General features: G+C 43.9%; 3 protein-coding genes across 4 annotated transcripts; 1 reads left to right on the plus strand and 2 right to left on the minus strand.

Annotated features, from left to right (window-relative positions):
- Positions 1 to 18,468: 18,468 nt before the first annotated feature.
- lpar3 (lysophosphatidic acid receptor 3) lies at positions 18,469 to 57,354 on the minus strand. 2 transcript variants are annotated; one of them, XM_060941765.1, is made up of 3 exons: positions 57,068 to 57,354; positions 55,300 to 56,062; positions 18,469 to 19,254 (listed from the first exon to the last, which is right to left on the minus strand). In XM_060941765.1, the coding sequence occupies exons 1-3, from the start codon at positions 57,299 to 57,301 to the stop codon at positions 18,929 to 18,931; spliced, it is 1,323 nt and encodes a 440-aa protein (XP_060797748.1). In that variant the 5' UTR covers positions 57,302 to 57,354; the 3' UTR covers positions 18,469 to 18,928. The 2 variants fall into 2 exon arrangements, with proteins under 2 accessions (XP_060797748.1, XP_060797749.1); XM_060941766.1 differs by having other exon boundaries at positions 55,300 to 56,057; positions 57,068 to 57,149.
- Positions 57,355 to 69,249: 11,895 nt separating this feature from the next.
- Positions 69,250 to 85,966, minus strand: mcoln2 (mucolipin TRP cation channel 2). Its single transcript, XM_060940613.1, has 14 exons — positions 85,918 to 85,966; positions 84,487 to 84,646; positions 83,996 to 84,169; positions 79,138 to 79,291; positions 78,451 to 78,529; positions 78,269 to 78,365; positions 78,067 to 78,166; positions 76,599 to 76,711; positions 76,256 to 76,405; positions 75,685 to 75,786; positions 75,369 to 75,491; positions 74,307 to 74,513; positions 73,914 to 74,062; positions 69,250 to 69,682 (listed from the first exon to the last, which is right to left on the minus strand). The coding sequence occupies exons 1-14, from the start codon at positions 85,953 to 85,955 to the stop codon at positions 69,646 to 69,648; spliced, it is 1,683 nt and encodes a 560-aa protein (XP_060796596.1). The 5' UTR covers positions 85,956 to 85,966; the 3' UTR covers positions 69,250 to 69,645.
- Positions 85,967 to 132,555: 46,589 nt separating this feature from the next.
- LOC132899050 (zona pellucida sperm-binding protein 4-like) lies at positions 132,556 to 134,304 on the plus strand. The gene is made up of 8 exons (XM_060940695.1): positions 132,556 to 132,823; positions 132,913 to 133,100; positions 133,179 to 133,267; positions 133,337 to 133,494; positions 133,580 to 133,772; positions 133,864 to 133,996; positions 134,070 to 134,145; positions 134,213 to 134,304. The coding sequence occupies exons 1-8, from the start codon at positions 132,556 to 132,558 to the stop codon at positions 134,302 to 134,304; spliced, it is 1,197 nt and encodes a 398-aa protein (XP_060796678.1).
- Positions 134,305 to 144,179: the final 9,875 nt, after the last annotated feature.

Genomic DNA, 144,179 nt, shown 5'->3' on the forward strand with positions numbered 1-144,179 from the left:
CCGAGTTATCTCAAGTTCCCACAGAGTACTGGGATCTCAAGGAGGTCTTCAGCAAGAGCAGGGCCGCCGTTCTTCCTCCGCACCGGTCCTACAACTGTGCCATCGACTTGCTCCCTGGGACTACCCCTCCTCGTGGCAGACTGTTTTCCCTCTCTCAGCCAGAACGCAAGGCCATGGAGGAATACCTCAAAGACGCCCTGGTCTCTGGGTTCATTCGACCCTCCACCTCACCTGCTGGTGCCGGCTTCTTCTTTGTCGGCAAGAAGGATGGGGGGCTCCGACCATGTATTGACTACAGGGGCCTGAACAAGATTACTGTGCGCAACCGATATCCCCTTCCGCTGATGTCCACTGCTTTCGACCTGCTCCAAGGTGCCACCGTCTTCACCAAGTTGGACCTACGGAACGCATACCACCTCATCCGTATCCGACAGGGAGACGAGTGGAAGACTGCCTTTAACACCCCGTCTGGGCACTACGAATACCAGGTGATGCCCTTCGGACTCACCAACGCACCAGCTGTTTTTCAGGCCCTAATCAACGACGTCTTAAGGGACATGATTAACCTGTACGTTTTTGTCTACCTTGATGACATCCTTATCTTTTCCAAGACCGTGCAGGAGCACCGCCACCATGTCCGCCAGGTTCTCCAGAGGCTGCTACAGAACAATCTGTTCGCCAAGGCCCAGAAATGCGAATTTCATGTTCCCGAGGTCTCCTTTCTGGGATTTATTGTACGGACAGGCCAACTCCAAATGGACCCTGCCAAGACCCTGGCCATCCGGGACTGGCCTACTCCCAAGTCCGTTAAGGAGGTTCAGCGGTTCTTAGGATTCGCTAACTTCTACCGCAAGTTCATCAGGAACTTCAGTTCTGTAGCAGCACCCATGTCGGACCTCACCAAAGGAACAGGTGGATCTTATGTCTGGTCTCCTCAGGTGGAAAAGGCGTTCAAAGACCTCAAGGACCGCTTCTGCACGGCACCCATTCTGGTCCTCCCGGACACCTCCCAACCATTCATCGTGGAGGTGGACGCCTCGGACAGTGGTGTCAGCGCAGTGCTCTCTCAACATTCGGAAGGAAAGCTGCACCCCTGCGCTTACTTCTCCCACCGCCTGAGTCCTGCGGAGTCCCGGTACGATGTGGGGGATCGAGAACTGCTAGCGGTCAAACTGGCCCTTGAGGAGTGGAGGCACTGGCTGGAGGGAGCGCAACATCCATTCCTGGTTTGGACTGACCACAAGAACCTGGAGTACCTCCAGCAAGCCAAGAGACTGAACCCTCGACAGGCTAGGTGGGCCCTGTTTTTCAGTCGGTTTGACTTCACCCTCTCGTACCGCCCCGGCTCCAAGAACACCAAACCTGACGCACTGTCCAGGCTGTTCTCTGCCACTAACAGGGAGAATGAAGTCGGGCCTATTATCCCTGTGTCCCGGATTGTGGCCCCTGTCCGCTGGGGTATTGAGGAGGCTGTCCGACGAGCCCAACGCCAGGACCCCGGTCCTGGGACGGGGCCACCGGGCCTCTTGTACGTCCCACATCAAGCCCGGGCCAAGGTTCTCCAGTGGGGTCACTCTTCCCCTCTCACCGCCCACCCGGGAGCTCGGAGGACCCTGGACTTCCTGAAAAGATGCTTCTGGTGGCCTAACATGGAGAAGGAAGTAAGGTCATTTGTCCTGTCCTGTGAGGTTTGCACCAGAACCAAGAACCCACGACAGCGTCCCCAGGGTCTCCTGCATCCTCTGACCATTCCCCGGCGTCCCTGGTCCCACGTGGCAGTCGACTTCATCACGGGTCTCCCTGAGTCAAAAGGTAACACGGTCATTTTGGTCATAGTTGACAGATTCTCCAAGGCCTGCCGCTTCATACCACTGTGCAAACTCCCCTCTGCTCTTGAAACAGCGAAACTTATGTTTAATCATGTCTTCCGAGTCTTTGGTCTTCCACAGGACATCGTCTCAGACCGAGGGCCCCAGTTCTCCTCCCGAGTGTGGCACGGGTTCTGCAAGGTCATCGGAGCCACTGCCAGCCTCTCCTCTGGGTTTCACCCACAGTCCAATGGTCAGACGGAGAGGCTCAACCAGGACCTGGAAACCACCCTGCGAGGCCTGGCTATGGATAACCCGACATCGTGGAGCACCTGGCTGCCATGGGCAGAGTACGCCCACAACACCCTGCAGTCATCGGCCACCAAGCTGTCACCATTCCAGTGCCAATTCGGGTTCCAGCCACCTCTGTTCCCAGACCAGGAGGAGGACGTGGGGGTGCCCTCGGTCAACCAATATGTGAGACGGTGTCGCAAGACCTGGCGCAAGGTCAGGAAGACCCTCATACAGACCTCCAGAACCAACCAGACTCAGGCCAACCGCCATAGAAGACCTGCACACGCTTTCCGCCCTGGGCAGCGGGTTTGGCTGTCCACTAAGGACCTTCTGCTGCGGGTGGAGAACCACAAGCTTGCTCCTCGCTACATTGGCCCCTTCAAGGTGGTGCGCAGGGTGAACCCTGTCTCCTACCGGCTCCAGTTGCCCCGGACTCTGAGGATCAACCCCACTTTCCATGTTTCCCTGTTGCGGCCCGTACTGACGTCTACGTATGCCCCTGCCCCTAGGAACCCCCCACCCCCCCGCATCTTCCAGGGTCAGACTGTGTTCACTGTGCATCGCCTGCTTGACTCCCGCCGGGTCCGCGGCGGGTTGCAATATCTGGTGGACTGGGAGGGCTATGGTCCTGAGGAGCGCTGCTGGGTTCCTGCTCGGGATGTCCTAGATAAAGAACTGTGTCGGGACTTCCATTCGGCCCATCCGGATCGCCCTGGGAACGTCAGGAGACGCTCCTGGGGGGGGGGGGGGGGTCCTGTTAGGACTAGGACTGTTTTGGCCTCTAGAGGCTGCTGTTATTTCCTTTTCGTGTCATGTTTATTTTGGCCTCTAGAGGCCGCCACTGTTCCTGTGTTTTGTGTTTGTATTAATTGCCTGTTTAGTCCTGATTATCTTCACCTGTGTTCAATTTAGTTTGTGTATTTATACCCCCTGAGTTCAGTCCTCTTGTCACGGAGTCTTTGAGCTGTTATGTTTATCTCCAGTTTCCTCTGTACCGTGTTCTTTGTTTTGCACTTTGCTTTTCTTTTGGACCTAAGTATTTACTGTGTTTTTGGATCTTCTGAGCGTTCAGCATTTTGCCTTTCGTTTTGTTTTTGGACTTTGCACCTTTGGATATTTTTATTTTTGTTATCTTCTGAGCTTTTGGATTTTCTTTTTTTGTTTTTTCATTGGATTGTAAATATTGTACATAGTGTAAATAAACTGCTGTTTGATACTTTTTCTACTTCCGCCTCACGCCTCTGCATTTGAGTCATCCCCCTGGTGGCCTAGTGGGGGTTTGCTGGATTATCACACCAACGAATCAGGTTCGAATCCCAGCAAAACCCTAACAAAGACCTACACCTGCTTTGGTTTACAAATATCATATGTCAAAACAGAAACAATGGCTTTTAACGTCAATGAGGATATCAAATGTAAACCAAGTATCATTTCCCTTGGCGACACTAATATTAAAAACGTCCGCACCTTTAAATATCTTGGTTATAATGCCAGCAACTGTGATGAATCCTCACACTTCCTGCATGCTAGGATAAGAGCTGCATTCATGAAATGGAATGAACTGAAACACGTTCTAACCGACCACCGAATACTACTAAAAACCCGTATAAAGTTCCTAGTGGCATGCGTTCGATCTCGCCTCCTGTACAGCACACAGGCATGGCAACTATCATCCAGTGAAATTCACAAAATTGAGGTAGTGTGGCACGGCTTCCTAAGGAAAATGATTAAAGGTGGATATAAACGAAAGAATGCCCCTGACCAAAAGAACACTACAAATAAAGATATAGACTGGAGCTACAAGATGTCCAATGCTGACCTCCGGAAACTGACAGGAACCCAGGATATAAAACTATCCTGCTACGTACAACAACTAAAATATATTGCTCACGTTTGCCGGATGGGCAATAACCAAGTGCAAAAGCAGCTCCTGTTTGACAAAAATGGTTACAAATGGACGAAATGGGAAAATCTGCTGGGCATAGACACCCAACAGATAAGACGTATGATGATGGACAAATCAAACTTTGAGCAACTGCTGCAACTGCTACAGCAGAAGCACCCCTAGAGAGTTTAACTTTTGACAGGGGAACATGATGATGATGATGATGAAGGTACTTGGCTCGGCGGCCACATGAAACGTAAACACCATGGACAGTGGCCAAACTCCTAACTCTACAGACCAAAATACACGAAACCAAGTCCTACTAGGGTCTATTTTACCGATCTATGTTCAAGCATCATGCAAGTCTTCCTTCTCCTTGAAGAAGACCGTGCATTCAACTGCCTTTTTGACATGATTGCATAGAAACACCACTTGCAACAATATTTCACGCACTCCATCAAGAAAAAAGTTAAACATGATGAACATGGGCATACTGTTTTGAGCATACGATTTTTTAAAAAGAAACTAGCTACATCAAAGTTCTTCAATAAACCCACCCTTTAGCGCAAATGAGCTTAACCTAGTTCAAAGCATGACACTAGCAGTAGCTGCATAAGGCAAAATCATGTGGGCCTTTCGTCAACAACAAGCCACGGCGGGCAAACATTAATAATCAAGTGTCCTTACCTTAAAACGTTGTCTTGACCACAGAACTTCTCAAGTATTTCACTTAAATACACACGGGTTAACAACACACCCAACACAGCTAGCGAGAAATGTGGATCTGTGCTAGCTTTGTATTGCTATTCCCCTCAGTATGCTTACTCTGTCTGCTGCCCGAACTGTGACAATTATAGGCTACAATCTTTTCATCAATTTCTTCAGTAGATGCCGTTTTAGACATTTTATTATCCCCATCGAAATATGCTATTATACTAACAGGATTATAACTCAAATCACACGACACACTGTGAGAAATAGGGGTACAGAAGGAGTCCATTTCTATCCCCCAAGGTACAATCTACACTAATGTACCCTCCAGGGCTCATTATTGGACCTCAAGGTAACTATGTGTACCTTTTTAAGGTCAAAAAGGTACATATATGTTCCCAAGCAGTATATAAAAGGTACAAGTAAGTACCTTAGAGGGTACTGTCCCAGTGACAAGTCATTGTACCCCTAAAGGTACAATAATGTACTTTATTTTCTAAGAGTGCACGTATTCAAATCACAACTGATTTATTTTACTGTTGGACAGATCATAGCATATCTAGCCTAGCTGCACATAGCCTAGATGCTGGTAGGCTGATAACTGATAAGTAGCTGATATTCTGAACAGATTGGTGATCCTTACCTTAAAAAAGTCTGTGACTTTAGGCAACGATTCTATCATTACCTGCATCTCTCTCTTTTTTTCCTTTTATGCGCCCCGCTAACATGTGAACGCTTCATCTTTCAAAGCCTCTAAATTTGTGTCTCAGTAGTCTGCAGTCTTTGGTGCGCTTTCGTGCGTGACGTTACATTTTGTTACATTTTATTCTGGTACAGTTGTGGGTGTTCGTTTCGCGAACCACATCCACCATGTCTCTTACAGCAGGCTACTGTGCGCTCATTTATTTCTAACCTTATTTCTCTCCGTACATTAATGTAGGCCCACGATTCCGACAGTTTATTATTTTATTAATATTACAAGGCCTCTGATTGGCTGTGGCCCAGGGGCTTGAGCCCCCCCCCCCTTAAAGCGCCGGTGCATGTCCGCCATCGTCTGTGTGAGACTCGCGCGTGCGACAACTGTCCTTCCCGTGATTCATTTCCAGAACGCATTTCCCCTTCTCCATTTTAGCCTTTTTTTATTTTTTATTTATTTATTTATTTATTTTACTCAGTAACGGTTGTGATGTAAAATGTACCGAAGTACACTATTTAAAAGAAAACATACTTAAGTAAAAGTAAAAGTACACTCTTTAAAAATAACTTGAAAAAGTATAAGTACACAAAAAAGCTACTCAAGTACCGTAACGCGAGTAATGTAATTCGTTACTTTCCACCTCTGCTTTTATGAATCACAGTCTTTTATAAATGTGTAAGTGGGCGCTCAGTGCTCTGACTCTGGTGTGACTGAGTCAGGCAATAAGTTTTATGTTTCACCTAATTTAGGTAATTTTAAAAATAGAATATTATTTGGCAGTAGGCACATAGGAAAGTGTAAAGTATAAAGTTTCTGTCAATATGTTTGTAGCGAGAATCGCATGTGGGTGGAGCACAGAGGACGGCAGGACAGAGATCAGGTTTGTCTAACGGCTTTATTGCCACACTTTTCAGGGTTGCAACACTGTTTCACAATAGCGCGAGAGACACACACACACACACACAGCGTCTCGTCCGGGTCTCTCTCTGCTCTCGCTCTCCCTCCTTAAATAGGGCGGTTTACTGGGGAGAACACACAAAACACAGGTTAATGACACTCAGGTGAAGCGATTCTGCCACTTACCTTCCCCAACTCCGCCCTCCTGTCACAGACCGGTGCTTGACCACGCCCCCGCTGCCACATACCCCCACCGCCCGACTCAGGCCGGGCGCCCTTGACGGGAGAGGAAGTCCGCCACGACCATCTGCGCCCCCGGCCTGTGGACCACCTTGAAGTTGAAAGGTTGGAGCGCCAGATACCAACGGGTGATCCGCGCGTTGGCATCCTTCATGCGGTGGAGCCACTGGAGGGGCGCGTGGTCCGAACAGAGGGTGAAAGAGCGCCCCAGCAGGTAGTAACGGAGGGCGAGGACCGCCCACTTGATGGCCAGGCACTCCTTCTCGATAGTGCTGTAGCGCCCCTCACGCACTGACAGCTTCCGGCTGATGTACAACACTGGGCGGTCCTCTCCCCCCACCTGCTGGGACAAAACGGCCCCCAGCCCTCTGTCCGACGCATCCGTCTGCAACAAAAAGGGGAGAGAGAAGTCAGGGGAGTGCAAAAGTGGCCCCCCACACAGTGCAGCCTTTACCTCAGAGAAAGCCCGCTGGCACTGCTCCGTCCACTGGACCGGATCTGGCGCCCCCTTTTTAGTGAGGTCAGTCAGCGGGCTGGTGACGTCCGAATAATTAGGTATGAACCTACGATAATAGCCAGCCAGCCCCAGGAACTGTCTCACCCCCTTTTTGGTCTTGGGTCTCGGGCAGGCCGCAATCGCTGCTGTCTTATTAATTTGGGGACGCACCTGCCCGTTACCCAAGTGGAAGCCCAGATACCGTACTTCCACCCGCCCAATCGCACACTTCTTCGGGTTGGCAGTGAGCCCCGCCCGCCTCAGCGACCTAAGGACGGCCCTCAGGTGTTGCAGGTGCCGCTGCCAGTCATTACTATAAATGATTATGTCGTCTAAGTAAGCGGCCGCATAGGTGGCATGGGGCCGGAGGATCCGGTCCATCAGCCGCTGAAACGTAGCGGGCGCCCCAAACAGCCCAAACGGAAGTGTGACGAACTGGTGTAAGCCGAACGGTGTGGAAAAGGCCGTTTTTTCCCGGGATAATGGAGTCAAGGGGATCTGCCAATATCCCTTCGTCAAATCCAGTGTCGAGTAAAAGCGAGCCGTGCCTAGTCGATCAAGCAGCTCATCAATACGAGGCATTGGGTACGCGTCGAATTTAGACACCGCATTGACTTTTCTATAGTCCACACAGAACCGGACCGAGCCGTCGGCCTTGGGAACCAAGACCACCGGGCTGCTCCAGTCACTGTGGGACTCCTCGACGATGCCCATTTCGAGCATGGCCTGAAGTTCTTCCCGAACCACCTTTTTTTTGTGTTCGGGTAATCTATAAGGACGGCTACGCACTACCACCCCCGGGGGCGTCTCTATGTGGTGTTCTATGAGGTTGGTGCGTCCGGGCCGGGGCGAGAACACATCCGAAAACTCGGCCTGCAACTGGGCGACCTCCGTGAGTTGGGTCGGGGAGAGGTGGTCTCCACAGGGGACCGGAGAGGTGCGAGATGCCAATGACCCTTTTTGGATCTCCGGCCCCAGCTCCGCCTTCTCCGGAACTACCGACACCAACGCCACGGGGACCTCCTCATTCCAGAGCTTCAGCAGATTGAGGTGGTAGATCTGTAGCGCCCCCTCCCTGTCCGTTCGCCTAACCTCATAGTCGACGTCCCCGACTCGCCGTGTGACCTCGAAGGGCCCTTGCCACTTGGCGATTAATTTGGAGCTCGACGTGGGCAACAGGACGAGTACCTTATCTCCCGGAGTGAACTCTCTAAGGCGCGTGCCCTTGTTGTACAGGCGGGTTTGCCGTTCCTGGGCCTGCCGCAAATTCTCCTGAGTTAAGTGGGTGAGCGTGTGGAGTTTTGCGCGCAGATCCATAACGTATTGAATTTCATTTTTGCTCTGCGAAGGTCCCTCCTCCCAATTTTCCCGCAGTACATCTAAGATGCCGCGCGGCTTACGCCCATACAGTAATTCAAATGGGGAGAACCCCGTGGAGGCTTGGGGGACCTCTCGCACTGCAAACAACAAGGGTTCGAGCCACTTATCCCAGTTACGTGCGTCCTCACTTACGAATTTTTTGATAATATTCTTGAGGGTGCGGTTGAACCGTTCGACTAAACCGTCCGTTTGTGGGTGATACACGCTGGTGCGGATCGGCTTAATACCCAATAGCCCATACAGTTCGGCCAGTGTTCGTGACATAAACGAGGTGCCTTGATCAGTCAAAATCTCTTTCGGGATTCCGACCCGGGAGATGACGTGGAAGAGGGCCTCTGCAATACTACGTGCGGAGATATTGCGAAGAGGCACCGCTTCCGGGTATCGCGTTGCATAGTCCACCAGAACCAATATAAAGCGGTACCCTCGTGTTGACCGATCTAATAGCCCGACGAGATCCATCCCAATTCGTTCAAACGGGGTCTCGATTAATGGTAGGGGGCGCAAGGGCGCTTTTGGAATGGCCGCTGGGTTTACTAACTGGCATTCGCGGCACGCCGTACACCACTTACGGACGTCGCCGCGAATCCCCGGCCAATAGAATCGGGCCATTATCCGGGCGAGTGTTTTATCCTGCCCGAGGTGTCCCGCCATGGGATTAAAGTGAGCCGCCTGGAATACCAATTCCCGACGGCTCTTTGGAATTAACAACTGGGTGACACGCTCCTTCATCTGAGTGTCCTGCGTCACTCGGTATAACCTATCTTTTAAAATGGAAAAATAGGGGAAGGTCGGGGTGGCATTCGGCTGGAGTGTTTGACCATCGATTACTCTCACTTGGTCAAACGCGTGTCGCAGAGTTTCGTCTCGCGATTGTTCCAGTGGGAAATCCGCGAGGGATTCCCCAATAGAAAGAGGAGGAGCCGGGGGCTCCTCACTCTGTCGCGGAGATGACGTAGACGGCCCTGCGACCGCAGCTCCAGCCAAAATGACACCGGGACCCCCCCCGGCTAACCGGCAGGACCCACTCTTTACTAGGTGTGCCATCAACCCCCGGAATCCCGGCCAATCAGTCCCCAAGATTAAAGAGTGGGTAAGGCGAGGATTAACCGCCGCCTTCACTACAGATTTGTCCCCTCTGAAATGTATGTGGACCGACACCAACGGGTAGCAGTGAACATCCCCGTGCACACACAACACCTTCACCCCTTGTGCTCCCCCCAATGCCTCGTCTTGCACCAGGGTTTGGCGGATCGAGGTCTGGTTGCAACCCGAATCCACCAACGCCTGATAGGTCGCCCCTTGTACACTTACCGGTATGCGATATGCTCCGGCCTGATCGAGGGCAGCCTCTGGTGCGTCGGGGATCCGCACCACCGCCCCCACCTCCATCGCGGCACACTGTTGCTGCAGGTGGCCCGGTTCCCCGCAGCGCCAGCAAACCGGCCCGGGCCTCCCCTCTGCAGCTGTGGATTGAGGGTCACTCACCTGAGGGGGGGGAGAGACAGACACAGAAGGGAGAAACGGGAGGGCACCATGGGTGCGGCGGGCCGGCTGGGGTGGGGCCGGCCCCCGCCTCCGTGGTGGGGGAATGGGGCGAGGACGGGACACGGGAGGAGGGGGAAGAGAGAGAGAGAGAGAGAGAAGAGGAGAGAGAAGATGATGACATCCGTTGTCCTGCCGCCGGGACAGCCGCCAGATGATCCTCCGCCAGTCCTACGGCCTGATCCAGCGACGCCGGGCGGTGGCACTGGACCCACTCCACGGTTCCGGCGGGTAGGCGGGCGATGAACTGCTCCAGCGCCACCTGGTCGATGATCCCCTCGGCGTCGCGATCTTCGGCCCTCAGCCACCGCCAGCAGGCGTCCCGGAGCTGCTGGCCGAACGCGAACGGGCTGCCGACTTCCTCCATTCGCAGCGCGCGGAAGCGCTGGCGCTGCTGCTCCGGCGTGCGCCCCACGCGCTGGAGGACAGCCCGGCGAAGGTCGGCGTAGGCCAGCCGGTGGTCGGCGGGGAGCTGTAGTGCGGCTAACTGCGCCTCTCCCGTCAGGAGGGGGAGGAGGCGCGCCGCGCGCTGTTCCATCGGCCACCCCGAGGCTTCGGCGACCTGTTCGAATAATGTGATGAACGCCTCGGGGTCATCCTGCGGGCCCATCTTAGTCAAGGTGATGGGAGATGGGCCCGCGGCCGGGGCGCTGGTGGACCCCGCCGACGCGAGGAGGCGCCGGAACGCCTCACGGTCTTCCTGTTGAGCCAGCACCAGGGCTTCGAAGCGGCGCTCCTGCTCCTTCCGGAGTGTGACGAGCGCCTGGTGCTGGCTCTGCTGGGCCGTGGCGAGGGCGTGGACCAAGTCCGCGAACGGGGAGGATTCCATGGGGCTGCAGGACAGGTGCTCCACGATCCCGGGTTTCAGCACCACTGTAGCGAGAATCGCGTGTGGGTGGAGCACAGAGGACGGCAGGACAGAGATCAGGTTTGTCTAACGGCTTTATTGCCACACTTTTCAGGGTTGCAACACTGTTTCACAATAGCGCGAGAGACACACACACACACACAGCGTCTCGTCCGGGTCTCTCTCTGCTCTCGCTCTCCCTCCTTAAATAGGGCGGTTTACTGGGGAGAACACACAAAACACAGGTTAATGACACTCAGGTGAAGCGATTCTGCCACTTACCTTCCCCAACTCCGCCCTCCTGTCACAGACCGGTGCTTGACCACGCCCCCGCTGCCACAATGTTTATCATGCTTGTATGATAAAAACTCATGAAGATATTTATCTAAATACATGACCTAATTATGCTAAACCTCCCGAGCTTCGCCGATGAAGCTCTTGACCCCAGAGGGTTAATAAAGTACTGATGAGGTGATCACCTGAACCAAACCTGGTTTAACGAGGAAAAGTATTTTTTTAAAAAAACAAAAAAACACTGCTGTGGTCTAGTCTGGCTAACGCGACTTCAAAGCTCTGTGAGCATTTGGTCTGGCAAAGATACAACCCCGATTCCAAAAAAGTTGGGACAAAGTACAAATTGTAAATAAAAACGGAATGCAATGATGTGGAAGTTTCAAAAATCCATATTTTATTCAGAATAGAACATAGATGACATATCAAATGTTTAAACTGAGAAAATGTATAATTTAAAGAGAAAAATTAGGTGATTTTAAATTTCATGACAACAACACATCTCAAAAAAGTTGGGACAAGGCCATGTTTCCCACTGTGAGACATCCCCTTTTCTCTTTACAACAGTCTGTAAACGTCTGGGGACTGAGGAGACAAGTTGCTCAAGTTTAGGGATAGGAATGTTAACCCATTCTTGTCTAATGTAGGATTCTAGTTGCTCAACTGTCTTAGGTCTTTTTTGTCGTATCTTCCGTTTTATGATGCACCAAATGTTTTCTATGGGTGAAAGATCTGGACTGCAGGCTGGCAAGTTCAGTACCCGGACCCTTCTTCTACGCAGCCATGATGCTGTAATTGATGCAGTATGTGGTTTGGCATTGTCATGTTGGAAAATGCAAGGTCTTCCCTGAAAGAGACATCGTCTGGATGGGAGCATATGTTGCTCTAGAACCTGGATATACCTTTCAGCATTGATGGTGTCTTTCCAGATGTGTAAGCTGCCCATGCCACACGCACTAATGCAACCCCATACCATCAGAGATGCAGGCTTCTGAACTGAGCGCTGATAACAACTTGGGTCGTCCTTCTCCTCTTTAGTCCGAATGACACGGCGTCCCTGATTTCCATAAAGAACTTCAAATTTTGATTCGTCTGACCACAGAACAGTTTTCCACTTTGCCACAGTCCATTTTAAATGAGCCTTGGCCCAGAGAAGACGTCTGCGCTTCTGGATCATGTTTAGATACGGCTTCTTCTTTGAACTATAGAGTTTTAGCTGGCAATGGCGGATGGCACGGTGAATTGTGTTCACAGATAATGTTCTCTGGAAATATTCCTGAGCCCATTTTGTGATTTCCAATACAGAAGCATGCCTGTATGTGATGCAGTGCCGTCTAAGGGCCCGAAGATCACGGGCACCCAGTATGGTTTTCCGGCCTTGACCCTCACGCACAGAGATTCTTCCAGATTCTCTGAATCTTTTGATGATATTATGCACTGTAGATTATGATATGTTCAAACTCTTTGCAATTTTACACTGTCGAACTCCTTTCTGATATTGCTCCACTATTTGTCGGTGCAGAATTAGGGGGATTGGTGATCCTCGTCCCATCTTTACTTCTGAGAGCCGCTGCCACTCCAAGATGCTCTTTTTATACCCAGTCATGTTAATGACCTATTGCCAATTGACCTAATGAGTTGCAGTTTGGTCCTCCAGCTGTTCCTTTTTTGTACCTTTAACTTTTCCAGCCTCTTATTGCCCCTGTCCCAACTTTTTTGAGATGTGTTGCTGTCATAAAATTTCAAATGAGCCAATATTTGGCATGAAATTTCAAAATGTCTCACTTTCAACATTTGATATGTTGTCTATGTTCTATTGTGAATACAATATCAGTTTTTGAGATTTGTAAATTATTGCATTCCATTTTTATTGACAATTTGTACTTTGTCCCAACTTTTTTGGAATCCGGGTTGTATTAAGCCCAACCGTTTCCCAAAGGCGTGGTTGACCCGCCTCCCTGAAATGCCTCAGTTTGCTACTGGTCGAAGCCAGAAAAGGCTGTGACGAAGCTTAAACCAATCACATCACTCTTTCCTCTGACGTATATGACGCGACGGAAACTGCTTGAGTAACAGGAAGAACATAAATACCTCCAGGGCTGCTCTTTGCTCCGTTTTCAATGAGAACTTCCCGTTGAATGCTTTCAATACAGCATCTACCGCTGTGTCAAAGGCTTGCCGTTGCTCCATGTTCGTAATGTTTCTAGTGAATGAAGCGCTTCCGGCATAGATTCTGTAAACAATCTATGGCTTCCGGTCACAGTTCTACTACGTCACTGCCTTGAACACGCCTCTACCCAGGGCCGTTGGAGATGCTCAAAGTTGATTGGCTCCCGATTTTTCAGGAACTTGGAAGAGCTGTAGATAGCTTGCCTTGCCAGACTAAGCTCGCAACAGGCCCTCGTGTTGCATCACGCTTAGGATGGGTGGGCCCAGGCTAGCTGTGGTCATCACTGTCCTCTTGCAATAGGAACAGTTTGGATGGCAAAACCAGTGTTAGTAGTACCTTAAATTTAATTTGAATACAAAAATATATATTCATCATGCCATACTAGTTAAAATTAAAGTTTTGAATGAGAAAAGGCTTTCAGTCCTGGCTTTACTGGCAGAGGGATACAGTGAGCATCAGGTTGCTTCCATACTCAAAATTTCAAAGACAGCAGTTCATAAAAACAAGGTGAAGCAGCAGACATTGGGGACAACAAAGTTACAGAATGGCAGAGGGTGAAAACGACTCTCCACTGACCGGGATGATTATCAACTCCTTCGAATGTCACTCAAGGACATTCAAGGATGACATCAAGTGACCTAGAAAAAGAATGGCAAATGGCAGCTGGAGTTAAGTACACAACAAGGATGGTTCGAAACAGGCTCTTCCAGGTGAGGTTGAAGTCATGCAAAGCAAGAAAAAAAACCTTCATCAATGAGAAGCAAAGAAGAGCCAAGCTGAGGTTTGCTAAAGACCATAAGGATTGGACCGTAGAGGACTGGAATAAGGTTATCTTCTCTGATGAGTCCAATTTTCAGCTTTTCCCATCACCTGGTCGTAGTGGTTAGACAGAGACCTGGAGAGGCCTACAAGTCACAGTGTCTTGCATCCATTGTGAAATTTGGTGGCGGATTGGCAATGATCTGGGGGTGCTTCAGCCAGGGCTTTGAACCGGTTCAAGGAACGAAAACGAAAACCGGGAACTTTTTCTATTTCACATGGAACAGAAACGAAACCAGAAACTTTATTATTTTTTATGTTCCGGAACAGAAACGCTTATTAAAAATAATGGTAACCAGTTAATACCGGTTTTTATTTCGTTCCTCAAAGTTTCCGTAGCCTACAAATAAAAAAGCCATTCTTCTCCTGTGCAAGTTTCTATGACCCGCTGGGGTTCACTTCCTGTGTGACGTTCGCCGACTGAATGGAGAGAGCGGGAAGGTGGACTACTATCACGTCTCCATTACTGAGTGTCTGAGCAAAGAAGAGCCTGAACGATGCAACCTCCCTATTGGCTGTTTGTAAAAATGTATCAGTTGTTGCCCTTCCCACGGGAATCATCGCGGGCTCGAGAGACGAGACCTGACGAGTTAGTTCGTTGGTAGCAGAACAAAATGTCTGGACACAAATCGGGTTTTCAGAAAAGGAAAGAAAATAAACGGAGGGTTGAAAATACAAAAAAGGAGGCAGAAAATGCAAAACGAGTTTTAAGGTAGGACAAATGGTTACTTTTTAAGGCAGCCCGCCGTGGCTGCCTGCAGGCTTTCAGTTGTCTCATTGAATGGTTACTTTTCTGAGGCAGCCCGCCGTGGCTGCCTGCAGGCTTATTGATTATAGCCCATTTAGTTAAAATAGTTGATATAAAATGTTTATAGTTATAGTTATGTGATGGTTGTCCTGATTTAGACTGGTGTTTTTTTTTTTTTTTTGGGGGGGGGGGGGGGGGGGGGTTGCGCGATGTTGCACCCGGGTCCAGATTAGGGCAGAACCGGCCCTGGCTACATTTCAGGTGTAGTTTGTTTTATGTATGTATGTACTTGCATAGATGTGTACTTGGTCTTCCAATATGGCGCCTAACAAAATCTCGCGGCGCGGTGACATCATGCGGTAGCCCTCTATAGGGCCTGACTAGCCTTTGGTAACACACTAAACGAATTATCTTTCATTTTTGGCACTTTTTCTGTTTGTGTAGATGGGAAGACATACTGAGAATCCAAATTGCCAACATTTGAAATAATTGTTTTGAATTATTTCTTGTCTTATTTAATGAAGGTTGTAATAGAATTAGCCTACATTTGGCTTAAGCTGGATGAGACAGAGACATAATTTTATAGCCATTTGTTAAACAGCTGACAGGGAACGTAATTAACCGTTCCGGGAACGAAATTTTTTTGTTCTAACCGGTTCGGGAACGTCTATTTAATGGTGGAACCCAAAACCGGAAACGTTAAAATTCCATTTCTGTTCGGAACGAACCAATAGGAAAAAAATTCTGGTTCAAAGCCCTGGCTTCAGCAAAGCTGGAATGTAGTAGATTTTTGTTTGTGAAGGACACATGAATCAAGCCATGTACAAGGATATCCTGGAAGAAAACTTGCTTCCTTCTGCTCTGACAATGTTCCCTATCTCTGAGGATTGGGTTTTCCAGCAGGACAATGCTCCATGCCAGACAGCCAGGTCAATCAAGGTGTGGATGGAGGACCACAAGATCAAGGCTCTGTCATGACTAGCCCAATCTCCAGACATGAACCTCACTGAAAACTTCTGGAGTGTGATCAAGAAGATGGATGGTCACAAGCCATCAAACAAAGCTGAGCTGATTGATTTTTTTTTTCCAGGAGTGGCACAAAGTCACCCAAAAGCAATATGAAAGACTGGTGAAGAGCATGTGAAGACACATGAAAGCTGTGATTAAATGTCAGGGTTATTCCACCAAATATTGATTTCTGAATGCATCCTAAGTTCAAACATTAGTAATGTGTAGTTTAAAACTGAATGTGATCTTGATTTCTATGCATTACTCAAGGTCTGAAAACACTTTATCTTTTTTTTTGTTATTTTGGCAAGTTGTCATTTTCTGCAATTAAATCCTCTAAGTGGCAATATTTTTATGTGGAATTTGGGGGAAATCCTGTCAGTAGTTTATGGAATAAAACAAAATATTCATGTTCCTCAAACACTTATAAATAGTAAAACCAGAAAAACTGACAATTTTGCAGTAGTCTCTTAATTCTTTTCCAGAGCTGTATTTTCCGATGTTTCACTCTGATGCCATCACTCCCAGTGTTTTCCTGCTGACTTGATGCGCATTGTCAAAATGGCGAACCGGTTCAAAATTAAATTTCTTTTGATTAACTTGTGTACTTTTTTGTGGATGTGTCCATATAATATAAAGAACATATCATATCTTCATGGTCACATGAAGATATGAAGTTTATCTTCTTATGTTGAAAAATATTTCACTTTTGAGATTTTGAATTTGTAGTGGTTAGCGCTGTCACCTCACAGCAAGAAGGTCCGGGTTCGAGCCCTGTGGCCGGCGAGGGCCTTTCTTTGCGGAGTTTGCATGTTCTCCCCGTGTCCGCATGGGTTTCCTCCGGTTGCTCCGGTTTCCCCCACAGTCCAAAGACATGCAGGTTAGGGTAACTGGTGACTCTAAATTGACCGTAGGTGTGAATGTGAGTGTGAATGGTTGTCTGTGTCTATGTGTCAGCCCTGTGATGACCTGGCGACTTGTCCAGGGTGTACCCCGCCTTTCGCCCGTAGTCAGCTGGGATAGGCTCCAGCTTGCCTGCAACCCTGTAGAACAGGATAAAGCGGCTAGAGATAATGAGATGAGATGAGATTTTGAATTTGCTTTTGAGATGCAGTTCAGATAAGCACCTGCTCTTCTGCCCTAACTGACACTCTATCTGCACACATCACAGGTACCATAGCAACCAAAAGCACCTGGACTCATAAGAACCACTTCACCTTGACATCTCAAGATGCAGCCCACTGACTGAATAGTAGATACTATAACAAGGCACTTGCATGTGTTTTTAGTATGTAATATTTCGTACACTTGCTCGCTATAGCAGATTTTAAAAAAACCAACACTTGACACCCTTTGGCCTCCATGATGTGGTTGGTGTTGATTACTGTGATTTGTGGCAGCGGAGGCGTGGTCAAGCGGCGGTCTGTGAATGGAGGGTGGAGTCAGGGAAGGTAAGTGGCAGAATCACTACACCTGATGTTAGTTAACCTGTGTTTGTGTGTCTTCCCCAGTGACCACGCCCTATAAAAAAGGAGAGAGAGAGCAGAGGAGGGAGACTCTCTCCAGCCAGGAGGCTTGTGTGTGTGCACGCGCGAATAGTTTAAAGCTGAAAAGCTATAATAAAGAGTTTGAGAACTCAGTTCTGGCCTGCCATGCTTCTGTGCTCCACCTACCCTAAACGATTGTAACAGTGATCTTCACAAGAAGGGCAAGTTATTAAGAACCTGGCATGACTCATGACAAAAAGCAGAACGTTGTTATTTCACAACAGTACAAAGTTTCAAAAGTATTTCGTATGACATAACATCAGATATACATAAAAAATTCAGGACACTGTAATACCTGCCAAACTCACGCAATTGACCACAGCATGCATTGCATCACCCTGGGGTAATGAGTAATGCACCAATAAAAGAGGAAAAACAGGTTTGCAGCCATGCCTGTGGCTATGTTGGTATCTCTTTTTGCCTTGGATTATAAATGCCATACCAAAGAAAAAAAATCTTTTCATCGCTGCCTTATTTTTTTCACAGCATTGTCTTCTGCCATGTGCCCATGATTTTCAGGATGACTATATCACTATATCACATTGAAATATGGAAAAGACTTGTCTCGACACAGCTAACCACAAAGAAGCAAGACTGAGGAGTGTATTTTAACATTTCATGCAGGTTGCACAACAGTTAATTTAGGTTTCAGTTGCTTCCATGGTAAAACTATGCCTGTAGATGTTATAGCATGCTGTTAGGACTTGTCATGGCAAGCAGAGATTACTGAATAATAGTTTGAAAAGCCTGCAATGGACTGGCTTCCCACATAAGGGTGTATTTTTGCCTCATGCTCACTGTTCAAAGGACTGCAACCCCTGAGCATGATAAAGTGGTTAATGAATGAAGATGAATGAATGAATGAATTTTCAAAGGCTTGTATGAAAGCTCTAAATGGGACAGACCCTTCCTTCACCCTTCCTCTGGTGAACGACATGTTGGAGCTCATAAAGAATGCCTGGCTCAGGTGGCTTTTGTTGAGTCCATATAAAATTGAGAAATATGTTTACATCAACAAATTAGACTTTATATTCAAACCATTAAGATTCGCTTTAAAATAAAATACAGTAGTTACAAATCCACAGTTCTGGATATTTGTGCATTTAATTTTTACAGATATTATAAAAAAGTGCGAGACATATTTTAAAAAGACATGACTTAAAGCACCTCACATATAAATAATAATAATAATAATAATAATAATAATAATAATAATAATAATAAAAAGTCAACTCTGGCCTAAGGTTGACATAGTATACAATTTCTAAGTCACACTAAAAAAATAAATAAATAAAAGAAAGAAAGAAAGAAAGAAAGAAAGAAACCTGAAAGGACAGAACTAACATATTATTGAGGTCAAACAGAAAAAAAGCTGCTATTGGGCTCTACTTTCTAACATTTCTCACAGGGTGTAATGATTGTTTAAGTCTTTTGCTAATAACAAAACACATCATTTCAAAGAACCAGTGGGATTTTTTTTTTGCAAAACTGTACATGAAAATTCACTGCTCTGGATATGAATGCCTATGTAACACAGCAGAGCTATTAGGTCTTCAGCATGTCCTGCGTTGTGTTTTTATCATCCATGAGACGTAGACTTGTATTCATTTCTGTGCTTGAGCTGGCAGCACGAGTGTTGGCCTTAGATGACCTCTGGCGACGGGTGCCATTACAGACACATCGCAGCAAATTCTTGATGGTGGACCACATCTCATCATCCTTATAAGAGTATACGATAGGATTCATCACAGAGTTGAGAATAGCCAGAAGAACCAATCCATGCTTAAACTTCAGCAAATGGCATTTATCACAATTTAAGCCATCCAGGAGAAGCACAATAAGACCAGGTGTCCAACAGATCACAAAAACCCCTACAAGAAGAAGAAATAAAGCTATATTAGAGCATATGAATTCAGTACTTACACACACAAAACACACACACACACACGGGGAAGCACAATGTTCTATAGCCCCATGTCCAAAAAGTTGGGATGCTGTGTAAACTGTAAATAAAAACAGAATGTGGTGATATGTAAATCATGGAAATACTATCTTTCATTGAAAATAGTTCAAAGACAACATATCAAATGTTGAAACTGAGAAATCTTATTGTTTTTTGAAAAATATGTGCTCATTTTAGAAGAAGAAGAAACCTTTATTTGTCATATGCACACTTCAAGCACAGTGAAATTCATCCTCTGCATTTAACCCATCTGAAGCAGTGAACACACACACACTCAGAGCAGTGGGTAGCCCAGAGCACCCAGGGAGCAGTCAGGGGTTAGGTACCTTGCTCAAGGGCACCTCAGCCCAAGGCCGCCCCACACCAACCTAACTGCATGTCTTTGGATTGTGGGGGAAACCAGAGCACCCGGAGGAAACCCATGCAGACACAGGGAGAACATGAAAACTCCACACAGAAAGGCCCTCACCAGCCGCTGGGTTTGAACCCAGAACCTTCTTGCTGTGAGGCGACCATGCTAACCACTTGCACCACCCGATTTTGAAGTTGATGCCAGCAACACGTTTCAAAAAAGTTGGGACAGGGGCATGTTTACCACTGTGTTGCATTGCCTCTACATTTAACAACAATCTGTAAATGTTGGAGAACTGAGGAGACCAATTGCTGTAGTTTTGAAAATGAAATGTTGTCCCATTCTTGGCTGATATAGGATTTCAGCTGCTGTTTTCAGCAGTGTTTCATGATGTTTTTAATGGGAGACAGGTCTCAACTGGAGGCAGGCCAGTTTAGCGCCTGGAATCTTATACTACAGAGCCATGCAGTTTTAATACACTCACTGGCCACTTTAATAGGAACTTGTTCTTAATTCTAAGATTCCTGTTCTTGGTGGGCAGGAGTGGAAGCCAATGTGGTGTCCTGCTGTTGCATGCTGAGATGCTTTTCTGCTCACCACGGTTGTAAAGTGATTATATGAGTTACTATATCCTTCCTGGCAGCTTGAACCAATCTGGCCATTTTCCTCTGACCTCTCTGATCAATAAGGCGTTTCCACCCACAGAACTATCTCTCACTCAGTGTTTTTTTTTTTTAATCATTCTGTGTAAACTCTAGAGACTGTTGTGTGTGAAAAACCCCAGGAGATCAGCAGTTTCTGAAATACTCAAACCCGTCCATCTGGCCCTAACACCCATGCAACAGTGAAAGTCGCAGAGATCACAATTATTCCCATTCTGATGTTTGAGGTGAACATTACCTGAAGCTCTTGATTTGTATCTGCATGATTTTATGCATTGTGCTGCTGTCAAGGGATTGACTGATTAGATAACTGCATAAAACAGCAGGTGGATGGGTGTTCCTAATAAAGTTATTAATCCCCTTAAGTGTAGGATCCTGTTTTTGACTGCATATTCATAAAAGGATTCCGAGGCTATGACAGAATATGTAAAATTAAACTTTTCCCCCTCTGTGACTTTCTCTGCATGCAGGCCATCTCTAACCCTGTGAAAAGAGTTAACAACATTTTCTTTTTTTTCCTCTTAATTTTCATGTTATGTTTTGAGCATCATAATATTTTTCTAAGCAGTTTTAATAGTCTGCCATTTCCACCTAAAATGCAGCTAAGCTGCTAGCTAAAGAAGAAAGTGATAGTTAGCTAGCTAGATTTATAAACAACACATTTCAGAAATTAATGCAAACAATATCAAATAGGTATGGTGGTGTAGTGGTCATCGCTGTCACCTCACAGCAAGAAGGTTCGGGGTTTGAACCTGCCAGCCAACTGGGGCCATTCTGTGTGAAGTTTGTGTGGGTTTCCTCTGAGTGCTCCAGTTTACTCCCACACTCCAAAGACATGTAGAGTAGGTGAACTGGCTACTCTATATTGTCCACAGGTGTGAGTAGGTTGAGACCGGCTAGTGGCCTAGTGGTAGTGTGTCCGCCTCTCGATTGGGAGATCGTGAGTTCTATTCACGGTTGGGTCATACCAAAGATCATCATAAAAATGGTACCTACTACCATCTGGCAAGGCACGCTGCAATACAGATGCGAGTAGGGAGTTAAACTCTCGTGGTTACCAGAGGACTAGCCCCCCTCTGCAACCCTAGCTATGTAGTAGGCGAGAGGCCGAGGGCTGTGAAACGGTGCCGCCCCGATGCGCCACTTGGCGTGGGAAGGGAAGTCAGTCAGTCAGTCAGTGAGTAGGTTGAGGAGAACCTATTCCAGTCAGTCTGCATTTAGGAAGAAACTATACACTATATGACCAAAAGTTTATGGACACCTGACCATCACACCTGTTTGTGCTTTTCAAACATCCCATTCCAGATTTAGTCCCCCATTGCCGTTAAAATAATTTCCACTCTTCTGGGAAGTTTCAAAATTAATCATCATTGTAATAATCACTAGTCACTGATGAAGTGATTCTGATTAACCCCAGATAAAGGTCAGTTGTTTCTGTAGGAGTTTCTCCTTGGTTCATCTGACTGCTGAAGCTATGGTCCACAATAAGCTTACAAAACATGTACAGTCACTGGCCACTTTATTAGGTACAACCATATACCTGCTGTCTTCTGCAGTTATCTAATTAGCCAATCCCTTGACAGCAGCACAATGCATAAAATCATGCAAATACAAATTAAGACCTTCAGTTAATGTTCACTTCAAACATCAGAATGGGAATAATTGTGATCTCTGTGATTTTCATTGTGGCATGGGTGTTGGTGCTAGATGGACTGGTTTGAATATTTCAGAAACTGCTGATCTCCTGGGGTTTTCACACACAAACAACAGTCTCTCGAGTTTACACAGAATGGTGCGGGGGGAAAAAAACACACTGAGTGAGTTAGTGACAGTTCTGTGGGTGGAAACGTCTTATTGATCAGAGAGGTCAGAGGAAAATGGTCAGACTGGTTTAAGCTGCCAGGAAGGATATAGTAACTCATATAATCACTCTTTACAACTGTGGTGATCAGAAAAGCATCTCAGTATGCAACAGCAGGACACCACATTGGCTTCCACTCCTGCCAGCCAAGAACAGGAATCTTAGAATTAAGAACAAGTTCCTATTAAAGTGGCTGGTGAGTGTATGGGATCTCATTGTCAAAAGGTATTGATCAGAAGAGGATGGGTTAGGGCAAATCAAGCAAAAGGTGTTTAGTATTAGTTAAGGGGTATGCATACTCATGCAACCATGTTATTGTATGTTTTTCCTTTTTTCCACCTGAAATGTTATTGTTTGCTCATCTCATCTCTAGCCGCTTTATCCTGTTCTACAGGGTCGTAGGCAAGCTGGAGCCTATCCCAGCTGACTACGGGCGAAAGGCGGGGTACACCCTAGACAAGTTGCCAGGTCATCACAGGGCTGATACATAGACACAGACAACCATTCACACTCACGGTCAATTTAGAGTCACCAGTTAACCTAATCTGCATGTCTTTGGACTGTAGGGAAAACCGGAGCACCCGGAGGAAACCCACGTGGACAACATGCAAACTCCACACAGAAAGGCCCTCACCGTCCTCGAACCCAGACCTTCTTGCTGTGAGGCGACAGCGCTAACCACTACACCATCGTGCCGCCCCGCTACTGTTTGCTATTCACTTGAATTTTGTTGGTTGCTATATCACAGTAAGGGTGGAATATGTAGAAGAGATGCAAATCTCAACTAGAAGGGCATTTGGTAGAGTGCCCTCCACCAAGCCACATATTGGAATTTGCATCAAAATCTAAATCAATTGTTCCTCGGACCATGGCCCACATTTCCTCAAACTTTCATCAAAATCTGTTAACTACTTTTTGAGTTATATTGGGAACAGACAAACAAAAAAACAAATGGAGGTGAAAACATAACTTTCTCCAACAAAGCTGGTGGAGGTATTTCATGGAACAAACACAGCTTTAAGGATGATGTGAAATTCTGTCAACTAAACACAATGTATGTAAATCAATGCTGTAGCGCATGTAGGGGCTTGTGTTCAGGAATAACAGTGTTCTTCAGCAGTACAATAATGATTTTGTTTTCAGCATTAGAACACACATGAACATACAACAGAAATACTCAAACCACTGCCAGTATAAGGGGCAATAATTGGGCTTATTCCACCCAATCACTACACTATACACAACTGTAGCACCACTCACTCGACTGAAATGTTTTGCCATTAAGATTTTACAACATAACCACATCAACTGGGGAATCCTCTGTGGTTAGTATGGACCACATGTAAGCTACCATCCCCTATAATCTCATAATAAAATATCTGCAGGAAAAGCAGGGAATGCATGTTGCACATGTGGCAGTTCAGTTTCGAAGCTTTTTGACCCAATGTTTTCTGTGGTAGCAAAAAATGGCAAAAAACAAAAACAAACAAACAAAAAACCCTTAAGTTTCTCCTTCCAGGGGCTCCAAGAATATGATACAAAACATACCCTTGATCTGTGATGACCTGGCGACTTGTCCAGGGTGTACCCTGCCTTTCGCCCGTAGTCAGCTGGGATAGGCTCCAGCTTGCCTGCGACCCTGTAGAACAGGATAAAGCGGCTAGAGAGAATGAGATGAGATGAGACATACCCTTGATTTTTTTTAAAATATTTATACATGATAAGTGTAAGTGTCAGGAATGGCTTATTTAGTAGTAATTTTTTGAATAACCACAAGGAATTGTCAGAAAAAAAAAGCTTCCATTGCCCCTGGGTTATTGAGAATGTTTATTATTGTGGTATTTCAGGAATGCTTAGAGCATTAGCAGAAAGCATGTTTCTGCTACTGGCTACTTACTGTGTGCATGCTGTATAAAGAATAAAACACACCAGGGAACGTTGTTAAAGGAAAATGATCAACTGTGGGCTTCTGTTATGCAGTACAATCCCAATGTTTATTATTTTCCTATTATAGCAGGTCCTAAATATATTTTATTCCTTTTATACTACAGCAATTTAGAAACTATAAGTAGGTAATAGTTAAAAGTTGAACCGTGTCCTCAGGAGGATCTTTAATAAAACCAAAAATGCAGCTTTTCATGTTACTGGAGAATCGCGATTCACAAAAACCTGACCTGAAGACAATTGCTGTGGGTGGAAAACTTAAAGGAACAGCATTACCTTTGACACTTCTTCCACAATTGTTGAAGTATACATACACTATATATATATATATATATATATATATATATATATATATATATATATATATATATATACACATACACACACACTACCATTCAAAAGTTTGGGGTCACTTTGGCATTTCCTTATTTTTGAAAGAAAAGCACTGTTCTTTTCAATGAAGATCACTTTAAACTAATCAGAAATACACTCTATACATTGCTAATGTGGTAAATGACCACTCTAGCTAAATTCTACTAAGGCCCTGTCCACACGGCAACGGATTCAGGTGACTCCGATACAATTGCTTATCGTTTAGGCCTGGCGTCCACACGGCACCGGCGTTTTGGGTGCCCAAAACGCAATCTTTTTGAGAACGGGTTCCAGAGTGGAAAGATCTGGCAACGTTGCCGTTGTGAAGTCGTCTGGATGAGTAGAACGGATTTGTTTACGATGACGTCACAACCACATGACTGTGAGTGCTTCATGCCGGGTAGAAGTGTAACGAACTCGATGCGAGTTGTCAACAAATCCTATAACTTGGTTCATGAAACGCGCTTACAAAATATTTTCACTGTGAATATTTATTGTGTAATGGTGCAAAGTGAGAGAGAGAGAGAGAGAGAGAGAGACTCTGCCCTTAGGGCAGAGTCAATCCCGCCAGCAAAAATAGGGAAAAAAAGGAGCGATCTCACCTCTTCAGATGTTGGTTTAAGTCCGACAATACATTCCTCAAAAAGGGCGTAGAAGAGCAAATTAATCCATCAACGTGTAGCATTCAATTTATTCCGGACCATTAAAGACGCCGCCTTCCGCGTAGAATCATACGTCATCCTCGCCGCCATATTGGATAGGTCAAAGCGGAGAATAAAGATTCATGTGCTGCGTTTAACTGTACCAACAGGTTTACCGTCCAAACGAGATCACATGGGATTACCTTTCACAGGTGAGAAACAACAAATTAATCCATCAACGTGTAGCATTCAATTTATTCCGGACCATTAAAGATGCCGCCTTCCGCGTAGAATCATACGTCATCCTCGCCGCCATATTGGATAGGTCAAAGTGGAGAATAAAGATTAGCTGCGTTTAACTGTACCAACAGGTTTGCCGTCCAAACGAGATCACATGGGATTACCTTTCACAGGTGAGACTGGAAAAATACTTTTCATTGTATTTGGTCATTATAATGTAATTTTACGAACAGATTTTCCTGACTTTGTGGCTAATATGAAGTCTCGCGCATAATAGTTTATGCGCATGCGTCCTTACTTCTTCTATTGTTCTGGTGTCTCCGAAGGGACCGTCTTACAGCGCCCCTAGAGGTGTGGCATGTGTATTGCATCGTTTTCAGCAAGCGTTGCATTGCCATATGGACCTGATATTTTACTGATCGTTGCCCATTTGGACGCGATATATTTTTAAATAACATCTCGTTGCCGTTGTCATGTGGATGTAGCCTGAGTTTCTGGAGCATCACATTTGTGGGGTCGATTAAATGCTCAAAATGGCCAGAAAAATGTCTTGACTATATTTTCTATTCATTTTACAACTTATGGTGGTAAATAAAAGTGTGACTTCTCATGGAAAACACAAAATTGTCTGGGTGACCCCAAACTTTTGAACGGTAGTGTAAATATTGGATTGTGGTAGAAACAGTATGTGACATTTCTGTGACCTTTCTCTCGTCAGCTAATTTCTCTCTCTTTTTTTGTTTGCACTGTTTACTTATTAATGGGTTTGGTTTTTACTGTTCCTGTTTTATTTTTGCAATTCACCTGTAATAGCTTTTCCATTTAATACCATCATGCCCTAAAGTAAATTAAACCACAACTGTTATTTACATAAACTAAATAATGTAAACCCTTTCATTTAGATTAGACACTTTGTTAAGCCTCTTCGTGACAACAGTTCACAATGCAGCTGACAAACACAAATGGGTGGAAGGGTGCAGTAAATCAGCAGGGGATGGAGAGGGGGGTGTCTCCATTAAGATTAAGATCTTTGTTACGTCACCATTTTGATCACCACAACTTCTGACATGAAATTCAGGCTTTCGTCTAAACAGGGGAACAGGGGCGCTGCGCCCTCTTACTCTCGGCGTGCGCCCCCTTACCGACTCCGTGAAAACATCCCAGCAACACTACGTGACAATGTGTCTGATCATCAAATACGTTATAATTGCTCCAAAAATATTCCAATCATAGTAGATACACCGCCAGACGGTGCAAAAACAATCCGAATTGGCGTTTTCCAGACTGAGACACCATGTTGTTTAGTTGTTTACTTGTCGCGGCTGCTCTCGCGAGATTTGACATGGGTTACATACAAGGTCAGCTGACTTGTAGAGCGAGATTTCTCGAGACTGAATGACCTTTCACCTACTGGCGCGGGAGCTTTTGACAGAAGTAGTTCGCGAGTTGTTTTTGTTGACACTTGGGCATTTAAAGATGTCATCCCGCGGCACGAAATGGAAGAAAGCCAAAGACTGTCCGGGGCAGAGGAAGATTACTTCTTTCTTTTTCAATGTTGACAGACAATTTGTTACAATTTCCCTCTCAGATAGCCTCAGAATGTCCCATTGGAGCATTTTTCAAAGGCTACACAACCGGCACCATCCCCCCCCGCTTCGCTCCCTCGCCATGGTGAGCGCCCTCATACTAAATTTTTCTAGAAAAAACCCTGAAATTCACTTCTCAGAATTGAAAATAGATCTCTACAGATGTCTACAGCACAACACAGCACTCATGAAACCAAGTCCATTTCCTGTCAGGATCATCTATCATTGTTCTAATGGTACAATGTGTTTGCTCATTGCCTCAGAAGGCTAATGGATGATTAGAAAACCCTTGTACAATTATGTTAGCACAGCTGAAAACAGTTTAGCTCTTTAGAGAAGCTATAAAACTGACCTTCCTTTGAGCAGATTGAGTTTCTGGAGCATCACATTTGTGGGGTCAATTAAATGCTCAAAATGGCCAGAAAAATGTCTTGACTATATTTTCTATTCATTTTACAACTTATGGTGGTAAATAAAAGTGTTACTTTTCATGGAAAACACAAAATTGTCTGGGTGACCCCAAACTTTTGAACAGTAGTGTACACTATATGTATATACAGTTAGGTCCAGGGGTTAAATTGGGCTGGGGCTGTCCGGGGCTGAGCCCCGGCACATAAGCTCGGAGCGGATGGCATATGATCACGCACACATCAAAAGCAACAAACCCTTTTCACGATTTTCAGTTCTGAATAATTAAATATTGTTTTATTAATCAATAAACCCATGACTTTTATGAGATAGATCATAGTTTTCCTGATAACAAGACGACCTGTCAAAGCTATTTAGAACAGAACTTGCGATCAGAGATTCTGGTTTCTGGAACACTGCGTGGGTTGCCAATTCTGCTTTTTATAAGCGACTTTGGGGTTTCTTTTTTTGTGAGCTCGCTTTAAAAAAAAATCAGAAGTCGTGGTTTGCGGGTTTTTGGGCTTGTGTTTCAGTGTTGTGACTTGTTTACAATTTTCTCCGTACACCGTCTCCCCTTTTACCTGCATACGATCCTAATCCATCAGAGGTGCTTGAACGAACTGTCTGTGCATTTGACGAGTTCAATTTCCATAGTCCCCAGTTATCGACAGAAATTAGCCAGGGGGAAGGGGGAGATGTCAGTTCATTATCATCTCATCTCATCTCATTATCTCTAGCCGCTTTATCCTTCTACAGGGTCGCAGGCAAGCTGGAGCCTATCCCAGCTGACTACGGGCGAAAGGCGGGGTACACCCTGGACAAGTCGCCAGGTCATCACAGGGCTGACACATAGACACAGACAACCATTCACACTCACATTCACACCTACGGTCAATTTAGAGTCACCAGTTAACCTAACCTGCATGTCTTTGGACTGTGGGGAAAACCGGAGCACCCGGAGGAAACCCACGCGGACACGGGGAGAACATGCAAACTCCACACAGAAAGGTCCTCGCCGGCCCCGGGGCTCGAACCCAGGACCTTCTTGCTGTGAGGCGACAGCGCTAACCACTACACCACCGTGCCGCCAGTTCATTATCATATTTTTTATTATCAAAAACAAAATATCAAATAATACTGAAGAGGGGAAAAAATAATACTGATCTAAATATGTTGTGTTTTTATTTTTAGACAGTATGTGTTTAGCAAAACACATACTGTCTAAAAATAAAAACACAACATATTTAGATCATTTGTGTTTTTATTTTTAGACAGTATGTGTTTAGCAAAACACATACTGTCTAAAAATAAAAACACAACATATTTAGATCAGTATTATTTTTTCCCCTCTTCAGTATTATTTGATATTTTGTTTTTAATAATAAAAAATATGATAATGATTATGTTCATTGTATTGTTAATATTATTAGTGTTTTATTATTTATTGTTAATATTTAATTTAATGTTAATTTATTATTATTTATTGTTAATATTATTAGTGTATTATTAGTGTAATTAGGGCGGCACGGTGGTGTAGTGGTTAGCGCTGTCGCCTCACAGCAAGAAGGTCCGGGTTCGAGCCCCGTGGCCGGCGAGGGCCTTTCTGTGCGGAGTTTGCATGTTCTCCCCGTGTCCGCGTGGGTTTCCTCCGGGTGCTCCGGTTTCCCCCACAGTCCAAAGACATGCAGGTTAGGTTAACTGGTGACTCTAAATTGACCGTAGGTGTGAATGTGAGTGTGAATGGTTGTCTGTGTCTATGTGTCAGCCCTGTGATGACCTGGCGACTTGTCCAGGGTGTACCCCGCCTTTCGCCCGTAGTCAGCTGGGATAGGCTCCAGCTTGCCTGCGACCCTGTAGAAGGATAAAGCGGCTAGAGATAATGAGATGAGATGAGATTAGTGTAATTATTATTGGGCAATTCCATGTAAATGTCAACCTCACCATGCAAAAATAAAGCAACATGTAATACATCAAAACCACTCCCAGAGATCTCACCTAGGCCTGTATTTTACAGATGTGAATAAGTTGAACCAATTTGTAACCAACCTAATATGTCACTGTCAGTCTTTCTTTCTTATAATGTAAAACCCAAGCTAAAATCAACTTTGATCAACTTTGCACAATTCTATATTATTGTCACAAGCCACAGAAATGTATGCTAAAATCCACAAAACAGCAAAACAATAGCCATCCTAAATATTATTTAAGAACTTTGATAGTTTTAGCTGATATTTAGAGAGTTTTTCAAAGGGTTATGGTGGTTAAATTGCTGATTTTCTAAACATATGCCATGTCTATTTCAGACGCGTCACATCCATAACGAAATTTCGTCACATCCATAACGCTGACTTTTCCTTCCGAAACTCTGCATGAAATACAAAATATTTTAAACAAAGATTTTTTTAATATTCACCTTGGACCCCTCTATCAAATGGATATCTCCATTTCGACATTAGGTTTACGATTTCACAGAGTTTGATAAAAATGTACAGTCACCCAAGAAAAGTGATACTTTTTCTGTCACATCCATAACGTATCTTTTATTGGCATTTTCTGGCATGCCCTAGATGTACTATGGGAATTGTTCTTCTTCTATCACTTCTCCAGTATGGTACAGCCTTAAAATATGCAACACCTGTTTAAATACTGGGAGACAATAAAACATGCACTGGGTCATTTGTTGCCATTTTGAGTTCAAGTGTCACGTCCATAACGCTGGAATTGCTCTATTATTATTATTATTATTATTATGTATTCAATTATTTATTTGGCATGTGGTGCTTTTTGTATTGTCTAGAACATACATAAGATGAGCATATTATAGCAGCAAAATAGAAGCACAATCATTTGAATGCAGCAGAACTTTTGCTGCATTCAAATGATTGTGCTTCTATTTTGCTGCTATAATATGCTCATCTTATGTATGTTCTAGACAATACAAAAAGCACCACATGCCAAATAAATAATTGAATACATAATAATAACAATAATAATAAATGCTTCCAATGTTATAGTGTTGTTTGTATTTGGTTGCATTCACTGCATGAATATATTTGATTGACAATTTGACTGACAGTGTTTTGGCATATTTAACATTTATCCTCCAAAATAAATCAACTGTTTTGGTTTAAGATTGTGCAAGCCTTCAAATTTTCTCACTGAACATTTCTCCTTCACATTTTTCACCTGTAGGCATGTGACAAGATTTAACATGATATTGCTCAACCTACCTCTGTAAAGTCAGCTAACAACTTATTAAAATGCACCAGAATTCAGCAAATAACATGCATGATAATAAAAAACTTCTGGGGGAGGACCCCCAGACCCCCCACTAATCATTTCCTTCAAACCAATGTACAACAACCTGTACAATCTGTTACATTGGCCAACCAATCTACATTCAAACTGCCATAATGTGTAGGGGGGCACTACAAGACACACATAGGCCTACAACACACAGATAAGGTGTATATCTCTGTGCAATATGATATGGTTATCAAATTAGAGGGTTATTTTCCAAAAAGTATATTGGGGCAGGGCGGCGGGGGCAGGGGCGGGTACGAGGCAGAGCCCCCCCACATAACCAATCCCAATTTAACCCCTGGTTAGGTCCATATATATTTGTACAACCCTGATTCCAAAAAAGTTGGGACAAAGTACAAATTGTAAATAAAAATGGAATGCAATGATGTGGATGTTTCAAAATTCCATATTTTATTCAGAATAGAACATAGATGACATATCAAATGTTTAAACTGAGAAAATATATCATTTAAAGAGAAAATTAGGTGATTTTAAATTTCATGACATCAACACATCTCAAAAAAGTTGGGACAAGGCCATGTTTACCACTGTGAGACATCCCCTTTTCTCTTTACAACAGTCTGTAAACGTCTGGGGACTGAGGAGACAAGTTGCTCAAGTTTAGGGATAGGAATGTTAACCCATTCTTGTCTAATGTAGGATTCTAGTTGCTCAACTGTCTTAGGTCTTTTTTGTCGTATCTTCCGTTTTATGATGCGCCAAATGTTTTCTATGGGTGGAAAATCTGGACTGCAGGCTGGCCAGTTCAGTACCCGGACCCTTCTTCTACGCAGCCATGATGCTGTAATTGATGCAGTATGTGGTTTGGCATTGTCATGTTGGAAAATGCAAGGTCTTCCCTGAAAGAGATGTCATCTGGATGGGAGCATATGTTGCTCTAGAACCTGGATATACCTTTCAGCATTGATGGTGTCTTTCCAGATGCATAAGCTGCCCATGCCACACGCACTAATGCAACCCCATACCATCAGAGATGCAGGCTTCTGAACTGAGCGCTGATAACAACTTGGGTCGTCCTTCTCCTCTTTAGTCCGAATGACACGGCGTCCCTGATTTCCATAAAGAACTTCAAATTTTGATTCGTCTGACCACAGAACAGTTTTCCACTTTGCCACAGTCCATTTTAAATGAGCCTTGGCCCAGAGAAGACATCTGCGCTTCTGGATCATGTTTAGATATGGCTTCTTCTTTGAACTATAGAGTTTTAGCTGGCAACGGTGGATGGCATGGTGAATTGTGTTCACAGATAATGTTCTCTGGAAATATTCCTGAGCCCATTTTGTGATTTCCAATACAGAAGCATGCCTGTATGTGATGCAGTGCCATCTAAGGGCCCAAAGATCACGGGCACCCAGTATGGTTTTCCGGCCTTGACCCTTACGCACAGAGATTCTTCCAGATTCTCTGAATCTTTTGATGATATTATGCACTGTACATGATGATATGTTCAAACTCTTTGCAATTTTACACTGTCGAACTCCTTTCTGATATTGCTCCACTATTTGTCGGCGCAGAATTAGGGGGATTGGTGATCCTCGTCCCATCTTTACTTCTGAGAGCCGCTGCAACTCCAAGATGCTCTTTTTATACCCAGTCATGTTAATGACCTCTTGCCAATTGACCTAATGAGTTGCAATTTGGTCCTCCAGCTGTTCCTTTTTTGTACCTTTAACTTTTCCAGCCTCTTATTGCCCCGTCCCAACTTTTTTGAGATGTGTTGATGTCATGAAATTTCAAATGAGCCAATATTTGGCATGAAATTTCAAAATGTCTCACTTTCGACATTTGATATGTTGTCTATGTTCTATTGTGAATACAATATCAGTTTTTGAGATTTGTAAATTATTGCATTCCGTTTTTATTTACAATTTGTACTTTGTCTCAACTTTTTTCAGGCCTAGACATTAAGCATTTACCACTGGTGGCCCATTGGGCCAGTGGAATTGAAAAGTTACTGGCCCAAATGGAAAATGCGGTGGCCCGAATGCATGCGGTACCTGCATTCAGGCCACCACATTTCATACAGTTCATAATACACTATGTCATTGATTTTGGGCTAGAAAAGTAGACTTTAGGGGTACATGTTGTTGCCGAGCGCAGCAAGGCTGAAAATTTTTGCAGAATATCCCCAAGCCACATCATTGTAGGAGGCAATAATCTCCTCTTCTCCGTACAAAGTAGTGTCACTTTTTCATGACCCCCCCCATAAATTCATAGCCCCCCTCCCCTATAAATAATGACCGCCCCCTAAAATTAAAAAGAGCCTTCTCAAGATTATCACAACTTATATTTTGATTTTGTACCTGAAAACAATACTGACAAGACAGTAACTCAGTCCAAATTAACAGCAATGGACTCAAAAGCAGTCAAATCACATTGAAATAAATATATAAAATGCTTTTGCTTCTGAAAATGTGCACTGCACTGAAATAGCAATAAAGTCAATTTAAGGTTTATAGTTTAGTGGAATAGCTTTCCTCTTCCACACTCTCATCTAAAATGCCAGGGCTCTACGTTAACTTTTGAACTCACTTGTCCTGTCGGGCAAGTTGAAAGGAAATTTACTTGTCCGAATGTGAAGTTGACTTGTCCGAAGAAATATTTGAGAAAAAAAAAAACAACACAAACTATTTGTAACCAAATCTTTATGGCATTTGTTTCCGAATTCACAACATATGCATAATATCTATGAATCAAAAGTAATCAATACTTGATATACTGAGGCAAAAGTTCAAAAATATAGTAAAATAGACTGATTGATACCATAATTCACCAATTATTATGCTGAAGTTCAGAAGCAATATATCCCAATAGAATAGAAATTATGAACATAAAATTAAGAACAAAATAACTATACTATGAGATCCAGAAACACTAACCATTATATATACACAAATCAGTACTCTGCAGTTCAGTAACAAATATCACAAAAAGTAACATTATCATAAAATTTATGACTTGAGATATCACTAGTTTGGACAAGAGAAACAAATAACAATGCTACAAATAAAAACAACTGATAACAAAATTGACTGATTAATACTGTAAATGACTGATTATTATACACAAATCTAGTTATCAAATGATAAGATATCTTATGAAAACCTCCACACCTCTATTGACTCATGGATGAATGGATACAAATAAAGTTTCTATTCATCTTCATCTATCAACCCTTGAGTTCTGCTCCATCAATTGGACTCCATCAATCATTAATTTATTTTGAGAAATTGAAAACCAGAAAATTAAAATTTTATATATAAAAATTTTTTTCATTTTTAAATTATTAATTTTGAATATATATCCTCCACTGATTAATTGTTGTTGTCTAATTATTCAGTGTAGCTCCTGTATGGTATTTAATGGTTAAAAAAATATCATTTCAAATAATCCATAATTCATATCTAAATTATAGAGCCCTGTTTCAAATTCCTAAACTCCCATTACTAATTAGTTAATTAATACAGCTGGTAACCTAATTAGCAGCCATTTGACAGCTTGGTATTTCCTAGATAACTTTCCCCACTCTACCTCACTTCCTGTCAATCCACACGCATGCAGGCGCGCATTCCCCGCCAGCACACGCTCGGCTATATAATGAACACCATCAACAATTCAAAGATTTGGAAATTACCACACACTCAACGTAAATATACAGTTGAATAATGATCCCGCCAACAGAAATGTCAACAAATCCACGTGTATGACACGATTAAAACCAATCATAAACGACCGTTTACTTTTCAGCTGGAATATTGCGCATGCGCACATCGCTCTCTCCGAACAGAAACATCTGGCGATTCATCAAAACAATATGGCTTTGGGTGGGAGGGAAACCAGCAGGCAAATCAGGTGGGGTTAGGTGGTATCACTGTATGTAAAACTTCTGCCAGACCTATCATTCCCCCTTGGTTTTTTTTTGTTTTCCCCAAGTCAACATGGAAGCAAAGGAGATTGTTAAACCTGGAGGTGTTTATCAGACTGTACAACATTATATCGATATAATGTTTGATGACACAGTCCAAATTTATACCGATGCTTCAAAGGACCAAGATGGCAAAACAGGTGCGGCAGTACACGTCCCTCAATTTAATGTTCAAATTACAAAAAGGACATCAGATTTTCTTTCAGTTTTTTCAGCTGAAATGATAGCGATAATATTGGCCCTGCAATGGGTAGAGGAGACAAAACCCAGTAAAGCGGTAGTATGTTCAGACTCAGGCCCTGTCCACACGGCAACGGATTCAGGTGACTCCGATACAATTGCTTATCGTTTAGGCCTGGCGTCCACACGGCACCGGCGTTTTGGGTGCCCAAAACGCAATCTTTTTGAGAACGGGTTCCAGAGTGGAAAGATCTGGCAACGTTGCCGTTGTGAAGTCGTCTGGATGAGTAGAACGGATTTGTTTACGATGACGTCACAACCACGTGACTGTGAGTGCTTCACGCCGGGTAGAAGTGTAACGAATATCACCAGGATATCACCAGGAAAAAGCCTTACAGAGCACTAGTGAGAGTGAAACACGAGCTTGGATATTATTATTATTATTATTATTATTATTATTATGTTCAGTGTTAGTTCACAGTAGTAATGCAAGAAGCAGAATAGTGACAGTAATAGTGAAGCAAAAACATGCAATTGTACAAACACTGCAGCTCTACAGCAAAATATTCATTTATGAAATGGTCTGATTCTTAACACCAGTAGTGCCAATGATCTTCTCATTGCGATGCGATGCGAGTTGTCAACAAATCCTATAACTTGGTTCATGAAACGCGCTTACAAAATATTTTCACTGTGAATATTTATTGTGTAATGGTGCAAAGTGAGAGAGAGAGAGAGACTCTGCCCTTAGGGCAGAGTCAATCCCGCCAGCAAAAATAGGGAAAAAAAGGAGCGATCTCACCTCTTCAGATGTTGGTTTTAGTCCTACAATACATTCCTCAAAAAGGGCGTAGAGGAGCAAATTAATCCATCAACGTGTAGCATTCAATTTATTCCGGACCATTAAAGACGCCGCCTTCCGCGTAGAATCATACGTCATCCTCGCCGCCATATTGGATAGGTCAAAGCGGAGAATAAAGATTAGCTGCGTTTAACTGTACCAACAGGTTTGCCGTCCAAACGAGATCACATGGGATTACCTTTCACAGGTGAGACTGGAAAAATACTTTTCATTGTATTTGGTCATTATAATGTAATTTTACGAACAGATTTTCCTGACTTTGTGGCTAATATGAAGTCTCGCGCATAATAGTTTATGCGCATGCGTCCTTACTTCTTCTATTGTTCTGGTGTCTCCGAAGGGACCGTCTTACAGCGCCCCTAGAGGTGTGGCATGTGTATTGCATCGTTTTCAGCAAGCGTTATGTTGCCATATGGACCTGATATTTTACTGATCGTTGCCCATTTGGACGCGATATATTTTTAAATAACATCTCGTTGCCGTTGTCGTGTGGATGTAGCCTCAATGTCTACATTAAAGGAATACACCACCCCCAAGTGAAACTGAGTCAGTCCCTGCAGTCCCTAGAGTTGGATGAGTGAGCCAAAGCGTTTTGTAGTCGACCCAGCCATTGTCCTGATCTGGAAACGTCCCGGTTAGCTTAGCGTAGTCGCTGTAATCCGGCGTGTCCAGCTAGGATTGTCGTTGCAAAAGTGAATCAAATAACTCAAGATTTTTTATAGTTATTTCTCATGACCTGTACATTCACATCGAGTACACATATCAATGCAAATTAACACGAAGGGATTTACTAGACCAATTTATATATGGAACTATTTTTGGCCACAGCACAGGCAAAGCACCGCTGCAGGCGCAAAGACACCACGCAGCACCACAACTTCCGTCAATACACCAGTGTTACCAGGGAAACCAGGGTTTTCAGGTGCTGCGTGGTGTCTTTGCGCCTGCAGCGGTGCTTTGCCTGTGCTGTGGCCGAAAATAATTCCATATATAAATTGGTCTAGTAAATCCCTTCGTGTTAATTTGCATTGATATGTGTACTCGATGTGAATGTACAGGTCATGAGAAATAATTATAAAAAATCTTGAGTTATTTGATTCACTTTTGCAACGACAATGCTATCTGGACACGCCGGATTACAGCGACTACGCTAAGCTAAAGCTAACTGGGACGTTTCCAGATCAGGACAATAGCTGGGTCGGCTACAAAAGGCTTTGGCTCACTCATCCAACTCTAGGGACTGCAGGGACTGACTCAGTTTCACTTGGGGGTGGCTTATTCCTTTAACTAGTATTCTTAGCGGAAGGTCTTCAAGCCGTCAGGATCTTTTGGAAGAAATACATCAGATAATATACAAGATAACACAGCAAAAAACATTTCTGCAGTTTTTTTGGGTTCCTGCCCATAGAGGAATTCAGGGTAATGAGGCAGCAGATAAGTTGGCAAAAGAAGCAACTGGGGCTGAGCACGTAGAACTTGAAGTTCCTTTAAGTAGGTCAGAAATGAAAATTATACTTAAGGAAAACATTAACAAATTGTGGCAGGATCGATGGGACCAAGAGGAAAGGGGAAGACATCTGTACAGCTTACAGAAGAAGGTTGGCATTAGATGGAGTGGGGAACTGAAACGTAGAGAGTAGGTGTGGATTACAAGGCTGAGGATTGGACACACAGGTCTGAATAGTGGGTTACACTGTGGGAAAGCACCAGACAGGAGCCTGTATGCATTGTGGAGAAAAGGAGGGAGTGGAACATGTTTTAGTTCACTGTTCAGCGTACTCTAATGAGAGGGAGAAGATGCAAAGGGCAATTAAGACACCCATATCACTGAGTACCTTGCTTAGTGCACCCAACAGACAGACAGCAGCTATTGAGGTATTTCACCTGACGTCACAGGGTCGCGTGACGCCCCGGTGTCCGCCATTTTGAACGTCAAGCTAGCTAATGTCAACAACAGTAGCTGGTATGTTACAGTAGCAATGTTTACGTTCAGTCATTTGGATGACTGTTAAAACCTTTCAGTCTCAAGTTTTTCCTTTACTGGATTTACTAGTTTACTGAGCTAGCGCACTCGGGCAAGCTGGGAGCTAGCGCGCGCCGGACAGCTAGCTGCTAGTGCACTGCTACAACTACACCGACCCCAGGGGTTAAATTGGGCCGGGGCTGTCCGGGGCTGAGCCCCGGCACATAAGCTCGGAGCGGATGGCATATGATCACGCACACATCAAAAGCAACAAACCCTTTTCACGATTTTCAGTTCTGAATAATTAAATATCGTTTTATTAATCAATAAACCCATGACTTTTATGAGATAGATCATAGTTTTCCTGATAACAAGATGACCTATTTAGAACAGAACTTGCGATCAGAGATTCTGGTTTCTGGAACACTGCGTGGGTTGCCAATTCCGCTTTTTATAAGCGACTTTGGGGTTTCTTTTTTGTGAGCTCGCTTTAAAAAAATCAGAAGTCGTGGTTTGCGGGTTTTTGGGCTTGTGTTTCAGCGTTGTGACTTGTTTATAATTTTCTCCGTACACCGTCTCCCCTTTTACCTGCATACGATCCTAATCCATCAGAGGTGCTTGAACGAACTGTCTGTGCATTTGGCGAGTTCAATTTCCATAGTCCCCAGTTATCGACAGAAATTAGCCAGGGGGAAGGGGGAGATAATCATTATCATATTTTTTATTATTAAAAACAAAATATCAAATAATACTGAAGAGGGGAAAAAATAATACTGATCTAAATATGTTGTGTTTTTATTTTTAGACAGTATGTGTTAAAACACATACTGTCTAAAAATAAAAACACAACATATTTAGATCAGTATTATTTTTTCCCCTCTTCAGTATTATTTGATATTTTGTTTTTAATAATAAAAAATATGATAATGATTATGTTCACTGTATTGTTAATATTATTAGTGTTTTATTATTTATTGTTAATATTTAATTTAATGTTAATTTATTATTATTTATTGTTAATATTATTAGAGTAATTATTATTGTTATTATTATGTATTCAATTATTTATTTGGCATGTGGTGCTTTTTGTATTGTCTAGAACAGGGCTTTTCAAAGTGTGGGGCGCGCCCCCCCCCGGGGGGCGCCAGAGTTCTTCAGGGGGGGCGCAACGTGAGAGACAAAATGGATCGGTTTTTAGCTGTCTATGGTTTTTAGTACCTAAAGCTACAGTGAGTGAGGAGACAAAGTCTGGGCCAAGCAAAAAAACAGAGCCTCCAGGATGTTGCGATTTGCAACTTCAGCGCAAATTCAACCAATCCCCGCGAATTCAGGGCGGTGTTGCAATTATATCCAATCACCGCAACTTTCCCGCAAATTTGACCAATCGTTGGCGTCGTCTTGAGGTGACGTCGACAAACTACCTTCCGCCTTACTTCCGTGTGTTCAAGAGAAGCAGCATGCGCGTCGTATTGCCAGATTGGATGATTTCAAGTGCATTTTGGCGGGTTTTGAACATATTTTGTACTGGAAAACGTCAGCAGTATCTGGCAACACTGAAAGTGTGTTATGTTTACAGTGAAGGACTGTGTGCACTTTATTTTTTTTTTTACTTAATACAAGAAGTTAATGGATGCCAACATTTTTGCCAAAATGGTATTTTATTTTCCATTGTTTAGGCAGCTTCAGCATCATACTGTGAGATTCTGTACAAATTGTTTTTTTCTTCTATGAAGCCTGAGCCATTTATTTTATTAGTTTATAATTATTGTTTAATTTAGTCTTCAGGAGAGACTGCCTGCACACAGTACTAGTATTAATAGGTTTTTTTTCTTACATGAAAGCTGAGGCATTTATATTATATTTTAAGGTAACTTCATGTTGTGCTGTGAGGTTCTCTGCACTTTAACTTTTGAACCAACAGGTGCATTTGGATCAGTAAAGCCTATTTTTCTGCATTTTTGTAGTCCTGGTAATCTTTTATATTGGTAAAGTTGTTTATAGGACCATTTCTCTTTGTTTTTTTAATCAATAGTTTTTCAGTAATAACTTAATATTTAACATATCACTCAATTTTAATCACAAAAAGAGAAAATCGCAACAATTTCTCGCAACTTTCACTTCCTCCCGCAATGTAATCGCAACAAAAACCTAAAAAACACCGCAACTTTCATCGCAATTTTTTGGAAAACCCCCACAACATCAGACATTTTAGCCCGCAACAATCACAAAAAAGGCCCGCGGAATCCTGGGGGACTGGAAAAAGAAGGAAGTATGACCACGATTATTTAAAGTTTGGATTTTCATGGACTGGATCTGAAGATGCTCCACTGCCACAGTGTGTTGTCTGCCAAGAGGTGCTAGCTAACGATGCTATGAGATGTTTAAAATGTGTAAAACAAGATGTTTTAAAAAGCACAGATGTTTAAAATGTGAAAAAGAAAAAAATAATGTGTACAACAACCATTTTTTTTAAAAAATACGAATGGAACATTAAGTATAGCAACAACAAAAATTGTAAGGGGGAGCGCTGTTGTTTATTTGCTCTCCGAGGGGGGGCTGACTCTCCCACACTTTGAAAACCCCTGGTCTAGAACATACATAAGATGAGCATATTATAGCAGCAAAATAGAAGCACAATCATTTGAATGCAGCAAAACTTTTGCTGCATTCAAATGATTGTGCTTCTATTTTGCTGCTATAATATGCTCATCTTATGTATGTTCTAGACAATACAAAAAGCACCACATGCCAAATAAATAATTGAATACATAATAATAACAATAATAATAAATGCTTCCAATGTTATAGTGTTGTTTGTATTTGGTTGCATTCACTGCATGAATATATTTGATTGACAATTTGACTGACAGTGTTTTGGCATATTTAACATTTATCCTCCAAAATAAATCAACTGTTTTGGTTTAAGATTGTGCAAGCCTTCAAATTTTCTCACTGAACATTTCTCCTTCACATTTTTCACCTGTAGGCATGTGACAAGATTTAACATGATATTGCTCAACCTACCTCTGTAAAGTCAGCTAACAACTTATTAAAATGCACCAGAATTCAGCAAATAACATGTATGATAATAAAAAACTTCTGGGGGAGGACCCCCAGACCCCCCACTAATCATTTCTTTCAAACCAATGTACAACAACCTGTACAATCTGTTACATTGGCCAACCAATCTACATTCAAACTGCCATAATGTGTAGGGGGGCACTACAAGACACACATAGGCCTACAACACACAGATAAGGTGTATATCTCTGTGCAATATGATATGGTTATCAAATTAGAGGGTTATTTTCCAAAAAGTATATTGGGGCAGGGCGGCGGGGGCAGGGGCGGGTACGAGGCAGAGCCCCCCCACATAACCAATCCCAATTTAACCCCTGACCGACCCTAATAATACAGTTCTTGGTCATTGCCTGGTAACAGCAAATTTATAACGGGCCATGTCTCAACAGACTAAGAAGTTATTTCAATGACATTTAATAACATTTTGTTTATCCTGAGGACCGAAAGTAAATGAAAATGTGAACAAACCTTAGCTGTAATAAGATGGTGACCACCGGCTCCAGGGACGACCCGCTGATGTAGGCATGTTACCCAGCCTGACACAAAATATTTGTAGGCATCCAAACTCTTATATGCTTTCAGATCAATACCTGTGTATGGCGATGGGTTTTTAACGACATAGGTATACAGATCATGTGGGCCGAAGTCAGGTAAAGATGAGGGCTTCGTGTACTTCCGTACGTCAGTGAGCAATCCTGGTGGAAGCAGGTAAACGTCGTTCTCTAAGCCTGCTAACCTCAATTTTTGCAAATACCTCTCCCTCTGCTCGCCCTGTAAATGCCCTACGTCGCTGGATAGTGAAGGTGTTTTCTGCATCTCGCTCCTTTTTCTTTTATGTTTTTCGTTTGTCGCCTTCCTCGCATTCAAACTGATTCGAGCCGTGCCGTCCAAAATGTCAGCATCACATGACTTGGTCACGTGGGTGAAATACCTCAATAGTCAGGTACCTGATGGAAACAGGATTAGCCAATAGAGTCTGAAGTTTTCGCTGATCTCCATTATATATATATATATCAGTTTGATAAAGCAGTAGTATAACTCCCTCAAGGATCACACCTCAGCCCTGTAGATGGCGGTAGTGCATGTCGTATGCAAGCTGCCAATAAAAACACAGAAGAAGAAGAAGAAGAAAACAATATGTCGAGCGAGATGCTTCGGAAATTATGTGAATAAACTGATAAATTTGATATGTAACCCGAATATCGGCGTATTTTGGCACTTGTCCGATCGGACAAGTAACTGAGACGATGAAGTTGTCCGACATAAAGTATCACTTGTCCCGGACAAGCAGACAACTGTTAATGTCGAGCCCTGAATGCATCCTGCTGCCATGGTGTCACTAAGTGTGTCCCGATGGTCATCTGAGACTTTGGTAAACTCAGCCCTTCTCTCCTCGATCTGGCGCTCGACCAAAATGATGCTTCCAAACAGCGCCGAACATCTCCGACGATGCACGAAGACGACATACTCCTGCCGCGGAGCGGAGCATGACGTAAACAAAGACGGCGGACCTCGTATCGAAAAGGTGCATTTTACGAACAATTTCTTCACAATTCTGGGTAAAATATGAGTAATAAAATTTAATTTGTATCGAAAACGTACTGGCCCGCCCGGGCCACTGTTTGGCCAAATTTAGTGGCCCGAACTGGCCCGAAAGATGTAAAAAACACCAGCGGGCCATCGGGCAAGTGCTAATGTTGAGCCCTGTTTTTGGAATTGGGGTTGTACAATGACACAATTTTTGTTTTTTTTACCTGTTTACTGAAACATATTCAGGTTATAGTTATATAATGGACATGGACATAAAGTCCAGACTTTCAGCTTTCATTTGAGGGTATCCACATTAAAATTGGATGAAGGGTTTAGGAGTTTCAGCTCCTTAACATGTGCCACCCTGTTTTAAAAGGGACCAAAAGTAATTGGACAATTGACTCAAAGGCTATTTCATGGGCAGGTGTGCGCAATTCCTTCGTTATGTCATTCTCAATTAAGCAGATAAAAGGCCTGGAGTTGATTTGAGGTGTGGTGCTTGCATTTGGAAGATTTTGCTGTGAAGAAAACATGTGGTCAAAGGAGCTCTCCATGCAGGTGAAACAAGCCATCCTTAAGCTGCGAAAACAGAAAAAACCCATCCGAGAAATTGCTACAATATTAGGAGTGGCAAAATCTATAGTTTGGTACATCCTGAGAAAGAAAGAAAGAAAGAAAGAAAGAAAGAAAGAAAGAAAGAAAGAAAGAAAGAAAGAAAGAAAGAAAGAAAGAAAGAAAGAAAGAAAGAACTGGTGAACTCATCAATGCAAAAAGACCTGGACGCCCACAGAAGACAACAGTGGTGGATGATCGCAGAATAATTTCCATGGTGAAGAGAAACCCCTTCACAACAGCCAACCAAGTGAACAACACTCTCCAGGAGGTAGGCATATCAATATCCAAATCTACCATAAAGAGAAGACTGCATGAAAGTAAATACAGAGGGTTCACTGCACAGTGCAAGCCACTCATAAGCCTCAAGAATAAAAAGGCTAGATTGGACTTTGCTAAAAAACATCTAAAAAAGCCAGCACAGTTCTGGAAGAACATTCTTTGGACAGATGAAATCAAGATCAACCTCTACCAGAATGATGGAAAGAAAAAAGTATGGTGAAGGCTTGGTACAGCTCATGATCCAAAGCATACCACATCATCTGTAAAACACAGCAGAGGCAGTGTGATGGCTTGGGCATGCATGGCTGCCAGTGGCACTGGGTTACTAGTGTTTATTGATGATGTGACACAGGACAAAAGCAGCCGGATGAATTCTGAGGTGTTCAGAGACATACTGTGTGCTTGAATCCAGCTAAATGCAGCCAAACTGATTGGTCGGCGTTTCATAATACAGATGGACAATTACCCAAAACATAAAGCCAAAGCAACCCAGGAGTTTATAAAAGCAAAGAAGTGGAATATTCTTGAATGGCCAAGTCAGTCACCTGATCTCAGCCCAGTTGAGCATGCATTTCACTTGTTAAAGACTAAACTTCAGACAGAAAGGCCCACAAACAGACAGCAACTGAAAACCGCTGCAGTAAAGGCCTGGCACAGCATTAAAAAGGAGGAAACACAGCATCTGGTGATGTCCATGAGTTCAAGACTTCAGGCAGTCATTGCCAACAAAGGGTTTTCAACCAAGTATTAGAAATGAACATTTTATTTACAATTATTTAATTTGTCCAATTACTTTTGAGCCCCTGAAATGAAGGGATTGTGTTTAAAAAATGCTTTAGTTCCTCACATTTTTATGCAATCATTTTGTTCAACCCACTGAATTAAAGCTGAAAGTCTTAACTTCAACTGCATCTGAATTGTTTTGTTCAAAATTCATTGTGGTAATGTACAGAACCAAAATTAGAAAAATGTTGTCTCTGTCCAAATATTTATGGACCTAACTGTATATATCTTATATATAAGATATATATACCTTCACTATATTCACATTTATTTGTTAAACAATTTTTATCTGTATAGAATCAGTTTTATACCACAGCGCTGTTGAATTCTTGAATCTGATTTGTTAGAAGGTATTAATTAATTATTTACAGTGGTGCTTGAAAGTTTGAGAACCCTTTAGAATTTTCTATATTTCTGCATAAATATGACCTAAAACATGATCAGATTTTAACACAAGTCCTAAAAGTAGATAAAGAGAACCCAGTTAAACAAATGAGATGAAAATATTAGACTTGGTCATTTATTTATTGAGGAAAATGATCCAATATTGCATATCTGTGAGTGGCAAAAGTATGTGAACCTTTGCTTTCAGTATCTGGTGTGACCCCCTTGTACAGCAATAACTGCAACTAAATGTTTCCAGTAACTGTTGATCAGTCCTGCACACTGGCTTGGAGGAATTTTAGCCCATTCCTCCGTACAGAACAGCTTCAACTCTGGGATGTTGGTGGGTTTCCTCACATGAACTGCTCGCTTCAGCTCCTTCCACAACATTTCCATTGGATTAAGGTCAGGACTTTGACTTGGCCATTCCAAAACATTAACTTTATTCTTCTTTAACCATTCTTTGGTAGAACGGCTTGTGTGCTTAGGATTGTTGTCTTGCTGCATGACCCACCTTCTCTTGAGATTTAGTTCATGGACAGATGTTCTGACATTTTCCTTTAGAATTCGCTGGTATAATTCAGAATTCATTGTTCCATCAATGATGGCAAGCCGTCCTGGCCAAGATGCAGCAAAACAGGCCCAAATCATGATACTACCACCACCATGTTTCACAGATGGGATAAGGTTCTTATGCTGGAATGCAGTGTTTTCCTTTCTCCAAACATAATGTTTCTCATTTAAACCAAAAAGTTCTATTTTGGTCTCATCCGTCCACAAAACATTTTTTCCAATAGCCTGGCTTGTCTATGTGATCTTTAGCAAACTCCTGACAAGCAGCAATGTTCTTTCTGGAGGGCAGTGGCTTTCTCCTTGCAACCCTGCCATGCACACCATTGTTGTTCAGTGTTCTCCTGATGGTGGACTCATGAACATGAACATTAGCCAATGTGAGAGAGGCCTTCATTTGCTTAGAAGTTACCCTGGGGTCCTTTGTGACCTCGCTGACTATTACATGCCTTGCTCTTGGAGTGATCTTTGTTGGTCGACCACTCCTAGGGAGGGTAACAATGGTCTTGAATTTCCTCTATTTGTACACAATCTGTCTGATGGTGGATTGGTGGAGTCCAAACTCTTTTGAGATGGTTTTGTAACCTTTTCCAGCCTGATGAGCATCAACAATGCTTTTTCTGAGGTCCTCAGAAATCTCTTTTGTTCGTGCCATGATTCACTTCCACAAACATGTGTTGTGAAGATCAGACTTTGATAGATCCCTGTTCTTTAAATAAAACAGGGCGCCCACTCACACCTGATTGTCATCCCATTGATTGAAAACAACTGACTCTAATTTCACTTTCAAATTAACTGCTAATCCTAGAGGTTCACATACTTTTGCCACTCACAGATATGCAATATTGGATAATTTTCCTCAATAAATAAATGACCAAGCATAATATTTTTGTCTCATTTGTTAAACTGGGTTCTCTTTATCTACTTTTAGGATGTGTGTGAAATCTGATGATGTTTTAGGTCATATTTATGCAGAAATATAGAAAATTCTAAAGGGTTCACAAACTTTCAAGCACCACTGTACAAAAGCACCACTTGGATAGTAGTAGCCATCAGTAAATCAGTAATATCAGTGCTTGGTAATGGTCAGTAAGTTTTCCATGTCTTGGTAGCACACCAAGTTGCATTTTTTATTTAATTAACTTCAAGAGAAAGAAAAATTTTGAATGACAAAATAATGGGGCAGCCATGGCCTAAAGGTTCGAGAAGCAGCCTTGGGCCCACAGGGTTGCTGGTTTGATTCCCTGGCCTGGCAGGAAACTCCATGGCTGAAGTGCCTGTGAGCAAGGCACCTAACCCCTCTACTCCCCAGTCCCTGGGTATGTGTGTGTGTGTGTGTGTGTGTGTGTGTGTGTGGCAGCGGGGGCGTGGTCAAGCGCCGGTCCGTGACAGGAGGGCGGAGCCAGGGAAGGTGAGTGGCAGAATCACTACACCTGACGGTAATTAACCTGTGTTTGTGTGTCTTCCCAGTACCGCGCCCTATTTAAGGAGGCAGAGGGAGAGCAGAGGAGAGCTCTTCCCGGGACAAGAACACAGCGTGTGTGTGTGTGTGTATTTACCTGAGTAAAACTGTTGTTAAACTGAAAAGTCTGGCAATAAAAGCCTATTCTCACCTGAAGCGTTGTCCTGCCGTCCTCTGTGCTCCACCCACACCTAAGAGAGCTCTACAGTGGTGCCGAAACCCAGGAATAAGGTGGAGCACCAACCCAGCAGCCCCATGGAATCCTCCCCGTTCGCGGACCTGGTCCACGCCCTCGCCACGGCTCAGCAAAGCCAGCACCAGGCGCTCGTCACGCTCTGAAAGGAACAAGAGCGGCGCTTCGAAGCCCTGGTGCTGGCCCAGCAGGAAGATCGCGAGGCGTTCCGGCATCTCCTCGCGTCGGCGGGGTCCACCAGCGCCCCGGCCCCGTCTCCCCTCACCGTGACCAAGATGGGCCTGCAGGACGACCCCGAGGTGTTCCTCGCATTGTTCGAACAGGTCGCCGAAGCCTCGGGGTGGCCGATGGAGCAGCGCGCGGCGCGCCTCCTCCCCCTCCTGACGGGAGAGGTGCAGCTGGCCGCGCTACAGCTCCCCGCCGACCGCCGGCTGGCCTACGCGGACCTTCGCCGGGCCATCCTCCAGCGCGTGGGGCGCACACCAGAACAACAGCGCCAGTGCTTCCGCGTGCTGCGGTTGGAGGAAGTCGGCCGGCCGTTCGCATTCGGCCAGCAGCTCCGGGACACCTGCTGGCGGTGGCTGAGGGCCGACAATCGCGACGCTGAGGGAATCATCGATCAGGTGGTGCTGGAGCAGTTCATCGCCCGCTTACCAGCCGGAACCACGGAGTGGGTCCAGTGCCACCGCCCGGCGTCGCTGGATCAGGCAGTAGGACTGGCGGAGGATCATTTGGCGGCTGTTCCGGCGGCAGGACAGCCGACGACGTCTTCTCTCCTCTTCTCTCTCTATTTCTCCCCTCCCTTCTGTGTCCCGTCCTCGCCCCGTTCCCCCACCACGGAGACGGGGGCCGGCTCCACCCCAGCCGGCCCACCGCACCCGTGGTGCCCTCCCGTTTCTCCCTTCTGTGTCTGTCTCTCCCCCCCTTAGGTGAGTGAGCCCCAGAGCACCAGTGCAGAGGGAAAGCCCGGGCCGGTTTGCTGGCGCTGCGGGGAGCCGGGCCACCTGCAACAACAGTGCGCAGCAATGGAGGTGGGCGCGGTGGTACGGATCCCCGACGTGCCAGAAGCTGCCCTCGATCGGGCCGGAGCGTATCGCATACCGGTGAGTGTCCAAGGGGCTACATATCAGGCATTGGTGGATTCTGGTTGCAATCAGACCTCGATCCGCCAAAGCCTGGTGCAAGACGAGGCATTGGGGGGAGCACAGGGGGTGAAGGTGTTGTGTGTGCACGGGGATGTTCACAGCTACCCTTTGGTGTCGGTCCACATATTTTTCAGAGGGGAAAAATCTATAGTGAAGGCGGCGGTTAATCCTCGCCTTACCCACTCTTTAATTTTGGGGACTGATTGGCCGGGATTTCGGGGTTTAATGACGCGCCTAGTAAAGAGTGGGTCCTGCCATTTGACAGGGGGAGGTCCCGGTGTCGCTTTGGCTGGAGCTGCTGTCACAGAGCCGTCTACGTCATCTCTGCGACAGAGTGAGGAGCCGCCGGCTCCTCCTCTTTCTGTTGGGGAATCCCTCGCGGATTTCTCATTAGAACAATCGCGAGACGAGACTCTGCGACATGCGTTTGACCAAGTGAGAGTAATCGATGGTCAAATGCTCCAGCCGAACGCCACCCCGTCCTACCCCATTTTTCTATTATGAAGGATAGATTATACCGAGTGACACAGGACACTCAGACGAAAGAGCGAGTCACACAGCTGTTAATTCCAAAGAGCCGCCGGGAATTGGTATTTCAGGCGGCTCACTTTAATCCCATGGCTGGACACCTAGGGCAGGATAAGACACTAGCCCGAATAATGGCCCGATTCTATTGGCCGGGGATTCGCGGCGATGTCCGTAGGTGGTGTACGGCGTGCCGCGAATGCCAGTTAGTAAATCCAGCGGCCATTCCAAAAGCGCCTTTGCGCCCCCTACCATTAATCGAGACCCCGTTCGAAAGAATTGGGATGGATCTCGTCGGGCCATTAGATCGGTCAACACGAGGGTACCGCTTTATTTTAGTTCTGGTGGACTATGCAACGCGATACCCGGAAGCGGTGCCTCTTCGCAATATCTCAGCACGCAGTATTGCGGAGGCCCTCTTCCACGTCATCTCCCGAGTTGGAATCCCGAAAGAGATTCTGACTGACCAAGGCACCTCGTCTATGTCACGAACACTGAGCGAACTGTATGGGCTATTAGGTATCAAGCCGATCCGCACCAGCGTTTATCACCCACAAACGGACGGTTTAGTTGAACGGTTCAATCGCACCCTCAAGAATATAATAAAAAAATTCGTAAGTGAGGACGCATGTAACTGGGATAAATGGCTCGAACCCTTGTTATTTGCAGTGCGAGAGGTCCCCCAAGCCTCCACGGGGTTCTCCCCGTTTGAATTGTTATATGGGCGTAAGCCGCGCGGCATTTTAGATGTGCTGCGAGAAAACTGGGAGGAGGGACCTTCACAGAGTAAAAACGAAATTCAGTCCGTTATGGACCTGCGCGCAAAACTCCACACGCTCACCCACCTAACTCAGGAGAATTTGCGGCAGGCCCAGGAACGGCAAGCCCGCCTGTACAACAAGGGTACGCGCCTTAGAGAGTTCACTCCGGGAGATAAGGTACTCGTACTGTTGCCCACGTCGAGCTCCAAATTAATCGCCAAGTGGCAAGGACCCTTTGAGGTCACACGGCGAGTCGGGGATGTCGACTATGAGGTGAGGCGAACGGACGGGGGGGGCACTACAGATCTACCACCTCAATCTGCTTAAACTCTGGAACGAGGAGGTCCCCGTGGCGTTGGTGTCGGTAGTTCCGGAGAAGGCGGAGCTGGGGCCGGAGGTTCAAAAAGGGACATTGGCATCACGTACCTCTCCGGTCCCCTGTGGAGACCACCTCTCCCCGACCCAACTCACGGAGGTCGCCCAGGTGCAGACCGAGTTTTCGGATGTGTTCTCGCCCCTGCCCGGTCGCACTAACCTCATAGAACACCACATAGAGACGCCCCCGGGGGTGGTACTGCGTAGCCGCCCTTACAGGCTACCCGAACACAAAAAAAGGTGGTTCGGGAAGAACTTCAGACCATGCTCGAAATGGGCATCGTCAAGGAGTCCCATAGTGACTGGAGCAGCCCGGTGGTCTTGGTACCCAAGGCCGACGGGTCGGTCCGGTTCTGTGTGGACTATAGAAAAGTCAACACGGTGTCTAAATTCGATGCGTACCCAATGCCTCGTATTGACGAGCTGCTCGATCGACTAGGCACGGCTCGCTTTTACTCGACACTGGATTTGACAAAGGGATATTGGCAGATCCCCTTGACTCCATTATCCCGGGAGAAAATGGCCTTTTCCACACCGTTCAGCTTACACCAATTTGTCACACTTCCTTTTGGGCTGTTTGGGGAGCCCGCTACGTTTCAGCGGCTGATGGACAGGGTCCTCCGGCCCCACGCCGCCTATGCGGCTGCATATCTTGACGATATTATCATATATAGTAACGACTGGCAGCGACACTTGCAACACCTGAGGGCCGTCCTTAGGTCGCTGAGGCGGGCGGGTCTCACTGCCAACCTGAAGAAGTGTGTGATTGTGCGGGTGGAAGCACGGTATCTGGGCTTCCACTTGGGCAACGGGCAGGTGCGTCCCCAAATTAATAAGACAGCAGCGATTGCGGCCTGCCCGAGGCCCAAGACCAAAAAGGGGGTGAGACAGTTCCTGGGGCTGGCTGGCTACTATCGTAGGTTTATACCTAATTATTCGGACGTCACCAGCCCGCTGACTGACCTCACTAAAAAGGGGGCACCAGATCCGGTCCAGTGGACGGAGCAGTGCCAGCGGGCTTTCTCTGAGGTAAAGGCTGCACTGTGTGGGGGGGCCACTATTACACTCCCCTGACTTTTCTCTCCCTTTTGTGTTGCAGACCGACGCGTCGGACAGAGGGCTGGGGGCGGTGTTGTCCCAGAAGGTGGAGGGGGAGGACCGCCCCATCCTGTACATTAGCAGGAAGCTGTCGGTGCGTGAGGGGCACTACAGCACTATTGAGAAGGAATGCCTGGCGATCAAGTGGGCGGTCCTCGCCCTCCGTTACTACCTGCTGGGGCGCCCTTTCACCCTCTGTTCGGACCACGCGCCCCTCCAGTGGCTCCACCGCATGAAAGATGCCAACGCGCAGATCACCCGTTGGTATCTGGCACTCCAACCCTTCAATTTCAAGGTGGTCCACAGGCCGGGGGCGCAGATGGTCGTGGCGGACTTCCTCTCCCGTCAGGGGGGGGGGGGGGGGGGGGGGGGAGTCGGCTGCAGGCCGGACAGGTGCCCGGCCTGAGTTGGGCGGTGGGGGTATGTGGCAGCGGGGGCGTGGTCAAGCGCCGGTCTGTGACAGGAGGGCGGAGCCAGGGAAGGTGAGTGGCAGAATCACTACACCTGATGGTAATTAACCTGTGTTTGTGTGTCTTCCCAGTACCGCATCCTATTTAAGGAGGCAGAGGGAGAGCAGAGGAGAGCTCTTCCCGGGACAAGAACACAGCGTGTGTGTGTGTGTGTATTTACCTGAGTAAAACTGTTGTTAAACTGAAAAGTCTGGCAATAAAAGCCTATTCTCACCTGAAGCGCTGTCCTGCCGTCCTCTGTGCTCCACCCACACCTCAGAGAGCTCTACAGTGTGCTACTTGTACATCGCTCTGGATAAGACTGTCTGCTAAATGCCTGTAATGTAATGACTGTTTACAGCTGCTGTATTTATTTCATTTTTAAAAAATGTAATCACTACCGAAATGCTTTGATATAAAGAGAAATAAAACACTTTGGGATGTGCTCTTACTGTATGAGAAAATAATCAGTTTCCTATCATTGACTGTTTTCCTACAACAGCATGCCCTGTCATCTTTTATACTTTACATAGTGCACTCAAAGAATGTGAGATATGGAATAATGTAACCTTTGTCCCTTTCAGCGCCATAAACAAAGATACTGTATAATGTACTATGGTACTCAAATCTCTCATTCATCTCATCTCATTATCTCTAGCCGCTTTATCCTGTTCTACAGGGTCGCAGGCAAGCTGGAGCCTATCCCAGCTGACTACGGGCGAAAGGCGGGGTACACCCTGGACAAGTCGCCAGGTCATCACAGGGCTGACACATAGACACAGACAACCATTCACACTCACATTCACACCTACGGTCAATTTAGAGTCACCAGTTAACCTAACCTGCATGTCTTTGGACTGTGGGGGAAACCGGAGCACCCAGAGGAAACCCACGCGGACACGGGGAGAACATGCAAACTCCGCACAGAAAGGCCCTCGCCGGCCACGGGGCTCGAACCCGGACCTTCTTGCTGTGAGGCGACAGTGCTAACCACTACACCACTGTGCCGCCCGGTACTCAAATCAGACAACTCATTTTCTCTTTAGATGTTGTGCATTACATAACCCATCCTGCTATAAAGTCCAAGGAATAATCAATGCATAGCAATGGAATATCTTTAACTCTCTTTCTACAAAAACAAAAAATTATAACACTGAAGTGAGCCATTTAAGTTTTTTGAAAACTGTTTTTTGTGCACATATTGTGCAGTCTAATTGTCACGTTCAATTTAAGAGAGGCATTCAGACTCTCTTCACTCCCTTGCTACACTGCAGTTAAATAGCCTGGCATCTGCATGACTTTAACTAAACCCCACCCAAAGGGGGAAAAACCCAATCAGATACACTACCGTTCAAAAGTTTGGGGTCACCCAGACAATTTTTGTGTGTGTTTTCCATGAAAAGTCACACTTTTATTTCCCACCATAAGTTGTAAAATGAATAGAAAATATAGTCAAGACATTTTTCTGGCCATTTTGAGCATTTAATCGACCCCACCCCACAAATGTGATGCTCCAGAAACTCAATCTGCTCAAAGGAAGGTCAGTTTTATAGCTTCTCTAAAGAGCTAAACTGTTTTCAGCTGTGCTAACATGATTGTACAAGGGTTTTCTAATCATCCATTAGCCTTCTGAGGCAATGAGCAAACACATTGTACCATTAGAACACTGGAGTGATAGTTGCTGGAAATAGGCCTCTATACACCTATGTAGATATTGCACCAAAAACCAGACATTTATGGCCCTTTTCCACTACCCTTTTTCAGCTCACTTCAGCTCGCTTCAGCTCACTTCAGCCCGACACAGCTCGCGTTTCGACTACCAAAAACCAGCACGACTCAGCTCGTTTCAGCCCTGCTTAGCCCCTAAAACTCGCACCGTTTTGGAGTGGGGCTGAAGCGAGCCAAACCGTGCCGAGTGAGGCTGGGGGCGTGAGCAGACACTCCCCTGTGCACTGATTGGTGAGGAGGCGTGTCCTCACATGCCCACACACGCCCCGCGAGCGCGCTGGGATCTGTAAACACCGCAAACCCGGAAGAAGAATAATTACGAATTACGAGAATTTCTGAAGCCTTATGCGCCTCGCCTCATCTATACGCTCTTGCCAGTATCTGTTGGCGTTGTCGGTGACAACAAGCCACAGCACCAAGACCAGTAACACTAACGACACCATGTCCTCCATGTTTATTGTTTACTATCCGGGTCGTGAGACTACCGCTTAAAAGATCACTGAATCAGTGACATATACAGAGCATCGTGGACGAGTTCGCGGAGCGCAAGGCTCATCGTATGCCCTTCAAATAATGCGCGCAGTAGGCTATTGATGTTTTATTATGAGCCATGTACAGTATGTCGCCTAATGTTTTTTTGTTTCTGAGTTACATGTTCGTTTGAAGGACTTAATGTACAAAATAACATAGTTGCACCCCGTAGTGTTGAAATTGGTAAACACAGTGCATTCAGTGAGGTTTGCACCGCCCTCCTTTTATTTCTGACTCTTCCTGTCACCGTTGCAACCTCTGAGCGCTCATTCGTATGCCCTTCAAATAATGTGCGCAGTATAGGCTATTGATGTTTTATTATGAGCCATGTACAGTATCCTAATGTTTTTTGTTTCTGAGTTACATGTTCGTCTGAAGGACTTGATGTACTAAATAACATAGTTGCACCCGGTAGTGTTGAAATTGGTAAACGCCGCAGTTGCGGACATTTTGTAGCCTAAAATGATGTTATGATAAGCTTTAATAAAGGGCCCGGTCATTTGCCCCGCCCCCGGCCCGGCTCTGACTTGTTCCGCCACTGTCACTGATGTCACTGTTTGCGCTGCTTAACGACATCACCTGACGTCCACCCACTTTCGCTAACTCCACCCAATGTGTCCACCCACTTCCAGCCAGCATGGTTCAGCGCGGTTGTAGTCGAAATGCAACTCCAACAGCCCCGCTCAGCTCGACTCAGCTCGACTCAGCACGGCACGGCTCAGCCGCGTTTGTAGTGGAAAAGCGGCATTAGTAGAATTTAGCTAGAATAGTCATTTACCACATTAGCAATGTATAGAGTGTATTTCTGATTAGTTTAAAGTGATCTTCATTGAAAAGAACAGTGCTTTTCTTTCAAAAATAAGGAAATTTCAAAGTGACCCCAAACTTTTGAACGGTAGTGTACAACCAACTGAAAGACAATGCCAGAAAAGAGACAAGAAATTCAACCTCTTCTTTTAAAAACCAGGTTGAAATACTGACACAGTGATCCTGCCGTAGTTCTAAGCCTCGGATACAAATAAATTCTTTCAAAGCTGCTTATTTTGTATAGGGTGCACAGTGTAAATAAACTGATAACACAAATGTTAGGGTAAGTACACTGCCAAAAGAAATGTTCAGAATGATTTGCAGCAAGTGACTGTTTTCCTTTTCACCACTACAATCTATCCATCTTATGCCCTGTCCTGACATGGACAGATATTCTTGAAAATGTAGATTCTCCTCCTATTCACACACACACACACACACACACACACACACACACACACACACACACACACACACAAATGCAGTTTGGGTAAGTGAAAACAAAGCTTTTCAAAAACAAAAATTTCGTAAATCAAATTTTTAAACTATTTTCATGTGGACAGGAACAGCTTCTGTTTTTGAAAACGGTGACACAACCCCAGCAACTTGTACAAACCCAGTGTGATTTTGCATGTTTTATGTTTAATGTGCTAGGACTCTGTATATCATGGCTACTGAGCAGATTGTTGTCCTGCTCCTGGACTCCAGTGGTACAACCTGCACTGCAAACAAATTTTGGATAAGACCTGGGCAAACAATCTGTATTCAAGTTTAACCTTAAGCTATAGTATCACCTCCTCAGCTGACCACACACATGAATCCTGGCGTTTGTTATTTTTTGTTTCCTGACTTTTGACCACTTGGTGTTTTTCAGGATAGTGTCTTCTTTATCGCTCCGTATGCTCTTAATGTTGTGATGCATTTGACATAACAGTTTTATGATGCACTCTATTACTTTATCACAGGGAGGGCTAGCGTGCTCATGTAAACTTTGTCAAAATGTTTTTGTGTTTTTATATGGATGTAGATATGTATGTTCGAAAACCCTGTAGTTTTTTTTAACAAGGAGGTAAAATATCCATATTTTCAACACCTAGAAACAATGTTGACTTTTTTTGTTGCTGACTGATGAAACAAGAAACCAATTAAACCAAGTATTTCTATATGATGCATACTTTTGGTGTGTATGATAAACTAGTTTGAGCCAATAAAAATAAGACAGGTTCTCCCTGACAAAGTGTAGTTCATACAGGTCAAGTGGCCTCAAAGACATAAAACCAGAAATATATTTTATATAATAGTATAATAGAAACCTACCTAATACAGTCATCACTGTTTTTATGAGCTTGACTGGTGTCTTCTTGCGTTTCAAAGATGCACTGGTATGGCTATTTAAGTCATTCGTTTTCCTCATCACATAGATGTATATCTTTAAGTATATGGCTACCATTATGAAGAACAGCCCCAGGTTGAATGCTGACCAGAAGATCAGGTAGCTCCTGCTGAAGATTGGTCCCAGCACAGAGCACTGGTCGATGCTGCAGATGCAGTTCCAGCCCAGGATTGGTACTGCACCCATAAAGATGGAAACACACCAAACCAGCACGATTAAAAGGGTTACCCGCCGCTTTGTAAGGTTAGAATGTACTTTCCAGTTCATGACGGAGATGTAGCGCTCCAGAGCAATCACTAGCAGGTTTGCAAGTGAGGCCGAGAGGCTTGTGTCCAACAGGCCCTGCCGAAGAAAGTACCTCTGCACAGTCAGTGTTTGGGACACTAGACCCGTGTTGAACAGGAGGTGTATATACGCAATCCCAGCAAGAAAGTCTGAGGCGGCAAGGTTGGCCACAAGATAATAGAATGCGTAGTGAAACCGTTTGTTGGTGATCACAGCAGTGATGACCATTGTGTTGGACAACAGGATGAAGCAACAGACGATGCAGCCCACACACTGAAGTGTGATAAGATGAGTGGAATTCCAGTTTTCATTTGTATTATTGGTCCTGTTGTAAAAAAAACCCATCGGCATATTATAGTAACATCCGTTCTGACTGGACATCTTGTGCAGAATAAAACTGTTCTGGAAGAAGAAGTCACAAAAAAATAAGGGGATATATATACATACATACATACATACATACATACATATATATATATATATATATATATATATATATGGAATAGACATAAGATATAATTGTATGAACCAATAAAAATGTATAAAGGTGAAGTAAAGCATACTATCTCTAATATGCACAATCTAGGATGATAAAGAGATTCAGGTGACCAAAAGGTAAGCTTGACTTTAGAAAGGAGTTTCATTTGGAGTTAAAAAGTGGGAAAATCGGAGTTGAAATTCAGACTCTTAAGTAAATCACATTTTGTTCTGATAAAATTACACTTATAATCATGGCACTGTACTTCATTTTGATTTTGAATTAAAAAAAGAAGGGACTTAACTCATTCTTTAAGTTTCCTTTTCATGTTGCATTTACAGAGGTTATTTTAGATTTTTATTTTAGATTTTTATTTTTATTTTATTTTAGATTTTATTTTTTATTTATTTTATTTTTATTTGATCCATAGGTTTAATTGGATGGGGACTAAGCATTTGTCCTTGAAGTCAGTTTAATTTTAATATGGTTTAATAGGACTGGAAATGTTTTAATGATGACGATTCCATCGTCATCATGATGACATGCCAGCAGTATAAAGTGAAGAAAAAACCATAAAGATAAGTGAAGGTAATAAAGGAAGGAAAGGAAAGGAAGGAAGGACTTAAAAAATAAGAGAGAGAGAGAGACTAAATGATAAGAACCAGGAGATAAGACAATGAAGAAGGAAGTAAGAAGAACCAACAGACAAGAAAGAAAGAAAGAAAGAAAGAAAGAAAGAAAGAAAGAAAGAAAGAAAGAAAGAAAGAAACAGGTTTTCAGGCAAGTTTTGACAGAATCAAAATTGCAATGATGAAACTCAAAACCCCTGGAACTGTATTGTAGCAGCAAGGAAAACTAATGACTCCAGCAGTTCGACAGGTTGTCGGTGCCGGTGCGTCTTTGTGTGAAAACTCGTTCCCGGTACTCACCAGTACGACATGCAGAACGTGGGCCAAATATAGTGATGTGTCCGCATTTGTTTGTGAAAGTCTCCGCTCCTGCAGTCCAGGAGGTTCTTCCTTGTTCTCTGCAGTAAAGTGAGCGGCGGCTGAGTGAAAGCGGCAGGGCTGCTCTGAGAACACGGGGCGGTCACGGTGTGGGTGCGGAAAGACGTGTAGACTTGTAGCAGTTACAAATTCTTTTAAAGCAGTCCTCTGTAACATGAATATGCACACACCAGGTTTTGGTATGAACAGAATGTTAGTTTTAGGACTGATTATATGGTCGGTCGACGCCAATTAAAAAAAAAAAAGCTTGTAGAAGAGTGCCCTGCTAAACCATCAGGACATTCATAAAGCACCTCCTATCTCCATATAAAAGATTTACACCTTAGACTGATTTTAGACTGGCTTTCTTTTCTGTAGTTATAATAAAGGAAGCTGGAGTAATTTTCTATTGCACAGAAAAGGTGAAATCACTTTAATGTTAGTTAAAGCTGCAGTATGCAACTTTAAATTATTCATTTATTTGTTTAAAAAAGTAGAATGATTGAATCAGTGGAGATAAAAGAAATACCCTGGTTCAGATAGATAGATAGATAGATAGATAGATAGATAGATAGATAGATAGATAGATAGATAGATAGAGTGGTATGCAAAAGTTTGGGCACCTCTGGTCAAAATTGCTGTTACTGTGAACAGTTGAGCAAGTTGAAGATGAAATGATCTCCAAAAGGCATGAAGTTAAAGATGACTCATTCCCTTTATATTTTAAGCAAAAACAATTTTTTATTTTCATCTTTTACATTTTCAAAATGACAAAAAAGCAAAAGGGCCCGAAGCAAAAGTTTGGGCACCCTGCATGGTTAGTACCTAGTAACACCCCCTTTGGCAAGTATCACAGCTTGTAAACACTTTTTGTAGCCAGCTAATAATCTTTCAGTTCTTACCTGGGGGATTTTCACACATTTGTCCTTGCAAAAGGCTTCCAGTTCTACATGTTTCCTGGGCTGTCTTGCATGCACTGCTCTTTTGAGATCTATCCACAGATTTTCAATGATGTTTAGGTCAGGGGACTGTGAGGGCCAGGGCAAAACCTTCAGCTTGTGCCTCTTGAGGTATTCCGTTGTAGATTTTGAGGTGTGTTTTGGATCATCATCTTATTGCAGGACCCATCCTCTTTTTAACTTCAACTTTTTTTACAGATGGTGTGATGTTTGCTTCCAGAATGTGCTGGTATTTATTCGAATCCATGCATCGATCAATGAAATGTGCCCTGTGCCACTGGCTACAACACAACCCCAAAGCATGATCGATCCACACCCATGCTTCAGAGTTGTAGAGGTGTTCTTTTCCTGGAATTTGGCACCCTTTTTTCGCCAAACATTCCTTTGCACATTGTGGCCAAAAAGTTCTATTTTGATTTAATCAGTCCACAGGACTTGTTTCCAAAATGCATCAGGCTTATTTAGAGGTTCATTTGCAAACTTCAGACGCTGAATTTTGTGGCTAGGACGCAGGAAAGGTTTTCTTCTGATGACTCTCCCATGAAGGTAATATTTGTTCAGGTGTCGCTGCATAGTAGAACAGTGCACCACCACTCCAGGGTCTGCTAAATCTTTCTGAAGGTCTTTTGCAGTCAAACAGGGTTTTTTATTTGCCTTTCTAGCAATCCAACGAGCAGTTCTTTCAGAAAGTTTTCTTCATCTTCCAGACCTCACCTTGATCTTCACTGTTTCTGTTAACTGCCATTTCTTAATAACATTACAATCTGAGGAAACAGCTACCTGAAAACACTTTGCTACATTCTTGTAGCCTTCTCCTGCTTTGTGAGCATCAATTATTTTATTATTCAGAATGCGAGGGAGTTGCTTAGAGGAGCCCATGGCTGTTGATTTTAGGGACAAGTTTGAATAGTCAGAGAATTTATCCAGCTTTGAAATCTGCATCATCTGACCTTTTCTAATGAAGAATTTGAACAAGCCACAGCTCAATAAACTAATTAAGGTCTGGAACCATGGTAAAAGTTACCTGAGAACTCAAATGTATTGGGGTGCCCAAACTTTTGCATGGTGTTCCTTTTCTTTTTTCACTCTCCAATTGTCTCATCTCATCTCATTATCTCTAGCCGCTTTATCCTTCTACAGGGTCGCAGGCAAGCTGGAGCCTATCCCAGCTGACTATGGGCGAAAGGCGGGGTACACCCTGGACAAGTCGCCAGGTCATCACAGGGCTGACACATAGACACAGACAACCATTCACACTCACATTCACACCTACGGTCAATTTAGAGTCACCAGTTAACCTAACCTGCATGTCTTTGGACTGTGGGGGAAACCGGAGCACCCGGAGGAAACCCACGCGGACACGGGGAGAACATGCAAACTCCGCACAGAAAGGCCCTTGTCGGCCCCGGGGCTCGAACCCAGGACCTTCTTGCTGTGAGGCGACAGCGCTAACCACTGCACCACCGTGCCGCCCCTCTCCAATTGTACAAAACAAAAATAATACACAAATCTTGCAAAAAACGCTGAAAAGAAATGTGTCATCTTTACCTTTATGCCTTTTGGTGATCAGTTCATCTTCTGCTCACTTAACTATTCTCATAAACAGACATTTTCAGTAAGGGTGCCCAAACTTTTGCATGCCACTGTAGATAGATGCTAGAAATCGAACAAATGTAACATGATGCATGACGAGTATCTTCTTGTTCACTATAATAGCTGAATTATTTATGAAAAGTAGCACACACTCACTGGCTGCTTGGTTTGTTAATATGAAGCCAGGAACTATCAGACTAAAACTCAAAACAAGCTTTGCTTGCCAAGTATAAGTGAACATTAACATGACCCCTAACGTGACTTTAAGAAAAAAAAAGGTTAGGGAAACATGGTCCTTTGGATGGAAACAGCTCCACATCATCACAAATCCTCCACAATACTATACTTAACAATGAGAATTAGTTTCTGTTCTGTTCTTCTTTTTACTCCAAAACCACCTTAAGTGTTTGCTGCCAGGAGCTCTCGTTGTATCCCTTCTCACCATGGAACTGTGGCAGTTCGTATGGGTGGAGCACAGAAAGACAGCAAGCCAGGATTAAGTTCCACAAAGAAAACTTTTTATTTTACTTAATTTAGCTTTTCAGCTTTTACTCACTCACTCACACTATCTCACACTATCACACACTCTACACACACATATGCATTGTGGTTGGGAGGGAGCTTCCTTCCTCTGCTCTATCTTTCCTTATATAGGGCGCGGTCACTGGGGAAGACACACAAACACAGATTAACCAACATCAGGTGCAGTGATTCTGCCACTTACCTTCCCTGACTCTGCCCTCCGGTCACAGACCGACACTTGACCATGCCCCCGCTGCCACATACTCCCACCGCTCGACTCAGGCCGGGCAGCCGTCCGGCCTGCAGCTGACTCCTCCCCCCCCCCCCCCCCCCCCCCTTGACAGGAGAGGAAGTCCGCTATGACCATCTGCGCCCCTGGCCTGTGGACCACCTTGAAATTAAAGGGCTGGAGTGCCAGATACCAACGGGTGATCCGCACGTTGGCATCCTTCATGCAGTGGAGCCACTGGAGGGGCGCGTGGTCCGAACAGAGGGTGAAAGAGCACCCCAGGAGGTAGTAGCGGAGGGCGAGAACCGCCCACTTGATCGCCAGGGACTCCTTTTTGATGGTGCTGTAGTGCCCCTCACGCACCGACAGCTTCCTGCTTATGTACAGGTTGGGGCGGTCCTCCCCCTCCACCTCCTGGAACAGAACGGCCCCCAGCCCTCTGTCCGACGCATCCGTCTGCAACGTAAAGGGGAGAGAAAAGTCAGGGGAGTGTAACAATGGCCCCCTGCACAGTGCAGCCTTCACCTCAGAGAAAGCCCGCCGGCATTGCTCTGTCCACTGGACTGGATCTGGTGCCCCCTTTTTAGTCAGATCAGTCAGCTGGCTGGTGACATCTGAATAATTAGGTATAGACCTACGATAGTAGCCAGCCAGCACCAGGAACTGTCTCACCCCCTTTTTGGTCTTGGGCCTCGGGCAGGCCGCAATTGCTGCTGTCTTGTTAATTTGGGGACGCACCTGCCCGTTGCCCAAGTGGAAGCCCAGATACTGTACTTCCACCCGCCCAATCAGACACTTCTTCGGGTTGGCTGTGAGACCCGCCCGCCTCAGCAACCTAAGGACAGCCCTCAGGTGTTGTAGGTGCCGCAGCCAGTCATTACTATAAATAATGATATCGTCGAGGTATGCGGCCGCATAGGTGGCGTGGGGGCGGAGGACCCTATCCATCAGTCGCTGGAACGTAGCGGGCGCCCCAAAGATTCAAGATTCAAGATTTTTTATTTGTCATATACACAATAACAGACACTGCGGTTTATTATTGGGTAATGAAATTCTTATTTTGCAACTGCCCGACCAAACTACGCTTACCAATATAAAAATAAATATATATATAAAATATGAAATATAAAATATAAAGTGCATATGGAATGCAAAATATAAAGGTAGAGTGAAAAATGAAGATAACATTTAAAAAAAAGGAGAGGCAAGCAAACAATGTGCAAACATAGAGGTAGATATACTGTGCAATGTCTTTAAAAAAAAAAAGGAGAGACAAACAAACAATGTGCAAACATAGAGGTAGATATACTGTGCAATGTCTTTTAAAAAAAAAGGAGAGGCAAACAAACAATGTGCAAACATAGAGGTAGATATACTGTGCAATGTCTTGTACAAAATTGCTAATCTAATCCGTGGTTCAAAGCCTGATGGAAATATAAGGTATATAGTGATTATAATCCGTGGTTCAAAAGCCTGATGGAAATATAGAGGTAGATGGTGATTATAATCCGTGGTTCAAAAGCCTGATGGCCTGGGGGTAAAAACTGTTTGTCAGTCTAGTAGTCCTTGCTTTCACACTCCTGTAGCGTCTGCCAGATGGTAGGAGTGTGAATAGTCTGTGTTGTGGGTGTGTTTGGTCCTTGATGATGCTAGGTGCCCTTTTTGTGACCCAGGTGTTGTAAATTTCCTGTAGTGGGGGGAGGACAGCTCCACAGATGAACTGTGCCATTTTAATGACACGCTGGAGAGCCTTTCTGTCCTGAGTTGTGCAGTTCCCGTACCACACAGTGATGGAGTTTGTCAGGATGCTCTCCACTGTGCACCTGTAGAAGTTGCTGAGGAGTTTGGTGGACAGTCCAAATTTCCTCAGCTTCCTCAGGAAGAAGAATCTCTGTTGAGCCTTCTTGATGGTCTGCTGTGTGTTGTGTGTCCAGGTGAGATCCTCACTGATGTGAGTTCTGAGGAATTTAAATGTTTTTTTAAATGTTTCCACCCTCTCCACCTGTGTCCTGTTGATGTGCAGCAAGGCATGCTGGTCTCTCCTCCTCTTCCTCGGGTCAATAATCATCTCCTTGGTCTTCTCAGCATTCAAGGAGAGGTTATTTTCCTGGCACCAGGAGACCAGCTGAGCCACCTCCTCCCTGTAGGTGCTCTCATCTCCGCCGGTGATCAGCCCAATGACAGTGGTGTCGTCAGCGAACTTGATGATGGAAGTGTTGCTCTGGGTGGGGGTGCAGTCGTAGGTGAAGAGGGTGTACAGGAGTGGACTGAGCACACAGCCTTGGGGGGGTCCCTGTGCTCACTGTCTTGGTGCTGGATGTTCTGGTACCGACTCTGACAGCCTGGGGTCTGTTTGTGAGAAAGTCCAGGACCCAGCAGCAGAGGGAGGATATCAGTCCAAGGGTGGAGAGCTTCAAACAGCCCAAAAGGAAGTGTGACAAACTGATGTAAGCTGAACGGTGTGGAAAAGGCCGTTTTTTCTCGGGATAATGGAGTCAAGGGGATCTGCCAATAACCCTTTGTCAAATCCAGTGTCGAGTAAAAGCGAGCCGTGCCTATTCGATCGAGCAACTCATCAATATGAGGTATTGGGTACGCGTTGAATTTAGACACAGCGTTGACTTTTCTATAGTCTACACAGAACTGGACTGACCCGTCGGTCTTGGGTACCAAGACCACCGGGCTGCTCCAGTCACTGTGGGACTCCTCGACAATGCCCATTTCAAGCATGGCCTCGAGTTCTTCCCGAATCACATTTTTCTTGTGTTCGGGTAGCCTGTAAGGGTGGCTGCACACTATCACCCCCAGGGGTGTCTCAATGTGGTGCTCTATGAGGTCGGTGCAGCTGGGCAGGGGCTAGAACACATCCGAAAACTCCGTCTGCAACTGGGCGACCTCCGCGAGTTGGGTCGGGGAGAGGTGGTCTCCACAGGGGACCAGAGAGGTACGCAATGCCAATGTTCCCTTTTGAACCTCCGCCCCCAGGTCTGCCTTCTCCGTAACCACTGACACCAACGCCACGGGGACCTCCTCATTCCAGAGTTTGAGCAGATTGAGGTGGTAAACCTGTAGCGCCCCACCCCTGTCCGTTCGCCTCACCTCGTAGTCGAAGTCCCCGATTTGCTGTGTGACCTCAAAGGGTCCTTGCCACTTGGTGATTAATTTGGAGCTCGATGTGGGCAACAGTACGAGAACTTTATCTCCCGGTGCGAACTCCCTAAGGCGCGTACCCCTGTCGTACAGGTGGGTTTGCCGTTCTTGGGCCTGCCGCAAATTCTCTTGGGTTAGGTGTGTGCGTGTGTGGAGTTTTGCACGCAGGTCCATAACGTATTGAATTTGATTTTTACTGGGCGAAGGTCCCTCCTCCTAATTTTCTTGCAGCACATCTAGAATGCCGCGTGGCTTACACCCATATAACAATTCAAACGGGGAGAACCCCGTGGAGGCTTGGGGGACCTCTTGCACTGCAAATAACAAGGGTTCGAGCCATTTATCCCAATTACGTGCATCCTCACTTACGAATTTTTAAATTATATTTTTGAGGGTGCCATTAAACCGTTCAACTAAACCGTCTGTTTGTGGGTGATAAACGCTGGTGCGGATCGGCTTAATACCTAATAACCCATACAGTTCGTTCAGTGTATGTGACACAAACGAGGTGCCTTGGTCAGTCAGAATCTCTTTCGGGATTCCAACTCGGGAGATGACGCAGAAGAGCGCTTCTGCAATACTGCGTGCTGAGATATTGCGAAGAGGCACTGCTTCCGGGTATCGCGTTGCATAGTCCACCAGAACTAAAATAAAGCGGTACCCTCATGTTGACCGATCTAATGGCCCGATGAGATCCATCCCAATTCTTTCAAATGGGGTCTCAATTAATGGGAGAGGGCACAAAGGCACTTTTGGAATGGCCGCCGGATTTACTAACTGGCATTCGCGGCACGCCGTACACCACCTATGGACATCGCTGCGAATCCCTGGCCAGTAGAACCGGGCCATTAGTCGGGCCATTAGTCTTATCCTGCCCTAAGTGTCCAGCCATGGAATTAAAGTGAGCCACCTGGAATACCAATTCCCGGCGGCTCTTTGGAATCAAAAGCTGCGTGACATGCTCTTTAGTTTGAGTGTCCTGCGTCACTCAGTATAACCTATCCTTCATAATAGAAAAATAGGGGAAGGACAGGGTGGCATTTGGCTGGAGCGTTTGACCATTGATTACTCTCACTTGGTCAAATGCATGCCGCAGAGTCTCGTCTCGCGATTGCTCTAACGGGAAATCCCCAAGGGATTCCCCAAGAGAGGGAGGAGGAGCCTGCTGCTCCTCACTCTGACACAGAGATGATGTAGACGGCTCTGTGACAGCTGCTCCCGCCAAAGTGACACCGGGACCTTCCCCTGCTGAACTACGGCAGGACCCACTCTTCAATAGATGGCTCATTAACTCCCTGAATCCCGGCCAATCAGTCCCCAAAATTATCAATTGGGTGAGGCGAGGATTAACCGCTGCCTTTACTCTAAATTTTTCCCCTCGGAACTGACACTAAAGGGTAGCTGTGAACATTCCCATGCACACACAACACCTTCACCCCCTGTGCTCCCCCCAATGCCTTGTCTTGCACCAGGCTTTGGTGAATTGAGGTCTGATTACAGCCAGAGTCCACCAAAGCCTGATACGTATCCCCTTGGATACTCACCGGTATGCGATACGCTCCGGCCCAATCGAGGGCGGCTCCTGGCGCGTCGGGGATCTGAACCACCGCACCCAATTCCATCGCTGAGCACTGCTGTTGGAGGTGGCCCAGCTCCCCGCCGCGCCAGCAAACCGGCCTCTCTGCACTGGCGCTCTGGGGCTCACTCACCTGGGGGGTAGAGACAGACACAGAAGGGGAAAATGGGAGGGCACCGTGGGTGCGACGGGCTGGCTGGGGTGGGGCCGGCCCCCGCCTCCATGGTGGGGGAACGGGGTGAGGACGAGACACAGGAGGAGAGAGGGGGGAGAGAGAGAGAGAGAGAGAGAGAGGAGAGGCGAGAAGAGGTTGTCTGCTGTCCTGCCGTCGGAACAGCTGCCAAATGGTCCTCCGCCAACTCGATGGCCTGATCCAGTGACGCCGGGCGGTGGCACTGGACCCACTCCGCGGTTCCCTCTGGTAGGCGGGCGATGAACTGCTCCAGTACCACCTGATCGATGATCCCCTCGAATTCCCAGCCCCATGTGGACAGTTGGGGGTCGCACCTGGAGGACACTCTGGACTCTTGCAGTCGTGCTTTTGTGGCTGGGGACTGTAGTTGACTTGCTGACTTTGGGACTACGGTTGTCGTGAACGGTTTTGCGCTCGGGTTTCCGTCGGTGGGGGGTTTATAGCATCAACGAAGCTGACTTTATGTTAGGACTGTTAATGTTAGTCATGCTGTCTGTTGTTGCCCGGATGGGGATGGGTTCCCTTTTGAGTCTGGTTCCTCTCGAGGTTTCTTCCTCATGTCGTCTGAGGGAGTTTTTCCTTGCCACCGTCGCCACAGACGTGCTCATTGGGGCTAGATTAGGGATAAAATTAGCTCATATTTTAAGTTGTTCAAATTCTGTAAAGCTGCTTTGCGACAATGTTTCTTGTTAAAAGCCCTATACAAATAAACTTGACTTGACTTTAACCATGCTTTGGTAGGATGATTCGTGCGCTTAGGGTTGTTGTCTTGCTGCATGACCCACCTTCTCTTGAGATTCAGCTCATGTACAGATGTCCTGACATTTTCCTTTAGAATTCGCTGGTATAATTCAGAATTCATTGTTCCATCAATGATGGCAAGCCGTCCTGGCCCAGATGCAGCAAAACAGGCCCAAACCATGATGAGAGAAGGTTCTTATGCTGGAATGCAGTGTTTTTCTTTCTCCAAACATAACGCTTCTCATTTAAACTAAAAAGTTCTATTTTGGTCTCATCCGTCCACAAAACATTTTTCCAATAGCCTTCTGGCTTGTCCACGTGATCTTTAGCAAACTGCCGATGAGCAGCAGTGTTCTTTTTGGAGAGCAGTGGTTTTATCCTTGCAACCCTGCCATGCACACCATTGTTGTTCAGTGTTCTCCTGATGGTGGACTCATGAACATTAACATTAGCCAATGTGAAAGAGGCCTTCAGTTGCTTAGACGTTACCCTGGGGTCCTTTGTGACCTCGCCGACTATTACACGCCTTGCTTTTGGAGTGATCTTTGTTGGTCAACCACTCCTGGGGAGGGTCTTGAATTTCCTCCATTTGTACACAATCTGTCTGACTGTGGATTGGTGGAGTCCAAACTCTTTAGAGATGGTTTTGTAAACTTTTCCAGACTGATGAGCATCAACAATGCTTTTTCTGAGGTCCTCAGAAATCTCCTTTGTTTGTGCCATGATACACTTCCACAAACGTGTTGTGAAGATCAGACTTTGATAGATCCCTGTTCTTTAAATAAAACAGGGTGCCCACTCACACCTGATTGTCATCCCATTGATTGAAAACACCTGACTCTAATTTCACCTTCAAATTAATTGCTAATCCTAGAGGTTCACATACTTTTGCCACTCACAGATATGTAATATTGGATCATTTTCCTCAATAAATAAATGACCAAGTATAATATTTTTGTCTCATTTGTTTAACTGGGTTCTCTTTATCTACTTTTAGGACTTGTGTGAAAATCTGATGATGTTTTAGGTCATATTTATGCAGAAATATAGAACATTCTAAAGGGTTCACAAACTTTCAAGCACCACTGTAGGCTGTTTCGCCTCCATAGCTAGGCTTTACAGCCATTCTGTCAAAACATTTTCTTTTGCATTAATGCATTTTCCTTGACAAAAAAAAAATAAAAAAAAATATTGCCTTTCCTGTAATTGTTAGATATAACCCTTAATCAGATGAGTTTCATATTTTCATCATATTTACTTGGTATCCAACCCAGAAGACCTTTTAACTCTTTAGTCTTAATGACATTCTAGTCCTCTTATTGGATATTACTGATTACCTTCTTCCTTTCGCTAATGTGGGTTAAGTTCTCATCCCTGATACACATGTAAATTATAGGGTAGATGGTATACAGTATAATAAAGGAAGCATTTCGTAATACAGCTGATGAGAACAATGTAATCAGGTTTGGGAAGTCTGCAAAGGTAGACAACACATGAACATCAGAATATAAATGGGCTTATTATTTCGGCCTTTCAGTCTGATATTTAGCTCATTAAACACAAAGGCATTTGTTTCTAAAATTTTTACCCATCTTTCCCATGATGCCAATAATGCTGGAACTGATTGTAAAGGCATCCTTTATTTGTTTTATTCACCTGGAAGAGTATACAACTTTGATATGTAAATGTCTTTTTGAATAGGAAATGAAACCTTCCACTGAAAAACCACCTGGTTTTTAGTATATAATGAAGTGAAAATGTTGTTTTGCCAAAGAAGCTCGAATAGATTGTTTTGTTTTTGTAGTAGGTTGTTTTTCCTCCAGAGCCAAAGTCACCAGCTGCATCACTTATTCAACACAGTTTCATAATCATTATGATGCTCAAACATGCTGAATTCATCATTTCGGTGCTATGAAGTATGGCAGCAAATTACAGACTTCGCTCAAATTCAAATGCGAATTAGAAAATGCTGATTTGTGACTGCATTTCCTGGGTCTGTGTGTGTATATAATTTAAGATATAATTCAAATTCAACTGCAAAATATACATTTATAATTGCATTTTCATGAACTACATACAGTGGATGCTAACATTAAAATGCAAATCTAACTGACATCATTTTCAATCTCCAAACGGGTCTGATTCTGCCATATTGAAAAAGTAATAACAATCCTTATACTGTCTTTACAGTTGCATTTTCACATCCTCACACTACAACCCAGGCAAAAATAAAATGCTTTTGCAATTCTGTTCACATTTGTATATTTGCTGTGTGGTGGAGTTTGCAAGGAACCTTGATGCCTAATGATAAATAATAATTATTTATTTATAACCTTACCTAAAGCAGCTTTGGAACCAAAAGGTCACCGGTTTGATGTCCCTGGACTAGTAGGAATGGGTGAAGTGCCTTTAAGCCCTTAAGCAAGCCACCTAATCCCCAACAGCGTCTGCTAAATGCCTGTAATGTAATGTATGAACTTGTGCTGATGATCAGATATTCTCAGTCAATGGTATAAATATGGACATGATTGTGGACGTCCATCCATCCAACCACCCATCCATTGTCTCTACTGCTTATCCGGGTCATGGAGGAAGCTAGAACCAATCACAGCTGACTTTGGGCGAAAGGTGGGGTACACCCTAGATAGTTTGCCAATCAATCGCAAGGCGAACACAGAGTTTAACAACCATTCGCATTCACATTCACACCTATGGGCAATTTAGAGTAGCTAGTTGACCTAATCTGCATGTCCTTGGACTCTGGAAGGAAACCACAGCACCTGGAGGAAACCCATGCAGGCATGAGGAGAACATGCAAACTCCACACAGAAAGGCCCCCCTCGACCAGCAGGTTCAAGCCTGGAACCTTCTTGCTATGAGGCAACAGTGCTAACCACAGCACCACTATGCAGTCTTTTGCTATTTTTTTCAAAATATTGTTTCAGTCTAGAGGAATTCTAGACCTGCTGGGAGTTTGTGGTTTTCACAAAGATGCTGACTTTACAAAATTGCATCAAGTATGTCTATGGGTGGATGAGTTAGGGTTGTCAAAACTGTATAGCAAAACCAGTCCAATGGGAAAGACTGTATATAACTGCTATAATGTATTTCTCCACATAGAAATACATTATAGCAGTTATATACAGTCTTTCCCTCACCAGAGTAGACACACATCAACTGTGTTTTTCTATATAAATAAATGAATAAAAGAGAGCAAGAGTTACTTCATATTAAACACCCAGAGTCTCATTTTGTGAACATCAAGATAAGATCTTGAAACTTACTGAATTTTCTTAACAATGTTTACCTACTGGGTAATGGTTCATGCATTGCATGGGGGCCATTTCCTTGAAATCAATTTAGCAGTTTACTGCTTTTTAAGATAAATTTCCCAGCAAATCTTCTTACTCCTGAGCCTTAATTATAGTCTAATCCTTTTCATGGATGTTAGAGATCATCTTCCTTTGTCAAATGAGGATTTTAAAATGCAAAAGAGTCCACAATCACAGATTTTGCCACTGAAGACATCAGTTGTTCTCTATTCTGAGATGGTCTCTATCAGCTCATGAGAATGGTGCAATCATCATTGGAATATCTGCAAAAGATAGACAAGACACAAATACCGTATAAGAATGTAAATTGAACTTCTCGTATACTCTAAGCCCTTCTCTATGTAAATGTCACAAAAATCTATCAATAAATATGATCATAGTGGATGAGAAACAATCACATTCTATTGTGTTTGTTCTAAAATCTAGCCCTATATATTTCTATATGCTGAATTGTCATCTTCAGAATATAAGAATAACAAAGCATACACATTTCCCAGAGTAATTTATTTTTGCAAATCCTCTGTGTTAGGATTGCCAGGAAGGCCTTTGTTACTCATCAGTAGCCGTGTTTTGGCAGATTAAACTTGTTCAAGGATGTTCAAGTTGCCATACTGCATGCTCTTTGAATGCTCTTTGAAGCTTCCCAGGAACAAATATCATTTCATTTAGCAGCATCAGTAAACATTATTTAACAATTTTGGTTTGCCTTTTGCTAAATAATAATTTATTATATGAATAGTGTGACATAAGGTTTTATAACGTCACTATTTAAATTTCTATGTAATTTATATTTGTCGAGGACTTTTGGGGGACAAATAATTATTTCAGAAATTTTCATTTGGATTTACCATAAACATTTAAAAGGGACAAATGTCTTCTCTTTTTACATTGGTTTACTGGAGAAGGGGTGGGTGTGTGGAGATTCCAGTTTGCAAAACTGTCGACACATTTAATTCTGATATTAGACAACATTGTTTTCCTTAATTATTGATCAAATATTGTATTAATTTAATTAATTCAAGACTTATAATTCATTAATTTTATCTGAAATGTAAATATTGTAATGTTTAGGGAATTTATGATATTTGTAATTTATTATATATAATTTATATTTTTAAAATACTGAGGACATTTTCAGTGGCACGGTGGTGTAGTGGTTAGCGCTCTTGCCTCACAGCAAGAAGGTCCAGGTTCGAGCCCCGTGGCCGGCGAGGGCCTTTCTGTGCGGAGTTTGCATGTTCTCCCCGTGTCCGCGTGGGTTTCCTCCGGGTGCTCCGGTTTCCCCCACAGTCCAAAGACATGCAGGTTAGGTTAACTGGTGACTCTAAATTGACCGTGAGTGTGAGTGTGAATGGTTGTCTGTGTCTATGTGTCAGCCCTGTGATGACCTGGTGACTTGTCCAGGGTGTACCCCGCCTTTCGCCTGTAGTCAGCTGGGATAGGCTCCAGCTTGCCTGCGACCCTGTAGAAGGATAAAGCGGCTAGAGAGATGAGATGAGGACATTTTCACTTCAAGTCATTGTTACAAATATTAAATAATTATTTAAAGAATTTAACAAAAATGTCTATCTGGATCTTTATCTTTGTCTATTTGGAACTGAAAATTATGCATACTTAAACAGAGAAGCATCGACAAATGATCATAAATACATTCAAGAAATCATCTGATTATGGGTTTTGATATGCAATAAAATAGGTAACTCATGGGAATTGAAAATATTCTATCCACATTCACTGGATATGAGCTATCGCACACTCTGATTGGCTACTCTACGACTAGGCTATCAGCTCATATACCATAAGCAGAGAAAAACAAAATGGCAGAGCGTTTTGCTGAACCAACCAAGGACAAAATAAAAACTCTACTCGAAAAGTTTGAAGCTTAATTTTTTTTTTGATAAAATGTGTTTTTTGTTCATCGACTGTTGATGTAAATCTTGTCAAATTTGAATATTTTACGATGCACGTATGCAATTTGTCACGTGTCCACTAAGTGGAAATGATTTTGTCAGATGTTTTGTATAAAGTTTTTGTTTATCAAATTTTATACATTTTATTTCCTGAGAGGTTAATTTACTACAGAAGTGTCATGCTCCGCCCCGGACTTCCACTCCGGAGATTTATTATCTCCCAGTTCAGCGCTAATCCGGATCCGGGACGGGACTTCCACCTTGCCGGCATTCACTTCCTGGTTTGCTCTGCTGTGTATAAAAGGCCATTTTCAGAAGGAGACTTTGCCAGAATGTCTCGTTGATTCTTTAAGTTGTTTCTGCGCCATTATTGCTTCTTGGATTTCGCGCTCTGTTTTGCTTGTTTCTTGTCACAGTTTTTTTGCGCTACGTTTTTGTCTTTTTTCATGTTTGTTGTGATACGTTTTTTCTCAAGTTTTTTTGTCTGGACTATTTTTAATGCTAGCGTTTTTTGTCCTTGCCTGCCTCGTTTTCTTTTTTTTTTGTCCCTAGCTTTTTCTGGATTACTTTTGGTTTATTTTTTACTCCTATTAAATCTTTTTTATTATTGGATTTACTGGTCTGTGTTCTGCAGGCCTCTGCATGCTCTTACGACAAGGCTTTCTCAGATAGCTTTTCGCAGACAGTTGTAATTTATTGTTGAGCGGGGAGTAATAGGCGTGCGCGATGTTATTCACCGTCACAACGCAAGGGGGCGCGAAGTCGCAAAATCGCTAGGAGTAGTTGGTGAGTGTTTATCCTCTGGTTACTTATAATAACTAGAACTGGAGTCGTATAGATGTACGTACTTCCTCACTTCCTTGATCAACCGCTCTTCGTGCTGCTCCATCTTCGCTCGTGTTTTTAAAAATGGCGGTCGTGAAAACAAAACAAACCGGGAAAGTAGGGAAGCGGAAGTGCGTGTAGAGCGGATGTAGAGTGGACCAATCAGAGCCCTCTTGTCTGTGACGCTGTCTGCGACGCTGTCTGCAAGGCTGTCTGCGGTGGTCACAATTTTTGGGAGGTGCGCACAGAGCGTCTGCGAAGGGGGGGCTTCGCAGACGCCATCTGTGATGCCATCTGCGAGGACTGGGTTGTCAGCATAAATTGGCCTTGCTTCTGGATCCTACACCACCCATACCACAGAATACAATATGGCATTTCTGTCCCTACAAGTTAAGCTAATATATTTTCCTGGCAAATAAGAATGTTATAGTATGTCACAATCTAAACATCCAACTCCTGTAACTGGGAGATCTCCAGTAAACTGATCATTTTCTCAAATGATTAACACCAAGCCACTACTCCCCAAGCAATCAGTGGTTAAATGCAGAAAGGGACATACATCCTCACACTGCCCAAACAAGGTTTCACAGAGATTAACATGGCCATAAAGGATCATGTATTGCAAAAATCTAATGACCAATGATAAATATCTGCCCAAAACTCAAATTACATTTCAAAACCACTTTCCCATCTCTTCACAAATCTTCTCAGGGACTTGATAGCTTGCCACTCAGTGCATAAGTGGCTTTTATCTGTGGTTTATATAAAGTGTCAAATTATGGTTGGGATTTCTGTGACACTCCCTAAAGATAAAGGCTGGCAACTGGACAAAGACAAAGTAAATAACCACTGAGCACTCTTCCTTTTGAGAGATATTCCAGTCTCTCGTGTATGCTTATAAAAATAGACTTAAATGGCTCATCCCTTCACTTTAACAATGTTGTTTTGCATGAAGAGACCGTGAATTTAAACCCATGGGCTCACATCAATGTTCAGAAGAAATGTCGACTTGTATGTGTAGTGAAGTCAAGATCAAATTAAATCTCATCTCATCTCATTATCTCTAGCCGCTTTATCCTTCTACAGGGTCGCAGGCAAGCTGGAGCCTATCCCAGCTGACTACGGGCGAAAGGCGGGGTACACCCTGGACAAGTCGCCAGGTCATCACAGGGCTGACACATAGACACAGACAATCATTCACACTCACATTCACACCTACGGTCAATTTAGAGTCACCAGTTAACCTACCCTGCATGTCTTTGGACTGTGGGGGAAACCGGAGCACCCGGAGGAAACCCACGGGGAGAACATGCAAACTCCGCACAGAAAGGCCCTCGCCGGCCACGGGGCTCGAACCCAGACCTTCTTGCTGTGAGGCAACAGCGCTAACCACTACACCAAATTAAATCTATTGAACTTTTAAATTTTTTTACCCCACTTTCCACCATGTGAAAGGAGATTTAAAGTCTATCCAAGTATTTAGAGTCAAAAACCTGAAATAAAACATCTATTTTTCCACTTAAGACTGAAAAAAACTGTTGAAAGAAAAAGCTTTGTCATAACATGAGTTTGCTTATCAACCAAGGACAGCTGCCGAAAGCCAAAGAGAAGTCTCCTGCAGGTTTTTTTTTTCTTGCTAGCTCTGCATGCCTCTGTAATCAGCACATAGTTGGGTGTGTCTACGTCTCCCTCCCACCACTAATTTCATTTCTTATTCCACTGTGGCTTAACCACTAGGGACAAGCCTGAGACTGTGTACCTTCTGCAGCCACACAGCATAGTGAAGGAGGAGAAGCTATTGGTGCTTCCTTCCTCTCCATTCTTTACATCCTCCCCCTCTGGGAACTCCTTCTTCACACTCAGGAACAGCTGCAGCTCTGTCATGGGAAACCCGTTTTTCTGGTAGCGCTAACCCACAAAGAGAAAGGAAAGTTTGTTAATATGAGGGTAGCTATGAGTTGAAAGGTATCATGTTACACAACAGGACAAAAAAGTAAATAAAAATATTTAAATTAAATTTTGTAATTATTTATAGGCCTATATTTTTATTAAATGGTAAAGATGCCACCTCAGCTTCTGAAAATGCATTCACAACTTTGCTATAACATTGTTTGTATTATGTCCTGTCGTGATTAGCTTGCTAGAGTTGTACCTTGATGCTCTCATAAGCATCTGTGATGAGAGCTATGAAAAGGCTGAGCACCATGTATATGAAGAGAGAGATAAAAGAGTAGAGGTAGACCCTGCTGAACAGCCACACTACGGTGTTCTTCTGTTGGAACTCAGCAAACGTCGGGAACATGTCGTCCCCATTCACCAGGGAGAAGAGACATTCGGCCACGCGACTCAGACCCTCAAACTGTCCCCAGTAGCACAAATCCATGCAGACATATGGGACATGACATGATTAATTACTTTCTTGGGGAAAAAAAAGAGGTAATTTTCCTACATCTACTGCTTAAACAAGACAACAGTAAGCTTTTCCTATCAAAATACAAATGCTGCCATCTTATGGTCTTAAGACTGAGGCACTGTACTGCACCTAACATTTTCTAAGAAAATACACTCACCAGCCACTTTAAAAGAAGCTTGTTCTTGATTCTAAGATTCCTGTTCTTGGCTGCAGGAATGAAACCCAATGTGGTCCTCTGCTGTTGTATGCTGAGATGCTTTTCTGATCACCACAGTTGTAAAGAGTTGCTCCGAGTTGCTATATCCTTCCTGGCAGCTCAAACCAATCTGGCCATCTTCCTCTGACCTCTCTTATCAACAAGGCGTTTCCACCTACAGAACTGTCGCTCACTCAGTGTCCCCCCCACCCCATTCTGTGTAAACCCTAGAGACTGTTGTTTGTGTGTGAAAACCCCAGGAGATCAGCAGTTTCTGAAATACTCAAACTAGTCCATCTGGTCCCAACACCCATGCCACAGTGAAAGTCACAGAGATCACAATTATTCCCATTCTGATGTTTGAAGTGAACATTACCTGAAGCTCTTGATTTGTATCTGCATGATTTTATGCATTGTGCTGCTGTCAAGGGATTGGCTGATTAGAGAACTGCATCAAACAGCAGGTAAATGGGTGTACCTAATAAAGTGGCTGGTGAGTGTATTGCTTCAAGGGCAGTTCACGAAATCAAATAACTTAGAGTTCCCTGATCTTTATCCTGTATGTTCACTTTTTAAGTACTACACTATGGACTATACTATTTTACCTTTTCATGATATGGCCCTAAAACGATCCACCCACAGAACGTGTAGCCCAAATAAATCATTCCTGCACAGCAGCAGAAGCGGAGAACATTGGGAAGGGCTGCCTGCATAGTCAGGATAAGAACCTGCACAGTCAGAAATGAACTTATTATATGTCTTAATGACTAACTACAGTACAATGTATTAGTTATATGTACAGCTATGTAGGCCTATATAATGCTAATAAATCCATGCATACAGGGTCTCATTTATGGACTAAAAAAGAGACATCAGATGTTAAACTGACTTCAAGTGTACATGTGACGAGTGCCTACTCACATTATACTTCTGGAAGTAACCTAAATATCTGATGACGCCAACCCAGACCATGAGTGTGGATGTTCCTAAAAAGATGCTACACACATCATAGCTTGTCAGGCTCTGTGAGAAAAAGAAGAGGAATGACACAGAATGCTTATCCTGGGAGTGAGGCGAATTTATTTTTCTTCCTTGGTGCTAAAGTAAACTGTGATCGAACAATGGCAGTAAATTGAGACCATTAAACTACCATGTTATTATTCAGTTATTCATCTTAAAACATTTAATGGCCAAATTAAATTTACGGAAAAATTTTTACGTTTATGAGAGTGAGGAGTGTAAATATGGACCTGCTATTGGGAGTTTTATGAAATAATATCTGTAGACATTCAAAAGTTATAAATATGAACTGATGTGATGCCAAAAAAGTATGATTTTCTTCCCTGATATATCAGCTTGAACTTAAGTCATGAGGTAGAAATATAATTTGTAAACGATCATGTCTACTTATTCCTCTGCAGTAATGCTAATCGAAGTAAGCCTATAAAACTCATTTAAATTCATTCTGTATTAATTAATATTTCAAAATTACCTTTGCTTGAATTTGCATCTTCAGTATTGACCCTATGATTGCCATAACATCACTGATAATTACCAAGATGTACCAGCCATTTAAAAATTTTCGTTGGTCCTCCTCACAGACTTTATGATTGTACTTCCAAACACAGAACTTGGAAAATCTCTGCAAAAAAAAGAAAGTATAAATAAAACATAAAACATTTCAGAAACTCTACGAATACAAAACTTGTGCAAGGATGCACAAGTCATACAGAGACGGTCAATTGAGTCAATTGATACAAAGAAGAAATATCAATAATTGGACATGTCTGTAATAAATATTCGTAGACAGTTATTGTTCATGGACTGGGGTTTACCTGAAGTAATCTAATCGCAAGACAAATAGAGCGAATGCAAAGCACAGAAGAGATCAAACACATTAGGATAACAGCAGCATCAAAAATTAGAAGATAGTGAGTGTTCTTCTGAGCTGAAAAAGATAATCACATGTTGAAATTATTTCTACTAAGATAAGTTTTCCATAAATAATGAAATAACTATTTTTCATTTTCCAACCTAAACAAATATAAAACATTTCACAGTAATCTATATTTCATTTTAGTATAAATACGCAGATGATTATAGGAAATCGTGTGCTGATTAGTTGAGAAATTCAGACTGTTTCTTGATAATCACCTCGAGCGACTCGGCAAAATGGCTGCCAATTGCTTTGTTACCATAAGTGAAGAAGAATTACAAACTATGAAAGAATATGCTGTTCCTAAAAGCACTAAAGATGCTACAAAGTCTGGTCGAAAACTATTCAGAGGTAAGGTGGGATTGTGATTTATTTTATCTATTTCGAAATAAAGTATTTTATGTGAGTCAGCATAGGTAAGTGACATGTCTGCACCGCGCCGTTATTACATTTGCATGCCACTTTTGAAGTTTTAAATAAATTATTTTTTATCTCATCTCATTATCTCTAGCCGCTTTATCCTTCTACAGGGTCGCAGGCAAGCTGGAGCCTATCCCAGCTGACTACGGGCGAAAGGCGGGGTACACCCTGGACAAGTCGCAGGTCATCACAGGGCTGACACATAGACACAGACAACCATTCACACTCACATTCACACCTACGGTCAATTTAGAGTCACCAGTTAACCTACCCTGCATGTCTTTGGACTGTGGGAGAAACCAGAGCACCTGGAGGAAACCCACGTGGACACGGGGAGAACATGCAAACTCCGCACAGAAAGGCCCTCGCCGGCCACGGGGCTCGAACCCGGACCTTCTTGCTGTGAGGCGACAGCGCTAACCACTACACCACCGTGCTGCCCCTGATTTTTTATAGGATTTTTAAAAAAAATAATCACCTCTGTATTTATATTAAACAATTATCCACCTCAGGCTCAGTGAGTATCGGTGAATAATACCTTCAACTTTGTCAAGTCAAGTCAAGTTTATTTGTATAGCACTTTTAACAATAAACAATGTCACAAAGCAGCTTTACAGAATTTGAATGACTTAAAACATGAGCTAATTTTGTCCCTAATCTATCCCTAAACTTTGTCTCAGTTATTATTCACCAATATTCACCTCGCCTTTGGTGAATAATTGTTAAATATTGAGTTCACAAGTTGCGCATGCTTGTTTTATTATCCATCATTACTTCAGTTATGATGCCATTATTTATCCTGTAAATCTTATAAATATATCTAAATTCAGGCACTCTCTGGTTAAGAGCAGCTACAAAATCCCCACCATGAAAAAAGTAGATCTTTCATATGAACAAAAGTGTTTAATTAGTCAGCACTTATTGTGTCGTAATATTTTTCCTCATACCAGTTCCTGAAATCTTCCAGTTTTTGCATGCACTGCTAACAGCATCAATATCAAGGGTAATTTTCACTTTCCCACTATGGCACTGATTGTCAAATGTAATCTGAGGGAAAAAAATCAAATAATAACATAAGGCACTCTGTAATGGCACCATCCAAGGCTGATTAATTTACAATTTTGCAACGTTTGCTAAACAATATCTTACCGAAACAGCAAAAGTATAACAATCAGGCAACTCATGTGAAAGGACAGTTTGCAGGTTGATTCCTTTAACCCAGAATGAGATTTCAATAGTGATAAGTCTGTTTGATAAGAAATACATGTGGTTTAAGCAGCTAAAGATGTAATGATAAAGACAGGAAAGGAACAATAGTTAGATGTGCACACCTGTAAAAGTCAATTTCAAAAAAAGAGGCATTGTTAGTCCTCCATTTTGGAGCAGATCTGGGATCCAAAGTTAGGCAAGCTGAAATGTATGCATTCGACGTTAGGGAAATCTTATAGAAATGGGATATAAATACATTTAAATGTGTAATAAATGTAATAAGTGGATAAATTAATTTAAAAAAAGATAATCTTTTGTGTCAAATGATCAGTATCCCATTCTGCCCCCTCCCCTTTCCCTCTCCTCTCTATCCCCCACTTCCTCTCTTCCTCATATCTTATTCTTTTTATATTTGTATATGTAAATACTTTTTAATTTATCTAGAAGTTTTCTCTATTTCTTTTCTCTGTTTATCTGTAATGATGCTGCTGTAATCTTAATTTCCCTGAGGGAACCCTCCCAAAGGGATCAATAAAGTTTTATCTAATCTAATCTAATCTAATCTAATCTAATCTAATCTAATCTAATCTAATCTAAAATCAGACCACATTCTGTTATTCTTTTTTCCTAAATTAAATGAGCATTACTTTACTACTCACCTTTACACTCTTTTCCTTAAAAAAGATTTGCAAAAAGAACTCACCAACTCCCAAAATATCTATTTTGGGAGTTGGTAATAAAATAAAATAAAAATAAATAAATAAATAAATAATAATAATAAAATTAAAAAAAAGAGTGACAGTAATAACCTGACTCAGTTTGTGCATCTATATCATAAGTTCCTTCAGAATGCTCCGCATGGCCCTGTCTGTAGTACTTTTTACAGATGACCAAAGGAAGTAACTTTCCATCCTCCTCGGCATAGTTGACAGAGCTCACAGACAGCTGGTCTAACTGAGAGTACTGCAAGACAGATAACACACTGAATACACTTTTTTGTTCTCTGACAAAATCATTTCATTTAGACATACTTTTAGTTAATGGCTCTGTGGTTTCCATTGTGGGGTCATTCAAGTTCTTCAGCACAATATCCAGGGACCTGAAATGGGTGAGGAACCATAACTCCATAACCAAAAAAGCACAGCAGAGAATGTTCTTTCTGAGGTGACTGATTAAGTTTAACTTGTTACATGCACTGATGACTGAGTTCTACACAGTGATTATTGAGTCCATCCTCACTTCATTGATAACTGTTGGGTTTGGATCCTCCACCTCCCAAGAGCGAGCCAATACATAATCAGGACAGTGGAGAGGATCATCAGATGTAGCCTAGATGTATGCTTAAGGACATTTCCAACAGCAGGATCACAAAGTATGCTGGCAAGATTATAGCTGAACCCTCTCACTCTGGACATCACCTCTTCCAGCCACATCCATTTGGATGAAGATTCAGGGCCAGCAAAGACACTACAACAAGATACACCAACAGCTTTTTCCCCAGACCTGTGACACTCAGTAACAATCGAGGGAACGTTGCCTGCTGAACTGAACTTTTTCTTTTTGCCTCTCTAACTCTAACTCATCTGCACAATAGTACAGTGTTCATATCATTCTATAACACACTGTAAACAATAATTATTTAGTTTCTATTTCTACAGACCCTTCTGCATCTTTTGGTGACTTTCACAAATGTTTTTTTTTTGTTTGTTTTTATGTATTTGTTTTTTTTTTCTTTAAAGATATTTTTTGTTTTTTTTTCACCTTTATTGGATAGGACAGTGTAGAGACAGGAAATGAGCAGGAGTGAGAGAGACGGGGAGGGATCGGGAAATGACCTCAGGTCGGAATCGAACCCGGGTCTGGTCTGTTTAATATGATACATGTCATATCAGTGTGCACAGACCATGATAAAGTCCTCATACTGTATGTATGGTATACTTGGGGAAATTAAGGGATTCCATACCATCCTGATGAGATCCTTACATCCATCCATCCATTATCTGTAGCTGCTTATCCTGTGCAGGGTCACGGGCAAGCTGGAGCCTATCCCAGTTGACTATGGGCAAGAAGCAGGGTACACCCTGGACAAATCGCCAGATCATCGCAGGGCTGACACATAGAGACAAACAACCATTCACACTCACATTCACACCTAGGGTCAGTCAGCCTAACCTGCATGTCTTTGGACTGTGGGGGGAAACCGGAGCACCCGGAGGAAACCCACGTAGACACGGGGAGAACATGCAAACTCCACACAGAAAGGCCCCTGTCGGCCACTGGGCTCAAACCCAGAACCTTCTTGCTGTGAGGTGACAGTGCTAACCACTACACCACCGTGCTGTCCCAGGAGCCTTACAGAAAGAAATTAAAGCAAAAAAAAAAACTTTGGACTTCCACATGTACTGTCAGACATTTCATGCCAGGTTTTGAAGTAATCAAATATTCACATCATTAAAAAAAAAAAAAGGTATGTTCCAACAGTGTTCATTCAGAGTTCAAATCCTGACATTTGATCCTGACAATGGATCTGAGGCCTTTCATAAGAAACACAGGAGGGCATGAGGCGGGAATACAACCTGGATGGGGTGGCCATCACAGGACACCAAGAGATAAACAGTGACACATTCATTCATTCACTCACAGTTAGGGGTAATTTATCATAGCCAATCCACTTACTGATGGGAAGAAAGCAGAGAACCCAGTGGAAACCCACACAGATATGGGGAGGACATGTGAATACAGATAGGAATAGGGGTTAGTTACATTATTTGAAAAGTTCACAGGCATCTGGTTAAGACTAGAGATGTGCAAGCAGGAGGCTTTTCCTCTACTTTCATGTGACATGGGCGTGAGCTTGAAGAGTGTAAATATGAAGCTTGCGGGACAAATACAATATTTATTAGCATGACAGGAACAGTAGGTGCACTATACGGGTTTGTTTGCATCTATTGTCAGTGGTAGCACATAGGGGTGGGTACTGGTACAGAAAATTCAGGTCCAGGTCTGGACCTGATTATAGTAGTGCAGCAGTACTATATCATATTTTGGGGAGTGAGACACAAGTACAGGTCTCTGTGAGTCCTACAAATCATGTTCAAATTGTATATTAGAATGGTATGATTATTTTCAATGCACAAGCAACTAATATGCAGAAATCTCGCGAGATTTTCCGAGATCTCAGCCTTATTCAAAATGGCGGTGTGTTTTGCTGAGCGAGCAGTGAGTGCCAGTTTCTTTGTTTATTGATTGATTTCGGCTTTCCAAACTCATGGAAATAAGCTGACTATGGGCACACAGGAAGGAAAAAATATCGGTAAACTGATTTGTGGTTTGTTTGGGTGTCATTTTTATTTCGCATGTAAATTTATGTGAGTACAAGTGTATGCATGTGTCGGATCACTATTCTTGATCGATATAATTTTTCAGGTTCGCACTTTGTCTCAAAACTAACTATACTCGCCTCGCCGTCTGTTGACTCATCCTTTAAGTGTTTCTAGATATGATTCACAGCGAACATCTTCGAAAGAGAGTAACCACGGATAGCTAAATCTGCTCTGTTTTGTTATTTTCTTAGACCGGTAACATTGTTATGTGACCGCCTGCTGGTAGCCTGGTACTGTGAATTTTCTAATCAGTCCAACAACCGGTCCACTGATTTTTTTCCGGACTGTTTTTTTTGGACCGGTCCAGCAAGAAATGCCGGTTTTGTACCGGTACACAGTACCGGTACCCAGCCCTAGTAGCACAACCAAACCATATTTCTATCATAGAAACTGGCCTGGGCGGCACGGTGGTGTAGTGGTTAGCGCTGTCGCTTCACAGCAAGAAGGTCCGGGTTCGAGCCCCGTGGCCGGCGACGGCCTTTCTGTGCGGAGTTTGCATGTTCTCCCCGTGTCTGCGTGGGTTTCCTCCGGGTGCTCCGGTTTCCCCCACAGTCCAAAGACATGCAGGTTAGGTTAACTGGTGACTCTAAATTGACCGTAGGTGTGAATGTTTGTCCGTGTCTATGTGTCAGCCCTGTGATGACCTGGCGACTTGTCCAGGGTGTACCCCACCTTTCGCCCGTAGTCAGCTGGGATAGGCTCCAGCTTGCCTGCGACCCTGTAGAAGGATAAAGCGGCTAGAGATAATGAGATGAGAATGAGATGAGAAACTGGCCTGAAATCCACAAAATAAAAATTTTCTGATCTTTCTGGAATGTAACAAACTGAAGTAAATCTGAAATATTATTAGGTGGCTACTGTAGTGAACTATAAATCACATTTCCTTGAATTATGCAGGACATCACTGCGTTGAATTTCGTTTTGCTCAAAGGGCATCCATAAGGCAACTGGTTGAAACCAGTTAAGAACTCGAGTAATGCAAACGCTGCAGCAGTATAATTAAATTATGTTCTGGTGTTAGGGATCATTCAACCATTCCTGTCTAGACCATATGAATATCAATAAAAAGGTACAAATATACAGTACCAGTCAATACTTTGGACACACCTATTCATTCATACATATGTTTTCTGCATGGTGGAACAATACAGAAGACATCAAAACTATGAAATATGTGGTAAACAAACAAGTGTTAAAAAAACAAAATATGTTTCATATTTTAGATTCATCAAAGTATCCAGCGTTTACCTTAATGATGCTTTGCACACTACTGGCGTTATCTTAACCAGCTTCATGAGGTAGTCACCTGGAATGCTTTTCAATTCATAGGTGTGTCTCGTCAAAAGTTAATTAGTGGACAAGTTTCTTGCTTTCTAAATGCATTTGAGATCAAACAGTAAATAGTAAATAATAAAAATAAAGAAAATTTCCCTATTCCAGAACAGTAGTAAGCCATATTATGTCAAGAGTCACTCACTGACATCCATCGTTACTTTGACATTGTGTCTTTTTATTCACAAAAACAATGAAAAATTATTGAATTAGAAGCTGTGTCGGGCGGCACGGTGGTGTAGTGGTTAGCGCTGTCGCCTCACAGCAAGAAGGTCCGGGTTCGAGCCCCGTGGCTGGCGAGGGCCTTTCTGTGTGGAGTTTGCATGTTCTCCCCGTGTCCGCGTGGGTTTCCTCTGGGTGCTCCGGTTTCCCCCACAGTCCAAAGACATGCAGGTTAGGTTAACTGGTGACTCTAAATTGACCGTAGGTGTGAATGTGAGTGTGAATGGTTGTCTGTGTCTGTGTCAGCCCTGTGATGACCTGGCGACTTGTCCAGGGTGTACCCTGCCTCTCGCCCGTAGTCAGTTGGGATAGGCTCCAGCTTGCCTGCGACCCTGTAGAACAGGATAAAGCGGCTAGAGATAATGAGATGAGATGAGATGAGATGAGATGAGATGAGATGAGATGAGAAGCTGTGTCCAAACTTTTGACTAGTACTGTATTTGGAGCAGTGAACAGATACAGCTAGTCATAGTGATGCTGAATGAACAGGGGTTCGATAAGATGTGGCAGATTTGCTCATGTCTTAGTGAAAGCATGTCTTAGCAGTCTCACTATGCAGTTGGTAGCTATGTTTTGATCAGGAAGAACTATTGGATAGGAATCAGCAATGAACTAAAAGAGTGAAAGTCCAAAAACCAAGTGTTTTTCAATAAGGAAAATATACAAATTGAATAGAAGCAATAAAAGTGAGAAAAAGTGAGGTGCATGAGAGTGAAAAAAGCAAACAAACCTGATCTATGATATAGTATAGATGGTCAAAGACATTCTCTTTAGTATAGACAGCGACACTATAGTCATCCTCTTCCACACCACTGTAGCTTTTTAAGAACAAATTTTTGAAGGCCATCAAGTTCTCTTCTTTGTAGGTCACTACAAGCTGGTTATTAAGCCCAAAGAGAATAAGCTTCAAAAGGAACAGATAGAACAGATATTTTTCTTTATTCTGAGATTTCATGCAGCACTCACTATTCTAGAGGAAAATATTTCTCAGATGTTGCTCAGCCTACTGCATCTTTTGAGGATATTAAAGAATCGCTTTTTATATCTGTCTAGTAGAAAAGTAGTAATTTGAGATAACTCTAACTGTTGTAGGACAATAAAGACATTTTCCACTTGTGCATCGTTACTTCACTGGTACTAGATAATGAATGGTGAAGCATCTTAAAGAAGCCTAATACATTCCAGTAAGTCACACTGAATGTGACTTATGTATCTGTATACCTGAGTTGTAATCATGACTATTTTTAAAATCTGTACTGTCAGTTTCCATGGTAGCTGTCGCCGTGCTCTGTATTTCTCACAGGGACTCATGAAGTAATATCTCAGGTCATCTCGTAGGCTTTCTTCCAATGTTTGGTCAAGTCTCATGGACATGGGGTTACTGAAAGAGACAGCCAGTAATTGTTTAAAGAAATTTAATCCATGTGGTGCTTGAAGAAAAAATTACAACTGCCAAAACATTCGGACACGTGAGCATACGGTTATGCAGAAGCAGTGACAACTTACACTTTGAATATGATTCTATGACTGGAATCAAATTTTAGCAAATGTTTTAACATAAAAGTATTCAACTGTATGTGTATCAAACTAACCCAGATTGTTTTGCATTTCACCTAAAGTCACCAGCACAGCAGCAAGGTCTTCCTTCGCAAAACATAAACCTGCTGAGCATGATACTTTTTCTCTTGTAACACAGATAAATGAGGAATAAAAGAGGATTGCATCATTTCCTTTAACAGCATTGACAGTGTTTGTAGAGTAGAAGTCCAAGGTTATCCATAAATCAGTCAAAATACTGCAGCAAAAACAGCATTACCATTGACAGTTTAAAAACTCAACAAAAACTGTGGTTCTCCCTCTCATATATATATATATATATATATATATATATATATATATATATATATATATATATATATATATATATATATTTTTTAACATAGACAAGTGTTTTACTGGGAAATACACCATTCATATTTTTCATATGAACTACAGCCAGGACATCGAGAATGGCAACCATGACATAAATCTCTATATGTCACTCATGAGGAAATTGATGATTTTTTGATAAATTTAGGTACTTTCTGTTTGTGAATGTGTCTCTATTAAAAAAGAAAATCACATGTTGTCTTGAAGATATGAAGTTTATCTTCTCATGTTGAAAAACTCGCATTTTCATTTCAAATACATCATGGATCTGAGTGACATATTTCCAGATATTTCACTCTGATGATGTCACTCCCAGTGTTTTCCCACTGACTAGACGTGCGTTGTCAAAATGGCGAACCAGTTCAAAATTAAAATTCTTTTGATTAACTTGCGTATTTTTTGTGGATGTGTCTATATAATATAAAGAACATTACATGGTGGCATGAAGAAATGAAGTTTATCTTCTCGTTTTGAAAAATATATCACTCGTTCACTTCGCTCACTTGTGAAATATACATTCACCAGTCAAAGATAAACTTCATATCTTCATGCCACTGTGTAATATTATATATGTATGTAAAACAAAGATACTTACAAAGGTATTTTCACATAAAACTGTCCTCTAGTTCTAGTGTTAGTTACATAGTTCAGTAGAAATATCAGACAATTACACGTTTGCAGATGTAAGTTTCAAGAATCCTAAAGTACTTCTTAAGGGCTTACCTTGTCAGATCGACATTTGGCGTGGCTATCAGCTCCATGCTCCTATGGCTGATTATATTGCAGAGTGACTGACCAGCTTCCCTAAACCAGTGCACTTTAACACAAAAAGCTTTTGACCAATCATAAACCCGGCAGCTCGTTAGTGGGCAGAGTCTTAGTGTACCGAATAAGAGATCTTTTCAGGTTTACCATACCCAAAATAACTATAACTCTATATACCAAAAGACTATGATTAATTTCTCCATTGCCACTGCCAACAAGGGTGTTCAACCAAATTTAAGAGGCCTGTGCAATGCAGTCTCTGTGGGGCTTCTCACCATCTTTTGAGGGCTGCCTCCATCTAGAGGCCCTGAACAATCACTTCGGGGCCAGAGAAAAGGGCAGTGTGAACAGGAATGCAAAACAAAATAGACTCACTAGTATGTACAGCGCCCTCCACAATTATTGGCACCCCTCATTAAGATATGTTCTTAGGCTTCTAATAAATTTTCTTTTCAAATAATATAGGACAACAATGCAAAAAAAGAGAAAAATCTAACCTTTAATTCAAGTGCATTTATTCAGTGGGAAAAAAAGCTCACATTAAGAAATAATTCTTTTACATGAAATCATGTGTGCCACAATTATTGGCACCCCTGATGTTAATACTTTGTACAACTCCCTTTTGCCAACAAGACAGCACTTAATATTCTTCTATAACATTTCACAAGATGGGAGAATACAGGAGAGGGATCTTTGACCATTCCTCTTTGCACAATCTCTCTAAATCAAATTCTAAACAAATCTGTAATCTAATCTAAACAAATTCTGTAAAGCTGCTTTGCGACAATGTTTATTGTTAAAAGCGCTATACAAGTAAACTTGATTTGATTTGATTTAAATCATCCAGAGTCCTGGGTCCTCTCCTATGCACTCTCCTCTTCAGCTCACCCCACAGGTTTTCAATTGGGTTGAGGTCTGGGGACTGAGATGGCCATGGGAGGAGCTTGATTTTGTGTCTGGTGAACCATTTTTGTGTAGATTTGGCCACATGTTTAGGGTCATTATCTTGCTGAAAGACCCAGTGATGACCCATCTTCAGCTTTCGGGCAGAGGCCACCAGATTTTGATTTAAAATGTCCTGGTATTTCAAAGAGTTCATGATGCCATGCACCCTAACAAGGTTCCCAGGGCCTTTGGAAGAGAAACAGGCCCACAGCATCACCGATCCTCCCCCATACTTCACAGTGGGCATGAGGTGCTTTTCCGCATACTCATCTTTTGTGATGTATTAGAGTGTTTGTTGCCAAAAAGCTCTATCTTGGTCTCATCTGACCAAAGCACATGGTCCCAGTTGAAGTCCCAGTACCGCTTAGTGAACTCCAGACATTTACATTTATGCTTGTATCATAAGTGAGAAAAGGCTTTTTCCGTGCATGCCTCCCAAACAGCTTGTTGGCATGTAGATAGCGCCTGATGGTTGTTATGGAGACTTCGTGACCCCAAGATGCTACTCTTTGATGCAATTCTCTAGCAGTGAGCTTTGGAGAACTTTTTACTTCTCTTACCATCCTCCTCACTGTGCGTGGCAGCAAGATAAACTTGCATCCTCGTCCAGGCTTGTTTGCCACTGTTCCAGTTGTTTTAAACTTCTTGATGATTCCTCTGACTGTAGATATGGGCAGGTGTAGGCGAGTGGCTATTTTCTTGTAGCCATTGCCTGACTTATGAAGGTCGACACACATCTGCCTTACTTGAATGGTTCTCTTGTCTTTCCCATGTTGAAGCGTGGATAAGAGAAGTAGGCCTCTGTGTCACATCAATATTTATACCCCATGGAAACAGGATGTGATGAATTACTAATTAAAGGTTCCTAGATACTCTGATCAACTTTATAAACTACAGTAGAAATGACAGAAATGCTTCAATTACATATATTTTCTCGGAATTGTTATGGGTGCCAATAATTGTGGAACAGGTGATTTTATGAAAAATAATTATTTCTTAGTCAGGGATTTATTATTTATTTTTTTAATTCACTTGAGTTAAGGGTTACATTTTTCTACAATTTTCAGTGTGAGATTATGCTTCTGCAATAAAAATTGAATTTATTTTAAGGCTTTTAAAAGGATAGTTCGGGATTTTTGACATGAATCTGTATGGCATCCCCATCAATAGTGTCGTGCAAACACACTGACTTACCCCTGACAGCATCCTGTGAGTCCAGTTCTTGCCCAGTTTTGGTCCAGACGAAAGTAGTCCGGCAAGTTTGTTGGGGTCACGAAAGTAAAACGTTTTTCTTCTCAAAACAGTATGTGTTCAAAAGAGTGATATATTTGCATCACAAAACCGTTGCCAAATAAAAAGTCAGACCTCGAAATCGCTTGGCACTATTTTCTCTCCCTTCTTATCACTGCGCGCTGCCGCCAGGTGACAGCCACGGCTGTTTCATTCATTGTTTACTAGTGATGGGAATTTGGGCTCTTTTTCGGGAGCCAGCTCTTTTGGCTCTTCTTACTATAAGGAGCCGGCTCTTTCGGCTCCCAAACGGCTCCTGAGATTTTATTTTTGATTTAAAGGAATACGCCACCCCCAGATGAAATTGAGTCAGTCCCTGCAGTCCCTAGAGTTGGATGAGTGAGCCAAAGCGTTTTGTAGCCGACCCAGCCATTGTCCTGATCTATAAACGCCCAGGTTAGCTTAGCTTAGCGTAGTCGCTGTAATCCGGCGTGTCCAGCTAGCATTGTCGTTGCAAAAATGAATTAAATAACTCAAGATTTTTTATAATTATTTCTCATGACTTGTACATTCACATCGAGTACACATATCAATGCAAATTATCACGAAGGGATTTACTAGACCAATTTATATCTGGAACTATTTTCAGCCACAGCACAGGCAAAGCACCACTGCAGGCGCAAAGACACCGCGCAGCGCCTGAAAACGGGTGCGCAGCGCCTGAAAACCCGTTTTCAGGCGCTGTGCGGTGTCTTTGTGCCTTCCTTTTCCTACCTATTCCTTTAATTGCTGCAATTAACTAGTTAATTCTGATTCTATTTCTCCTCTCAGTTATAATCTGTCCTGCTTTTGAAAAGATCCTCTCTGGGGGGGACAGATGCTGCCACTATACACATCCTCCGTGTATCCGTGTATGGGCCATCACATGTGTAAGCCGTGGATAGAGTGCAGCCTTGGTCTCCCACCAGCTTAGTGGGTCTGCGTTTCGCTGTCACCTGGCGGCAGCGCGCAGTGATAAGAAGGGAGAGAAAATAGTGCCAAGCGATTTCGAGGTCTGACTTTTTATTTGGCAACGGTTTTGTGATGCAAGTATATCACTCTTTTGAACACATACTGTTTTGAGACGAAAAACATTTTACTTTCGTGACCCCAACAAACTTGCCGGACTACTTTCGTCTGGACCAAAACTGGACAAGAACTGGACTCACAGGATGCTGTCAGGGGTAAGTCAGTGTGTTTGCACGACACTATTGATGGGGATGCCATACAGATTCATGTCAAAAATCCCGAACTATCCCTTTAACACATCTTAACCGGGGTGCCAATAATTGTGGAAGGCGCTGTAGCCTTGTGATGGACTGGTGTCTTGTCTGGGGACACCAGTCCACACCTTGCCCCCAGTGTTACCAGGATTGGCGTTGGATTTACTGTCTCTATGTACCACCCTGATTCCAAAAAAGTTGGGACAAAGTACAAATTGTAAATAAAAACGGAATGCAATAATTTATAAATCTCAAAAACTGATATTGTATTCACAATAGAACATAGACAACATATCAAATGTCGAAAGTGAGGCATTTTGAAATTTCATGCCAAATATTGGCTCATTTGAAATTTCATGACAGCAACACATCTCAAAAAAGTTGGGAAAGGGGCAATAAGAGGCTGGAAAAGTTAAAGGACCCATGGCATGGTGGTTTGTTGATGCTTTAAACGGGCTCGTGGAGGTTTCCGGATGTTATATCCGCAGCCTTTCTCGAAATTAACCCTCGGCACGTAGATATAGCCTCCTGGGAGAAAGCCCCATTTCAGCCCTTTTCCCAGTGCATCGTTTTGCTAATGAGAAGCATGGAGGTGGGGAAGGGTAGAGGGTGGGGGCGGGCCATGGGGGGAGGGGGAGGGGCTTGACCAAGCTGCGGGCATGCATACCCTAGGCTTGAACACGCACTCCATAACCAAAGAGGATAGAAGCAGCAACTACAGCAACATATCGCTTATCCAACAGAAGACATGCATTGCGGAGCAATAGTCAAACATAAGCTCATAAGTTACAGTCAATTTCCAGACTAAACTCAGTTTAACAGAGCATGCTGCATGCTTTTTGGTTTTGTAGCGCAGAGTACCTGGCTAACTGCAGGAAGCAGTTAGCTGCACAGCTAATGTAGCCATTGCAAGGCTAACACACCGATTTTAAAACACGGCAAAATGACTTAACAGTTATACACTTACTTGTTCGGTGTTTGTGGCTGATGTGGCAGGGATGCTTGGTACGGACCCAGGCTTCAGTGACAGTTGATGTGCAAAACCTGCCCTGTACTGTCCCAAGTTGTGGAAACATTCATCAGGAAAATGCTTCCAACAAACATACACCGTCTTAGGTAGACTCGACGGCGTATTATTGGAGTAAATAAAATTAAGCCACTGTGTCTTCAGGGGCTCTCCCATCGGCAGTAAAAACAGACTCCTTTCTGTGTTGTCACATCCATGTACAGCGCAATTTCCATGTTTCGCTCGCTTAGGTGGTGCCATGTTGTTGTGTCCTCTATGGTCTCCTCACTACAAAATTGAAGTGACGTATCTATGGTGGCAACTTTTGAGCTGGGCGGGCAATCCATACAGTGGGTGGGAATCCGGGGGGGGGATCATCTCCCTTGCTGACGTAGTAAAGGGAAGAGCCTATCAACGCACCATTTTGACGCACCATTCTCAAATGTTGACAAAGGGTGGGCATAGTTTGGTTTACACATTATGACATTTCTAGCCACTGGGGTGACTTAAGAAGGTCAGAGGCAGGGCTCGAAATTAACTTTTTTTCTTTGTGTCCCCCAGTGGTCCCGAATTCTGTGTTGTATTGTCCCGAATGGAAGCAATAGTGTCCCCATTTTTTTCCTCTCTGAAATAACCAGTGGTTAATATTATCATATGAAGTTACTATTATATTTGTAACTATGCGATTTTGAACCCTTTATATCATTTTTACAATAAGTCACAAGACACAAGCGACACATGTCCTATACATCATCTACTTCAAAATTACAGTTATTGCATTTTCAGTTTATTAAACTTTGGCGATCTCACTGTATGAATAGATACCCGTTTATTTAAAGGGGCCAACTAGCTCATTCAGAAAATGTTTCAACTCCCTACATCTGCAGTACACTTTAGTTGAAAATAAGACCCCTTTTATGTTCATTTCATCTACTTATACCTTGAATATCTGTTGGCACTTATAAGGCCAACTTATAATTTTCACCATTACCGTTATCCATTTTTATGAACTTTCCGTTATCCATTACCGTTATCCATTTTTATGAACTTTCCGTTATCCATTTTTATGAACTTTCCGTTATCCATTTTATGAACTTTCGCTGCCGAAACGTGGGTGCAAATGTTAGCAACATCAACATAGTGCCAGGTCCTAGCCTAGTTGTGCTGCTGACTGACTAAACTTTCTGAACTAGAAAGACACCAAGAAAACTCACTTATTCTGTTGAACGGTATCTTCCGTCAATATCATCCACATCATTCCTGTTGTATTTTATAACGTGTCTAACAGTGTTCATTAAGTTCATTCAGTTGCTAGCGTTGCTTGCAGACCAGGCGATGACACTTTGGATCCTGAAGGTCCCGGAGACGTTATGTCTGGGCTTTCAGTTTCTTCCCCGCAGTCGGTCCGCTTCAACCACTTAAGCATTTTTGTTCTGGCAAGAGTCGGCGCAGCGTGTGCGGTAGCAATTCCATTCCAAGTCCATATAATGCGGACTCCAGCCGAAGATTCTAGAACAGAATGCGCTGCTCTGTAGCCTACGGATGCAGGTGCATCGAAAGTGTAGCTACTATGTATTTTTCGATGTGAACGTTTTAAAATTAAAATTGTCAAATTAGGTGAATGTCTACGTATGTGTTACGGCTTTGTAAATAATATTAATGTAGAACTTTTTTTCTAGATCTATTTTTTTTCCATTGTCCCGGGATTGTCCCAGATATGATAATTTTGTGTCCCGATGACATTTTTTATGGTCCCCGGGACGTCGGGACACCGTTAGTTTCGAGCGCTGGTCAGAGGAACTCATTTTAACGTTAAAAAACCTCAGAAAGTGAAAATTTCATGCCATGGGACCTTTAACCCTTTGGTGACTGACCCCTTGAAAATGGTTCCTCCAGGAACTATGACTTTTCAGTTGTCAAGACAACAGAAGAACTAAAATACAAAAACAGAAAGATACGTCACAATGCTCTTGTGCACAAAACAAAATGCTCTTGTATTTTAGTTTTTCCGTTGTCTTGACGACTGAAACGTCATCGTTCCTGGAGGAACCATGTTCAAGGGGTCAGTCACCAAAGGGTTAAAGGTACAAAAAAGGAACAGCTGGAGGACCAAATTGCAACTCATTAGGTCAATTGGCAATAGGCCATTAACATGACTGGGTATAAAAAGAGCATCTTGGAGTGGCAGCGGCTCTCAGAAGTAAAGATGGGAAGAGGATCACCAATCCCCCTAATTCTGCACCGACAAATAGTGGAGCAATATCGGAAAGGAGTTCGACAGTGTAAAATTGCAAAGAGTTTGAACATATCTTCATCTACAGTGCATAATATCATCAAAAGATTCAGAGAATCTGGAAGAATCTCTGTGCGTAAGGGTCAAGGCCGGAAAACCATACTGGGTGCCCGTGATCTTCGGGCCCTTAGATGGCACTGCATCACATACAGGCATGCTTCTGTATTGGAAATCACAAAATGGGCTCAGGATATTTCCAGAGAACATTATCTGTGAACACAATTCACCGTGCCATCCGCCATTGCCAGCTAAAACTCTATAGTTCAAAGAAGAAGCCATATCTAAACATGATCCAGAAGCGCAGACGTCTTCTCTGGGCCAAGGCTCATTTAAAATGGACTGTGGCAAAGTGGAAAACTGTTCTGTGGTCAGAAGAATCAAAATTTGAGGTTCTTTATGGAAATCAGGGACTCCGTGTCATTCAGACTAAAGAGGAGAAGGACGACCCAAGTTGTTATCAGCGCTCAGTTCAGAAGCCTGCATCTCTGATGGTATGGGGTTGCATTAGTGCGTGTGGCATGGGCAGCTTACACATCTGGAAAGACACCATCAATGCTGAAAGGTATATCCAGGTTCTAGAGCAACATATCCAGACGACGTCCCATCCAGACGACGTCTCTTTCAGGGAAGACCTTGCATTTTCCAACATGACAATGCAAAACCACACACTGCATCAATTACAGCATCATGGCTGCGTAGAAGAAGGGTCTGGGTACTGAACTGGCCAGCCTGCAGTCCAGATCTTTCACCCATAGAAAACATTTGGTGCATCATAAAACGGAAGATACAACAAAAAAGACCTAAGACAGTTGAGCAACTAGAATCTTACATTAGACAAGAATGGGTTAACATTCCTATCCCTAAACTTGAGCAACTTGTCTCCTCAGTCCCCAGACGTTTACAGACTGTTGTAAAGAGGAAAGGGGATGTCTCACAGTGGTAAACATGGCCTTGTTCCAACTTTTTTGAGATGTGTTGTTGTCATGAAATTTAAAATCACCTAATTTTTCTCTTTAAATGATACATTTTCTCAGTTTAAACATTTGATATATCATCTATGTTCTATTCTGAATAAAATATGGAATTTTGAAACTTCCACATCATTCCATTCCGTTTTTATTTACAATTTGTACTTTGTCCCAACTTTTTTGGAATCGGGGTTGTAGATGAACTAACACATAGAGTCCCATTTTTTAAAAGATGAAACAAAAAGATAAAAGAAAATGAAGTAACCATCCCAAGACCTTGCGTGACAAAGAGGAAGAAAGTATGAAAAATAAAATGATAGCACTCACAGTGAATTCAGCCAATCATTGCTAGATTTCAATAATTCATTGATCATCAATTCCATAATTGCCAGAAGGTAACACAAGCAGGTAACAAGTCGTCTCATACTCCCGCACCAGTCTAAGGGATCTGATCCCTTCGACTGGTGCGGGAGTATGAGAGGACTTCCAGAAAACTGGCAGACATCTTAGCCAGAGAGGATCATTCATTTTTGTCAACCTGGAACGACCATCACTGAACAGAGGTGGGTGTCATCAGCCACCTACAATGCAGCCATCAGCATTCTGATTCGGATTCTATGATGATCCATGAGAGGATAAATACTTGATACTCCCTATTAGACAGACAGAACTGAGGATGCCTTTCGGACGAGAGGCGAAACGTCTTCAAGACTTTTCAAGCAAGTCCAGTTGCTCTCTTCTACCAACCACAGATTATTATTGCCCACAGTCATTCATTCAAAACTCACACTGATAACATTACCTGGATAGCTTTCTTTCATTTCAGCAATATTGCTAAAATAAGAAATTTAATGTCTTGATGCGGAAAAACTAGTTCATGCTTTTGTTACCTCCAGGTTGGATTATTGAAATACCTTACTGTCTGGATGTTTCAACAAGTGCATAAACAAGCTCCAGTTAGTTCAAAATGCAGCAGCAAGAGTGCTTACTAGAACTAGAAAATATGACCACATCACCCCTGTCTTATCCACACTGCATTGGCTCCAAATCAAATTTCGTATTGATTATAAAATACTACTATTGACCTTTAAAGCACTGAATGGTCTCGCTCCACAGTACCTGAATGAACTTCTGGTCCTTTTTGACCCGCCACGCCTACTTAGATCAAAAGGTGCAGGCTATCTGCTGGTATCTCATATAGTGAAAGCTACATCAGGGGGCAGAGCCTTTTCTTACAAAGCCCCACAGTTATGGGACAGCCTTCCAACTAATGTTCGGGAATCACAGTCTCAGCATTTAAGTCTAGGCTGAAAACATATCTGTTTATCAAGCCTTTTGTTAATGGTGTTTATTAGGTAAAGCAGTAGGTCTGGAGGGTCCTCAGACATACAGTAGAGTGTTTTGGTAAACTGGGATGTATGGATGCTGTCAGTCCCCCACTCGCTTGCTCACTCGAGTTTGTTGACAGTGTAGTGGCTGGCTGCTTTATGTCCCAGGGCTCCCTCATGCTTGTGTTACCTTCTGGCTCTCCCTTTTTAGTTATGCTGTCATAGTTAGTTTTGCCCGGAGTCCCTGCTTGTACTCACTGTTCCTGTTTCTACTTATTCAGGTGACACTGGCCATACCTAACAACCTGTGTCTTCTCCCCCCCCCCCCATATCTGTCCCTCTGAGTTACATGTTGGTCCTGTGATCGAGATGCTGACCTCTTCTGCTCCTCGGACCTGCCTGATCCATCCTGGTGCCGTGTCTGATTGGAGTCTCATTGCATCACTCCTGTGGAGGACGGCCCCATGTGGACAGTTGAAAGTCACACTTGGAGGACACTCTGGACACTTACAGTAATGCTTTTATGGCTGAGGACTACAGTTGACTTGCTAACTTTAGGACTGCAGTTGTCATGAACAGTTTTGCACTCAAGTTTCCATCACTGAAGAGTTTATAACATCAACGAAACTGACTTCATGTTAAAACTGTTAATGTTATAGTCATGTTGTCTGTTGTTGCCCAAATGAGGATGGGTTCCCTTTTGAGTCTGGTTCCTCTCAAGGTTTCTTCCTCATGTTGTCTGAGGGAGTTTTTCCTTGCCACCGTCGCCACAGGCTTGCTCATTGGGGATAGATTAGGGATAAAATTAGCTCATGTTTTAAGTCATTCAAAGTCTGTAAAGCTGCTTTGCAACAATGTTTATTGTTAAAAGCGCTATACAAATAAACTTGACTTGAAAAATTGTACAGTAATACAAAGTTTTATTGCTCTTCTAGATGGGTGGTCAAGCATTAGGAGAGCCTACCTGATCAGGGGAACAAAGGTGAGTGCATGTACCTTCTTTACATTGCATTAATGGCATTTAGCAGACTCTCTTATCCAGAGCAACATACAACATACCCAGAGCAGCCTGGGGAGCAGTTGGGGTTGAGATGTCTTGCTCAAGGGCACTTCAACCATTCCTGTTGCTCCAGGGAATCAAACTGGGGACCTTTTGGTCCCAAAGCTGTTTCCCTAACCATCTGGCCATGTCTTCCTCTACAGTCACTTTTCTCAGTGTAGGTATTTTGTGAAGCACAACATGTAAAAGTTCATGACAAGGTTAATCAAAATCACTGACAGGTGGAATATCTGGCTCACTAACAAACTTCCTTTGATCAGAAAGTAGGCATATTGTACATACATTTGCCAGAGCTTCATCAATCTCCAAAACTGACACCTGAAAAAAATCTGGAGTCTGGAGCTACAGCAGCTGGAATCCAAGCTTGTGACTTTATACTGATGCTAACAAGAGATGTTCAAAATATTCACTAGGTTCAGATAGTATTCAGACCCCTTCAGTTTCTGCACATTTTATTATGTTGTAGATTAAAATTATAGATTAATTTCATAAATCTGCAAAAATATCTAAACATCTTTTTACTTTGTCATTATGGATGATTGTATGTAGATTTTAATGGCAAAACAGTTAATTTATTACATTTTGCCCAGTGGGCAGACCTAAGCTGCATTTTAAGGACACCTGTAAGAATGTCTTGAAATGTGGCCATGTACTTGACATATATATATATATATATATATATATATATATATATATATATATATATATATATATATATATATATACACACACACTAGTGCATCTCAAAAAATTAGAATATTGTGAAAAAGTTCAATATTTTCCATCAGTTATTTAAGAAAGTGAAAATGTTATATATTATAGACTCATTACACATAAACTAAAATGTTTTAAGCATTTTTCTATTTTAATTTTAATCAGTATGGCATACAGTACAAAAACATAAAAAAACATCTCAAAATATTAGAATATTTCATTTCAAGTTTGAGTAAAACAGTATGAACACAGTGTATCTCTCAGTACACACAACCACAATCATGGGGAAGACTGCTGACTTGACTGTTGTCCAGAAGATGATCACTGATGCCCTCCACAAGGAGGGTAAGCCACAAAAGGTCATTGCTGAAAAGGGTGGCTGGAAAAGGTGCACAAGCAACAGGGATGGCCGCAGTCTTGAGAGGATTGTCAAGAAAAGTTGATTCAAGAACTTGGGAGAGCTTCACAAGGAGTGGACTGAGGCTGGTGTCAGTGTATCAAGACCCATCACGAACAGACATCTTCAAGAAAGAGGATACAACTTTTGCATTCCTAATATCAAGCTACTTCTGAGCCAGAGACAATGTCAGAAGTGTCTTATCTGGGCTAAGGAGAGAAAGAAATGGACTGTTGCTCAGTGGTCCAAAGTCCTCTTTTCAGATAAAAGTACATTTTACATTTAATTTGGAAATCATGGTTCTAGAGTCTGGAGGAAGAGTGCAGAGGCACAGAATCCAAGGTGTTTGAAGCCCAGTGTGAAGTTTCCACAGTCTGTGATGATTTGAGGTGCCATGTCATCTGCTGGTGTTGGTCCACTGTATTTTATCAAGTCCAAAGTCAACACAACCATCTACCAGGAGATTTTAGAGCACTTCATGCTTCCATCTGCTGACAAGCTTTTTGGAGATGCTGATTTCCTTTTCCAGCAGGACTTAGCACCTACCCACAGTGCCAAAACTACTACCAAATGGTTTGCTGACCATGATATTACTGTGTTTGATTGGCCAGCCAACTTGCCTGACCTGAACCCCATAGAGAATCTATAGGGTATTGTCAAGAGGAAGATGAGAAACACCCGACCCAAAAATACAGATACGCTGAAGGCCACTATCAAAGCAACCTGGGCTTCAATAACACCTCAGCAGTGCCACAGAATGATCACCTCCATGCCACACTGCATTGATACAGTAATTCATGGTAAAGGAGCCCCAACCAAGTATAGAGTGTATAAATGAATATACTTTTCAGAAGTTGGACATTTCTATTTTGTAAATCCTTTTTTTGATTGATCTTAGGGAATATTCTAATAATTTGAGATACTGGATTTCTGATTTTCATGAGCTATAAGCCATAATCATCAAAATTAAAACAAAAAAGGCTTTAAATATTTCACTTTACATGTAATGAATATAGAATATATGAAAGTTTACCTTTTTGAATTAAATTATGAAAAAAGGAACTTTTTCATGGTATTCTAATTTTTTGAGATGCACTAGTGTGTGTATATATATATATATATATATATATATATATATATATATATATATATATATACACACACACACACACACACACTGTGTGTGTATATATATATATATATATATATATATATATATATATATATATATATATATATATATTGTCTCATTATCTCTAGCCGCTTTATCCTGTTCTACAGGGTCACAGGCAAGCTGGAGCCTATCCCAGCTGACTACGGGTGAAAGGCTGGGTACACCCTGGACAAGTCGCCAGGTCATCACAGGGCTGACACATAGACACAGACAACCATTCACACTCATACCTACAGTCAATTTAGCGTCACCAGTTAACCTAACCTGCATGTCTTTGGACTGTGGGGGAAACCGGAGGAAACCCACACGGACACGGGGAGAACATGCAAACTCCACACAGAAAGGCCCTCGCCGGCCACGGGGCTCAAACCCGGACCTTCTTGCCGTGAGGCGACAGCACTATATATAAAAAAACAATTCCAAAAAAGTTGAGACACTGTGTAAAACAAATAAAAACAGAATGTGAAGATTTGCAAATCATGGAAACCCTATATTTCATTGAAAATAGTACAAAGACAACATATCAAATGTTGAAACAGATAAATTAAATTTTTTTTTAAATATGTGCTCATTTTGAATTTGATGTCAGCAACATGTTTCAGTAAAGTAGGGACAGGGGCAACAAAAGACTGAAAATGTTGTGCAATGCTAAAAAAGCCCAAAACAACAACAACAACAAAAAAAAAACACACACGATTTGGTTAATTGGCAACAGGTCATTAACATGATTGGGTATTTGGGTATAAAAAGAGCATCCCAGAGAGGCTGAGTCTGGCAGAAATAAATGGGGAGGGGTTCACTGCTCTGTGAAAGACTGCATGGGCAAATTTGGGGATTGCATCATCTATGGTACATAATATCATTAAAATATTCAGAGAATCTGGAGAATCTCTGTTTGCAAGAGAGAAGGCTGAAAACTGACATCGGATGCCTGTGATCTTCAGGTCCTCAGGCAACACTGTATAAAAAGCAGACACATGTCTGGAGTGGAAATTACTGTATGGGCTCAGGACCACTTCAGAAAACCATCGTTCTGTTAGACACATTTAAAGATGGTACAAAGTGACAGAAAATCTAATAAAATAATGCAATATTAACCATCTGTCATGTGTAGTTTCTGTGGGTATGAAACCTAAATTGACACCTGGCTGCTTCTGCAGTAAAACTTTCACAGCTTTGGGTTTGGGTGTAGGCCTAACTCTCAAACAATTTGGATCGATGCATTGATTTAAAAGGCAACGATCACAAATTGATCATCAATTATACTGTAAATGGATTATTATCTAGTAAATAGCCTGCCCCCATCTCTGACACTTAATAGTCCTTCGAAACATCATCAGTCACGTATCACAGTCACGTATCAATTAATAAAAAATAATAAATCAAATCGTATTGCATCATATCATAGCAGATTCAGTTGTAACATCAAACATTCTGCAGCAATGGAGAAAGCATGGTCTATCACAGGAGCTGCTGACACACTTCTATACCACAGTCATTGAATCCGTCCTGTGCACATCCATCACAATCTAGTGTGGAGCAGCCAAAAAATAGGACAGGAACAGACTGCAGACTGCAGCAAACAGTGAGGATAGCAGAAAGAATCACTGGGGCTCCCCTGCCCAGCCTCCAGGATTTGTACATCTCACAAACCAGGAAGTGGGCAGAGAAAATCATAAAGGACTCCTCACACCCAGGACACAACCTCTTCCAACTCCTCCCCTCCATGTCATGCTCCCGGGCTCACCTAACACTCAGGACTCCACTTCCCACAATCCCCCTCACACACCTGTCACTACCACGTGCACTCCATCAGCCAACCCGGAGCCACTTCCTAGGAGTGGCTCCCCTGAGTTCTAATTATCATCACCTGTACCTCTTTGTTTATATCTGTATTTATACCCCTCTGTTTGTTTTACCCTTTGCACAGTATTGCCTCCATATTTTCGTGAGCCTACTGAGCATTTCTATTTCTGACTGCATTCCTGTGTATGACCCTTTTTGCCTTCCAGTTTCTTCCTGTTTCACCCAGCCCTTGTGTTTGGTTGCTCATCTCTCTTGCTTCCCGGTTTCTCGATCCCCGCCTGTTTTCGACTCCAATTTGCCTAGCCCTTGTGTTTATCTTGCCTGTGTTTTTCTGATTCCTGGTTCTTGGACTATTGCCCATTTCCCGACTACAATATGTCTAGCCCTCGTTACTGTGTTAGATTTCTTGGTATTGACCTGACCTGGCTTTTGTACATTGTCTTCTCTCACTGTGTTCATTAAAGCATTGAGTTTATTTTTAATCCATGAGCATCTGGTTTATCACAGCCGCATTACAGAATACTGTGCCGACAAGCAGATTACATGGAGCTACAGGTCGCGCTTAGCAGCCAAGGACAAATGCTTGGACAACATCACCAGTGTTTCGACTCCGTGACTCAGTCCATCCAGAATCTTACGCAGCAGCAGGGGGAGCAGCAAAAACAATTAATGCAGATCATTGAAAGCATGAAAGAAATTACTACCCAACTCCAACGACTCAGCTTCCCCAGTGTGCCTATGGTCACTAACCAGGCTGATCCCCCCATGGCAGGTTCCAGTCTGTTTGTTGTCAGCAAGCCGGATAAATTTGATGGCTCATCTAATCAGTGTAAGGGGTTTTTATTACAATGTTCAATATCTTTTGCAAATTCCCCCCAAGCTCGGACAAGGCTCGTATTTCTTTGATGGTTTCTCACCTTACGGGCAAGGCCTTAGATTGGGCTACCACATTCTGGCCCATAGTCCAGTCCGACACTTACAACAATTTCATTAAAGAATTTAAAGCAGTTTTCAATCACACCAATGAGGGCCGCTCTCAAGGGGAATTACTCACCTGATTATGTCAGGGTAATCACTCAGTGTCTGACTATACTTTGGAATTTCGCACTCTTGCGGCTGGGAGTGGTTGGAATGAGCCAGCGTTACTGGTGACATTTCGCAACGGTTTGAACTCCGACATACTAGTGGAAATGCCATGCAAGGACGACAGCCTTTCACTAGAGAAGCTGATTTCCCTAGCCATTCGCCTAGACCAACTGAAGCACGGGAGAGGTCTGCGTAAATCCCCTATGGCTCCAGCTGCTGCACTGACTCCTTGTTGCCTGTGCCCACTGCTGACCCAGACTCATAAGGAGCCAGAATCCCCCAAACCCAAGCAGTGTGACTCATTCCGTTTGTCTGCAGAGGAGAAGCAACGACGTCTCCATGAGGGGCTGTGTCTCTATTGCGGAGCTGAGGGTCACCTTCTACATGACTGTCAAATCCATTGATGCAGTACTCTGGCACTGACCCCGGGAAAGCCACGCGCTAATGTGGTGAGTGCACCTACTAAGGGGTTGGTATCCAAGTCCTTCCTCCTGCCTGTGACAGTTAACTGCCCTCAGTCTGTCTGTGTGTTCTCAGCATTAATTGATTCCGGAGCTGAGGGGGACTTTATCCACACCGAGCTGGTGGAGCAACTCCAGATCCCCGTGGAGCCACTGGAGGCACCACTGAGATTGATTGCTGTCGATGGAGAGCCCGTGGGAGAAGGACTTGTTAACCAGGTCACGAAACCCATTTCTATGACTATCAGTGCTTTACATTCTGAAGAGATTTTTTTTTTTTGTACTGAACACTTGTGAGTATGCCATTATCTTAGGGTTGCCCTGGCTCAGAAAACATAACCTTGTTATCTCCTGGTCTGACAAAGAAATACTCTCACAGTCCAGTTACTGTTATGATCATTGTCTCATGCTTCCCACAGCCCAGGTGTCGTCTACAACTATAGAAAGCTCCAACGACAATGTCATAGTTTCCGTGCCCCCCGAATACAGTGACCTGTTAGAAGTATTTAGTAAGAAAAGTGCTACCAAACTTCCCCCTCACAGAGAATATGACTGTTCCATTGAGTTACGAGATGATGCTTTCCCACCTAAATCTAGGATTTACCCACTTACTCAGGCAGAGGAGAGAGCTATGGAGGAGTACATTCAGGAGGCCTTAGAACAGGGTTTCATCTGTCCTTCTACTTCCCCCGCTGCTGCAGGGTTCTTTTTTGTCAACACAAAAGATGGGGGACTTAGGCCCTGCATTGACTATTGTGGGTTAAATCAAATCATGAAACCTTATTCCTACCTGCTGCCCTTAGTCCCCATAGTGCTTGAACAACTTCGTGGAGCATTAATATTTACAAAACTTGACTTAAGAAGCACATACAACCTAGCCTGTATAAAAGCAGATAATGACTGGAAAACAGAATTTCTTACCACTAGGGGGCACTATGAGTATTTGGTAATGCCCTTCGGGTTGCGCAATGCCCCGTCCGTATTCCAGGCTTTCATAAACGATGTATTCCGGGATATGCTTGGCAAGTATGTCATTGCCTACATCTGCGATATTTTGATCTACTCCCCTAATCTTGAAACTCATATTCGTCATGTCTATTCCATCCTTACGCATTTGCTTGAGAATCAGCTATATGTTAAAGGAGAGAAATGTGAGTTTCATCTACCTTCTACTTCCTTCCTGGGTTATGTCATCAGTCCAGAAGGTGTCATTATGGACGATCAGAAGTGAAAGCTGTAACGAATTGGCCCGTCCCTATGTCCATAAAGGAGCGCCAATGATTTCTTGGGTTTGCTAATTTCTATCATCGTTTCATTCACAATTTCAGTAGTTTAGCAGCTCCCCTTACCACCTTATTGAAAGGACCAGCCAAGAGACTCTCGTGGAACCCCCAGGCGCAGGAGGCGTTCGAATCCCTCAAGGTAGCCTTCACCTCTGCCCCCATTCTGAAGCATCCTGAGCCCACTCAGCCTTTTGTGGTGGAGGTGGATGCCTCTGAGGTAGGCACTGGGGTGGTGCTGTCCCAGCACCTAGGTGACCCCTGTAAACTACATCCAATCGCCTTCGACTACCACAAACTACTCCCTGCCGAACATAATTACGGTATCGGGATAGAGAATTGCTGGCCATGAAACTAGCTTTCAAAGAATGGTGCCATTGGCTAGAGGGAGCTACACATCCCTTCCACATTCCTCCCTTCATCATAAAAACCTAGAATATTTATGGTCAACTAAACGGCTCAACCCCCGTCAGGCTCGGCGGTCTCTCTTCTTTTCCTGGTTTGATTTTTCCATCTCTTATTGCCCCAGGTCCCATAATACTAAAGCAGATGCTCTGTCTCGCATATACCCCAGTCCCCATTTCCTCCCTGGAGGCAGTCAATGTACTACCCCCATCAGTTGTAGTCACCCCCATTAGATGGGAAATAGATGAAGAGATCAACCGAGAACTATCTGTCACTCCTGCCCCTGAATCTTGCCCTGTAGGAAATACATGTGTACCTACTCAATGCAGGGATAAGCTGATTACGTGGACCCACTCCTCTCTGTCGTCCGGCCATCCGGGAGAGACACATATGCACCAGTTATTGTCTGGCAGATATTGGTGGGAGAATACGCTATCAGATATCCATAGGTTTGTCTCTTCTTGCACCACCTGTTCTAAATGCAAAACACCTAAAACTCTCCCTGCCAGTAAACAAATGCCCTTGCCTGTCCCTTCCCATCCATGGTCACATGTAGCGGTAGACTTTGTCACTGACCTGCCCCCCTCACAGAATTACATGGTCATTCTGATCATTGTTGATAGGTTCTCACGTGGAGTTAAATTTATTCCCTTTGTTCTTAAAGAGGCTGGGAGTTAATGTCAGCCTCACCATCCCCAGTCTAATGGTCAATGTGAGAGGGTTAACCAAGAACTGGGAAAGTTTTTGAGACTGTACTGTCATGAGAACCAAGCCAACTGGTCTAACTATTTGCCCTGGGCCGAAATGGCCCAAAACTCATTAATTAGCTCTGCTACGGGTCTTACACCCTTTCAATGCATGCTGGGTTACCAACCCCCCTTAATGCCATGGTCTGCCATGCCCTCTGACAACCTGGGCCATGGACAGTTGGATGAAATGAAGCGAGCAGGTCTGGGAACAGACCCACCAGCGGGGGTACACCATGGACAAGTCGCCAGGTTATCGCAGGGCTGACACAGAGACAACCATTCACACTCACATTCACTCCTACGGTCAATTTAGAGCCACCAATTCACCTAACCTGCATGCCTTTAGACTGTGGGAGAAACCGGAGCACCCAGAGGAAACCCATGCAGACACAGGGAGAACATGCAAACTCCACACAGAAAGGCCCTCACTGGCCGCTGGGCTTGAACCCAGGACCTTCTTGCTGTGAGGTGACAGTACTAACCACTACACCACCGTGCCACCCTGTCAACAGCATATATATTGTATATAATATAGATATTGTAGATTATATATATATATATATATATATATATATATATATATATATATATATATATATATATATATACACACACATATTCTGTGTTATCACAGATACACATATCTGTAGCCACTTATCCTGTTCTACAGGGTCGCAGGTAAGCTGGAGACTATCCCAGCTGACTATGGGCGAGAGGCAGGGTACATCCTGGACAAGTCGCCAGGTCATTGCAGGGCTGACACAGAGACAAACAACCATCCACGCTCACATTCACACCTATGGTCAATTTAGAGCCACCATATAACCTAACCTGCATGTCTTTGGAAGTAAGATCCCAAACGAGTCAACAGCCAGTGTCACCAATCATATGCAAACGTCAGCTAAGCTGGCTGGGACATGTCGTCAGACTTCCAACAGAACGACTTGCCAGCCAAGTTCTCCAATGGAACCCCCATAGGCAGCGGTGGAGGGGACATCCAAAGATGAACTGGCATCAGACGGTCAAGAGGGACCTCCAGTCAGTTGGCAAAAGATGGAGAAATGCGTTGCGGCTAGCTGCAGACAGAAACATCTGGACAACCTTGGCTGCCTCATACATCTTAAAACACAGGAGCCCCTAAGTCTAAGTAAGTCATGTCTTTGGACTGTGGGGGAAACCGGAGCACCCGGAGGAAACCCACGCAGACACGGGGAGAACATGCAAATGCCACACAGAAAAGCCCCCATCAGCTGCTGGGCTTGAACCCATAACCTTCTTGCTGTGAGGCAACAGTACTAACCACTACAATACCCTATGTATATATATCTCATCTCATTATCTCTAGCCACTTTATCCTGTTCTACAGGGTCACAGGCAAGCTGGAGCCTATCCCAGCTGACTACGGGCGAAAGGCGGGGTACATCCTGGACAAGTCGCCAGGTCATCACAGGGCTGACACATAGACACAGACAACCATTCACACTCACATTCACACCTACAGTCAATTTAGAGTCACCAGTTAACCTAACCTGCATGTCTTTGGACTGTGGGGGAAACCGGAGCACCCAAAGGAAACCCACGCGGACACGGGGAGAACATGCAAACTCTGCACAGAAAGGCCCTCGCTGGCCACAGGGCTCAAACCCAGACCTTCTTGCAATGAGGTGACAGCGCTAACCACTACACCACCGTGCCACCCTTACATAAACATATATACTTTTTTTTCCTGTATCACTGGAGAAACACCAACTGCTGGAATCAATTCCTTGTGTGCGTCAACAGGACTTGGCCAATAAATCTGATTTGAATATTCTGATATTCTGATTTTCATTCCGAGATGGAGGTCGAGTTTGCGCATGCGCGTTGTATGATTACAGTTGCTTCAACACTGCTGAGGAGAGCAGGGTGAGCAGCTGAACCATCTTTTTTACATTTAATAAAGTGGTACAGTTTTACTGAAGTTAAAAATTAACTTGGGCACCTTACAACAAAACAAGAATCTTGTTTTGGTTTTGGGAAAAAATTAGTCAAATAAATTTGTTAATCCAACGTGATAGACTCTGCAGTCAGTAATTCATATGCGCGGAGCTAATAGAAGTTAGCTTTGGTTATTTGGTGATTGTCGCTGAGTATTTAATAAAATAATGTCAATATGAGAGAACTCTCCACTAAAGGTCACTGGGATAGGACTGCCAACATGTTAACCTGGTATTAAGTAGGTATAATGCTGACAGAGTTGTTAGCCAAGTTGTAAAAAAAATTCTGTATCCTTCTCACAGATTCTTTACCTTTACAGGTAAAATCAACAACTATTAAAGAAACTTTGGCAAAGTGGGTCAGGAATAATTCGTGTTTCTTCTTATAACATTAACTACCGGACATTTCTGTCATTCTTCACATCAGCATATATTTAAAGAGCTGTTCGTGCATTGTGGTTGGTTGGTTTTTCTTCAGGAGGAGAAGTCAGGGGGAAAAAGCTGGTGATGTCAAAGAAGTGCAGCTCGATGGCCAAACCCCTTCTATTGCAAAGACGGATGTGTCTCACCAACCACTTAATCAGGATGTTAAGTGGTTGGCTGTGTGACTTCTGTTATGTTTGTCCTCCAGGAAACTGTCATTGTTAACCAAATGTATTGAAAAAAAATTCCAGCCTAAATGGATTGTCAGTCAGGTAAAATTGGGTTACTTTGACACAGTGACTACATTTACATGCACATCCAAATCAAGCTGCTGTCGGTAATCGAGCTGAAGGTCCCAGCAGGGTGCCAGAGAAATCCAATCCTACATGCACACAATGAAATCAGGCTATTGTGTGAGGTGCATTGTGCACCCGAGCCACAGGTGGCGCTACACGCCCCATCGTGTTGGTACACTTCTGGTTGTCGTCATGAAGAAGAGCTATTCAAGAGTGTAAACAAAGTTATCAGTTCCGTGTTCTCCATTGCGCGTTTTTCTCCCGTCCATGAATTTTAATATATTCAACTCCTTAAGCTGAATGAGCATGAACTCTGTCTCCTCATTGCTCCAGAAGTGCACGTTTCTGCTTGCCTGTGGCAGTGGGGGCGTGGTCAAGTGCCGGTCTGTGACAGGAGGGCGGAGCCAGGGAAGGTGAGTGGCAGAACGACGGTACACCTGACGGTAATTAACCTGTGTTTGTGTGTCTTCCCAGTAACCGCGCCCTATTTAAGGAGGCAGAGGGAGAGCAGAGGGGACAGCTCATCCCGGGACTAGAACACAGCGCGCGCGCGTGCGCGCATGCGCGCGCACGCTTCTCTCAAGAATAAAAGTAGGCTGTTAAACTGAAAAGTCTGACAATAAAAAGCCTATTAGTACCAGAAGCTTTGTCCTGCCGTCCTCTGTGCTCCACCCACACTTCAGAGAGCTCTATATCGCCATTTTCTCTTCTTCATTTGTTCCTCCTGACCTCTTCTGCTGCTCGCTACTACTGTTGTCATGCCGACCGAGGCTGTTGTGTTTCCCGCTTGTGGTCTCGTCACTCGTCACTTCCGGAAGTAGCTCGACAACTAGCTTGATAGGGTATACATGCACAAAGTAGCTCGGCAGAAATCGCATAAACTAGGTCGTGTAGCTCGATTCCGAGAAATCAAGTTCGGTTCAATTTCAGCCGAATTAAGGTGTATACATGGCATTTTGAACTTCGATTTCAGTCGAGCAATGGCAGAAATTCGATTCTCTCTATGTGCATGTAAACGTAGTGACTGTAGAACCAGAGCAGGTGGGTGGAGCACAGAAGCACAGCAGGCCAGAACTGAGTTCTCAGAAACACTTTTATTTTGAATGATGTGTGGCTTTTCAGCTCATTCAGTCTCTCACACATGCATTCGGGTCGGGAGAGAGCTCCCTTTCTCTGCTCTCTCTCTCCTTTTATAGGGCACGGTCACTGGGGAAGACACACAAACACAGGTTAACTTGCATCAGGTGCAGTGATTCTGCCACTTACCTTCCCTGACTCCACCCTCCATTCACAGACCGACGCTTGACCACGCCCCCGCTGCCACATACCCCCACCGCCCAACTCAGGCCGGGGAGCCGTCCGGCCTGCAGCTGACTCCCCCCCCAATGGGAGAGGAAATCCACCATGACCATCTGCGCCCCCGGCCTGTGGACCACCTTGAACTTAAACGGCTGGAGTGCCAGATACCAATGGGTGATCCGTGCGTTGGCATCCTTCATGCGGTGGAGCCACTGGAGGGGGCGTGGTCCGAACAGAGGGTTCGGACCACCCGGAATACCCAGTAGGTATTAGCGGAGGGTGAGGACTGCCCACTTGATGGCGAGGCACTCCTTTTCTATGGTGCTGTACCGGCTCTCACGCACCGACAGCTTCCAGCTGATGTACAGCACTGGACGATCCTCCCCCTCCACCTCTTGGGACAGAACAGCCCCCAGCCCTCTGTCTGATGCATCTGTCTGCAAAACAAAGGGGAGAGAAAAGTCAGGGGAGTGTAACAGTGGCCCCCCACACAGTGCAGCCTTTACCTCAGAGAAAGCCTACTGGCATTGCTCCGTCCACTGGACTGGACTGGATCTGGTGCCCCCTTTTTAGTGAGATCAGTCAGCGGGCTGGTGACGTCCGAATAATTAGGTATAAACCTACGATAGTAGCCAGCCAGCCCCAGGAACTGTCTCACCCCCTTTTTGGTCTTGGGCCTCGGGCAGGCTGCAGTCACTGCTGTCTTATTAATTTGAGGATGCACCTGCCTATTGCCCAAGTGGAAGCCTGGATACCGTACTTCCACCCACCCAATCGCACACTTCTTCGGGTTGGCTGTGAGATCCGCTCGCCTCAGCGACCTAAGGATGGCCTTTAGATGTTTTAGGTGTCGCGGCCAGTCATTACTATAAATAATGATGTCGTTCAAGTATGCAGCCGTGTAGGTGGTGTGGGGGTGGAGGACCCTATCCATAAGCCGCTGGAATGTAGCAGGCGCCCCAAACAGCCCAAAAGGAAGTGTGACGAACTGGTGTTAGCCAAACGGTGTGGAAAAGGCCGTTTTCTCTCGGGATAACGGAGTCAAAGGGATCTGTCAATATCCCTTTGTCAAATCCAGTGTCGAATAAAAATGAGCCATGCCTAGTCGATCAAGCAACTCGTCAATACGAGGCATTGGGTACACATCGAATTTAGACACTGCATTGACTTTTCTATAGTCCACACAGAACCGGACCGACCCATCAGCCTTGGGAACCAAGACCACTGGGCTGCTCCAGTCACTGTGGGACTCCTCGACGATGCCCATTTCGAGCATGGCCTCGAGTTCTTCCTGAACCACCTTTTTTTTTGTGTTCGGGCAGTCTGTAAGGGTGGCTGCACACTACCACCCCCGGGGGTGTCTCAATGTAGTGTTCTATGAGGTGGGTGTGGCTGGGCAGGGGCGAGAATACGTCAGAAAATTCTGTCTGCAACTGGGCGACCTCTGTGAGTTGGGTCGGAGATAGGTGGTCTCCACAGGGGACTGGAGCAGTGGGCGATGTCAATTTTACTTTTCAAACCTCCGGCCCCAGCTCTGCTTTCTCTGGACCCACCGACACCAACGCCACGGGGACCTCCTTGTTCCAAAGTTTTAACAGATTGAGGTGGTAAATCTGTAACGTCCCACCCCTGTCTGTTCACCGCACCTCATATTCGAAGTCCCTGACTCACCGTGTGACCTCAAAGGGTCCTTGCCACCTGGCGATCAATTTGGAGCTCGATGTGGGCAGCAACACTAGTACTTTATCTCCTGGTGTGAATTCCCTAAGGCGCGTGCCCCTGTCGTACAGATGGACTTGATGTTCTTGGGCCTGCCGCAAATTCTCCTGGGTTAGGTGCGTGAGGGTGTGGAGTTTGGCATGCAGGTCAATAACATATTGAATTTCATTTTTGCTTGTTGAAGGTCCCTCCTCCCAATTTTCACGCAGCACATCTAAAATGCCACGCGGCTTATGCCCGTATAATAATTCGAATGGGGAGAACCCTGTGGAGGCTTGTGGGACCTCTCACACTGCGAATAACAGGGGCTCGAGCCATTTATCCCAGCTGCGTGCATCCTCGCTTACAAATTTTCAAATTATGTTCTTGAGGGTGTGGTTGAACCGTTCGACTAAGCCATCCGTTTGTGGGTGATAAACGCTGGTGTAGATAGGCTTAATTCCCAGTAACCCATACAGTTCGCGCAGTGTGCATGACATAAACATAGTGCCTTGATCAGTCAGAATCTCTTTGGGGATTCCGACTCGGGAGATGATGCGGAAGAGCGCTTCCGCAATACTGCATGCTGAGATATTGCGAAGAGGCACTGCTTCCGGATATCGCGTTGCATAGTCCACCAGAACTAAAATAAAGCGATATCCTCATGTTGACCGATCTAATGGCCCAACGAGATCCATCCCAATTTTTTCGAACGGGGTCTCGATTAATCGCAGAGGACGCAAAGGCGCTTTTGGAATGGCTGCTGGATTTACTAACTGGCATTCAAGGCATGCCGTACACCACCTACGGACATCGCCGCGAATCCCTGGCCAATAGAACCGGGCCATTATTTGGGCTAGTGTCTTATCCTGCCCTAAGTGTCCAGCCATGGGATTAAAGTGAGCTGCCTGGAATATAAATTCCCGGCGGCTCTTTGGGATCAAAAGCTGTGTTATCGGTTCCTTTGTCTGAGTGTCCTGCGTCACTTGGTATAACCTATCCTTAATAATGTAAAAATAGGGGAAGGACGGGGTGGCGTTTGGCTGGAGGATTTGACCATCGATTACTCTCACTTGGTCAACTGCATGCCGCAGAGTCTCGTCTCGCAACTGCTCTAACAGGAAATTCGTGAGGGATTCCCCAAGAGAGGGAGGAGGAGCCTGCTGCTCCTCACTCTGACGCGGTGATGACGTAGACGGCTCTGTGACAGCTGCTCCCACCAATGCCACACCGGGACCTCCCCCCGCTAAATTATGGCAGGCCCCACTCTTCACTAAATGTGACATTAATTCCCAAAATCCCGGCCAATCAGTCCCCAAAATTATCGAGTGGGTAAGGCGAGGATTAACCACTGCCTTTACTCTAAATTTCTCCCCTCGAAATAGAATGTGGACCGACACTAAAGGGTAGTTGTGAACATCCCCATGCACACACAACACCTTCACCAATTGTGCTCTCCCCAATGCCTCATCTTGCACCAGGCTTTGGTGGATTGAGGTCTGATTACAACCGGAGTCCACCAAAGCCTGATACGTATCCCCTTGGATACTCACCGGTATGCGATACGCTCCGGCCCAAGCGAGGGCGGTCTCTGGCGCGTTGGGGATCCAGACCACCGCGCCCACCTCCATCGCCAGGCTCTGATGCTGGAGGTGCCCCGTCTCCCCGCAGCGCCAGCATACCGGCCCAGGCTCTCCCTCTGCACCGGTGTTTTGGAGCTCACTCACCTGAGGGAGGGGGGAAGACACAGACATGGAAGTAGGAAACGGTAGGGCACCGCGGGTGCGGTGGGCCGGTTGGGGTGGAGCCGGCCCCCGCCTCCGCAGTGAGGGAATGGGGTGAGGACAAGAAACAGAAGGGGAGAGAGAAGAGAGGGGAGAAGGGGAGACACATTGTCCTGCCATCGGAACAGCCGCCATATGGTCCTCCGCCAACTTGATGGCCTGATCCAGCGACGCCGGGCAATGGCACTGGACCCACTCCACTGTGCCTTCCGGAAGTCGGGCGATGAATTGTTCCAGCGCCACCAGGTCAATGATTCCCTCAGCGTCGTGGTTGTCGGCCCTCAGCCACCGCCAGCAGGCGTCCCGGAGTTGCTGGCCAAACGCGAACGGCCGGCCGACCTCCTCCAGGCGCAGCGCATGGAAGCGCTGCCATTGCTGCTCCGGGGTGCACCCCACATGTTGGAGGACGGCCCTGCGGAGGTTGGCGTAGACCAGCCGGCTGTCAGCAGGGAGCTGTAGCATGGCCAACTGCGCCTCGCCTGTTAGCAGGGGGAGGAGGCACGCCGCGCGCTGTTCCACTGGCCAACCCCATGCCTCTGCTGCCTGCTCAAAAAGAGCGAGGAAGGCTTCGGGGTCATCGTGCGGACCCATCTTCGTTAGGGTGAGGTGGGGAGGGTCCGCGGCGGTGGTGATGGTGGACCCCGCTGACGCGAGCAGGTGCCAGAACGCCTGGCAATCTTCCTGCTGTGCCAGCACCAGGGCTTCGAACCGTTGTGCTTGCTCCTTCCGGAGGGCAACCAGCGCCTGGTGCTGGCTCTGTTGGGCCGAGGCGAGGGCATGGACCAGGTCCTTGAAGTGGGAGGACTCCATGGGACTGTCTCCTTCTGCGCTCCGTCCTGGGTTTCAGCACCACTGTAGAACCAGAGCAGGTGGGTGGAGCACAGAAGCACGGCAGGCCAGACCTGAGTTCTCAGAAACATTTATTTTTAATGATGTGTGGCTTTTCAGCTCATTCACTCTCTCACACATGCATTCGGGTCAGGAGAGAGCTCCCTTTCTCTGCTCTCTCTCTCCTTTTATAGGGCACGGTCACTGGGGAATACACACAAACACAGGTTAACTCACATCAGGTGCAGTGATTCTACCACTTACAGTACCTTCCCTGACTCCACCCTCCATTCACAGACTGATGCTTGACCACGCCCCCGCTGCCACACACATCTTTGTTGTTTTTATAAGTAAGGAAGTTATTTATGGGAGATAATCTACTGGTCATCACTTCAATTGTTCATTTTAATTGTTCAATAAGGCTTATATTCTAAACAGTTCATTATTTTCAAATGTCAGCAGTACATCAACCAACAGTTTATTTTTATTGTTCATAATGCTCCAAACAGTTCAATAACAAATATTTAGCAAAAAACATGCTTAAAATCAATAATATTCATCTGTAAATAAATTTAAAATTATTGTAATATGTTTAGGGGTGACATGGTGGTGTTGTGGTTAGCACTGTTGCCTCACAGCAAGAAGGTTCTGGGTTCGAACCCATTGGCCAACGGGGGCTTTTCTGTGTGGAGTTTGCATGTTCTCCCTGTGTCTGTGTGGGTTTCCAGTCCAACGACATTCAAATTAGGCTAACTGGTGGCTCTAAATTGCCCGTAGGTGTGAATGGTTGTTTGTCTCTATGTGTCAGCCCTGTGATGACCTGGCGACTTGTCATGTGTACCCCACCTCTCGCCCATAGTCAGCTGGGATAGGCTGCAACCCTGCACAGGATAGGCGGTTATTGATAATGGATAGATGTAATATGTTTAATATTAACTAACCTGTTGGCATTTTTGTCCACTCATGCAGGCTTCCTCAGAACTATTGTGGTGTTAATTCTAATCTGTGTCATCAGACCTCACTTTGAGATATGATGACCAAAGCAAGGTTCCCGCTGGCGCTCATCACACTCATCACTGACGAATATAATCCATCAGTGACAAAGAGAAAATTACTAGCAGTCATCACAGTGACAAATGTATGTCATCATTATCATAAGTCATCTTTTATAGAAATCCCTCCACAAATCCCTCTGTTTGCTGAAATCTAACGACAGTGAAGAAATGGCGGGAAGCCAGAGTGTAAACGAGTGCGTGCTTGTGACCAATAAAAATTAACTACATGTAATGACCAAATGAGCACCAAGCTTTTGACCAATCGCAGTGCATTTTAATTGGCCTGGTGTGGTGGTGCAATTATCTCTGCGTGAACTGAACACTGGTGCAGTCTAAGCTGACGAAGTTTTTTTGAGCGAGCTTCTTCAAGCACTGAAGATGATTTAAGGGCCAAAACAGCCACAGGGGAGGCACACTCAGAGCCCCTACCATCCCTGAGCACATCGGACAGTGTCAGTAATACAGGGGTCGTTAAAAAAAAAAGGCAAATTGAAAGTACTGTCAGCCAGCAAGTGACCTAAGGGAGCTACATTTTGGGGCTATATCCCCCGGGGTATTTTTATCCTCAAAAAAAGTAAGAGATTAATAGAAAACAACTGAATTGGATGTCATCTGGGATTTTGAATGTTGTAATGTAATAATGTAGGTTAGAATTTGTGTATTTGTTGTCCTAAAGGAGAGATATGTGAGTGAGAAATTATATTTTTATTAACCCTTTGATGCAAAACATATGCACACCCCTTCTAATGCACAAAATGGGTCAAAAATGACCCGCATTCATTTTCCAGGTTATTTCATGCTGACTGAGTTTTTCTTTGCTTTATCTTTTGAAATCAATTTATTTTATGATTGAATATTCCAAGTATTCTTTAAATATCTTGTTTTTAATTACCACAAATCATTAATTTAATTTTTTTCTTTCCTACTTTATGAACAAAAATACTTTTTATATTACTACACATGGGTCATCCAAGCCAGCCGCTGTGTCCGGGGATCAGGTCGTCGAGGCCCCTGCCTTCGACTGCCACCCAATCCACACTGCACCAAACCCCTACTGCTACCTCTGTGGGTGGTGAACCCACAGGAGGTCGGGCCCACGTCACCTCTTCGGGCTGAGCCCGGCCGGGCCCCATGGGCAAAGGCCCGGCCACCAAGCGCTCGCATACGAGCCCCAACCCCGGGCCTGGCTCCAGGGTGGGGCCCCGGCTGCGTCCTACCGGGCGACGTCACGGTCCTGGATTTTTCCTCCATAGGGGTTTTTTGGTGAACTGCTCTTGGTCTGGCCTGTCACCTAGGACCTGTCTGCCTTGGGAAACCCTAACAGGGGCATAATGCCCCCGACAACATAGCTCCTAGGATCATTCAAGCACACAAACCCCTCCACCACAATAAGGTGGCAGTTCTAGGAGTTCTCAAAAAAACTTCGTCAGCTTCGACCAATAGTCGAACCTCGGATCCAGGAGGAACAATGCGGTTTTCGTCCTGGTCGCGGAACACTGGACCAGCTCTATACCCTTCATAGGGTGCTCGAGGGTTCATGGGAGTTTGCCCAACCAGTCCACATGTGCTTTGTGGATCTGGAGAAGGCATTCGACCGTGTCCCCCGTGGTATTCTGTGGGGGGTGCTTCGGGAGTATGGGGTTCGGGGCTCTTTGCTAAGGGCTGTCCGGTCCCTGTACGAACGGAGCAGGAGTCTGGTTCGCATTGCCGGCAGTAAGTCAGACCTGTTCCCAGTGCATGTTGGACTCCGTCAGGGCTGCCCTTTGTCACCGGTTCTGTTCATAATTTTTATGGACAGAATTTCTAGGCGCAGCCAGGGGCCGGAAGGAATCCTGTTTGGGAACCACAGGATTTCATCTCTGCTTTTTGCGGATGATGTTGTCCTGTTGGCTTCTTCAAACCAGGACCTTCAGCATGCACTGGGGCGGTTTGCAGTCGAGTGTGAAGCGGCTGGGATGAGAATCAGCACCTCCAAGTCCGAGGCCATGGTTCTCGACCGGAAAAGGGTGGCTTGCCCTCTCCAGGTTGGTGGAGAAGTCCTGCCTCAAGTGGAGGAGTTTAAGTATCTCGGGATCTTGTTCACGAGTGAGGGAAGGATGGAGCGTGAGATCGACAGGCGGATCGGTGCAGCCTCCGCAGTGATGCGGTCGCTTTACCGGTCCGTTGTGGTGAAGAAGGAGCTGAGCCAAAAGGCGAAGCTCTCAATTTACCGGTCGATCTACGTTCCGACTCTCACCTATGGTCATGAGCTTTGGGTAATGACAGAAAGAACAAGATCGCGGATACAAGCGGCTGAAATGAGTTTCCTTCGCAGGGTGGCTGGGCGCTCCCTTAGAGATAGGGTGAGAAGCACAGTCACTCGGGAGGAGCTCGGAGTAGAGCCGCTGCTCCTTCACATCGAGAGGAACCAGCTGAGGTGGCTCGGGCATCTTTTTCGGATGCCTCCTGGACGCCTCCCTGGGGAGGTGTTCCAGGCATGTCCCCCCGGGAGGAGGCCCCGGGGAAGACCCAGGACACGCTGGAGGGACTATGTCTCTCGGCTGGCCTGGGAACGCCTCGGTGTTCTTCCCGAGGAGCTGGCCGAGGTGTCTGGGGAAAGGGAAGTTTGGGCTTCCATGCTTAGACTGCTGCCTCCGCGACCCGGTCCTGGATAAGCGGAAGAAGACGAGACGAGACGGGTCATCCAAGTGTGATTTAAAATTAAATGTCTTAATACTATAATAATAATTTGTTTCAAGTAATTACTTTAGCAGTGAATGGGGCCAGTTATTTATTTATTAACTATGTAGTTAGCTAAGCCAACTACAATAAAATTAGCTAACTAAAGTAGAATATGTCAACAGCTAGGTAGCTAATAGTAATTACTTGTAACTTTCTGACAAGTAATCTACTCACTCTCAAGGGAACCTAAACATAATCAATTTTTTTCTAAGGTAATGTTAGAACAATTGAAAAACATTACTTACATGTATTAGATGGGCAAAGGGCGCTGTGCTGAGCTGTGAAATGTCTGACACAGGCACAATTCACAGTTCCCACCAAACGCTGTAGTAAATGCATGCGGGTCATTTCTGACCCATGTGTGTAAACTTGATGTAGAATTACTAAAGCTGTGCTTGTTCATAACTTAAGAAAGGAAAAATAAAAATGATGATTTGTGCTAAACAAAAACAAGATATTTACTGCATATTTGGAAAAGTAAATGACAAAATGAATTTATTTCAAAAGTATATCATAGAAACACTCAGCCATACATGAAATAACCTGGAAAATGAATGCAGGTCGTTTTTGACCCATGTTGTGCATTAGAAGGGTAGTGATACAAAAAGGGTTTTTATTCAAAAAGTAAGAAAGGAAAAAATAAAATAAGGATGTATAATGATCAAAAACAAGTTAATTGAGGAATACCTTGAATACTGAATGATGGAATTAATTTATTGCAAAGATATAGAAGATAAAAACTCAGCCGGGTCACTTTTGACCCACGTTTTGCATCAAAGGGTTAAACTGATGATAAATTTTACTAGTGACATTAAGTCAATTGACATGTGCCTCAGTTTCCTGAGACATTATGGGTGTTGAGAATAACTTAATAAGGAGACAGAAACTGAAGTGAACGACATAAATTTAAAAAGAGCAGTGCAAAAATCATTAATAAAGATGTCAATCTTTGAATGTGTGTGGGTGATAATATTACCTTGTAAAGTTAGATATAACCTCGTCAATCAAGGGATGCTAATCTCCCTCAAAAATACAAGCCTCAGGAAAACTGGTCTGTTCAATAGCTAGAATAGAAACAGCCCTGTTTGAACTAACGTATGATGTAAACCAAGATGTCATTCTGTGTTCGGTTCATTAATCAATGGTAAAATTGGATTCCCTCAGTATTGTTTGTTCTCAGGTTCTTCTGGACTCTGTTCAATTGTAAATCAAGTTTTGTTTTGAAGTAAAGGCTAAAGGGAGTCCTAATATCTCTTTTGAATAATTCCATGCGAAAATAGCCTTCAGTAAGCTCAAACAAAGAGGTTTATTTTAGCTTGATGGTGCACAGGGCTCTCAAAATCAAGTCTTTTTTATTAGAGGCCGGAGTGGAGCCCAAATTTTATATGTAATGGAGAGGCCTGTATCTGTATTCAAATATTTGTAAATATTGAATTGTGCCAGTTTCGTTGGTATAAACCTGTATTAAGTCTACTTTGATAAGTCAGTAACTAAGAAAAAATACAGACTAAGAAAAAAGTGAAGAACATTTCTTTGATTTTATTTTTCAAGGAAAAAAGTGGAGAATATTTTTCAGAAACAAGGGGAACCCTGCAAAAGGTGATGGTATATCCCTTGGCCAGTGCTTAAATGAGGCAGACAGATGGCGGACTCTATTGTACACACACTCCATTACTCCATATTGTTGAAAATGCTTGAAAACAATGACAAACACATGCTTGAACAGTGGGTAGGCAGCTGGGAAAATACTTTATTTTAGCATTCAGGTAATAAAATAAGTAGAGTAGATCTACACTAACACTGTTCTGGTACACTGGCTGCAGTCTCATGACTACTTTCCACTACAATTGTCTACACCAGTGGTTTTCAAAGTGGGGGCCGCCAGGGGGCGCTAGGGGGGCCTCAGAAAGTTGAAGGGACGATAACAAAAAAATTGCGAAAAAAATATATTTTTTTAAAATAATAATTATTAAATATATTGTAATTAGTTTTTTAACCATTATTATAAAATATAATTATTAATAATAATACATCATATCGAGGCGGCACGGTGGTGTAGTGGTTAGCGCTGTCGCCTCACAGCAAGAAGGTCCTGGGTTCGAGCCCCGGGGCCGGCGAGGGCCTTTCTGTGCGGAGTTTGCATGTTCTCCCCGTGTCCGTGTGGGTTTCCTCCGGGTGCTCCGGTTTCCCCCACAGTCCAAAGACATGCAGGTTAGGTTAACTGGTGACTCTAAATTGACCGTAGGTGTGAATGTGAGTGTGAATGGTTGTCTGTGTCTATGTGTCAGCCCTGTGATGACCTGGCGACTTGTCCAGGGTGTACCCCGCCTTTCGCCCATAGTCAGCTGGGATAGGCTCCAGCTTGCCTGCGACCCTGTAGAAGGATAAAGCAGCTAGAGATAATGAGATGAGAGATGAGATGAGACATCATATCGAAACGTGGATATGGCCATGCTCATCTCTCCGATTGCCTGTGACGTTGCGGTTTGCGCCATTTATCAAGCTGCTTTGCTCCTCAAAGCATAAATAAGCTATAGTTAGTTCAAAATGCAGCAGCAAGAGTCCTTACTAGAACTAGAAAATATGACCACATCACGCCTGTCTTATCCACACTGCATTGGCTCCCAATCAAATTTCGTATTGATTCTAAAATACTACTATTGACCTTTGAAGCACTAAATGGTCTCGCACCACAGTACCTGAGTGAACTTCTGCTCCTCTATGACCCGCCACGCCTACTTAGATCAAAAGGTGCAGGCTATCTGCTGGTACCTCGTATAGTGAAGGCTACATCAGGGGGCAGAGCCTTTTCTTACAAAGACCCACAGTTATGGAACAGCCTTCCAAGTAATGTTCGGGAATCAGACACAATCTCAGCATTTAAGTCTAGGCTGAAAACATATCTGTTTAGTCAAGCCTTTTGTTAATGGTGTTTATGAGGTAAAGGTCTAGATCTGGAGGGTCCTCAGACATAGAGTGTTTTGGTAAACTGGGATGTATGGATGCTGTCAGTCCCCACTCGCTTGCTCACTTGAGTTTGTTGACGGTGTAGTGGCTGGCTGCTTTATGTTCCGGGGCTCCCTCATGCCTGTGTTACCTTCTGGCTCTCTCCTTTTAGTTATGCTGTCATAGTTAGTTGCCGGAGTCCCTGCTTGTACTCAGTGCAATATGTATACTGGTCCTACTTATTCAGGTGACATTGGGCATACCTAACAACCTGTGTTTTCTTTCCCTCCCCCCCACCCCAAATCTGTCCCTCTGAGTTACATGGAGTCAACAGGAAATCTTTTGGTGGAGAGGGTGGAGACCTCGACTGGCTATCGTAGCCTGCAGGGAATCAGCCATCAGACTTTCTGTCGCATGTCCCAGACCCGGTGAAATGTAACTGAATTGTCTTGGCCAGCCCTAAGGGTCCCATCTGCATCTCATCATTGCTGAGGAGTGTGCTCCCATCACCCAATCAAGCATCCAGCCAGAGCAGGTCATGATATATTTTTTACTATATTAACATGCCATTGTTGTGTGTTATGCCTGATGTAAAGACTCTCGTCTCTGCGAGCCTACCACACAGATTTAATACTTGTCATTTTTAGGGCATACCGAACAACATGTGTTTTCTTTCTCTCTCTCTTCCCCCCCCAATCTGTCCCTCTGAGTTACATGTTGGTCCTGGGATTGAGATGCTGGCCTCTTCTGCCCCTCGGACCTGCTTGATCCATCCTGGTGCCCTGTGTCTGGTCGGAGTTTTATCACACCGCTCCTGTGAAGGACGGCCCCATGAGGACAGTTGAGGGTTATACCTGGAGGATGCTCTGGACTCTTACAGTAATGCTTTTATGGCTGAGGACTACAGTTGTCTTGCTAACTTTAGGACTGCAGTTATCATGAACAGTTTTGCACTCAAGTTTCCATCAATGAAGAGTTTATAACATTAACGAAACTGACTTCATGTTAAAACTGTTAATATTATAGTCAGGCTGTCTGTTGTTGCCCAAATGAGGATGGGTTCCCTTTTGAGTCTGGTTCCTCTCAAGGTTTCTTCCTCATGTCATCTGAGGGAGTTTTTCCTTGCCACCGTTGCCACAGGCTTGCTCACTGGGGATAGATTAGGGATAACATTAGCTCATGTTTTAAGTCGTTCAAATTCTGTAAAGCTACTTTGTGACAATGTTTATTGTTAAAAGCGCTATACAAATAAACTTGACTTGACTCAAGTTAGCGTATTGTGGAGGAAATACTATTTTGTAAAGCACTTGAAAGAAGAACTACTGGGAAAGACATTTTTCAAGTTTTGGACGATTACATCAAGTCTAACAGATTGGATTGGACCCGTTGTGTGGGGGGGTGTTCGGACAGAGCTGCGGCAATGACCAGGAAGATCAGTGGCGTGACCACTCTCATTAAGCAGAAGGCCCCGCATGTAGTGGCCACACACTGCATGCTCCATCGCGAGGCACTGGTCACAAAAAGGATGGATAACGAGTTGAATCAGGTACTACAGGAGGTTATACAAGTAGTGAATTTTATTAAAGCCCATCCCATGAAACACAGACTGTTTACCCTGCTTTGTAATGAGATGGGCGCTCGTTTTGAGGGGCTGCTGCTTCACTCGAACGTGCGCTGGCTGTCACGGGGCGCAGTTTTGAACCATGTCTATGAGCTGTGGAGGGAGGTTGCAGAGCTCCTCTCATCTGAAAAGCATCAGCTGGCAGATCGGTTCACCGATGCAACCTGGATCCGTAAACTTGCATACATGTCAGACATTTTCCAGCATCTAAATGTACTGACTCAAAGCATGCAAGGGTGTGACACGTACATACTCCAGGTGCAAGACAAAGTGCGTGCTTTTTCCAAAAAGATCATGCTGTGGTCAAACAAGCTCCAGGAGGGAGTTACAAAAATGTTCCCACTACTTCACCAGGAGCTGCTGTCATGTGATGATTTGGGCTCCGTCTCTCCATTGATCCAGTCCCACCTGGAGCACCTCCAAGGATATTTCAAAGACTATTTCCCTGACCTTGAAAACACACATTTAAACTGGGTTAGGAACCCCTTTGCCCCTGGTGTCGGTTCTAGTCTGGACTTAAAGTCACAGGAGGAGCTGATTGAGATGACAAACTCAGGGGATTTAAAAATGGACTTTGAGGCTCTTCTCCTGTCTAATTACTGGCTACATGTAAGAAAGGACTATCCCAGCTTGGCTGACAGGGCATTGAAATGCCTTCTCCCTTTTGCAACAACCTACTTGTGTGAGTCTGACTTTTCAACTTTAAAGGTACTCAAAACTCCAACACATGGCGGCTGAGCTGGGGAGCTATAAGCAAGCCCACACCAGCCCGCCGCCGCTCACCACGGGCGACTCCAGAGAAGTGGAAAGTCCAGCCCCTCTCGAGGAGCTGGGTTCCAGAGCCCAAGTTGTGCGTGGAGGTGAGCCCGACTATCTCTAGCCGGTACCTCTCAACCTCCCGCACAAGCTCAGGCTCTTTCCCCCCCAGCGAAGTGACATTCCATGTCCCAACAGCCAGCCGCTGTGTCCGGGGGTCAGGTCGTCGAGGCCCCTGCCTTCGACTGCCACCCAATCCACACTGCACCAATCCCCTACTACTACCTCTGTGGGTGGTGAACCCACAGGAGGTCGGGCCCACATCACCTCTTCGGGCTGAGCCCAGCCAGGCCCCATGGGCAAAGGCCCGGCCACCAAGCGCTCGCATATGAGCCCCAACCCCGGGCCTGGCTCCAGGGTGGGGCCCCGGCTGCGTCATACCAGGCGACGTCACGGTCCTTGCTTTTTTCTCCATAGGGGTTTTTGGTGAACTGCTCTTGGTCTGGCCTGTCACCTAGGACCTGTCTGCCTTGGGAAACCCTGACAGGGGCATAATGCCCCCGACAACATAGCTCCTAGGATCATTCAAGCACACAAACCCCTCCACCACAATAAGGTGGCAGTTCTAGGAGGGGTGTTGGAGTTTACCCCAGTGAATGAGAGGGTCGCCTCTCTGTGCCTTCGGATTGGGGAGAGGGCTCTTGCTGTTGTTTGTGCCTACGGGCCAAATAGCAGTATAGAGTATCCAGACTTCTTGGAGTCCCTGGGAGAGGTACTGAGGGGTGCTCAGACTGGGGACTCCATTGTGCTACTGGGGGACTTCAGTGCTCACGTGGGCGATGACAGTGACACCTGGAGGGGCGTGGTTGGGAGGAACGGCCTCCCCGATCTGAACCCGAGTGGTGTTTTGTTATTGGACTTTTGTGCTAGTCACGGTTTGTCCATAACGAACACCATGTTCGAGCATCGGGGTGTCCATAAGTGCACGTGGCACCAGGACACCTTAGGTCGGAGGTCGATGATCGACTTTGTAGTCGTTTCATCTGATCTCCGGCCCTATGTCTTGGACACTCGGGTGAAGAGAGGGGCTGAGCTGTCAACTGATCACCACCTGGTGGTGAGTTGGATCCGCTGGCGGAGGAGGAAGCTGGACAGACCTGGCAGGCCCAAACGTATGGTGAGGGTCTGCTGGGAACGTCTGGCCGAGCACTCTGTTGGGGAGGTCTTTAACTCCCACATCCAGGAGAGCTTTTCCCAGCTTCCGAGGAAGGCGGGGGACATTGAGTCTGAATGGACCATGTTCTCTACCTCCATTGTGGACGCAGCTGTTCGGAGCTGGGGCCGCAAGGTCTCCGGTGCCTGTCATGGCGGCAATCCCCGAACCCGGTGGTGGACACCGGAAGTAAGGGATGCTGTCAAGCTGAAGAAGGAGTCCTATCGGGCCATGTTGACCTCCGGGACTCCTGAGGCAGCTGACGGGTATCGGCAGGCCAGGCGTGCTGCAGCTCGGGCAGTTGCGGAGGCAAAAACTCGGAACTGGGAGGAGTTCGGGGAGGCCATGGAGAAGGACTATCGGTTGGCCTCGAAGAAATTCTGGCAAACCATCCGGCGCCTCAGGAGGGGGAAGCAGTACTCTGCCAACACTGTTTACAGTGCGGGTGGGGAGCTGTTGACCTCGACTGGGGACATTGTCGGGTGGTGGAAGGAATACTTTGAGGATCTCCTCAATCCCACCGTCATGTCTTCCACTGAGGAGACTGAGGCTGATGACTCAGAGGTGGACTCGTCCATTACCCAAGCCGAAGTCACTGAGGTGGTTTGCAAGCTCCTCGGTGGCAAGGCACCAGGGGTGGATGAGATCCGCCCTGAGTATCTCAAGTCTCTGGATGTTGTGGGGCTGTCTTGGTTGACATGCCTCTGCAACATCGCGTGGTGGTCGGGGACAGTGCCTCTGGAGTGGCAGACTGGGGTGGTGGTCCCTCTTTTTAAGAAAGGGGACCGGAGAGTGTGCTCCAATTATAGGGGAATCACACTTCTCAGCTTCCCAGGGAAAGTTTACTCCAGGGTACTGGAGAGGAGAATTCGACCAATAGTCGAACCTCAGATCCAGGAGGAACAATGCGGTTTTCGTCCTGGTCGCGGAACACTGGACCAGCTCTATACCCTTCATAGGGTGCTCGAGGGTTCATGGGAGTTTGCCCAACCAGTCCACATGTGCTTTGTGGATCTGGAGAAGGCATTCGACCATGTCCCCCATGATATTCTGTGGGGGGTGCTTCGGGAGTATGGGGTTCGGGGCTCTTTGCTAAGGGCTGTCCGGTCCCTGTACGAACGGAGCAGGAGTTTGGTTCGCATTGCCGGCAGTAAGTCAGACCTGTTCCCAGTGCATGTTGGACTCTGGCAGAGCTGCCCTTTGTCACCGGTTCTGTTCATAATTTTTATGGACAGAATTTCTAGGCGCAGCCAGGGGCCGGAAGGAATCCTGTTTGGGAACCACAGGATTTCATCTCTGCTTTTTGCGGATGATGTTGTCCTGTTGGCTTCTTCAAACCAGGACCTTCAGCATGCACTGGGGCGGTTTGCAGTCGAGTGTGAAGCGGCTGGGATGAGAATCAGCACCTCCAAGTCCGAGGCCATGGTTCTTGACCAGAAAAGGGTGGCTTGCCCTCTCCAGGTTGGTGGAGAAGTCCTGCCTCAAGTGGAGGAGTTTAAGTATCTCGGGATCTTGTTCACGAGTGAGGGAAGGATGGAGCGTGAGATCGACAGGCAGATCGGTGCAGCCTCCGCAGTGATGCGGTCGCTTTACCGGTCCGTCGTGGTGAAGAAGGAGCTGAGCCAAAAGGCGAAGCTCTCAATTTACCGGTTGATCTACGTTCCGACTCTCACCTATGGTCATGAGCTTTGGGTAGTGACCGAAAGAACAAGATCGCGGATACAAGCGGCCAAAATGAGTTTCCTTTGCAGGGTGGCTGGGCGCTCCCTTAGAGATAGAGTGAGAAGCACAGTCACTCAGGAGGAGCTCGGAGTAGAGCCGCTGCTCCTCCACATCGAGAGGAATCAGCTGAGGTGGCTCGGGCATCTTTTTCGGATGCCTCCTGGACGCCTCCCTGGGGAGGTGTTCCAGGCATGTCCCCCCGGGAGGAGGCCCGGGGGAAGACCCAGGACACGCTGGAGGGACTATGTCTCTCGGCTGGCCTGGGAACGCCTCAGTGTTCTTCCCGAGGAGCTGGCTGAGGTGTCTGGAGAAAGGGAAGTTTGGGCTTCCATGCTTAGACTGCTGCCTCCGCGACCTGGTCCCGGATAAGCGGAAGAAGACGAGATGAAATGAGAGGTACTCAAAACCAAACATAGAGCACGTCTACATGTGGACAATGACATGCGTATGGCACTGACGGAGATTAAGCCCAGGTTTGACAAACTATGTAGGAGCCACCAAGCCCATCTCTCCCACTAGTGTAAACCGTCTGTCACTCCCAGACACACACACACACAAAATTGAGAGTGGTTTGATTTCTTTTGTGCTGTTCTTATCAACAGTTTGTTGAAAAGTTTATTGTTTAGTGCGAAAATATTTGTGTTGAAAACATGCTAGTTAATAATATTCTTATGATAAACAAATGTAACAATTATTGAATATTGAATAAAAGTAAGAGAAAACATTCTAAAAGTTGATGTTTCTTTACATATTTTGTAGCATTGTCTGTGGGTTTGCAAAGGGGGTCCCCAGCCAGAAGCTAATGCTGTTTGAGGGGCCTTGGCATGGAAAAGTTTGGGAACCCCTGGTCTACACTAAGCAACATATCTCTGTGCCACACCATGCTTTTGGGAGGTCAGTATTTGGTAGGCAATTACCAAATTGGAACAAAAACAATTATTTTATGTTGGCCTGAGTTATATTGACAGGAATTACTATTATATTCACAGACTGACGCTCGGCCACGCCCCCACTGCCATATACTAGCAACTACATCAGTAAAAGATTCTAGCAACAGCTGGTATTGGTAATTGGTAATGTAAACAAAAACAGGTGGTCTGTTACCTGTTGATTACCTGTTACCTGTACATGGTGGAGGGATGATTATCCCTCCACCATGTCCACTTCTCAGCTTGCCGAGATTTGAGTGGCAGTCACTCACCTCATTGTGGTTGTCAGTATGATGGTCCTGGTACAACTCAAACCAGTAGGGCTCTATCCCAAGCCCTACAGTCTCCCTCTCCTCTTCCCCAACTAACTCCTCTTCATTCCCATCATACAAGACATGTCCGAAATCACTCACTATATAGTGAGTTCGCCATTTTGTAGTGCTGTCTGAATGTATAGTGAGAATTATTACACCCGATATAGTTGACTCATAGTATCCCACAATGCATCATGAAAAGTAGTGTACAACCACTGGTCAGTAACCAAGCAACATATACCATCATGCATTGTGGTCACTGTAAAAGCTGTTTCATAAGGACTGTTAAGTATTTTAGATTGAGTATAGCAGTAGTTTGTGTTTCCTTATGATAACAGGCATGAGACAAATTTATATGTTGTGGTATGAAAATGGAAATAATATTGTAGTGTGTTGGGGTGAATGGACAGAGGAAGAAACACATTGTAAACGGACATTCAAGTAAAATAAAAAAATAGTAAGAGAATAGAAAATAAGCTAAAATAGAATAAGACAGATAAAATACAAGAATAAAAGTTATAGTGCAGAGCAAGGAATTAATCAAAAGCCTCAAAATTGATTTAATAATAATAATAATAATAATAATAATAATAATAATAATAATTTCAATTTATATAGCGCCTTTCCCAAACCCAAGAACGCTTTACACAGGATTTAATAAAATGCAGTGTGCAGTGTGAAGAAAGTATTCAGCCTTAATTTAAAATAACTGAAAGATGCAGCAGACACAAAGTACTTTGTATTTATTAATGTGGGAAATAGAATGAGTGTAATATGTACAAGTATTTATCAAAAAATACATGCATGTATTTATTATTTTGAAAACCCACCAGCTGACTGATATGGCACATTTTAATTGTATGTGTACATGTAATGATGTAAATAACGGCATGGCGGAGTAGTGTCCAAAAGTGTTTGTTCTTTTTTTCATTTTACCAATGAGCTCACTAGATAGTCCTCTAAATAGAATTCCCTAGATAATGAGTAGGGAGTAGAGAATGAGTGAGTGATTTCGGACACAGGGATGTTCTGTCGGCACGCCTTCTAGGCAGGGGTTCACCAATCTACGTAATTTCCGGTTTGGGCCATTATCCGTGGAAGGAATTTCAGGTATTACTTCGTGACGGGAGGTTTAAATGTTTTATTTTGTTCTCATCTCCACACCTTGCGATTACACTGAAAATTGAAAGTTTGTGTTAAAATCTATAAAATGACACCAAGGAGACCTGTTCATGTCAGTATCACTTTAATAATGTCCCTTGTTCCTTCACAATACCCTGGATCATTTAAAATATTGGCATTTAAAACCCAAACTCCAGGACCCCTCTCAACCTCAATAAAATCCACATTTGTAAATACATAACTGTGATCACTAAAATCAATTCCTTTATAAAACATATTTCCCATTTTCCCTTTTATTTCTATGGTACACAGAATTAAATCTATCCGGCTTTGCGTGAGTTGCCCTTGTATATTTTGTCTTCTAGAATAATCTCTTCTTTTCATTCCTTTCTCTCCACACATCAAGAATTCGAAACATCCCATTAAAGTCTTGAGTTCCTCCCTTCCTGGATCTGAAGCAAGTGCTGGTTGGAAAAGTTGCTTTTTTAAATAGTGGAAGCAAGTTCTTATTCTTTTTCTTTTCTGTTCTTTTCTCCCAGAATACCATGTTGTCCTGAGAGAATACAAACACAAAAGGCAGCGAAGGCCAAACTAAAAAGCATATAGCAGATGGTATTCCCAGACAGTGTCCCATCCAAATACTAACCAGGCCTGACTCTGCTGAGCTTCTGAGATCAAACATGATCAGGCATTGTCAGAGTGGTCATATGGATGCATGACCATAAGCAAGAACTGGTTGGAAAAGTTTCTTTTTTGAATCATGGAAGCAAGGTATTTCTTTTTATGCCTCTGCCATCATAAGGTGCAGGAGGCATTATGTTTTCGGGTTGTCCGTGCATCTGTGCGTGCATCCGTCCATCCCGGACCCTTGTGAACACGATATCTCAAAGGAATTTCACCAAACTTTCACCATTTGTGTGCTTTGGGACAAACATGAACTGATTAGATTTTGAGATCAAAAGGTCAAGGTCACTGTGAGGTCAAATGTCTGTCCGAAAACCTTGTGAACACAATATCTCCAAGGCAGATGAAAGGAATTTCACTAAGCTTTCACCATTTGTGCATTTGGGGACAAAGATAAACTGATTAGATTTTGAGATCAAAAGGTCTAAGGTCAAGGTCACTGTGAGGTCAAATGTCTGTCCGAAAACCTTGTGAACACAATATCTCAAAGGCTAATACAAGTAATTTCACCAGGTCATGATTACTGTGAGGTCAAATGTCCATCCCCAAATCACAGATTAATAAGGCGAGTAGTCTACCAGGCAGAGGCATCCCCATTGACGTCACTGGCGTCAAGTTCTATCTAGTTTTTTATGCCTCCTCCACCGTAAGATGCAGGAGGCATTATGTTTTCGGGTTGTCCATCTGTCCGTGCATCCGTCCGTGCATCCATGCGTCCGTGCACGCGTCCGTCCCGAAACCTTGTGAACACGATATCTCAAAGGCTAATGAAAGGAATTTCACCAAACTTTCATCATTTGTGCGCTTTGGGACAAAGATGAACTGATTAGATTTTGAGATCAAAAGGTCTAAGGTCAAGGTCACTGTGAGGTCAAATGTCTGTCCAAAAACCTTGTGAACACAATATCTCCAAAGCAAATGAAAGGAATTTCACCAAACTTTCACCATTTGTGCATTTGGGGACAAAGATAAACTGATTAGATTTTGAGATCAAAAGGTCTAAGGTCAAGGTCACTGTGAGGTCAAATGTCTGTCCGAAACCCTTGTGAACACAATATCTCCAAGGCTGATACACGTAATTTCACCAGGTCAAGATTACTGTGAGGTCAAATGTCCATCCCTAAATCACAACTTAATAAGGCGTGTAGTCTACCAGGCAGAGGCATCCCCATCGACACCGTTGGCGTCGAGTTCTATCTAGTTTCTTCTTATATTTCTCCCTGATTCCCGTGTTGTTCTGAGATAATCCAAACACAAAAGCCAATGAAGGCTGCACTACAAAGCTTACAGTGCCTGGTATTCCTGTGCAGTCCCCAGGCAAGTGCAAAAAAGAGCCAACTCTGCTGAGCTTCTGAGATCAGACAAGATCAGGCATTGTCAAAGCGGTATGAGTGTAATCAAGAGCTTGTTGAAAAAACTGCTTTTTTTGAATGGTGCACACTCGTTCTTTTTCTTTTCTTGACTTTTTTATGGTATTTTCTAGAATACCATGTTGTCCTGAGAGAATCCAAACGCAAATGCCAACTGATGGCCGCACTTGCCACCACCCCAAGTAGCAATGAGAATCGGGCCGCTTCCGTAAAACCTCCAGCGCCATCGGCTGAGTGGCGGCATCGGCTGAATAGTGGCAACCGCAATTGGGCCAGGTCTTTAATTGGCTCCATCTGACTGAGCATCGGCTGAGCCATGGCAACCGGGAGCGTGCCGCTTCCGTAAAACTGCAGCTCATGCCGACTGTGATTTGGCGGCATCGGCTGAATCATGGCACCCAGGTTAAAATCTGAGCACTCGGCTACCAGCATGAAGCCGATTGAAAATGCCAACGTACTGCAGCAAGCATCATTTGCACACAGTTCAATCACTGACTGCATTGACTGATTATATTTCGTAAGATAAATTAAAATAGCAGACATACTATTATATATTCAGTTTGCATTTCACTAGATAGTAAACAAAGAAAAACATTTTAATCTCATATGTTTATGAAATACTTCTTGTCTATGCACGCCATTCACAGTCTTGTCTATGCACGCGGTGTGTATGACTGGTAATTACTAACACTGACCACTAGGCGGTGTGTATGACTGGTAATTACTAACACTGGCCACTAGGCGGTGTGTATGACTGTAATTACTAACACTGACCACTAGGCGGTGTGTATGACTGGTAATTACTAACACTGACCACTAGGCGGTGTGTATGACTGGTAATTACTAACACTGACCACTAGGCGGGGTGTCTCTCATCTCTCATTATCTCTAGCCGCTTTATCCTTCTACAGGGTCACAGGCAAGCTGGATCCTATCCCAGCTGACTACGGGCGAAAGGCGGGGTACACCCTGGACAAGTCGCCAGGTCATCACAGGGCTGACACATAGACACAGACAACCATTCACACCTACGGTCAATTTAGAGTCACCAGTTAACCTAACCTGCATATCTTTGGACTGTGGGGGAAACCGGAGCACCCGGAGGAAACCCACGCGGACACGGGGAGAACATGCAAACTCCACACCTCGCCGGCCCCGGGGCTTGAACCCAGGACCTTCTTGCTGTGAGGCGACAGCGCTAACCACTACACCACCGTGCCGCCTTAGGTGGGGTGTATGACTGGTAATTACTAACACTGACCATAGTTGTGAGTTGTTGTTGTTTTTTTTTAATCAGGTCCAGTCATGGAACTGATGAGAAATGGTTCTGTTGGCTTCACTGAGCTCAAAAATCCATTAAAACATCAACTCGCCCTCCAGCTTCAAAAAACATCCATAGTACACACACTGTCTGTGTTCCTTTGTGCTAGCAGCAATTGGTACGTATCTTTATTATTGTGTGTGTATGTGTGTCTTTGAGCATGCATACTTCTACAATCTGTCAATTAGCAACTTGTTCAAAGGTCAGCACACACACACACACACACACACACACACCTGTCTCAATATCCTTGTGGGGACCTTCCACTGACATAATTATTAATGCAGTTATTTAATGTTGTACCAGTACCTAAAACTGATCTAAACCTCAGGAATGAAAAAGAAAATTTTGGCTCTTTTTATTTATTTTTTTTTAAACAACATTTTCCTTGTGGGGGACATGTCCCCCACAAGGTCAAAATTGTCAGATTTTACTATGCTTGTGGGGATATTTGTTCCTCAGTAGGATATAAAAACATGCGCACACACATCTCATCTCATTATCTGTAGCCACTTTATCCTATTCTACAGGGTCGCAGGCGAGCTGGAGCCTATCCCAGCTGACTCTGGGAGAAAGGCGGGGTACACCCTGGACAAGTCACCAGGTCACCACAGGGCTGACACATAGACACAGACAACCATTCACACGTACGGTCAATTTAGAGTCACCAGTTAACCTAACCTGCATGTCTTTGGACTGTGGGGGAAACCGGAGCACCCAGAGGGAACCCACGCGGACACAGAGAGAACATGCAAACTCCGCACAGAAAGGCCCTCGCCGGCCACGGGGCTCGAACCTGGACCTTCTTGCTGTGAGGCGACTGTGCTAACCACTACACCACCGTGCTGCCCGCACGCACACACATATCTTCAGTCCTCCTCAGATAAGTTGAAACACACTTTAGTAATTAGTGTGATTTTATGACTATTCATTCAACAAAATAAAATCAGTATTTAACGTTCAATGAATTAGTTTATAAAAAACACTCAGTGGATCCCCGTTTGGGCAGTTAAACCATGTAAGGACCCACAGTTTGGACGGTACAACCCTGAGTTTGCATGAAAGAACCCATAATGAAAAACGCATCACAGAAAGAACACTGATTTGGACTGAGACAGTCCTTAGCAAGGGTGGAGGCACCTTCAGACTGGGTGAAAGAACCCTCATATTGGACAGAAGAATGCCCAGTTTAGCCAGAAGGCCCCTCAGCTTAAGCAGAATTATGCTTATGCTTCACACAGAGAACACTGATTATAGTTGTGTGTTGTCTTCTCGCATCAAAGAACTTTCACACTGAGTAAAAGAACCCTCATCTTGGACAGAAAAATGCCTGGTTTGGAGAGAAGGTCCCTCCATTTGGGCAAATGGAACTAAGGAAAAGCCCTTGGAATGCTTGGGTAGAAATCTAGAAATAAACGACATACCAACCATCCCACCATGAACCCTTAATACATTCTATCGTTCCTAATCATTTTATGTAAGTGGAGACATCAGGACATGTTTACTAATATTCACATAGATTACATATTGTCATTATTATTAATAATATAAAATATATATTCATGATATTTCATTAGGTAGAAACCCAATATGAAAAGACACTTTGAGGTTCACTATATATATAGAGAGAGAGAGAGAGATGGTTTGAGTATCTAACTTGTAGTTTGTTGTTCAGGGCAACTTTTATTTTGTATTTTTGTCTCACTTCATCTTTGTGATTGTGGTGACACTGATGCACTACAAGGAAACTTTAACCCTGTCAAAATAAAAGTAACCTAAGCAGCAAGCGCATCATACTCAAGACTAAAAAAAAAACCTACCATAAATTAAAAAAAACAAAACATGACATTGTTACCAAAATATGCACATACTTGGTATGTGGATATTGAGAAGGAGGAAAAATCTATGCACTAGCAATTTTAAACCCAGGGCAATTTTAAGATTAGAAGAAATTAAAATGTGAAGTGTGTCTGATTAATATTAACACTTTATTTTTAATGACTTTATTTTCACAAGACTGATTTTAACCGATTTGTTTCAACAAAATGTGTTGCTAATTTAAATGCATACATTAAAACCATAAATTCCCCCCTGTTGATTAGTTGCCATGGCCCAGGCTTGCAGCCATTGGTGTTGTATTACTCTCACAGACAATTAACTCAAACAAATATCTATTTCAAACACATCTCGAAATGACGGCCAAAACAGGAACACAGTTAAGGATGACACACGGCTGGAGCACTATTAATGACTTTTTGAGTAGGAGGAGACTCCAATCACAATTAGATCAAAAGACACAATAAAACACCACTGTTACTTAGCAGCTAGGAGTTGGTGTGTGTAGCTTGGAAACAATGGCAAACACTGGATTATTTTTTGTGCTTGTGGGGTTTTTTCTTGTGAGCTGTACATTTGCCTCTCTGCTAACTGTGAAATTGCCTCCTCAAGAGCCTTGGCTTCCAATGAAGCCTACCTTGCAGCCACAGACACCTGGCCAGATTGACAAATGCCAAGTGCATGAGTATGAAAGGTTTCCTTGTGGAGAACCTGGCATTAAGGCTATCCAATGCAATGCCCTAAACTGCTGTTTTGATGGCCAGGCATGCTATTATGGGAAAACAGGTATATTTGACATCCTATTTGACCTAAGTGCAGTTTAAAAAAAAAAAAAACCTGACTTTTTTTTTTTTTTTTTTTTTGGGTGTTGCTAGTGACTGTCCGGTGTACCCTTGATGGCCAGTTTGTGTTGGTGGTGGCCAGAGATGCCACATTTCCCAGGATAAGTCTGGATTCCATCAGCCTGTTGGGAGGAAACACAGGACCCTGTAGTCCTGTTGATGCAAATACAGCCTTTGCTATATACCAGTTTCCTGTAACTGCTTGTGGGACTACCATGAAGGTCTGTAATCCTCCTCCAAAATAGCTGGCCTTAACTTTTGTTGGCAAGTTTAGAAAGCATGTTCCCTACTTGGTCCAGGTACAAGATGGTTATGTGGTCTATGAAAACAAGATGATCTCTTATGGAGTTGGACCCCATGGCTCAAATACAAAGGACACTCACCATGAGTAAGCTAATTAATCCTCTTGGCAGAGGTTTCTTTCAGGCTTTTATTGATGTATTGCCTTCCTTTGTAGGATTTATTTCCAGTGTAAATATTTGGGTGTTGGCTTTGGGGCTTTTGCTATTGAACCTTCAGCCAATCATGATGATCTGCCTGTTGTTGCTTTTGGACCGCTCCAAGTGGAACTAAGACTAGGAAAAGGTTCATGTGTAACTAAGGGTTGTGTAGAAGGTGAGCAACTTTTCTTTATTGCGACGCAGTCTGAATTTGTCAATGGCTTCTACAGGAACTGATTCCCCTGCCCTATCTCCAACAGAACAAGTAGCCTATACATCGTACTACAGTGCTACTGACTATCCTGTGACACGGGTTCTGAGGGAGCCTGTGTATGCTGAGGTGCGCATTGTTGGGAGAACTGACCCAAATATTGTCCTGACTTTGGGTAGCTGCTGGGCAACTGCTTCCCCTAACTCCTATAGCCTTCCTCAGTGGGACCTTCTGGTGAATGGGTATGTTTTGAACAAGTCACGTGTGTGTGTGTGTGTGTGTGTAGTCCAGTTCCTGTACTGGACAGAAGTGACAACCTTGTGTATTCTGTAGATGTCCATACAAGGATGACCAGTATTTGATCAAGCTGATACCAGTGACTGGGATGTCTGGACTTGCATACCCTACTCATTACAGACGCTTTGTCCTGAAGATGTTTACATTTGTGGCTCCACTGCAGGAAATGGTAAAGGCTTGCCTTATCTTCCTGCTTATTTACAGGGAATGGGTTCTGTTGCTTATTTTTTTTCTCTTCTTAGCTCTACATCCACTGCAATACAGCAGTCTGTCTTCCAACTGCACATGACTCTTGTGAACCAGTGTGCAGCAAAAGAAGTAGGTAGACCCCTTAACACTTTGCTTCTTCTGTTGACTGGTTTATGGACTCCTTTTTCTTTCTCAGGAAGAGATGTTGCTGCAGCAGAAGGAAGCTCTCCTGGTGCATCAGGAATGGTGTCCAGTGGAGGAGTGACATTTAAGATGAATCTCTTCTGAATAGATGCCATTCTGTGGCTTGACTTGGTTTTTCAAAACTGTCCATGTTTGCTGTGGATTTGTAAATGGATGGGGTTCCTCCATTAGACACACTTGGTGTAGCTGATGTTGCATGGTCTTCTGGACAGACTAGGTACAAGGTTGTCCAGTCTCTGCCAGAGAGGGCCAGTGGGGCTGTAGGTTGCCATTCCAACAAGCATTACCCCCCCCCCCTTTTTTTTTTTTTTAAATATAGCAAAGACCAACTAATTGAATGGATTTGGGTCAGTTGAACTGCAACTACATTTGACCTTTTGTGGCCAAGGTCAAACAGTTGGAATAGGTCTATTAGGAATTAAAAGAAAATGGCTCTTGCCTAGTATTGGGTGTTTCTGTAGCTGTATTTTCACAAGGGTCTTTGCCCACTGCTGGGTAAATTTGGTTGTAAGCATGGTAGTAGCATCCTCTGCATGCTGGAAAAACAGCATGTTTCAGCGAAGGTAGAGGTTATGCCATATTGTTTGAGAAACATGGGCAGCAGTTGAAGACCTCAGTTGTTTTTGACTCCAGTTATTCTTTGACACTCCTGTAGCTTGTTACTCAACTTCTTTTCAGCTATTAAATGTCAGATGCAGTGGCTCTCATCCATATGTGCTGTCTCGATTCCTCATCTGACCTTGGTACTGACAATGATTGCTTCTATGGTTCTTGTCTTAATGGACTGGTCTATGATGCCCTTTCCCTGGAACCTTTCTGATCCATAACCACACATTTAACTACACATTTGCTTGATCATCTGTATCTTGAGTTTTTGTATGTTTTCAGTACCTCAAATTGGCTTAAAGGCAGTCTATGTTGAAATTGTGTACCATTTAGACTGAAGTCATTTTCTTGCAGTAAGAAATTTTTCTCAATTTGAAATTGTTTTAAACAAACCTGCACAAAGATGAGGTGCTGAATACCTTCAACTAAATAAAGACCATCCAGACTTAAATGTTGCCGTTTATCAGTCTCTTCATGAAGTTGTGTAAAACTTTAAGCAAACCATACTAAATACTTCTGTACTTACAGAAGCTTCAGAAATGCTGATTTTATTTGCTCATGTACATTTGTTGATAAATGCCAGACACCTTGACATTACTGGGGCGGGGTGCATGTCCCAACTGGCTGCCATCTAGTGATAACACAACTCCAAAAATGCCAATGCTCACAGAGCAAAAATGGAAAAATAAGACTCAGAGGTAGGTTTTGTGACTCACATCTATCAAAGCAGAGGTGTCAAGTAACGAAGTACAAATACTTCATTACTTAAGTAGACATTTTGGTACTTTCTACTTTACTGGAGTAATTTTTCAACCTACTTTTTATCTCTACTTGTTACATTTTCAAGCATTTACTTTTACTTCGTTACGTTTATAATAGTCTCATTACTTGCATTTCATTCGGCTTGACACTTCAAAAGGAAAAAAAAATCAAATCCAGATCATTCGCATCACACAAAAAAACCCCCAGAAACAACCCAATCAAGATAATTTGTTCCATTAAATGATTGTGGTTGGATGAGGAATATAATCAATGTCATTACAACACCCTATCGGTCTGTCTAAACTGCCACTCAGGGTGCTCCAAGCACACAGCTCTGACTTCAACACCGTTAGTAAATTGCGGGCTCTCACAGGGGTGCAGATAGGATTTTTGAACTGGGGGGGACTGAGCTGTCAGCAAATGATTCCATTTTGTGTGTGTACACTACCGTTCAAAAGTTTGGGGTCACTTTGAAATGTCCTTATTTTTGAAAGAAAAGCACTGTTATTTTCAATGATCACTTTAAACTAATCAAATACACTCTATACATTGCTAATGTGGTAAATGACTATTCTAGCTGCAAATGTCTGGTTTTTGGTGCAATATCTCCATAGGTGTATAGAGGCCCATTTCCAGCAACTATCACTCCAGTGTTCTAATGGTACAATGTGTTTGCTCATTGCCTCAGAAGGCTAATGGATGATTAGAAAACCCTTGTACAATTATGTTAGCACAGCTGAAAACAGTTTAGCTCTTTAGAGAAGCTATAAAACTGACCTTCCTTTGAGCAGATTGAGTTTCTGGAGCATCACATTTGTGGGGTCGATTAAATGCTCAAAATGGCCAGAAAAATGTCTTGACTATATCTTCTATTTATTTTACAACTTATAGTGGTAAATAAAAGTGTGACTTTTCATGGAAAACACAAAATTGTGTGGGTGACCCCAAACTTTTGAACGGTAGTGTGTGTGTATACATGTTATTTCACCTCCCTCACTGCCATCACCAGAAACTACCTGCAGGCCAGGACAATGATAACATTTTAACATAGCCTATGGAAATCCAAATGGCTACACTCTCTTTTTCCAGCCCAAATCTGTCGTGACAAGCTGTGTACCCAGTTCATCAAAAATCAACCAACAGACTGAACTGTGTTCACCCAGGACTTTCAGCTGGCTACCAATCTTTTTCACCATCTAAAAGATACATGACATCTCCAATCCTCTCAATCTCAAACAAAATGGAACATAAAGAAAGTCTAGTATGATGTGCTGGGGGTCCCTGCATTGGGTGTAGTTTTGAAAACAAGCTGGGACCCAGTATGCCTATGCCATTCTCTATTCCTGTGTTGATAAGAAATAGAAAACATAGAGCATATTTAACCCAGGGGGTAAACCAGTCTAGTCTCCTTCCTGTTTCAAAACAACATCAGAGTGCCCAAGCGGATATTACTTCTAGACCAGTGGTGGCTGCTGGTTTTTAAAACAGGGGAAGCCCATTTTACGCATTCATCGTAAAACCTGTAGGCCGGATATCAAAGCATAGAAAGGTGTGCCCCATTAGCATAGTGAACTAGACAACCCTACCTAGTGGCAGAAAGTATTTTTGCTTGTACATTTCATGTTATAGTCTGGCTTGCCAGGCTAGTGCCTCATATCCTTAATCAAAAATATCAAACATCCAAAAATCACTGGCTATTCAACGAAGAGCCTTGAACATCATACCCTGATATGCAACACAGAGTCTTTAACACAACACCCAGCTGTGCAACACATCCTTGAACATCTTCTGCAACACAGTCTGGAAATTCATAACCAGGTAGGCTATGCAACACACAGAACCTTGAATATTATACCCAGGTATAACCTATAACACAGAGCCCACCATTCTCTTAACATTACTGAACAATATACACACTTCAGATTCATGAACATTATATGATGCACACTATTTATACACAAATTCTGCCCTCTGCTCCTTTTCCAGAAAATGGTCTGTGACCCTGTCATACTAGCTGGTTGTGCTTTCCAGAGACTTCACCAATTTCTGTTAGCAGCTAGCACTGCAGATCCCAATAAGGCTCAAGCTAGCCTACAACCAGATTGAACTACAAATGAAATAAACGAGTGAATTCGCGAATGATCAAACTGATAGAATGGATGAAAGTTAACGGAGCACAACGAGTAATATTTACATTTATTTACAGAGTAATGTACAGAGACATCAATGAGAAGAAACGTTTATATGAAAAGAAATTTGGACAGCACTTTGGCACACGACTACACTTTCTCGACATCCGCTAGGGACTGACTGATCATACTTCCGTGTTCCTCGCCGAAATACCGCCCTCCTCATGTCTTTCAAACACTACCTCCAATAATCCTTCATCAGCCCGGCTTCTTGTCCCTCCCACTGTCTCGTTTAGTCCCAGAGAAGCCCGGCTTCCCTGGAAGTGACGATTTTGTCGATTTTAACCAATAACAACTAGCCGAAATTGGCTGTTCAGAGCCCTCTCATAGACTGCAATGGATACCCGGCTGCCAGCCATAGAGCCCATTGAAATAAGAAAGGTTACAGCCAGTGTTGCCAGATTGGGCGGTTTTAAGTGCATTTTGGCGGGTTTTGAACATATTTTGGCTGGAAAACGTCAGCAGTATCTGGCAACACTGGTTACAGCCTGGCAGCAAAGGTGATTCTCGTAGCGAACTGCAAGTTCGTCAGACATCACTCAAATAAGTTACAGGATAGTTATGAACGTAAATACAATCTTGGGCATATATTATGTTATGCAAGTTATTGTTTTAATGAGAATTCAACATCGTAGATGCCGCAGTTTGGGGAGAGAATTTTAGGGGAAGCTCGGCTTCCCTTGTTGTCTCTGAGAAATCGCTCCTGTTAGACTTTCTGTAAAGCTAGCGCTTCTGAACGTTAGATCACTTTCAAACAAGTCATTTTTAATTAATGATCTTATCTGCAAACATAATCTTGATTTGTTGCTTCTAACTGAAACTTGGCTGGATCAAGCAAATAGTGCTACCACCCTTATTGAAGCAACTCCCCCAAATTTTAATTTTATGAATGTTACCGGACAGGTGGAGGGATCGCAAATATATTCAAATTCTCTTTTCAATGTAAACAATCCTCACTTGGTGATTTTACATCCTTTGAACACTTATGTGCAATTGTTACATGCACGGGCGCCGCCAGGGGGGGACTAGGGGCCCAGCACTGCCATGGGGCCCTTTAAGGGGCTGATAATATGCTTTTAATTATTTTAATAAGACTTTTGAAATAACAACAATGCCATGGGCGTCGCCACCATTGAATGTGAAGGGGACATGTCCCCCTCACATTTCATAATTCTTCGTTTGGACCCCCCACATTTAACATAAAATATTAGTTCACCCAGCGCCGTTTCTCTTGCTTCGTGAAAGAATCCATTCCACTTGATCGATAAGAGAATACACAGACCACTGAAAATCCACTCCGGGTTTTCCGGGCGTTCCCGACAACAGCTCACTGCGCACGAGGGAAGTGAATCTCAGCGCGAGCAGAGAAATGTTGGTGCAGCTGCTGGAACGTGGAGGAGGTGACGTCAGCCACATTGCAACCTCACAATGTCTAGCTTTTGCTAAAACCTTATTCTTTTGTTATCTGCCCTCAAAATTAACCCTAGGACACGTTAAATTAATATTCAACTAAACAGTGAAATAAGCTTAGCCTAATGGGGTATTCTTGATTGATGATGAATTGTTTGCAGTATTTGCTCCTCCCCAGACACAATGGACATAAGGACATTCTTTACAAAGAAGTGGAAAGTCAGTAAAAATTTCCCCACAGGACAGGGTTTTTTTGCCCCAATGGAAATGTTAGTGCAGTTAGCTGGCTAGTCAGTGTTAGGAGATGTATCAGCTAGCTTAACGTTAGCTATCATTTAATTCAAACCCAGTAGGCCTGCCTTACTGTAATGCCGAGAATGAGGTCAAGTCTGCTCTGATGATATTTATTGATTCCTTGTTTTGTCTGGTCTTTGGCAGTTTTCTGGAAAGTAAGATGGGAAATCAGTGTATGGGGAAGGAATAGTAGAGAGGAAAGCGATGGAGAGAGATGGATGTTATTCCAGGTGGATTGTGAAGGAAAGGGGGATAAAAGTTATGAAGTGGTAGAAATTGTGGTGGCACCAATATAAGGAGTTATATCTATAAATCTATTTGTTATACTAATCTTTAAATGCTACTGTAGGACCACCATTGCATGTAGGTTGACAAAACTGCACTTGTTCATTGTGTGAAGTTATCTTTTATGTGTCATTGCTTGACCCAGTGTAATTTTGTGTTATGAAGACTGCATGATGCTATGCCATTTTTGTTATCTCATCTCATCTCATCATCTCATCATCTCTAGCCGCTTTATCCTTCTACAGGGTCGCAGGCAAGCTGGAGCCTATCCCAGCTGACTACGGGCGAAAGGCGGGGTACACCCTGGACAAGTCGCCAGGTCATCACAGGGCTGACACATAGACACAGACAGCCATTCACACTCACACCTACGGTCAATTTAGAGTCACCAGTTAACCTAACCTGCATGTCTTTGGACTGTGGGGGAAACCGGAGCACCCGGAGGAAACCCACGCGGACACGGGGAGAACATGCAAACTCCGCACAGAAAGGCCCTCGCCGGCCCCGGGGCTCGAACCCAGGACCTTCTTGCTGTGAGGCGACAGCGCTAACCACTACACCACCGTGCCGCCTGTGTGAAATTATGAATATTCTTATTTTTAAACATACAGTTGAGTGTCACTATTGCTTGGCCCAGTGGCATGTTGTGTTACATCTAAAACTAAATAGAAAACACAAAATAAAAAGTAAAATGCACCCATAAAGTCATTGTTGGTGATAAATTGTGTCACATTCATCTCATTATCTTAGGCGTAGCGGTGGGTTTAAAAACAGGCTGATGAATATGTGGACTAGTTGAATGAGGACTTATTGTTGAGTCTCTAAAATAGTCATTGAATTAAGTGACTTTTGTAGGTAAAATTAGGTGTTTAACAACCTGTTAAAATACACCAGAATGCAGGAAATGGCATCTAATTAATTAAAAATTTTCTGGCGGAGGAACCCCCGCCAGTGTGTCCCCCCACATTAAAAATGCTTCTGACGCCCCTGAACAATGCAATATTCCATCTGGTAAAATTAGCTAATTGAACAAGGTTGTCTATTTCTTGAGTTCTTCAACATATTGTCATTTAACCCTCCCCCTTTTGCGAAATGGTACGGTCCAGTTCTGGTAGAAGCGCGGTGCGTTAAATCTGTGTGCTGATCAGTGCAACGCTACTTGCTGCTGTGTCGCGGTGCAGCAACCAGCCAGCCAGCAGTGGAGTGCGTACAGTCTATGATCGCTAAATATGAAGAGTGGCTGTCAAAAACGTAAAGAAAGGCAGCTGAAAGCTGAGAGGGACCGGAGAGGCAGGCAACTGGTCACTCAGTTTTTCCCAAAGAAAGGTAGCTATCGCTCACGTGTGTTCAAAATATTAGCGAATGGTACCGTATTTTCCGGACTATACGTCGCTCCGGAGTTTAAGTCGCATCAGCCAAAAAATGCATTATGAAGACGAAAAAAAATATATACGTCGCACCGGACTATAAGTCGCACTTTTTTGAAGGGTTATTCTATCCATAGAATCTGTGATTCTATCTGATAAGCGGTGCGTGGTTACTGCGCGACTGCATTGTTTATTTAATAAACGAACAGCTGAGCAGTGATAACGCACCCTTTGCCCTGTAAGTAGCCTAGTCTGATTATTTTAAATATCTACTACTATCTTTAATACTATCACTATCGTTATTACTAATAGCCTATATTATTATTATAACTAATATTAGTAACCTATTACTGATGCATTAATCAGTTTGCTTTTAGAATATTTTTACCGGTAGGGCTTATTATCGCCTCATGGCTCTTTCATCTTTGTTATTAAAGCTGTAGTCATCATCGAGGAGTGTCATTCTTCATTTTTGTCGAATTGTATTTCATCAAATCAGAGGTCAAGTAGGCTATAGGTATATCATCTCCAAAGACAGGTACGGTAGTAAAAACAACCGTCTAGTGAAAAAAAACAACAACAACCGCTCAGAAAAAAACAGGCAGAAAGTGCGCCTGCCAGTTAATGTCATATCAGATAAAAACATTAAACGTTATTCAGACCATTAACACCATAACATCAGAGACGAAGAATAAAGTTCATCTTGGAAGGAGAGTTATTTTTAAAAATGCAAAACAAAATTATTTATAATAGCCCAGAGAAAAACTGGCTGAATATGTACCGTAACATCAAGTTATTCAATAGCCTATAGGCCTAAAATCAGGGCTTAATTTCAGCCGGAACATGACGGAACAAGATCTGTAACCTCCGTTGTCGGATCCGGCACCGATTTTCATTTCATTCAGTGTTCCGGCAGCTATTTAAATGGATCAGATCACCTCTGTGACCATCACAAAGGGAAAAAAATCAAACAATAAATTAAATAAGTAAATAAAAATTTGTTTAGTGTTCGGTTTTGATTTTGATATCTGTTGTTGATTTCTCTCCTATGACATCCACAAAATCTATGCAAAAAGGGAAGGGGGGGGGACATGGGGTGTATACTTCCGCTCAATAGAACACCGGGTTTTTTGTAGCTGTTAGCTTGCGCTGTGGAAAAAATGGCAAAAAAACAAGAAAGCTTACTAAAATTTTTAAAATGAATTCTCCAACTTGTTTTGTAAATCCTTTATTTCTTAACTATTACTTGAATTGATTGCACTTATGTTTGCTGGCACTGCTTTTAATGAGCAGGAGAAAAACAGGGAGGGCTTGGAACATGACCACAGGTCGGAATCGAACCCGGGTCCCCGGATATATGGTATGGCGCCTGAGCTACAAAGTCCCACTTGCACTGCTTTTACCCTACTTAAATCCTTAAAATTAGTCATTTAACTCATGTCTTGTGTGAGCTGATCTCCAATGGTGAAATAAACTGGTTGTGATATGAGTACAGTCTCTTATTTTAGAAGATAAATTTAATATATAATTTAATATATAGTCTAATAAAAAATATTTTATAATATAATATCACGACATATTACTGTCTGTAACTGTTCGTCACTAAAGCGTTTTCTAAGATCATAATGTCTGATATTATTATTTTTTACACACACAATAAGCGTGTGTGCGTAAAGTTATAGTAAACCACCCCCTGCCTTTTTTTTTTTGAGTCGCCGGACCCACCCACCTCCTGCGTTCCGGGACCTCCCACTTCATAAATTAAGCACTGCCTAAAATCATTACATAACTTATTTAAATAACTATAGGCCTATCATTAATAATAAAACACAGGTCAATCAAGTTTATCAAGCTGACGATTTCACTCCAAATCAGCAAATCCATTGAATTCCTCATCCTCGGTGTCGCTTCTGAACAACTCTGCCAACTCCAGCGGCAGACGAAGCGCCGTTTCCTCTTCTTCTGCGTGGCTGTCGTCAGACTCGGCATCAGCTCCAGTTATTCCGCGGTGAAAAAAAAAAAAACATATATACGTCGCACCGGAGTATAAGTCGCATGGCCAGCCGAACCATGAAAAAAAGTGCGACTTATAGTCCGAAAAATACGGTACTTGGAAAATATTAGTCAGAAAGAAGTAAAGGATAGATCTCATCTCATCTCATTATCTCTAGCCGCTTTATCCTTCTACAGGGTCGCAGGCAAGCTGGAGCCTATCCCAGCTGACTACGGGCAAAAGGCGGAGTACACCCTGGACAAGTCGCCAGGTCATCACAGGGCTGACACATAGACACAGACAACCATTCACACTCACATTCACACCTACGCTCAATTTAGAGTCACCAGTTAACCTAACCTGCATGTCTTTGGACTGTGGGGGAAACCGGAGCACCCGGAGGAAACCCACGCGGACACGGGGAGAACATGCAAACTCCGCACAGAAAGGCCCTCGCCGGCCATGGGGCTCGAACCCAGGACCTTCTTGCTGTGAGGCGACAGCGCTAACCACTACTAAAGGATAGATATACATGGAAATTAGAGTTTATTAATGGTTATGATCCATGCAAAATTTCTTGAAATGATTAGAAGGACGGTGTACATTTGTGACCTAGCATTAGCTCCATAGACGTTGGAATATACCTTTTCCAAAAAAAAAAGGGGGGGGGGAATTAAATGAAACTATGAAAGCAAGAAAACCTTCTATGTGGAAATAATTTTTCCTGACATCAGCTTTTGGGAACAGAATGTTGTAAAAGCCAAAGCATTTACTCTCAAAGGACTCCCACCTGAACTGTGGGCTAGATGGTATTCCCTCCCAGCCCTCCATGTCTCAACAACCTCAAGGACATAATTTATAGATTGATGCTTATTATTATTGTTGTTAAAACAAAACCTGAAGTGTTATATGTAAAATAAAATATCTTGCTCTAGACTTTCAAACAATTAATACTGTCAGATTTTTTTCTAATTTTACCTAAAATAGTGGATGGTACAATTATTACAAACACAATCAGCACATTCCAGTTGTAGCTATAGTCATATAGTAACT

This window comes from Neoarius graeffei, chromosome 15 (genome assembly GCF_027579695.1).
Source record: "Neoarius graeffei isolate fNeoGra1 chromosome 15, fNeoGra1.pri, whole genome shotgun sequence".
In the NCBI taxonomy this organism is placed as follows: Eukaryota; Metazoa; Chordata; class Actinopteri; order Siluriformes; family Ariidae; genus Neoarius; species Neoarius graeffei.

Excerpts from the sequence above, each read along its gene's own strand:
- LOC132899050 (XM_060940695.1), top strand. The coding sequence starts at position 132,556 with ATGGCAAACACTGGATTATTTTTTGTGCTTGTGGGGTTTTTTCTTGTG. Across the intron at positions 132,824-132,912 it reads ATGCTATTATGGGAAAACAG|TGACTGTCCGGTGTACCCTT; the intron begins GTATATTTGACA and ends GGGTGTTGCTAG. Across the intron at positions 134,146-134,212 it reads ACCAGTGTGCAGCAAAAGAA|GAAGAGATGTTGCTGCAGCA; the intron begins GTAGGTAGACCC and ends TTTCTTTCTCAG.
- lpar3 (XM_060941765.1), bottom strand. The coding sequence starts at position 57,301 with ATGTTACAGAGGACTGCTTTAAAAGAATTTGTAACTGCTACAAGTCTA. Across the intron at positions 56,063-57,067 it reads ACGTTCTGCATGTCGTACTG|AACAGTTTTATTCTGCACAA; the intron begins GTGAGTACCGGG and ends TTCTTCTTCCAG. Across the intron at positions 19,255-55,299 it reads AACAGTGATGACTGTATTAG|GGGTTTTTGTGATCTGTTGG; the intron begins GTAGGTTTCTAT and ends TTCTTCTTGTAG.
- mcoln2 (XM_060940613.1), bottom strand. The coding sequence starts at position 85,955 with ATGGAGCTGATAGCCACGCCAAATGTCGATCTGACAAG. Across the intron at positions 84,170-84,486 it reads TAGTCATGATTACAACTCAG|CTTATTCTCTTTGGGCTTAA; the intron begins GTATACAGATAC and ends TTCCTTTTGAAG. Across the intron at positions 76,712-78,066 it reads CTGGAAGATTTCAGGAACTG|CTCAGAAGAACACTCACTAT; the intron begins GTATGAGGAAAA and ends TATCTTTTTCAG.